General features: G+C 41.7%; 6 protein-coding genes across 8 annotated transcripts; 2 read left to right on the forward strand and 4 right to left on the reverse strand.

The window, feature by feature from the left end:
- Positions 1-17,871: 17,871 nt before the first annotated feature.
- Positions 17,872-21,253, forward strand: si:dkey-202l22.3 (7 transmembrane receptor domain-containing protein). The gene is made up of 3 exons (XM_034225607.1): positions 17,872-18,344; positions 18,607-19,004; positions 19,510-21,253. Exons 1-3 carry the CDS (start codon positions 17,882-17,884, stop codon positions 19,729-19,731), a joined length of 1,083 nt encoding a protein of 360 aa, XP_034081498.1. The 5' UTR covers positions 17,872-17,881; the 3' UTR covers positions 19,732-21,253.
- Positions 21,254-25,318: 4,065 nt separating this feature from the next.
- gpr184 (G protein-coupled receptor 184) lies at positions 25,319-30,502 on the reverse strand. Its single transcript, XM_034225417.1, has 2 exons — positions 30,157-30,502; positions 25,319-26,919 (listed from the first exon to the last, which is right to left on the reverse strand). Exon 2 carries the CDS (start codon positions 26,876-26,878, stop codon positions 25,847-25,849), a length of 1,032 nt encoding a protein of 343 aa, XP_034081308.1. The 5' UTR covers positions 26,879-26,919; positions 30,157-30,502; the 3' UTR covers positions 25,319-25,846.
- A 4,343-nt stretch (positions 30,503-34,845) lies between these two features.
- Positions 34,846-80,185, reverse strand: prkd2 (protein kinase D2). 2 transcript variants are annotated; one of them, XM_034225644.1, is made up of 19 exons: positions 78,388-80,185; positions 46,112-46,250; positions 45,646-45,777; positions 45,297-45,496; positions 44,251-44,434; positions 44,092-44,163; positions 43,879-43,896; positions 43,560-43,719; positions 43,330-43,441; positions 42,595-42,672; positions 42,192-42,510; positions 40,847-40,899; positions 40,667-40,739; positions 40,226-40,332; positions 38,387-38,548; positions 38,023-38,121; positions 37,450-37,717; positions 36,954-37,039; positions 34,846-36,255 (listed from the first exon to the last, which is right to left on the reverse strand). In XM_034225644.1, exons 1-19 carry the CDS (start codon positions 78,712-78,714, stop codon positions 36,034-36,036), a joined length of 2,811 nt encoding a protein of 936 aa, XP_034081535.1. In that variant the 5' UTR covers positions 78,715-80,185; the 3' UTR covers positions 34,846-36,033. The 2 variants fall into 2 exon arrangements, with proteins under 2 accessions (XP_034081535.1, XP_034081536.1); XM_034225645.1 differs by lacking the exon at positions 43,879-43,896.
- Positions 80,186-80,769: 584 nt separating this feature from the next.
- On the reverse strand, positions 80,770-96,959 carry strn4 (striatin, calmodulin binding protein 4). 2 transcript variants are annotated; one of them, XM_034225646.1, is made up of 19 exons: positions 96,479-96,959; positions 89,728-89,831; positions 89,509-89,585; positions 89,330-89,408; positions 88,986-89,171; positions 88,256-88,318; positions 87,813-87,990; positions 87,543-87,693; positions 86,889-86,984; positions 86,446-86,564; positions 86,172-86,347; positions 86,010-86,057; positions 85,635-85,756; positions 85,386-85,553; positions 85,154-85,294; positions 84,937-85,035; positions 84,736-84,822; positions 84,154-84,344; positions 80,770-83,659 (listed from the first exon to the last, which is right to left on the reverse strand). In XM_034225646.1, the coding sequence occupies exons 1-18, from the start codon at positions 96,779-96,781 to the stop codon at positions 84,175-84,177; spliced, it is 2,367 nt and encodes a 788-aa protein (XP_034081537.1). In that variant the 5' UTR covers positions 96,782-96,959; the 3' UTR covers positions 80,770-83,659; positions 84,154-84,174. The 2 variants fall into 2 exon arrangements, with proteins under 2 accessions (XP_034081537.1, XP_034081538.1); XM_034225647.1 differs by lacking the exon at positions 88,256-88,318 and having other exon boundaries at positions 96,479-96,781.
- Positions 96,960-97,785: 826 nt separating this feature from the next.
- fkrp (fukutin related protein) lies at positions 97,786-101,024 on the forward strand. Its single transcript, XM_034225463.1, has 2 exons — positions 97,786-98,159; positions 98,455-101,024. The coding sequence occupies exon 2, from the start codon at positions 98,564-98,566 to the stop codon at positions 100,160-100,162; it is 1,599 nt and encodes a 532-aa protein (XP_034081354.1). The 5' UTR covers positions 97,786-98,159; positions 98,455-98,563; the 3' UTR covers positions 100,163-101,024.
- Positions 101,025-101,456: 432 nt separating this feature from the next.
- slc1a5 (solute carrier family 1 member 5) lies at positions 101,457-118,477 on the reverse strand. The gene is made up of 8 exons (XM_034225462.1): positions 117,775-118,477; positions 106,072-106,114; positions 105,868-105,936; positions 105,591-105,757; positions 105,238-105,471; positions 104,898-105,092; positions 104,609-104,743; positions 101,457-104,048 (listed from the first exon to the last, which is right to left on the reverse strand). Exons 1-8 carry the CDS (start codon positions 118,311-118,313, stop codon positions 103,814-103,816), a joined length of 1,617 nt encoding a protein of 538 aa, XP_034081353.1. The 5' UTR covers positions 118,314-118,477; the 3' UTR covers positions 101,457-103,813.
- Positions 118,478-144,179: the final 25,702 nt, after the last annotated feature.

The following is a 144,179-nucleotide window of genomic DNA, read 5'->3' on the forward strand; positions in this document are numbered from 1 at the left end:
CCTCCCACTCGGAGTGAAAATTATATATTTTGGGCTTTTTTGCTTCTGCCATAATTACGGTCTTGTGTGTGTGCGGACTGTCACTCCTGTTGACCATCCATGCTGTTGACACGGACAACGTCAGCGAACTAGTGCACTGCTCACCAGCCACGCCCGGACACATGGGGTGAGGCCGGCCAATCACAAAGCTTTGATGCGTTCAAGTGCATTATTCTGGCACGAGAACATTATGTTACAGGACATTAACGATAAAACAGAATATTGTTGTTCTATTTTTAGACACATCTCGCGATCGACTGGGAATTTCCCCGCGACCCTTCTTTTTAACTAGTTGCTGCTCTTGTTCTGACATCTTCGCTTGCGCTGAACACTCACAACACATGTCACTCCCACGTGGCCGAGTGGGCTTTTAGGGAGGGGCGAAAGCGCACCCAGCAAAATAATCGTATTTTGTCAATTATGCTGTTTTCCTAATCGTCGCAAACCATAATCGTAATCGCGATTAAAATACGATTAATTGCACAGCCCTAGGTATGGCCATACAATATATTATTCAAATATAGCATGATAAGTCCACCTTAACTAATGTGCATTTAAAGCAGCATTTCTCAAAATTCATGGATGCACCAGATTGATGCATTTAACTTCAACATTTAAAAAAAAAAATCATACATTTTCTTTTCACTGAAAACGGGTCCCACAGACCCAAACAGCACACAAGCGTTAAAGGTAACCATATAATAATGTTAAAATGTGCTAAATATATACACTGCAAAAAAAGTAGCTCACAACTTGTTTAATTTTTTTGAAAGTAGCTCTCATCCTAAAAAAGGTTGGAGACCCCTGTTATAGAACGATACATTTGACCATGTTAAGCTTGGCCTACCATTTTATTGGAGTGGCGAGGAACAGGTGGGGCTTGAAAAGGCCCACCTGTTCAAAGTGGGGAATGACAGAAAAAGTTTGAGAACCACTGATTTAAAGAAAAGAGGAATAGTTTTGGCGAAAACTAAAAAGGTACCATGAGGTACAGGAATTAGTTTTGGTTTCAAGACCCTGGTTCACGGAGGATACCATAAAAAAATCCTAGAAGGAAAAGGTAAACTTAACTATGTGCATTCAAAAATAAAAAAGAGGAATAGTTTCGGCGAAAACTAAAAGGTACCATGGGGTCAGATTATAATTTTCCAAAGGGGAGTTCGTTCAGATGTGTGTATCTCACATTGCACTGTAACTGTGATTCATGTATCTTTGCTTTTAAATTAGTGTTTTTAAATGCCATTTTATATCATTGCTTCTAAATGAGTGTTTTTAGATATCATTTCATAATATGTTTCTTAAATGCTATTAATGTCTTTCATTTTTGTAAAGCACTTTGAATTGCCTTGTGTTGAAATGTGCTATATAAATAAACTTGCCTTGCCTAGATGTGTATAGATTAGCTTAGAATTACGTTGACTGTTTTCCGTTAGTATTAGGGCTGTCAAACGATTAAACATTTTAATCAGATTAATCACAGCTTAAAAATTAATTAATCATGATTAATCACCATTCGAACTATGTCCAAAATATGCCATTTAGTTATGTATATTGTTGTGGGAATGGAAAGATAAATGAAAGAAGGCGGATATATCCATTTAACATACAGTATCTATGTTTATTATAACATTGTTCTGCGTGTCAAAATGAAAGACAACCCACACACCTATCAATCATCAAACCGTGGGGTCTTAATTCATTACAGTGTTGATTTCTATCAACGGGGAAGTACTTCAGGAAAGTCGACAGAGGGGGGGGGGGCGGCGGCTAGTGGAGTACTTCGTGACCACAGAGTGTGAACGTTGTGATCAGCTGTTTTAGCGCAGTTCTCCAGTGAAGGGGGGGGGGGGGGGTCTCCCTCCGCAGCCGGTTGGCGTGGTTTTGGCACAATTCCGTTGTACAGACCGACGTTAACAGCAGCCCTGTCTGTGCACACGGAGACCGACTCTGTCGTCCGGTGATCTAACCGCCTTCTGGAAAAGCTTCACAAGTACGTCGGTACGCAAATGCGCTTTGTGACACAAGTGAAGGTACGCATTTCAGAGAGATTACGCACATAACCTGCGTACCAGTTATGTGCACCCCTGTACTACAGCAAAAGTATTCTCCGTCGGGACTTCCTGCAACAACACCACGCCGTTATCAAAGATGTTCTATTGAGAAGACGATCACTACGTGACAAAAGTTTTCAAAACCGTGGCTCCTGAAATCAATCTTACTAACTGCTGTCTGTGCAATTTACTCCGCGAGTTGGCAGACTTTATTTTGCTTACTTTAACATAATTTTTCATGGTGGGGCTAAGCCATTTCTGGTGTAGCCTACCCCAGCCATACCCTGGCGCTGCCACTGGTGGCACGTATGGGGCGGGCCATTCTGATGCGTTAAATGCGTTAAATATTTTAACGCAATTAATTCAAAAAATTAATTACCGCCGTTAACGCGATAATTTTGACAGCACTAGTTAGTATAGCTGTATTTTCCTAGTCTCCTTTCGTTAGTGTGTACCACTTTGATAGTGAGGGTTGTTTTGTTGCTGTTTTGTTTCAATTCAAAACCTTTATTTATCCAGGTAAAATCCCATTGAGATCAATGATCTCTTTTTCAAGGGAGACCTGCAGCAGTAGGTTCCACGAAGACATAAAAACATAAACAACAGAACAACAAAAGGACATCATCCAGCAAAATGTACAGGGATTACAATTTACATATTTAACCACAAGTACAGGTACCAACAGCATCTGATTTTGTAGCATCCAACCGAGCTTTAAAAACATGTAGTGGTACTAGCTTGGTAATTTTCCATTCTTTTTGCAGACTGTTCCAAGTTAGTGGAGCTGCACATCTAAAAGCTTTCTTCCCTAAGACAGTCCTAGCACTTGGCACATTTAATAAAACGATAGTTACGGCTGTAACTACGGTTCTATGAGTCCCGGATGACCGCCAGAGGCGGTGCTTTAAGCACTGGATATGTCCGTCGCGCGCATGCGCAGCTCGAGTACCAATAACAACAAAGTCACCTGTGACCCACGTGACACCGGCTATATCAGCCGGTGTCGTCAGAGGATCTGTTCCCAGAATCTTCTCGCGAGCACACAAGAATTCTGAGTGACAGGGAACTCTGGCGGTCATCCGGGACTCATAGAACCGTAGTTACAGCCGTAACTATCGTTCTATTTCGTCCCTACTGACCGCCAGAGGCGGTGCTTTAAGCACTGGATGACTTATACCAACAATGTCATGAAGAATCCAAGCCCTTGCTCACCACTGGAAACAGCGGAGCTGGGCAAAAGGACCACGCCCAAAGAATGGGGAGTGGCGACATTGACCTGATGACAACTGGAGAATGTGCCAGAAGACGCCCACGACGCCGCGGCGTGGATGGTCTCCAGGGGCACCACCCTCAGGGCAGCCCAAGATGTTGAGATGCTCCTTGTAGAGTGGCATCTCAGCCTGATGGCAGGGGGCGGCCACTGGCCCCGTAAGCCTGTGAGATGGTATCGACAACCCAGTGGGGCAGCCACTGGTTAGAGGGCATAACCTCCTTTAGTGCCGCAAGGGCAAAATCAAGAGTTGCTCCTACTACCGTATACAGGCAGTAGCCTTGATATACGCCCTTTGGACACACCCAGGGCACAGCAACTTCGACGTGCCGTACTCCTGAATGTCAAAGCGTGCCAGCTGGGCAGGCTGATTGAAGTGGGTTTGTGGAAGGACCCCGGGCCGGAATGCCACATTTGCCCAAAGGGCAACGCCTGAGAGTCCCACCTCGGGCATATATTGTTTATGGAGAGGACATGCAACTCCCCGACTCGCTTCCCTGAGGCTATGGCAAGCAGAAATGCTGCCTTCGTGGGCAGCCACCTAAGCCCCACCTGGGCTAGGGGCTCGAAGGGAGGAGATGATAGGGCATCCGGCAGCAGAGGCAGGTCCCAAGCCGGAGCCCTCGGGGTGCTAGGGGGATGCTGCCGTAAAGCCCCTCTCATAAAGAGGGACACCGACCTGTGGCACCCCGCCGTGGCGCCGTCGACTCGAACATGTCGGGCAGAAATCGCAGCCACATAAATTCAGTCAGAGTGGAGTGAGAACGTCCACTATCTAGAAGGGACTGTTGTCTAAGCAACAACGTACATGCTGTCCCCAAGGAACACGCATATTCTTGCCCCCCAGTTGGGGTAGGAAGTGCGTGAGTGCAAGCTGCACAGCCCGAAGCTCTAGCACGTTGACCTGGCGCGCACTCTCCTGGGCAGACCGCTGACCCTGAACGGTCCTGCCCTGCCGCACTGCACCCCACCCTGAGAGACATGCACCTATGGTGATGGTCTCCTGGCGGGATGGGATGGCGCCCATGGGCACGCCCACTAGGAGATAGGCCCTGCCCCTCCAGCGTGACAGAGAGTGGAGGCAATGCTGTGACACCCTGACTTCCCTGTGCCTGTGCCACTTGGCGTCCAAGTGAAGGCTGTTCAGCCACATCTGCATGGGGCGCAACGACAGCGGGCCTAAGGGCCCAGCGGCCGAGGCAGCTGCCAGTCTGCCCAAGGGTCGGAGGAACTGAATATAAGGCACCATCTTGCCCGGCCCATGTGGAAGTAGGCATCCCTCAAGTCCACGGTTGAGAACCACTCCACCTGTGCATATGCAGTGGTCAGCATATAGAATGGCAGCACCTTCGGGAATCTGTTGATTCCTCTGAGGTTCAAGATCGGGCGAAATCCGCCGACTTTCTTGCTCACGAGAAAGTACGCCGAGTAGAACCCCCTGGGTTAAGCAGAGGGTCTTGCTGGCTTGATTGTGTCCTTGGACAGAAGGACGGACAACTCTTGGGCCAGAGCTAGGGCCCCTGCCGGATCGCTGACGACTGTCAATTAGACCCAGCCGAAGGCTAGGGGCCGGAGTTGCGGTCCGTACCCCTGGGTTAAGGTGAAAACCACCCAAGGGACAGAAGTACAGACCGCCCAGTAACTGAGCTGCTGCTGGGAAAGCAGCCGACGACCGGGGGGGCACTGGGGCACGAGGCCGTCTGGAAGGCGGGCGACCTGGGGCACGAAAGTCATTGGGTCGCGCCGCTAAGACCTCTGCAGACCACCCCTGTAATCCGGCGGCTGAGTGCGGCTGCTAGAGCGGCCCCTGGGCCTGCTGGGAGTGGGCACAGGTCTGCGAAGACCTGAGAGCTGCTGCCTGGTCTGCCTAGCTTGGGCGGCACGCTCCAGTGCCTCCAGGGCAGCTGACCTAAACAGCTCCCCTGGCTCGACTGGTACGCTACGGAGGACTCTCCTACATGCCTCCGTTAGTGGTGACTGGGCCAGCGAAACCTGGCGACGAGTCTGTACCATACAGAGGTGCGTCAGCCGAAGGAGGTGCGCCAACCGAAGGAGGTGCGCCAACCGAAGGAGGGGCGTCAACCGAAGGGGGGGGGACAGGCCCGCTAGCAGCCCCTACACCGGGCGCAGGCTGAAGGGCCAAGAGGCGACTTCATCATGCCCCTATCGGCAGCTAGCCGATCCACTTTAGAGGACAGCCTGTTTCTAGTCCTTCTATTGGGGGGAGCACACATAGCCATCGCTCCCTCAAGTCGCCGGGAACGGCCGAATTGATCTGGAGGAGGATGTGACAAGGAGAGGTGTCTGTTGGCTGCTGCCAGACGTTCCACCTCAGTGATTCTAGCCACTCTGAACGCCCGAGGCATGCAGCTACAGCTCATGCAGGCGTTTACCGTGAGAACCTCCCTCAGATGCTCACATTTCGTCCCCACTGACCGCCAGAGGCGGCCGAGACAGGAGGGGCAGCGGTCGTGGCCGTCCTCGGGCTCAAAAGAAGCCATACAGGCGCTACATGAATGAGCCATTCTGTAGGTAGCCAGATGCAGCGTAGCCAGGAGCGGGTGCGGGAACACAGCCTTCACCAGCTACCTGCTTAATGGAAAGAGTAGAGCGTTGCTGCTACTCGCCGAACAGAAAGAGGGATGTAATTACGCCCACGTTACCGGCAGAGGGAGCGGGAGCGAGAGTACTGCCTTCACCTGGCTGGATTAATAAACACGGCAGTTCAGCGTCTACCAGGAGCGGGGGCGAGTACACTGCCGGCTGAGTTAGAGACGAATGCCAGATGCAGCGTAACCGGGAGCGGGTGCGGGAACACAGCCTTCACCGGCTACCTGCTTAACGGAAAAACGAGGCAGTTTGGCGTCTACCAGGAGCGGGGGCGAGAACTGCCTTCACTGGTTGAGTTAGAGACGAATGCCAGATGCAGCGTAACCGGGAGCGGGAACACAGCCTTCACCAGCTACCTGCTTAACGGAAAAACGAGGCAGTTCAGCGTCTACCAGGAGCGGGGGCGAAAACACTGCCTTCACTGGTTGAGTTAGAGACGAATGCCAGATGCAGCGTAACCGGGAGCGGGTGCGGGAACACAGCCTTCACCAGCTACCTGCTTAACGGAAAAACGAGGCAGTTCAGCGTCTACCAGGAGCGGGGGCGAGAACACTGCCTTCACTGGTTGAGTTAAAGACGAATGCCAGATGCAGCGTAACCGGGAGCGGGAACACAGCCTTCACCAGCTACCTGCTTAACGGAAAAACGAGGCAGTTCAGCGTCTACCAGGAGCGGGGGCGAAAACACTGCCTTCACTGGTTGAGTTAGAGACGAATGCCAGATGCAGCGTAACCGGGAGCGGGTGCGGAAACACAGCCTTCACCAGCTACCTGCTTAACGGAAAAAACGAGGCAGTTCAGCGTCTACCAGGAGCGGGGGCGAAAACACTGCCTTCACTGGTTGAGTTAAAGACGAATGCCAGATGCAGCGTAACCGGGAGCGGGTGCGGGAACACAGCCTTCACCGACTACCTGCTTAACGGAAAAGCGAGGCAGTTCAGCGTCTACCAGGAGCGGGGGCGAGAACACTGCCTTCACTGGTTGAGTTAGAGACGAATGCCAGATGCAGCGTAACCGGGAGCGGGTGCGGGAACACAGCCTTCACCAGCTACCTGCTGAACGGGAAGAGTAGAGCGGTGCTACTACTCACCGAACAGAAAAAGGGATGTAGCTACATCCGCATTACCGGTAGAGGGAGCGGGAGCGAGAGCACTGCCTTCACCTAGCTGGGTAAAATAAAGAAGCTTAACAGTACACGCAAGACGTTAGCCGAGCAGCTGCTGCTAACGATCAAGCGATATCAAGTCAAATAACACACATGTTTAAGACCAGATAACTAGCTTCGAAAGAAGAGAACAGCACAGAGCCGTAGTTACAGCATTAACCATGGCCAGTGCTCACACGGCATATAACCGTAGTTACAGTAGTAACTATGGCCAGTACTTACACGGCTTAGAACCGTAGTTACAGTCGTAACTATGGCCAGAACTTACACAGCATAGAGCCGTAGTTACAGTAGTAACTCTGGCCAGTACTTGCACGGCTTGGAACCGTAGTTACAGTAGTAACTATGGCCAGTACTTACACAGCATAGAGCCGTTTACGGTATTGACTATGGCCAGTACTTGCACGGCTTGGAACCGTAGTTACAGTAGTAACTATGGCTAGTACTTACGGCTTAAAACCGTAGTTACAGTAGTAACTGTGGCCGGTGCCTAAAAGTGTCAGCCAAACGGCTGCCCACTAGATAATATAATATTGGGAGGATGAAATCCTCCTTAATGGCCACACATGCAGAGCACACAGCACACAGTGAAGATTGTTCTCTGCATATCGTCCTAGTGCTAGGAGTCTAGTACTAGGAGCAGTAAATACAACGATATAGCGCTACTGCAACCATACCATGCGTTTACCGGGAGCGGGAGCGAGAGCACTGCCCTCACCGCTATGTTACCGGGAGCGGGAGCACTGCCCTCACCGGCTGAGTTAATAGTTAAGCTTAACAGCAAGGTGTTAGCCAAGCGGCTGCTGCTAACAATCAAGCGACCAAGTCAGAACACAAATGTTAAGACCAGATAATAGCTTCTAAGAAATAGAAAGTACTTACCTTACTCTCTGCATCTAAACGAAAAACGGGTTAAATTGAATGAGGGACACAGCCAAAGCTGGGACTCAAATGCTAATGATAGCTCGGGCACAACGCCACAAGCAGAACTTTCAAAAGAGCATAAGGGCAACTTTATGGGAGAGGAAGCGGGAACACTGTCGTCACCAGAAAGTCTAAGTCAAACAAAAAATAAGACAGCAATCAGGACAACTTGGCTGGGAGAGGGTGCCGGGACACAGCCATCACCAGCAACAAGCTGACACCAACCTGTCTGTCGAGGCTCTACACAGCGCACAGCCGGCCACAGCTCCTGGAGGACGCGTTAACGACCCGTAGCTCCGACTGTCAGTCACGAAGCTGCACGCGGCCAGCTGCTTGCAGAGAAATCCCTCAGATCAAACGTTCAAACCTGAACGCTGTAGGCTACAAAAATGTAGCCACGGTACCCTCGCACAGCGATAAGATGAAAGGAACAGATCCTCTGACGACACCGGCTGATATAGCCGGTGTCACGTGGGTCACAGGTGACTTTGTTGTTATTGGTACTCGAGCTGCGCATGCGTGCGATGGACATATCCAGTGCTTAAAGCACCGCCTCTGGCGGTCAGTAGGGACGAAATAGAACCACAGCATGCGATCTCAGGCAATAAGTACTTTCAATTCGCAGAGAGATCAGGGAGCAGATATAAGATGGTAGTTTATCCAACATGGCTTTGTAAATGAAAAAGTACCAGTGACTAAGCCTCCGTACAGTAAATGATGGCAAAACCGCCTTGGTATACAGGGTACAGTGATGCGTAAGTGCTTTACAATTTGTCAAAAATCTCAGTGCACTGTGATACGCAGCATCTAACTTGCTCAGGTAATTGGCAGGTGCATTCATATATAACAAATCACCATAGTCCAGCACAGGTAAAAAGGTCACAGTGACTAGCCTTTTCCTGGCCTCAAGCGAGAAACAGGACTTATTTCTGTAAAAGAAACCTAGCCTAACCCTCAGCTTTTTAAGCAGGTTATTTACATGAAATTTAAAAGTGAGACAATCATCAAGCCAGATACCCAGGTATTTGTAACAGGTAACCACTTCAAGTTGTATTCCTTGCGTAGTTACAATATCCAAAGCAGTCTCCGGTGTATTTTTAGCTTTAGCTTTAGAAAAGAGCATTACCTTGGTTTTATCCACATTTAAAAGAAGCTTAAGCTCAGAGAGCTGAGCCTGAATAATGTTAAAAACAGCCTGTAATTTAACACCAGCCTCGTTAATCGAGGGACCTGCACAGTACATAATGGTATCGTCCGCATAAAAATGTAAGGTTGCTCCTTCGACATTTTCACCTAAACTATTAATATAGATAGAGAATAATAGCAGACCTAAAACTGAACCTTGTGGTACACCATTAGTGATGTTTAACCACTCAGAAGACAGCCCATCAAACTGAACACATTGGGATCTTTCAGAGAGGTAGTTCACAAACCACCCTACTGCATGGCTGGATATGCCAATACTGACCAGCCTCTGCTTCAAAATGCGATGATCGACGGTATCAAAAGCTTTGGATAGGTCAACAAATAGAGCTGCACAACTCTGCTTATTATCTAAAATACTCGTAATGTCATTCACCACTTTCATTGTGGCAGTGATGGTGCTATGTTGCTTTCTGAAGCCTGACTGATGTTTAGACAGGATGTCATTTGTACATAAAAACTCCTTTACTTGTTCACTCACTAAGCATTCAAGAACCTTAGCCAGAACTGACAATTTAGAGATGGGTCTATAATTGTTTAATAAGGTGGCCTCCCCTCCTTTTAGCAAAGGCAGGACATAAACTGACTTCCATACTTTTGGGATTTTGTTCGTGCTGAGAGAGAGGTTAAAAAGAGTAGTAAGAGGTGGAGCAATAAAATCTGCAGCTATCTTTAAAAAGAAACTTTCTACGTTGTCCGGACCAGCCGGCTTTTTAGGATCGAGCTTGGTTAAGACTTTATTACTATCTATTCCTTTGTGTGTAATTAGGCTCTCTTATTAGAGTCCCCCCTTGGTTGGTTGCCCATTTAAACCTGCACCCTTTTGGCCCTTTTGTTTGTTTCTGGCTGCGTGCCTTCCATTTTGTTATCCTATAATTTAATAAACTCCTTATAATTATTACCAATTCCAACTGGTGTATGTTGCTTTTCCTCATCCCCTAGTGGGGATGTAACAAGAATATTCAAATGTAATTATAAAAGATTCTCTGCATTTCAGTAATCTGATGATGCTTATATTCTATGGTCAAAAAATACGAAAAAACGATTCAGTTCAGTATCAAGCTGCATCGCAATTGGCTCGATCAGGCTGAAAAATAAATCTGAATATGATCAAAATATGGACTAATGCAATACCCAATTAAGGACTAGTTCTATAACCAAATAAACAAATATGGGATATGCAATAGCCAAATTGCAGAAGGGGGAAATATGTTAGAGGCTAAATGTGTTAGAAATACCATTCTGAATGGTAAGTATTGTGATGCTGCAAAGACATTCAAGCCTACAAATCATATACCACAAAAAAGGAATGATGACAATCATCATTCCCTTCAATATTGTGATTCATATCAGAATTGCAATACCAGTGAAAAATAATCACAATCAGATACCTTTTTCCAAAACCCATGTCTGAGATATAACTTCAAACTGGAAAGTCTGGTCAGGGAAAGAATGACTGCTCTCAAAACAAACAAGACCATTTAAATTGACCCAGTTTCCTTTTTGAATAAGCAAGCAGCAATTTGTATGACTCATAACAAATGTGACTGCTGTTTCTGAATGTTACGGCGGAATAACAAATCGTGTTGTGACCCTTACTCAAAACACAGAGGGAGGCTGACTCTTTGTTTGGCATAACGCCCCCCCCTTGGAGACATTCACGGTGTCTTCACTGAACTATAGAGCTGGTACGTGATATTGACTTTTAGTCGTGTAACAATAGGTAGATGTGTGATGCACAGTCTGGGTCAGGTCTCCCTAAGGCTGGGTTTAAAGGTCACAGTTGGTGCATGTGGCTTTTTTGTTTTTTAAAATATCAGGTTGGTCCACCAAAAACTGTTTTAGCTTGTTCATGTGCTGGTGAAAACCTGCAACATCTGACAGAAGAGCTTGTGGCATAACAGCATTGCATTCAGGAATCTTTCAATCAATATCTACTTTCAACTACATTTTCACAGACCTTTAAAAAGAGAAACAAATATAACAAATCCGTCAGGAGAGAGCAAATCTATTTGTCCACCTTTTTGTCAATAAAAGGAGAAGTTGACATGAACAAAATCAACAGTTTTTTTTCTACATTAACTGCCACGGCTTAAAGGTCAGAGAATGGTGGAGAAGAGCTACTTCGAGCCAGCTGCATGAGAATGTGCTTCACATGTGGTGAATAAAAAAGACAATTCTAATGTGTAACAGATCCATCAAACAACCCGTTTAGGATGGGCACTGTTCCTCTAGCTCCCATGTGTATTTCTCAAGATGTGAAACTTGTTCTTTCGGTCAATTTTCTCTCCATGCTGGTAGAGTTTGAGCAAACTGCAATTTTAAAGAAGGCTAGGATGGCTTTTTATTTGTCAGCATTCAACAAACAACTCAGAGACTTAACTCAACTCAACTTACTTGGAGAGATGTCAGGGCTGCATGGCAGTTGGAGTAACCAGCCTTATTTTTTGTTCAAAGCTGATGTTTTGAAATCTTCACTTACCACAGTAAAGATAGACCATTTTCACAGCAAACATTTTGACTTGCAGGGAAAGCACAGTTGGTATTGTTTTCACCTTGGGAGTCTACGTGTGTGTCATTATTGCCAAATGTGCATCTGGAGACACTTGCTGTAGCACCACAGAGGCCATTTTGAGAAATAGCACGAGTGTTTATATGTCAGTCTGTGAAAAGATGGTGTCACTGTGAAAGTCTGTTACAGTGCAAGATGCAGTCACAAAACTTCACAATGTGTATTTAAGATTCAATGAGTCTCCCCACATTAGACCCTTATGCCCCTGGCATGATTTGGCATCACAATACATTTTTATTTAAGATGAAAATAAAGGCAGATTTAGAAGATGGTTGTGATCTGAGCAAGAGTGCTGGAAGTAGGTGGGAAGTGGTGGGGGGAATGTTGGCCTTTTATGCTCCTGGCCTGATTTGACTTTGATGCCGGTGGGATCTAATGGCCAGATGGTTTGTAGATATTAATGTTATTAATTATGCCTGTGCTTTTTCATATATAAGTTGATATAGAGTTTTTAAGTATTAACCAACAAAGCTTTTAACATTTCTCATTTGGCATCAAGGAGGGTGATAACATCATCTATTGTTTGTTCAGAATAATGCAGAGTAGTGTTAAAATCTAATTAATAATGTTAGCATTTAAAGTTCTCAGAAATTACTGCACCATATTGTATATATTCTTGACAATACAAAACCAAATTAGATTTTCCCACTGATTTACCCTCTTCTTGATATTTGTATAGCTGTGGACCATTGCCTTATATCTACAGAAATAATGGATTTAACAGCCATCTGAAGGAAAGGAACACAGTTGCATAATGTTTAATGTATGATACATCATCATATGGCATTGAAGCGCAAGAAAATACGTCAATCATCTCTAATGACCCTCCAGACAAGTCAGTAAATCTTAAAAGCATTTCTCATGAGAAGTAATTTATGTTCAAAGTCAGCTCTTCCACACATATTAAAAGTCTGCCTGTAGAATTCACCTATTTCCATAACAGTTTCATTTAAACTCAAACAAACAGCAACTGCATGCTGAGGAATAAATAAACTAAATGAAGCTATGCATATCACAAACAATCAGTCGGAGCATTTCTGTGGTGACTTTTGGATCAAAACAATATTTTTCTTGACGTATTTTCTTACTGCGGTGAGCCATACACAAACTGAAAGGCCTCAGACCAAACACCAGGGGTTTTAAAGATTATGAGAAAGATCAATACCAGTCTCAGTCAAATGTGAACACACCGACACGACGCACATACTCTATTTTTACATGCATAATGACTTACACTTCCCGAATATCACTTCCACCATCTCGGAAACCATCGCAACTCCTTATACTGTAACTCCAGAACTTGACTGAAAATCATCAAATGTTTGAGTTTCCTTCAGTATCAAAGTAATCCAGTGCTAGCTGTATGTTTTCCTTTGGGACATTGCAAACTAGCAAGCTAATGTAGCATTCACGGGGCTCAAGTTGTAGCCTACCACCAACGAAGCTTAAAGGTCCCATGTCATGCTTTTCCGGTTATTACCCGTCCCCTTGTGTGTTATGAAGGTTTTTACGTCAGTGGCAGCCATGTTAAGTGCCGTTCCAATTCTCCAAATGAAAGGAAAGGAGGTTTCAAACTTCCTTTATAACCTCCTTTAGCTTAGGAACCACTGGACCTCCCTTACCGAAAGGAGAGGAGAAAATGCTGCCCCACAATGCATTGCAGCCACAGCATTTGCCGTCACACAACAGTCGGCCGTTCACAGAAACAACCGATTATGACGGAGAAATTATATCATGAAAGTTACGGTGCTTATTAAGCATTTTAAAACGTATGTGGTAAGTTGCCAAAGTGCTTTGTTCTGAACGTTCATCAGTATTATAATCAAAAAGAGAAATATGAACGTTAGTTTTTACTGAAATGATCAAATAAAGTCAACATCTCACAGTCTTTACTGAGCTGTGGGGTTTGTTCAACTTGTAAGATGTTTGAATGGTGATGTACACAGTGATAGATGTTAAGGACTAACGTTTATAATAAATACATTTGTATTGATTTTAAGATATTTTCATACAATCATACGTATTGGGATCATTTGTATTAATGTGGACCGGAGGGAGAGTGTGACGAGCATAAGTTTCACTTTCCTTTTTTATTTCAATTCCAACTTTGGTCATGAAGAATATGTTTATCTGTTGTCCACGTTCATAAAGCATAAAGCAACAGCATCAGAGCACGGTGCAGAGTCTCTAGATGAGTTTACAGTAGTCCGTGGTTCTTATTGAACATCCATGTTGTAGTCCGCTGTATAGAAAACTGTATAGTCTGTGTCTGGATGCAGACCGCAGCAAGGAGGCGGATCCTAAAGGAGGCGGATCCTAAAGGGGGCGGATCCTATAGGGGGCATTTCCTAAAGGGTTATGAACCCCGCCCCCCACGCATTCTAGGGATGTGAATAGGCTTGTTTGAGACAAGCGAGACCTGCGCAGTTGCGATCAACGTCTTACTACTGCTGATGGTTAGTCATTTTGTCCGACTTGCTCTGGAAGCTCGCCTACATGAGACGTGGAAATCTCGCGGGACAAAGACGCGAGAGCGAGGCGCGGCGAGGCGGCGCAGTTCCTCTCCACGGGCTGCGGAAGCGAAATGCTTGATGGGAAACGACTCGCTGGTATCTCGAGCTGAGCGCTCATTGGTGGTTTTTACCCCGTGCTGCTGATGAAACTCTCCAATTGGCTCGGCAAAAGTTTGTTGTTGTTTTGTGTCAGTTTTACGTCGCCACATGCATTCCCATTTTTCATCATTGTTCCACAATGTTTATCATCATGAAATTAATATCTATATATTTTATACTATACTTGCACTGCCTACCGTTTTCATACTTTATATATCTTAGCATATTCATACACACTGTTCATACTGCTCACAGGCTGATATCTAGTGTATTCATACCCCTCACTGTTTATTCATCATTCAATTCATTCTATATTTTATTCTGTAGATTGTGTACATTACTTTTCACTTCACTGCTTGTTGCACCTGGTTAGAAGCTAAACTGCATTTCGTTGTCTCAGTACCTGTAATAATAACAATAAAGTTGAATCTAATCTTGAGCAGGAACAAATGTATTTACTTAGTACATATCTGACATTAACGATTAAACACATGACGTGTGTGCATTCTTTATAAATGCAAACCGAGTCAAGCCGACTCCGGAGGTGGCGGTATGCACCTTAAAGTTGTTTGCAATCCGCCAAAAAACAGAGAGAGGAAGAAGAAGAAGAAGACGACGAAGCCGACTCCGAGCTGTCCGACTTCAGGCAAGCTTTTTGAGACCTCCCCCGACTGCGATCGGCTATTCTCGTCTACTTTCGAGGCGAGCCGCAACGTGTCTCAAACAAGCCTATTGACTCTCAGCTTTACTGTGCCTTTTCTTTTTTTTCTGCATTAACGGCTGCCATCGTGTGTTCAGAAATTGTGTAGAAGCCTTAATGTTTCAAATTCAAAGCCCTATTTCAAAGCTCTATACCAAACATGAGAGGCTTTATTTAAACTAAACACGTGTTTACTTGAGAGTTCCTAGTCACGTCTGTTCTGTCTGTTAATAATAATAATTTATTTGTTGTTAAGAGGGTAATGGCGTAGCTCGTTTTAATCATACTTATGTTCAGAGTTGGGTGTAACGCTTTGTAACGAGTTACTGTAATAATATTACTTTTGTCGGTAACAGAGTAGTGTAACGCGCTACTTTTATAATTCAGTAATCACACTACAGTTACTAACATTGCCCCGACACGCGTTACTTCGTTACTTACTAAAATCAGTCATAATAAAACCTCAACAAACACCTGCAAAGAACACATGCTAAGGTGAAGCTAACGCACAGCTATTTGTTGTTTGTTTATATCAAGTAGTCTGTTCTTATTCTCTGTTTTCCGGTTGTTGCCTGTTTTGAATGATGAATACACACTACCGCCGCCTGCTGGTAAGGAGAGTTATTGCCACTCACGCATGCGCAGTTCGTACGTGCTCGGCTGAAGTCTTTGCTCCAGTCTGGTTCCAGTGCAACACATGGCCAACACGCAGGAGAACACGCCGACGCAACAGCGTGAGCAGAGATAGACTGCACAAAATATACAGATAGCAGGAGACAGAGGACAGCCATGGTCAGATAGGAAAACATTCAGGATCTGGATCAGTCTTATGCGACAATGGAAACTGAACTAAAGAGAACATTTGAAACTTTAGCAGTCAACTCAAGTTTCTGCCCTTATCTTGTCTCTGTTCAAAGTGAAATTTACACAGAAATAGCCAAATATCATTCTGGGTCTTAACACACCCCATAGTGAAATATATAGCCTAGTGTAAACCTTATACTAATAATAGCAAAATTGTCCATCTACAAAACTTGGATGATATTCAAAGATGACCAACAAACGTTGTATAAGGCAGACAGTGTGTTTTTCTTTCTGAGTATGTCATGTTAAATATCAAAATTGATCTTTGGTTGATGAAGTCAGAGATAATTAAATCTGGGCACATATTTTGTGGTTGCTGAATTAGAACACCCAATAAAATGTTCATGTTTAATGAAGACTTTCCTCTTTGTAGCCTATGTACTGTATATTTTCCTTTGTACAATATTGGTATGTACTATACATTTCTTGTTTAGTATTTGATGTGTATTGTAATGTTTCAAAAATAATAAATACGTTAATTAATTAATCTTACCACCAGACACAACATGAACAAATGAATGATACACATCAGGACAGTAACTTCAACTTCAGTATTTTAGGTGTACAGAAACCTCTACTCATGTTGTTAAATGATATACAGCAATATCTTCCATAAAACGTAGTTGATTGATTTGAATAATAATTACTACCACTGCACAAACAGTAAAAAATGATATGCCTACAATTTATGAATTTGTCTTCTCTGTGGGTTGTATACTCTTCATTCTTTATGCAAATTAATTATAATTATAATTTTTAAAAGTTCGTTTATGATTCATTCAAAGCATTAAAATAAATGAGAAACAGAGCGTCATATACCTTTAAGAAATACGTGAGGGGCGGGGTTCATAACCCTTTAGGAAACGCCCCCTATAGGATCCGCCCCCTTTAGGATCCGCCTCCTTGCTGCGGTCTGCATCCAGACTCTATTGCCTGAGACGGCTGGACGCGGCGAGGCTGTGAGTCGGTGTGTGAGCACACACACAAACTCCCAGCCAGGCTGCGGGTGTGTGTGTGTTCGGGCTGGTTTCGCTGTGTCTCGCTGTCTCGCAGACGGCCACTGGGCTTATAGGGAGGGGGGGCAGGAGCTCCAACAAGCCGTTTAGGACAGAGAGTGAATACACATACTTTACAGAGATGCTGTATGAGAAACCAATGTGATTTTGGAAAATTGCACAATATAAATCTATGTTAGTATACCTCAACAATGGAATTATGATCAGTAGAAATGGCCATGACATGGGACCTTTAATGACATACCCTTATTTATTTTTAACAGGCCTGTTAAGGGTTTTCCACAAAAGCTCCGTGACTATGGGAGGTTTCTGTGGGAGATACTACTCTTGCAAATTAATTCCTCCTGTCCAAATAGTTTGTAGCCTTTGCACTTTAACATGCTTGCCCAGTCTTTAAAGGGACAGTTACTAAACTCTAGTAGACCTGTCAAGCCATTCAATCACTTTTGGTTTAAGCAGTGCTTGAAATATTAATCACTGAGGTTTGATTTGCTGTAAAAAATTAAAATGGTTGTGATTAGAATGGTATAGGCTTCTCAAATAATAAAAAACCTGTATCTAGATTTTCTTTATCTCCACTTGACTTGACTTTGTCCTCAAAATGAGAAATAAAAAGCCTATTTCTTTCAGTGTTTAACAAGAAATCAATGTGAAAGTTATAGATCAAAGCGTCGCTGTATTCTCTGAAAGATTACATTTTGATTAAATTAATACCCTTAAGGACATGTGCAGGTGAAGCATATTGATTGTCATTGTAATCTCAAAATAACCAGAAATTGGAGGTTGATTACTTCTTTTATATTGATTAATTGTTGATTATGTTCTCTCCATTATTTCAAGGTTGGCCTCTAGCAACATGGATATCTTCACAAACGGGGATTTAGGTGTTGACGGTAACACAAGCCATGAAACAGGACAAGAAAGATTAGAAGGCACCAAAAGCCAAGGATACAACCACAGCGACCCCCTGGACATGTTCATAGGCATAGAGCTTCTTCTACGTTTCAAACCTCTCTTCCTGCCACTCTATTCCCTCGTAGTGGTCGTGGCTGGTGTCGGAAACTCCTTCCTGTTGGCTTGCATCTTGTCTGACAAAAAACTACACAATGCCACCAACTTTTTCATCAGTAACTTAGCAGCTGGAGACTTGCTGATGTGTTTGACTTGTGTTCCACTGACTGTGTCTTATGCCTTCGACAGTCGTGGCTGGGCTTTTGGAAGAGTCCTCTGCCATTTGGTCCCCTTGCTGCAATGTGCGACAGTGTTCGTATCTGTGCTTTCACTCACTGCCATTGCTGTGGATCGCTACGTTGTTGTGGGTAAGGGATATTACATTATTTGTTTATTTTTTGAGAATTTCTTAATAAACATGCTATTTGCAGGATTTTTAAATGTGTTCCTTTGCAACCAAATGGTGTTATCAAAAAATACATGAATGCATGATAAAAAAAAACATAATATGGAACACAAATACTTTTTTTCAGAATTATTTAAAATATGTTAAATACAATGCAAATCTAAATATGAGTAATTCTGTATTACTTTGGTTTTCATTCATGCTATTTTTCCTTCCTGTCTCAGCTCACCCAGTACGGAGGAGGATCTCTGTGTGGAGTTGTGGGGCAGTGAGTCTGGGTGTGTGGCTTTTATCTCTGGCCCTGGCTGCACCTCAGTCTCTTTACACACGCTACATGGACCTGCGACCCAATGGCATCGACCTCGTAGTTTGTGAAGAATTCTGGCCTCATACTGGCAATCTGCGGCTGCTCTACTCCTGCTTCACTCTCATTGCCTCTTATATGATCCCGCTGCTGTCAGTCAGCATATCTTATTGCGCCATCACTGTTAGCCTGAAACGCTATTCAGTGCCTGGGGAGCCATCAAACAGCCAGCAGCGATGGAGCCAGAGGAGAAGGAAGACCTTCTCACTGCTGGTGGCCTCAGTGCTGGCTTTCGCCCTGTGTTGGCTGCCTCTGCAGGTAAGTCCCTGATCCAGACTGTAAAATTCTTAAATGAAGCCAAACTTCGAGCCAATTTTAGCTCGACTTCTCTTCTCTGCTCCTTATATAACTAACCTGTTACATGGATTTTGATTAAAATCTTGATTCAGGAGTAGGGCTTTGGCGGAAGATCTTGTCAATTCTTACTAGGAAATGCACAAACTCAACAGCAGTAAAAAGATGAAAAGGGGAAATCTTTAACTGACAATAAGATAATGAATGTTATACATCATTAACCACAGAACCTTATTTTCAGGTACACCATGGCCATAAAACTAACTGTCTGCAATGAGCAATGCAAACAACTAACACCGAGGATTTTATCATCATGGTAGAATAGCTCAAACCTTTCATTGCAGTAGGATTGCACAAACAATGAGCCACATTCCAAAAACCAAAGAGTGCTTACACACAAATCACAAATGGTTGCAGAAATGTGTAAATACAAGTAAATACAGCCAGGTTTTTCCATGTCACTGTGCAGGTGCTGACCCTGATGCTGGACCTGGACCCAGACTTCCACATCATAGGGAAGCGCTACATAAATGTCTTACAAATCTGCTGTCATTTAGTAGCTATGAGCTCTGCGTGTTACAACCCTTTTATCTACGCCTCACTGCACAGCAAGGTGCGCATGCACTTGAAAGGCTACCTCTGTCCCTGTCGTCAGAGGGAGATGGTGGAGAGGGTGTCGTCCAGGAGCTGATGTTAGGCCGTGCCCTATTTGATATAACTGCTATAGCATCGCCTGACACCCAGAGCCCTTGTCCAGGAAAACAAGGCAAACGCTTCATTGTACTTAAAAGCAAGGAATATGTCTGTTTCTCTATCAGTCTGTCTGTCTGTCTGTCTGTCTGTCTGTCTGTCTGTCTGTCTGTCTGTCTGTCTGTCTCTCCATCTGTCCGTCTGTCCGTCTGTCCGTCTGTCCATCTCTCCATCTGATAGCTTAAGAACTGTTAATCCTACCTTCATCACTCATGGCAGGCTGGTGTGGACCCAAGGACACGCAGAGTCAGATTTGATGTTATTTGGACACGCAACAAGTGATATATTAATACACTTTGAATAAACAAGCAACCTTTTTGTTAAGGGCTTCTTGGCTCGACACAATGACCATTGGCTTCAGTTCACTTTTGCTGTTAACTCACATCCCTGAACGAACGATGAGCGGCTCTTGTCAGCAATATCAGGAGTCTGTTCTGAATTTGCATTGCATTACTTTATTTAAACCAGTTTTCTCAATGTGTTTCCAGAATGTTGTGACATTTTGTCCTAGTGTCCCCAGAGTAAGTTCTAAATAAGGCCACTTGTGACAAAAAGGCATACCAGACTGTAGTTCAGGATGATGATCAAGAAGATTCCACTGGGATCCCTGTGTTTTTGTTGGACGGTGTAGCTGCTGGCATGGACACTAAGCAGATACTGCAGCTTGAACAGGCAGCAGAGCTGTGAAGCAGACATGCTGGAGGCTCAGGCCAGGGGGGGGGGGGCTCCACTGGCTGCCGGACCTGGTTTAACTTAAACAGTAAATGTTTAGGGAGCCGACCCTACCATGAACTCTTCTTCACCAGACATGGATTGCAGGCCGTTGTAGACATATAGATACTAGATGCTTTTTCCATATCCCTGCTGCTGAATGCCTTTGCTTAAAAATCAGATGTGTTTCTCTCATATTGCATCACCTTGATTATATTAGATATTACAAAATGTTAAATAATGTTGCCTGCTAATTTAGTGTAATTATGTAGTAGCTGTTCTCTGTGGTTTGGTTCCACTTTTATGTCACCTGTTCACATGGATTAATATGATTGTATTTGCATGTATGTAAGTTAGTATTAGTTTGTATGGACCTGCATGGAACAGATATGATATGTACAGCACTGGGAGAAAAAATATGCGGCCTTATAGTGACCTTCAGACCTCTCTGTAGAAAATTGAATTCATATCAGATTCATAAATATTACTTTCAATCTCTGTGGCTGGGCTCTGTCTCGAGACACATGTACACATAATATTCAGAGTATGAACAATAAAGACACCAGGGTTTCCATCCACTAGGATTTATGCTTTCTGTGCCAAAGCCTGACGATTCAATATATTTTTGCACATGTCTTCTGTTCAATAATTCACCAAAGAACTTGCTATTGTGATATCAATTATATTAAAGGTGGGGTAGGTAAGTTTAAGAAACCGGCTCGAGATACACTTTTTGTTATATTCCATGGAATGCTCTTAACATCCTGATAGCAATGAATATCTTAAGTGCTTTGACAAAAAATCCATTAAAAAATGTCATCTGTGGAAGCCGTAGTACTGTAAAAAGCACGACCAATCATCTGAGCCGGCCCGGCTAAAATAACTGGATGGCCTACCTGCCTGTCAGCCTTCCATCTGTGCACAAACTTATCTCGTGCCCTCATTGGTCATGTGCGTGTCTGTGTGTGTTGGAGGAGGGGCTCTGTAAGGAAGTGGCAGATTTTTTCGGCTGTGTATTTTCAAATTCTTGCGCACTCGAGCTGGTTTCTCCAAAATTACCTACCCCACCTTTAAATGGCATCGGATTTTGTTAACCTGGTTATTGAGGTACTACAGTTTGCATAACTATTGTTGCTTTTAAATTACAATACATGTTGTTCTACTGTTAAGTGGAAGGATAGACAAAACACAATCAAGGTGCAGGGCAGATCATCAACAACCAGCTCACTCTTAAATGCCAAAATACAATTTGTTCGGCCAGCCAAGTGGTAGTGTAGCATTCGTTTTAGAAAAGAATCCCTGGCTTCCCAGCCAACGCTGCTGATGCCAATTGTCCCCTCTCAACAATCAGATTACTTTGCTGTTTGTTGTTTGGGTACCATGGATTTTCCATCCAAGTCAACCTTGCGTGCAGCTCTCAATTGCATTTTTGGCCAGGTGCTCTTACTTAAATGGTCTCTAACAAAATGGGAATTTCACCTTCATTTGTTGCCATGATTCCAAACACTTTGTCATTCCACAGTTAAAGGCCTTTCAATTTGATTTGAAATATTCTAGTTAAGTATTTCTGGACTTGAAATACTAGGGATTATAAGCAATCAAAAACCTAAGGACCTAGGCGTGTCTGTAAGCACAAACAAAAACAAAGAAAAATCCTCTTCTGCAGTGTAATCGAAACAAAGTGATTGCACTGTGGGGTAAACATATAATATTACAGAACCATTTATCTGCCTCAGTCTAGTTATTAGTTACAAGCAGATGATGCCTTAATACCGAGAGAAATCTTGCTAAAACGCGACTGTCGTAAATAAAGGGCAGGAGAAAGAATAAAGAAAATACAACAAATAGACCCAATATATACATAGATTGCTTTTTCCCCCTATTTGGAATTCTGAAGACCATAAGTCTGACAATTCTTCACAACCACTTCAGCTGTTTGGATAAGGCTGAAAGCTGGACCAGTTCATTTGCTTCATATTCAGATCAACAAACAAAGCTAATTAAAGTGAAGAGTTAGACTTGCTTGTGGCCTCTTGTTTTATAAACCAGACATGTCACTGAACCACCAATAATGATGAAACTTTTAAAAGAAAAGTTCAAGTGAAAAAGTACCACATGAAAAATAAGGTTATTCAAAAATATACTGCAGGTTATTATTTGTTTAGTAGAATCACAAATATGCTTTCTTGTCATCAAATCAAAAAAATCAAAAAATTGTTTTGAAAAATGTAAGTGGTTTATTATTATTGACTAAATCATTGTTTGTTTCCCTGTTTCTTAATGGGTGTTTTAGCTTGTCAACGAGAAAAATAAAATATATATTGTGGCTATGTCTATTGTACTAAACCACATGTACATGCAAGCACACTGGTGCACAACAGAGAACCACAAAAACCTATAAGAACATCAAAATATACATCTAACCAGGTGTAAAAGCTAAGTTGAATTTGTTTCTGTCTGTGAATTAAAACTGTAAGGGAGATGTTTTGTGTCTTTATTTTGTAACTTCAACAATCATCAACAAAAAACTGGGAACTCTGTTAAAGGAAGCTACCTTTTTCTAATTACCTTTAATATTAACATTGATATAAACATATTGAGACAGACAGACAGACAGACAGACAGACAGACAGATAGACAGACAGACAGACAGATAGACAGACAGACAGACAGACAGACAGATAGATAGATAGACAGATAGATAGACAGACAGACAGACAGACAGACAGATAGACATAGATGGATTAGTCATGTTGGAAATTAAGTTTGCCTTGTGAAGCATCAAATCTATTGATAGACCACTTTGGCGTTGTGGTTCAGAAATGCATTAGGACAAATTGAGTTTGATTATTGAGACTTTCTGCTTCATTATGACGAGGCAGCGGGAGAGCAGTTTATTTGTGCTCTAATTAGCAGTGATTGCACATCATGGAAGGGAAAATAAAAAAGTACTTTATATTGAATGATGCTTTGTATGTATCATAATAGGTTCAAGGTACAAGGTTCAATGCTTTTATTAGTCATATGTACATAGCTACAGTGTAGTTATGTCAATGAAAATCTTAGGTCACAGGCTCCTCCAACAGTGCAACACAATAAAACAGAAAAACAGAACAAATTGTGCAAGTAAATACAAAAGAAAAATAGTGAAATAGTGCAATAAGAGTCTATATACAAGTGATTGGAATATGATATATTAGATAAATGATTTCTAAATTGCAGCCAATTTCAAAAGTTCAGGTGTTTAGCAGTCTTATAGCCTGTGGGATGAAACTGTCCCTGAGTCTGGTGGTTTAAGACCTGATGCTGCGGTAACGCCTGCCAGACGGCAGCAGACAGAACAGTTTGTGGCTGGGGTGATGGGGGTCTTTTATAATCCGGAGGGCTTTCTTCCTGAGCCGCTGGGAGTAAAGATCCTCCATGGATGGCAGCTCCGTCGTAATACTGAACTAAACACTAAAATAACTTCAGTCTAGTATTAACTTAATTCTGACCCACCCTGCATCATGAGCCTGTGAGTCACAACAGCGAATCAATGAAAGCGCATTGATTTACCACGGCTACAGAGTAAGCTCATTAAAAGTTGAGCCTGGAGAAAATTGATCTTTAATATCTTGGACCTTATGCCACAATATGATGGACTGCAGCTTTGGGTAATTTCTTTCAAACTTGACTGCAGTCAAATCACTTTTTCAAGTAGTTCTTCTTGAAATTGCCTTGGGCTCTGACTGGTAAGAGTGAGGAAAGGACATCTTTTGGGAGCCTTTCATGAATTAATAAATTAATTAGGGACTTATTTTTCTTACAAGTCTCTCTAAGCAGAAAGACTAACCAAACCGAGAATCTGATATGGAAGATTAATCCTCACCAGTGTTATTTTTAGATGCTGGCATCCTTATTTACTTTCCATGCTTTATCCATCTCTAAATACTTTCCAACTTCCTAAAACTGTTTCTGGTCCCTTCCTGCCTACCAAAGATGATTTCCTAGAACAGCTGGGTAGGTAAGTATCCCTGGCATTGCTGTTTATTATGCAGTGCCAGATATTATAATAATGGAACAAATGACTTATCATCAATCATTGTTTTTGGTGGTAGAATCAATCATTTAGATTTGAAATGTCATGGAATATGTTGAAAATAAAAGACATTTAGAATATTACCAATGTTATTATCAAAGGATTTAATACTGCACACCGAGCTTGTGATATCGGAAAATCTTTTAAAAGAAAAGAGAAAGAGAATTATTTTGCCGGGATAATAATGTTTTCATAATGACATTTCTGCACAAGTATAAATATAAAACTACTAAGAGGTTTTCTGGAAATAATTATGCCTGTTTCCATTTACAAAAATGTGTCTTTCAGACCAATGGACTCAACAGTAAAGGCTTTTAAGAAAAAAAACATGTTGTACAAACCCAAACAACCTCAAGGATCATACTGGTTATATGCCGAGTACTCAGTTGGTCATGTATCGATTATGCACTATAGCTCTATTGATGGATGAGAGAGCCATTGTATGAATAATGGGAAAAGCAAAACAAAGCAATAACAGCCTTATTGTTGTCAACTCACTTACTCTCTTTTCTTTTTTCTTTCCTCTCTTATTTTTCTGTTCCTTTCTCATTGAAAATGGGTCTCTGATTACAGTGTTCGCCCACTTGACACCTGCGCTGCACACAGCTGTGCTGGATTTATTATTAACTGTATGTGTGATACAAATGGCAAAGTGCTTCTATCATTCTCTTCATCCCTGCGGATATGCAAAATCCGATACAATTTCAAATGTTCTGCATAAACAACCTAAAAGCCGAGCATCTGTTCAAACCACTTTTTTATTTGGATTTACATTCAACATGGCGTTTGCCGACATTTAGGTACATGGTCATGTGAATAAAATGATGTTTTTGCATGCTTTGCACTTTGGGTCACACAATCACAATCACAATATCCTTGTATAGATTGGTAGGAAAACGCAAGTGCTCTTCAACTCCTGCAGTGTCCAGCCAGGAACCAGAAGTGTCTGAAGACCTCTTGAGAGAGCAGAACCTGGGAATGCAATCTAATTACAGAGCACGGAGATGCATATAATTCAACCCCCCCCCCCCCCTCCCCGCTCTACATCGTGCAGGGTATGAGGGAGAGAATAACAATAACTGATTGTCTGAAGAAGGGTTGATTATTGGATGTATATATTCATGCTATTCTCGCCATCTCTGAAAATAAAGCCATGACTTTAAAAAGCTTATGCAAGAGCATGTAGTTGTATGCGCACACACACACACACACACACACACACACACACACACACCCAAACACACACACACCATCTTACAGCTTACTTTCATATTAGGTGGTTATTATTATTAGACGTCCCTCTGTTGTATGTCGTTAAAGCTGGGTCTGTGCCTGTCTGTGTCCTTCTATGCCTCCTCCAGCACAGTTTCAAATCTTCCTGGACTCCGTTACTTACCAACACATACAACACAGGGTCCACCACGCAGTTCAGACTGGACATTGCCAGTGTACATGAGAAATAAAAGTGCATTTTTTGTTCAAATTGGCAGTAACTTCCTTCAGCTAATATGCTATCACTGCTGTAGAAGACAAGTGAGCGGATGAGCAGGAGAATGTGATATGGAGCAAAGCAGATGGAGAAGATGCCAATCACCCCAAAGGACAGCATGCGGACCTTCCTTTTAGCCTGGGCGCTCAGGCCGGGACTCTGGCCCACGGTGGCCAGCACCCTCCAGTAGCTCACGGCCAACACCAGCAGGGGCAGCAGGAAGCCGATGCATACTCTGAGCAGGTTGAACAAGGCGACAGGGGGGGTAATGGGGTACGTTTCATAGCAACGGTCATTGTTGTTGACCTCATCGTGGGCGTCAGTGAGATTGTCATTGATCAGTACCATGATGTGCAGAGTTATCACCACAGCGTACACAGCTGCACACTGTGCCCAGGCGTAGCGGGACGTACGCTGGGTCTTGGAGCGGAGTGGGAAGGTGACCACCAGGCAGCGGTCTATGGAGATGCTGCAGAGCAGGTAGAGGCTGATGTACATGTTGGAGTAGTAGATGAAGCCAGCTACACTGCAGGAAGCAGCACCGAGCTCCCAGCGGTGGTCCTGTCTGTAATAGTTGATCCAAAGGGGCATAGTAAGGATGAAGAGAATGTCAGAGAACGACAGGTTGAGCAGGAAGATGCCCAGAACGTTTTGCCGCCGCACTTGTTGGCAAATGGGGCCCAGGGTCAGCATATGGAAGATCAAACCAAATATAAAAGCAATAATGTAAACGGACATCAACAAGTCACTGATGGCGTTGTCGCCAATTTTAACACACAGGGTTACGTTTGTGGTGTCCGTGGTGTTCATTGTGTCTTTAGTTTTCTTTCACTGTGATGGTTAGAATTCACCTGTAAAGAAATTAAGAGTTTGGTTGAGTAAAAAGGACATGGGCAACATGAGTGTAACTATAATGCCATAAGATTCACAGTACAGCTAGGACATTTCTTACTCTTCATCCTATTTTGTGGTTCAATGAGCTCAAGAGATAACAATTTGGTTTTCCCCCCTGATGTTTCTGAATGTGAGGTAGTTTCGCTAGGCAGAGTTGAAGTTCCTCCTCAGAAAAGACCCAGGCTTAGTCATGCTTCCTGATGATAACAGTGTCTAGCAATGGTTCAATAGAAATTGACATTGCCAAAAATCCCTCCCTATTACTTCAACAGCTCAGCATGGAGAAAGAATGTCCTGCATATTTTTTTTTAAATGTCCTATTCCTTATGGAAACTGCAAGGTACTAATCCTTTTTCTCAAATGGTTTTAGACGTCAACACTTTTGGTCCCAATTTCCCCTATATCTTATCACATGCTTTTATCTCTATGCTGCTATTTGTTAAACTGTTTAAAAATGTTTGCTCTCATTGCCCTGCATGGTATACATCTGAATGTCAGTAAGGGGCAGTACCTATTTGCATTTTACTGACATCAATGCTTGATCAACACATTTTGGGTTCTGTGTCAAAATGACCCTCTTGGTCAGATTCAAACCGGTACTGCTAATTCAATATGCCTTAGTCTAATGTCTGAGCAGAGCTGGGTGGCATAAGCATCCCTCCCAGACAAGAGGAAATGTAATGCTTAAGAATAAGTAATGTGGAGTGGACTGGACTCATGCCTTATATGAATTAATCAATTAATTTCTTCCTTGATTTACACGATAGATGCACGGTCAGTCCCAGTTCATCGCAGAGCTGTGGCTTTGATTCCCGTCCGACACATCCTTGATAAGTTTGCGTTGCATCCTTTTAAAAATGTTCTTGGTTGAAATGACATGGCCAGTAATGACTGGGCGCGCAGACAAATCTAATCAGAAAATGGATAATAATAATAAAGTCAGTTTTACTTGATGTAGACCCTTGAATAATGTCCTACAATGACAACATTTAGTGGCTTTTTTAAGTAGAGGAACCCTCAATAGCTTTTCAAAAAGATTTTCACAAGTAGATTTGATTCTGGTATCCTATTTTTCTCCGTTCATATTTGGTCCCCTCTTTTGCATATGTCCTTCACAACACATTAGAAACCCTGCTGTACTTTACTCTGGAAAATATGGAAACAGACAACTTTTTACATTAAAATCTCTTTCAGTCCCCATCCATATTTGCAACATTTAGCTTTGTTCACCCTACTAAAACGTGAAATGGAAGAAGGTCTCTTTTTGTGACCACTACTTTGAACAGACATTTGGAAGCTTTAAAAACCATGAACATTTGGTGTATCAAAAGATGGTCTGTTCTGACATGGTGCCTACCTCACTACATACATTTACCTTAAGTATCTAAGAAAACTCTGTTGAAGAATATTACCCTGAATGACAAAACAATATCTATTTTTGTATTCACCATGTTGTTTTTTTCTTGCTAAAGAATATATAGGAAAAGGAGCTATGGATTAATTCCACTTGCTTTTGTTGACACCCTTCCTGAAGTTCCTGCCACTTTAATAAACATGTGTCCATTGATGCTATCTTTGTTTTGCTTCATGTTGAAGGCTGACTTGCTGCATTTGCTACAAAGATAGCTAAACGTATACTTAGCCCCTAACCCTTCCCCTGACACAACTTCTTTGTAATGAATGTCAATGCCTTTTCTCCTCTTAGAAAAGATTGAACACAGTGAGAAGATCTGTGAAGAGATGTCACGGATACCGTTATCTCCTCTTCTTCCTTCTATAGACATTTAATCTGTCCTCCTTGTAACCCAGTTTTATTGTTCTTTTAGCTATTTTTATTTTATTTTAAGTGTATATTGCACACCGCCTAGGACATGTGTGATGGTGGGCAAGCAGGAGGGTTATTCCCGGGGTAATGTGTTGTCTTGAAACAGTTTAATATGTGAGAAAACTGTTATGTTTGAAATAAAAAAATACTTCTTATTTCACAATTACTAAACACATCTCAAAATAGAAGTAGGAAATGAACCCGCTGTGTGTACTTTTTCTCTTTGTATCACAGTGGTATTCTTTGATATTTGTTTCCTCTCTACCTTCTGTTCTATCACTCAGGCTCGGCTCTCAGGAAGCTTCTAATGACATTAACGTCTGGGCCAAGATGGGCCAAGATGGTCCAAACTCAATAATGGAAAAGCCATTTAGAGTCAGAGCATCTTTAGAGAACGATAATGTGTGCCTGCACTTGTGTGTCTTTGTGTGCATGTGAAGGCATGTATTTTATACAAACAATGAGGTTTGTGAAACCAGACTGACTTTAGTATCAGAACGATTTACTTACAAGCAGTGGTCGTGTCATACAATGAATGTGTAGGCTGCTGTTTAGTCATCAGTCTGGGCGCTATGATACACCAAAGTTGTTCCCCTATTAGTAAAAATGAGTCTAAAACTGTGAACCGTTTGTTCTATTACTATGCTTTGATTTATCTTGTAAGCTACAGGTCTTCGTCTTCTGGTGTAATTTTCTGGGGATGAACTATTTCATTTTATGACAATCAATTCTTGATACGTGCGTACTTTCTAGTACAGACTTCAGCTCGTCCTTTTTTCCATCTGAGACAACTATGTGTTTGCTAATATTATAAACTGAACTAAGCCTGATTGTAATTACACAGCCATGTCACCAGTGAGGCTTTGAAAGAGCAAAACTAAACCTCTTCTCTCAAGAGGTGGAATGTGGCCTGTGTTAAATAACCTTTTTCAAGCCAAAACATATGATTTATGTTTTACAGCTTGCCTCCCTAATACCAAAGCTTGTTATCAAAGGTTAACGTTCCATCTGTGCAATATATTCCTATGATTTTCCAATATTTTCTCCTTGTACAGCACTACTCTTCTGTACTTTCCAGCCTGTTAAAGTGACCACCACTGGGAGAACGTAAAAAAACATTCAACCTTGCAGAGAATCAACATTTCTAACCTAATTATTTTTGCCACGCTGACTCACACAGCCTCAAGCGAGCCGTGTTTCCCCGGACAAAAAAACACAGGGATGAACATAAAACTAGCAAGGTTTCACATTTAAAAAATACTTTAAACACTCTGCTTGAAAACATTAAAAGAAACATTACCTTTCCAGTTGTGTCTAGTATCATTCCCACACATCTCACACACAGAAATGTAATTATTAATGAACTCACCTGTTGTTTCTGTTAGGAGGTGTTTAAAACGAAGCTGTAGTGTGGGTGGAAAGTTCCAGACACATTCCAGAGATGTTTCAAGTGTTAAGGAGTTCAGTCCAGCAGGGTCAGAGGAAGAGAGAAGAGACTCTTCAAAGCTGCTGACATGCATCCAAGCCTCCAATGTCCCACATGGTACTCTCAAATGATTACTACACTAGATAACTTTCAGCCTATAGTATAACTGTGGGAGGCTTTTTTCTCTCTTTACTCTGAGTTGTTGTTTCCTTTTTGGTTGAGATGACTTATGTCGCTGACAGCCACAGTTGTAATGTGAGCAAGGAGTGTGTGTAAAGGATGAGACAAAGTACAAAAAGGGGAAGACGTAGGAGGAGGGAGGTTCGGTTGTGCATACGTACACAGAGGAAGTGTGCTTCAGGGGTGGGGAGAAGCATGAAACTGTGATGTTCGTACTCACTATATTGTGACCACTCTACTGAAGGGAAATGAGACTCTGCATAGATGTCATACAGTACGTGACCTCAATTCACTTTCACATGTGAGTCTTGTCTGAGTGTAACCAGGAGTAAAATTATAAAATGGGGTATATTTACTGCTTTGATACAGCTTTCCTCTCTGTGTTTATTCATTGTAACGCTCAGTTCAGCCCTGCACCTGTAGTGTAAACATAATTGCTTACCGTTTCATTTCTACACCAGAATTGAAGTCAAAACGTAAGTAGAGTCTGATTTACATGTTGAGATATCTGTACCAGGCAGGGGTATGAACAGTGTGGTTTTCATAAAGGTTACAGTAAACCACCCAGTCAGAGAAATACCCAAAGCTTTTACTGTACATGTTTATAAAAAGAATCTGGATGCCTGCAGACAATCTGTTAATGTGTGGAGTAAACATTTACACCAGCTGTGAATGTGTACTTCCCTATAAGCAAGAACACATACCTGAGGTGAGCTACAGAAAAAGCAGAGAGATGGAAAGAGCAAGGTTAAAAAGACGAAATACTTAATAGTATTTGCCAAAGGGGCTTACTGAATAAAATCTAAAAGGGGTTTTCTCACTTCGTTCTTACCTCATCTTTCATCCATAGTTTATTTTCTGCATCAATAGAAGTGTTGAGTATCTGTCTCTGTAATGAAAAGGCCAAAGAAGCAGGTTAGCAGTTTTTTTAGTACTAATATTGAAGCCAACAGTTCAGTTTATATCAGAAGGGGATGATACATTACTTAACACATTGAAGCAGTCACTTGGTGATTTGATACCTCAACTTCTGACTACATGGCTTGGTTAGATTGAAGGATAGAGTTGTATAGCAAGACTACTCACCGTTGCATGTCAGTCACCTCACCGTGCTGAAGATTCCTGTTTAAAAAAAAGAAGCTTTCTAATGTAAAGGTGTGACATTTTAAAACCAGAACTTGGACGTGCAAGTTCAACTGATTTGAACAGGTGCGGCCTGGGGAGAGTAATCCTTCTCATCATCTCTTTCTTTAAATCCCGAAGCATGACGCTGACAAAGTATTTTACTATTTCTCACAAGAGAAAAATGTGATAAGTATCGTTTGTTTCCTAGCAACAGCTTCCTTAGCTGACCTGTACTTGACCTTCCTCATTAAAATGTAATGTTAAACATGTATTTCTAAGAAACACTGGGCGATGGTTAAATGACTATTTAGCAACAGAGAAATCACATGGAAGAGAAAAGTGATAATGAACATGAACACACCATTTTAAATACCAGAATTTCTATTAGAAAACATTTGTCCATTAAGTTATAACTCAAAAAGAGTAGTGACATTGTTTATTGACATTTCATTTAATCAGCCTATTATTAAAATGTCAATCATACTATTTGTTATATATATATATTTTTTGTACGGGATTGAAAGGATATTTGTACAATGAACCATAAACTATTACAATTATATGGCACATTTCTAACAAGTAATAAAGCGCACACAAAGTTACAGTTTTCTTTGTGCAAAGACAAACTGGGGTGAACTAGTTCTAATGTACATGTTGGTTTTGCGTCTGGATGACAACCGGAATTTTCCAAATTGCTTTACACAGTTGAGTTTTTCTCTTTCCGCATGCATTATGCCTGAGTGCGAGGGCAAGCTCAGCATGGCATAGCCTTTTAATGTAGACTCCATGGCCAAACTGCAGGTCAATGCCTCTGCAGTCACAGCGGTGGGTGAGGAAGTGCAATCAGAATTTGCGATCATGTTACACGGTTACAGAAAAACATTTGCAGAGCTAACAAGGTTTTTGTTTTGTATGTTTACTGATAGTGTTTGATGGCTATCTCAGGAAGCAGGATTTGTGAGCTGAGCTAACTCAATAACAGCAACGAGTTTAAATCTTGAAACCTTTTTACCTCACTCCACATACCAAATTTGGAAGGGTTCCAAAAAAACTCCATTATCCTAAATGTCCTATTATTTCCCCTGAACCCCCCCCCCCCCAAATATACACAAAACATAAAAAGGAACTGTGTGAGTAGTATTACTGGCCTAGTTATAAGTTATGTGCACAGTTTATTTTGTAGTTGTTTTTGTCTTAAAATGTGTTTTTGGAGTTATGTTTACCAAAACCAACAATGAATTGATCATACTAAGAAGTAGCCAAAAGCTCACCTAAGTTATTCCTCTGGACCATAGAGCTCCATTATTGCCTGAAAGATATATTCATAATAAATCAATTAGTGCTAAATCTCACTTTAATACCTTGAACATGGCCACTGTCGTTTGCATCAAGTTAATCCTACACATTTCTGCTCACTAAAATACACTGCTCACTACTAGAGCAACTCATGTGTATCAATTTGCTGCTGGTAATGGTCTCCAACAAAATGTGCTTTTTCTGTCTCATTAACACTTGTTACTGTTGTTAACATTTCAGAGTGAAAATGGGCTAAAAGCAAACAGGATAGGTAAGCATTAAAGAGACACACCAACACTTTGTTGACTTTGGTCTATATTCGCATGATTTGTTGACAATAATAGACATCGAATATTACCAGTTGTATTATTTAAATATAGGTTAGAAACAACTCTGTGTCAGTTTACCTAACCTGGGGCCTATACTACGAAGCTGGTTCAACCTAACCTGGATATGTTTGAGTTAGCCGGTTGGCCTAATCCAAAACATACGCGCTCTCGCTAAACTGTACTACGACGCTGGTTATCAAGTGGATCGCTCAAGCCAGCCGTTTCCTATCTAGTTAGGTGCACGTTCACATGAAAGGGGTGGTATTTGGAGCATTCGACCAATCACAAACATGGAGAAGCGTAGTGACAGCTTTAAACTCCGCACACTGAGCTCTGATTGGTCAGCAGGCAGTGCTTTCACTGAGTTGAGCTCTTGGCCTGCAACCTAACCTGCTCCCGACCAGGTTAGCCGCTAAGCATAAGTTACCATGGAGATCTAGCCTGCTAAAAAGAGAACCAGCTTCGTAGGACCGGAAAGCCGGAGTTTTCCCTGAATTTAGCCGGCTAAGCGAAAATCCTGCTTCGTAGTATACCCCCCTGGTTTCAACCTCTGAATAAACACCCACACCTCAGTTTTGTTAAGGAATTAAACTACGATAAATGAAAATTAAATGAATTAATTCAATTGTAACAAAATGATAATAGTCTGATTATCAGTCATTGAACAACATCTTAACCTTTTTGACTGAACACTTGCCTAAGTAAACATTTGTTTTTATGTACACAAAGATGCTGCCATCTCTAGTGGAAATTCAACTGAAAACCTTAAGCCACACATAAAACCTGTTACGATGGCAACTGAGAGCACATCCTATCATTTGAGATGTGCTTCCTCACTAGTTCTTCCCTTAGACTAGACTTTCTATCAAGACAAATCATGTTCTTACTTTGAAAAACAATATGAACATTGCTTCTCGAAACAATGACACAAAGCTAAGTGGAAACTTCCTTATGGTGCCAGGTACTCTGAGCTTTGGATCTCCATTTCCACGTTCCAGTGCAGAGACATTAGCATGGAGACGTGTAGATGATAGGCTGGTGAACACACTATAAACACTTGAAATAAATAAAAGGAGACAGAGTGTATCACTTGTGTCATTTGGCAATGATGATTGGTGTAGTGTAGGAGGACAGAAGGGTCTGCTTTCACCACGGCTGAAGTGCGCAGATCGCAGAATGGAAAACAATTCACTACCTTTGCCTCTATAGCCACAGGCTCCTCTTGAGTGGCACTCTGTGAGGCGTAATGTGTGTACAAAAAAAATCAGGTCTTTGTTCTATGAGAGCTGAGTGTTTTTTTGTGTGTGTACTCAAATGCATAAATAATATCATGGCCTTAGTCCATGTTGCAAGCATCCTTGAACATTTGCATAAGCCCTTATTTGACACATTTAAATTGAAGTTTAAATTGAAGTCGGCATGTTTATTATAATCTTGTTTTTTGCCAGAAAGGGACATAAAGTGGAGTGGATGTTATTGCTGCATTAAGGTGTTCATTATTCCTTTGTCTCGTGTTAACCAAAGCATGTCTTCTGCCACAGAAAACCTGAGGGACAATAATAGTCCCTGCTTTTTAAACTTCTAAGTAATGCATCTTAATCACATTGTCCCTCCAGGCATGCTTGGTTGTTATTTAGATTACAGTTTCTAGATGACAGTTGAAGGACAGATGAATAAATAAGGCATCCAAGGCAAAAAGGAATATTGTTCAACATTTGTATTTTCTGTTACCAAGGCTAGGATTATCCTTCAAACATGTCATACACAGTCTACACATATTCAACTACATAGGTTACACATGTGTATAATAGACCATCATAACTACAGTATGTTTTATCTAGATCATTCTACTACTTCACAGAAACATGCAACATATCGACTTGACAGGTTGTCAATAATCAAACTGTTTAAAAACCTAGTTTCTGCCAAAGCACTAACCACATCGAGAGAGAAAGACGTCTTTTCTTCTTCACAACAGTAAACGAGGAGCAGTGTTGTTCAAAACAAGTCTCCATTGACCTGCTCAGGTGTAAAACATGTGTTTGCATTTGATGCAAATACACAACTGTTTGACTTTAAAGATGGGTGTGGGGAAAGAAAATCAGCTTATGAACAGCCCAAAGCTGGAGTTCATTTAAACCCGCACAGACATCTTTAATCACATGTATTTCCCAAGAGTCTATTGTGGCTCAAAACTAGTGGTAATTGCACATGGTTTTCTGAATGCCCTCCCGTTTTAACTACAGGGCATGCACTTATGGGGATGCATTTGTGAATGTAAATGGGTTTGCCTCCATGCCTGCACATTAGTCATTTCCAGCCCAGAGGAAGACCTTTGTCTCTGTAAAGCACCGAAGAGAAATTAAAACCAATCTTTACTGAATACATAATGGCGACGGTAATTCCAGTCAGTCCAATTAAATGACAGCAAAAGCAAACTTTTCTTTTAAAAAGGGAAACAGTTTCATTTTTAATATTCACTCCATAGTTTAGACCGAACACCCCCCCAACAAAGACACGCTTTATCGCCTGTGGTGAGGTGGCATTTCCTGCCCAACTGTGAAGCATTTTGCAGTGATAGGAAAAGAACGTGACACACGTCATTCGTGTGAGACATTCTGATTTGAAGTTGACTCTAATGTAGTCTGTAAAAACTGCCAGCTCAGCTGCACAGAGGATGTAAGATAGAGACGAGCAGTCCTCAGCATGTAAAGAGTTCAACGATTCAAAAGAGGGTCAAAAGTGGCAGTGGTGAAATATAGGCTGTAAAGTCTAAACAGCTGGACACTTTTCAGACCCATGTTTTTCAGGCTATAAGTCGACCATCACAAGCCTCCCTCTAGTTCTTTCCTCCTTCCTTAATAATCTCGAGTCCTCTGTGCCTCTCTGGTCAGAGGATGCTGACCCTCTCAGTGAGGCCTTGCATATCTGCATCCTCCCCCCCGTCCTCTTCGTCAGAGCCCGCCCCAGCAGGAGGGACGAGGTGAGAAGGGTAAGGCAGAGTGTGTTCACGGGCAAACATTTGCCAGCGGGTGTCGTCACTCTCATGGGTGATGTAACGCCCACCGAGTTTGGTCTCGAGCTCCCGCAGGTCCAACCACGCCTGATAGTCCTGAGGCAAGCACATATAAACACAGGGATGCAATTTCAGTTTCAGGAACAGATTGAAATGGGATTAAAGTGAAATTGGCTTTTATGCCATTATAGCTCATAGCCAGTAATAACTTTAGACCACGAGTGTGTGCCTGTATCTGTGTGTGTGTGTGTGTGTGTGTGTGTGTGTGTGTGTGTGTGTGTGTGTGTGTGTGTGTGTGTGTGTGTGTGGGTGTGTGTGTGTGTGAATATAAACTCAAATGACCCTTCACTGGACTGAATGCTTCTGAGGTGATTATAAAATAAACTTTTAGCAAGGTTAGGGTTACCATGACTCAAAGCTTTTTAAAGTAAGGACATTTTCAAAACAAAAACAACAACAAGGGTGAAGTGGTTTAAACACAATGAGAAAGCTCGCCTGTTTTCCCACTGTTAAACATGTAGTTTTGAAGGAGACATGTATCAGCCTTGAGCTTAGGTCTCGCTGCTTGGCTGTGAGTGCAGACACCTTGTGTTTATATTTGCCACTTTCTGCAATGGCTACAGATGTTGTAGTACCACTCTACCACTTACGTAACTGGCAGTCACCCTATCTGAAAAAAAAAGCTGCTTCCTGATCTTTGCATTGGAAGTAATGGTTGAAGTGGAAGTGTAATAAAACATTTCAGGAACATTTAATAACGGTAAAACACTGTGCATGTGTGTTTTATATGCTACCTGTAGGTATACATGGCTGAGACTCTTGTCCACGCTGTAGCGTTTCCTCATCTTAACTTGCAGCAGGTTGTTGATCAGGTCGGTTGCTGGAAACACAACAGAAAACAGATCAGCATATATATATTATATATATATAGCTACAGTAAAAAAAAGCAGCGGTCATAAACCTATCAACAATTATACCTACAGTAAGCAAACTAGTTGTTAAAGAAAAATAAATACAATGATCAAGAACCATGTTTAAGTTAAGATGATTGCACAAGATATTATAGATGGAAACCAACCAAAACACATCATCCTCTTAAATGGGCATACACTTAAATCAACAGGTCTAAAACAGTTTCAACAAATCTGATTAGTATAACCTTCTTAAAGTTGTATTTATTGCAGGACTGTTGTATTTGACTGTGTTTGTTTTGGCTAGGTGTTCCTTAATAACTGCCAACTGAGCGCACTCCTATATGTGCGTAACAATGACATTCCCCTCTGTGTTTACCATCACTGGAGATCTGTTTCCAGGGGTTGGGAGGGTACATGAAGGCTGCGTTGTGAATCTGGTCGTTGATATCTTCGTCCTCATTAAAGGGGAACGTGCCACTCAGACTGACATACATAATGACGCCAACCGACCACATGTCCAGAGAGCGGTTGTAGCCCTGGTTCAGGAGAACCTCCGGGGCCAGATAGGCCGGGGTGCCGACCACCGAGCGGCGGAAAGACTTCTCGCCGATGATTCGGGCAAAACCAAAGTCACACAACTTCACCTGAGAGAAGGAGAAGTTTGAAAAAGTAGGTAGGGTCCATTAAGGAAGAAAGAAACAGAGAAGTGTTGAAATTACAGGTTTGGATTTGAGAAGAGAAAATAGATTTGAGGAACACGTCAGAGTGACAGCACCACACCAGCTCTGACGTGTCGATGACCAAAGTAAAAACCATAACTGATGCATATTTAGAATGGGTTATTAATTTGTGTACTGTGTGTGTGTGTGTGTGTGTGTGTGTGTGTGTGTGTGTGTGTGTGTGTGTGTGTGTGTGTGTGTGTGTGTGTGTGTGTGTGTGTTGTGCGTACCTGGGGGAAGGGGTCAGCTGAGGCAAGCAGCACATTTTCCGGTTTCAGATCACAGTGAACGATGTTCTTAAAGTGTAGATGTCTCAGAGCTGCCAGAATCTTGGCATAACAACACAAACAGGATATGAGTTAGTTTCATATACCAGCCAAGCCCAATACTAGCGCAAACAACCAACGACATAAATAGGCACGGCATGCCAGAGTAGCAGACCACAATAAGACACTTCCGCATCAGGAAATGTTTTGAAGATATGGCTGACACACATAAACGCTACATATAAACCACAACAGCAATACTTTCCATGTCGTAGCATACATACAGTTCCACACAACACCTCCTTTCTTTGTTCGGGCACCAACTCACCTGGGTGATGAGGAACTTAGTGAGCCTCTCGGGCAATCTGCCTTTCTCACTGGAGAGGATCATCTCGAGCATGTCACCATGCAGCTTCTCCATCACCACAAACACCTTCTCTGGGGTCTCAAACATACACTCCAGGTTCACAATGCCCAGGTGACGTAAACTCTGAGAGGGACAAGAAAATAGGATCAGGAGGGGAGAAGGAAGAAGAGATAAAGGGTGGAATTTAATGTAAGACAGAGAAGAGAGAGTGGTTAAAGAGATATATATGACAGAAAAATAATTGAAAAAGAAGGTTAAACAGCGTGAAACAGAAACAGAATGAAGATTTGAGGTGAATAAGAAAAAATAGACAGAGACGGACAGAGTTAGCAAAACACAACAATGAGTATAGAACATGTGTTATCAGGTCATTATTCTCCACAGATGCCACATGGCATCAATAACAAGCTATTTCACTTGAAAGCTGATGACTGTTAAGTGAGTAACTGCCTTTAAGTCACGGCTCATAGACTGATGCAGCTCCTGCCTGCCTCCTGCCATCTGCTGGTGAATCATGAACTTTACATTTAAGTATGAGCGAAAAGCAAAGAGTTGTTCAAAAAGTTTTCAAATGATAACATCAACAGGCTGAAAAACAAAAAGTGAATGTTTTCCCGATAAAACATACTGTAGCAAACAAAAAAATAAACTGGGAACATGAGCTACATCTGAAGAAATATGACCTTCATTATGTGACCTTTTTGATCCTATAGCTATTGTTAAACCAACCAGCTCACGCACATGTTTCCTAAACAGATTGTCTCAGTGCTTTGATACTAATGTTAAGACACACGTGGGGTCAGATCCCAGGCCCCTGCAGGTGAAGTGTCCTCGGGCCGATACTGAACCCTAAATGTAACCCCAGAGGCCTGTCTGCGGTGTGGAGGTGCTCAGTGTTTCCCCTAGGTTTACTGCTTTGGAGGGGGTGCCTGAGCGGGGGGGGGGGGGGGGGGGGGGGGGGGGGGGGGTAGAGAGAGGAGCTGTGGATTATTGTTATTGATTAATGCATCAGTGTTTCTTAGGGTCTAAAACACTAAACTCACTTAAAATGAAAGCGTTTAGTTTATTTAATAAAAGAGCACATGTTCAATGTGAAAAGTGACAGTAGATATAGATTAGTTGCAATTTGGTGCTATATTTATATATATATATTAAAAAAAATAATAATAAAAAGAAAAATATATAGTTTTTTTTTTTTAAATAAACACCTTGAATTTCAGGGGGGGCGCGGGGCTCCGTTGGCGGGGGGCGCGGGGCTCCGTTGGCGGGGGGCGCGGGGCTCCGTTGGCGGGGGGCGCGGGGCTCCGTTGGCGGGGGGCTCGCTTGGGGGGGCGCGGGGCTCCGTTGGCGGGGGGCGCGGGGCTCCGTTGGCGGGGGGCGCGGGGCTCCGTTGGCGGGGGGCGCGGGGCTCCGTTGGCGGGGTGCAGCTCCCCTCCAAGACAATGGTAGGGGAAACACTGGGTGCTTTATACTGAAAGTCCCTTTGCGTAAAAGCATCAGCTAAATGAAATGTCATGTAACATATAGGTAAATACTAGGAATGTGGGGATTTCCTTTGTTTTCAGAAATGGTTTCCAAACCACAGATTGGTTTCGGGTCAGAGACTGAATCATCTGTTCCTCAGAATTAAACAAAGAGGAACCTCTTACCTACTTTCTTTTAGAAATGTTTCATCACAAAATTGTTTTAGAATATTGAGTCTCAAATTAGGCCAAACACGAAACTTATAAATGTCAAAATGCACACCAGGTTTGGAATGACTGCCTGTCGGATATCCATGTACAGCTGCAGTGTGTTTACCTGCAGTATGGCCACCTCGTTCCTCAGCTGGCTCTCCTGCTTGGTAGGAAAGCGAAGCTTGTCAATGACTTTGACAGCCACGTCCCTCCCTGTCTTCCTGTGCTTTCCTGATGAAGAAATGCAGCGTTAGTAATAGATGTGGTTAGAGATTAACCACCCATACATGTTGAGATACAGCATGTCATCCAGAGGTTACGATGTGCTTAAAATAACACTCCAATTATTTAACATAATGATCTGCAGGTTCTCTCTCTACTTACATACACATGTACTCACAGGACGCTTTGTGGTGTACTGTTTTGTAAGATCCTTTGTTACTTTATTTATTTAGAGTAGAAGTTGTATCTATTATGTATATATAAATGTAAATATGGTGTCATGACAGCAAACTTTAGACATCATTATTTCCTATACAGCCCTTTGACCTTGACAGCTACATACCTCCATACACAACTCCAAATTGCCCAGATCCCAGAACTTCATCAGCAAAAATCTGGTACACGGTACCAATATCCTGTAGGGAAGAAACATTTCAAACATTCATCATCATAATAATCATCCTCAAAGTATAATTAACGTAAAGGTTAAAGAAACTTAATTAAAAAATGTACAAAGTCATACCACATTCTCTTGGATTTGACTGTTGGACACAGATATGCTGACTGAGGCTTGTCCTGAAACAGCACCAGGAACAATGGTTAAACAGTGTGGCAGTGGGAGTTTCACATTGTGTATCAACCCCAGTTCAACATACCAAACTTGTGAGAGAACAGCTTAGTTTACTGGAAGAGTCTACCCTTTTTTTTTAACCAATATGTTTTGGTGCATGGCCTTCATCGGGTTGTTTCTGATTAAGAGCGGCCTCTTTGAGTAAGTCATCTAGAATTCGGAAAGTTGTTTTTTTTCACATTTGGTCCATTGTTTTTCGCTGAGCTTAAGCTTCTTTTAAATGTTGAGAAAACCAAGGTAATGCTTTTTTCAAAAGCAAAAAAGACTCCAGAGACTGCTTTGGATATTGGTACTATGCAAGGATAAGTACTTGAAGTGGTTACCAGTTATAAATACCTAGGTATCTGGCTTGAAGATTGTCTTACTTTTAAACTTCAGGTCATTAATCTGCTTAAAAAGCTGAGGGTTAGACTAGGTTTCTTTTTCAGAAACAAGTCCTGTTTCTCACTTGAGGCCAGGAAAAGGCTAGTCTCTGTGACCTTTTGACCTGTGCTGGACTATGGTGATTTGATCTATATGAATGCACCTGCCCATTGCCTGGAAAAGTTAGATGCCGCCTATCACAGTGCCCTGAGATTTGTTACTAACTGTAAAGCACTTACTCATCACTGTACCCTATATGCCAAGGCAGGTCTGCCTTCACTAACTGTACGGAGGCTCAGTCATTGGTACATGTTCATCTATAAAGCCATGTTGGGTAAACTACCAACTTATATATGCTCTTTGATCTCACAGAGAGTGGCAAGTAGCTATTGCCTGAGATCCCAGGATGTGTTTTTATTACATGTGCCAAGTGCTAGGACTGTTTTAGGTACTAAAGCTTTTATGTGTGCTGCTCCTCTAGCTTGGAACACTATGCAAATACAATTGAAACTGAGCATTTTGGTTCCCTTGCATCATTTTAAAGCTCGGATAGATGAAATGTTATTAGATATCTGTCATTGTGAATAGGTTGCTAATGTATACCCCTGTAATTATGTTGTATTGATGTCCTTTTTGTTTTCTGTTGTTTTTATGTGTAACCAATGTGCTCCCTTGAAAAAGAGATCGTTGAACTCAATGGGATTTTCACCTGGTTAAATAAAGGCTACAAGCACACAGTTTTCTTCTGACGTAGCAACAGCACACACATTTTGGAACGTTACACTTTAATACATATCCATCGATCTCAAACGGCAATGTGCCATTAAGTAATAACCGCAAATGAACCATCTTCATTTGACTGATCTCCACTTACTGTGAGTTGTGTTCCCCTCAGCTGGCGGGGCATCCTGGAAGATGACGGGCATGAGTGCCTGGCGAATGACGCCCTCCCACGCCTTGGCCACCTCTCGCCCAATGCCACTGTTGGGAGCTACTTGGCTGGGGGAGGGAGGGGTCGGGGGGAGAGTCTGGGGGTGGTTGAGGCATGGCGGTGGGAGTGTGTTGGGGTCTTCCCCTCCAAAGTAGCACATAGTGCCTGTGATAAGCTCAAAGCAGTGAGGATTTGTGCCTGGAGGGACAAGTGAGAAGTTTCCAGCAGGACGCACCTCCAGGATCTCAGATAGAGGGATCTCCTGCAAGATGGTGGACCAGTGAGTTTACACGCCTCAAACAAATGACTTGGGATTATACTTTTACAGAGAGTAAACTATATTTACCTTGTAGTATTTGTTGGTGGTGTTGTTCTGGAAAAGGGTGATGCACTTACAGTCCAGACGCCAGTAGTGCCTCTTTCTCTGTTGAGGTTGGAATAAGGCGAGATGAGGTGGGGGCAACAAAGGTAAAGCAGGACATTAGGGGGTGAGATGGAGAGAGGACAGAGGGTGGCACGGTTCAGGCTTCAATATGAACGCATTTCAAGTTCTGCGTTGACGTCCAGAGGAAGAGAAGAGAGTCCAGATGAGAAGAAGGACAGGCAGGAGCACAAGCTGCAAGATGAGAAGGTGAAAACAAAGAGAAAAAAGACAAAAGTAAAAGAAAGGAAGAAAAAAGGAGGGAGTTAGTGAAGCCAGAAAGTGAGAACAAGCAAGGACAATACTAGAGAGGCAGAAAGGTTTCTCAACTAGAGAATGTGTTGGATAAAGAGAAAAAGATAGCTTGAATTCACAAATGATCTGCATCTTTACATCTGTTCTTCCATAAAGATAACTTACAATGGAATGAACCCGAGAGCACAAAGCCAAACCAGAAGAGTGGACATAGGAAATAGACTGCTGACATGTATGCCTCTGGTGAGAGGACAGTAAACTGGCTACAGTAAATAATGGAAAAGGAAGTACATTGAGAATATAATTGACATCTGTATATTCAACTGCTACAACACATTTTATGTTTAGAAGAACTGGTCTAGATACCCAGAAAGGATAGCATGGGAATTATGGGTAATGTTTTACCAGTGTGTCCTTATTGCTGTAGTGAACCATCCACCCTTCCTTGATAGACGTACTGGATCGACGGGTTGTCTGTCTCACAGACTGCACCACCCTCATTAACGGGATGTAAACACTAGAAGAAGAAGAAGAAGAAGAAGAAGAAGAAAAGAGGGTCGAAAGGGTTATCGTTTTACTTTTTGGCTATGCCTTCAGCACTCCTTTACTTTATCTCCAAACCTTTTCCCTCATACCTTTGGTCTCCACTGTTTCCGTCCTGGTTGTTGTCCGGAGAGAAGGAGCCAGGGATGCTGCACGCCTCGTCCGAGTCATCTATCGAAGACTTGTCTGAGGCGTCGTACTCACTGCTGTAGTCCATCGGCACCTCAGGGTCGGTGCTGGGACTCAGCATGTCTGGGGCGAAAGACGAGGGAGAGTTTGAGTGCACCTTGATTTAAAGTATATATGCATAAAAAAGGCTGTGAAAGGACACTACGACATGCTGCTCATGTGACTACGACCAAGGCTATTAAAGCTTTACATGCATCAATGCAGAGTACCGGTGATACTTACCACAGTTACTTCTGTTGTCTGAGAAGATAAAAACATTAGTTACAGTAAGTTCAGAGGTATTGGATAATGTTTTATATTATATATTTGACTAAAAGTAACATAGTTCTGACAATAGAGACATACAGATGACATATACATTATTTGATCAAATCCCTGCAGGGTTAAAAGAGTCACAAAGACATTTAAAGATAATAGATTGATATACTCCCTCACCTCCAATGGTCTCCCCAAGGCAGTCATTGGGGACCTTGTATACACAGCGTTTATGGCAGTTAAACTTGCAGTCTGTAAGAAATAAAACATGTTTTGTACATATAATCTAATTAGATGCATTTTATAGTTTGCGTCACCTGTCTCTCAGTCTGCCCTCACCTTTGCACTGTAGGCCCTGCCTGAACAGCCCTCGCAGGAGTCTCTTGCAGTACTGGCACACCGTCGGTCGCGTGTACGAGTGGACAGCAAACGTGTGGGGCACCTTCACCTTGCTCATCAGGATCTTATCCAGATGGACAGGTCGGCCCGTGTAAAAGCGCCGGGCATCACTAGCTGTCCGTGGCTAGTCAAATAGAAAGGAAATATAAATGATCCATTCAATTGTGTGTGGGTAAATAAAATAGTAAAAACACATTAGTAGTAGATAACTAAAGATAGTTATCTACTGCTACCTATGAATATTTTGTTAGAAAAGAGTAGAAAGAAGTTTCAATAAAACAATTTAGGGAGAAAGTTTGTGGATTACCAGACAGACAGAGGGTGAATATAGTTATATTCAGACAAACGGTATGAGAAAGATAATGTGTTATGTGAACATTGAAGCATTTAATCATGTTCTAATAGAAATATAAAATACAAATATGAACTGTAGAAATGGTTGAATAAGTCCCCTTTAAAATGGGTTTACCTAATTTGTGACACAACATGAAACAAAGCTGTGTGACGTGGTTAAAGGTGGGGTAGGTAATTTTGGAGAAACCAGCTCGAGTGTGCAAGAATTTGAAAATACACAGCCGGAAAAAAATCTGCCACTTCCTTACAGAGCCCCTCCTCCAACACACACAGACGCGCACATGACCAATGAGGGCACGAGATAAGTTTGTGCACAGATGGAAGACTGACAGGCAGGTAGGCCATCCAGTTATTTTAGCCGGGCCGGCTAAAATGATTGGTCGTGCTTTTTACAGTACTACGGCTTCCACAGATTACATTTTTTTATGGATTTTTAGTCAAAGCACTTAAGATATTCATTGCTATCGGGATGTTAAGAGCATTCCATGGAATATAACAAAAAGTGTATCTCGAGCCGGTTTCTCAAACGTACCTACCCCACCTTTAAATGAATGGGATCTGCAGGAAAGCCTCCTTAACTTTAATAGTCTAAACCTGACCAGAGCATTGTGTGTGCATGAATCCATCAGTACCATCTGTGTGTGTGAGCGGATGAGATTTGTTTCCTCTGCGCAGGTGGAGGCTGTCCCTGCACTGTACACTGAGTCAGTGGTGGTGAGGCGCAGGGACTGGCTGCTGCTCAGGGAGGTGGTGGAAAGACGCCGTTTACGCGCACCGCTGCAGTTGTTTGGGATGCTGAATGCACAGCGTTTGTGGTAGTTTAGTCCACATCCTGCAGAGGGCGCCACAGATCAAAGAACCAGGGAGAAAGAGAGTGGAGGAGATGGAGCATCATTAGTCTGTTTTATGATTTATTTCTCAGAGACATTTGTGGTCCACATTATTTGTTCTTATCGCTCTTGTTCTCCCTATGTTCCTCACCGTCACACTTGAGTCCTTGTCTGACCAGTCCAAACAGCATCTCTCCACAGTGATCACAGAAGGCCGGGGCCCGGTAGGAGTGAACATTAAGTGCATGGGGCCGAATCTGGAAATCTTCAAACGTGGCTGCCGCTGAAAGAGAAAACAGGCGTAGATCTTGGTCACAGTGGGTGTCAAGATACAATCAAACTCCTAACCTGGTCAAATAAAAGAATGATCAGATGGATGCGATGGAAACAGCATGGAGAATATAGATTGTCAGGAAGTTTTCTTGCCAACAATGGAGCATTATAGTTTGAAACAATGACAGACCAGATCAGAGTAAGACATCAGCTATAGTAAAATAAGCAGACCTGATAACAGGAGTTGTGATGCAGAGCAACATGAAAGGGAAATAGCAAAAGGAAATAAGGAAGTTCATTTAAATTTGAACATGGCTGACTTGAATCCTAATAGGATTACTTACCCGATAGCACCACCTCCACCAGATCTCCCTCCTGAATGTCACAGGCACCTTTAACCAGCTGCAGGATGTTGTTGGTGGTCGTGTCATGCTTGAACAGCAGAATCTTGTCATAAATGCCATAGAAGCCGCACTCGGGGAACTAGAACACAAACAAAAAACACAATGTAAATGTAAGTTAGCAGGATCAAATGTAGAAAAGGCAGAAATTACAATAACATTTGTACTTCAATCACAGAAAGTCCATTTGTTGAAAGACTGGAAGTTGCACTACTTATAATTCAATAGAGGGTTTTATAGCAAATAATAACTGATTGCATGTTCAAGTCATCAATACAATCACTACACTTCTGTAAGGGGTAGGAACATCTCACTTGAAGAGGGTAAATACAAAATCAGATCCAATATATATTTTTGCAATGTTTGGATGTTTTCGAAGAACAAAATTAGATACTAACAAAGGGTACTATGAACTTAATTACAAATCTGCAAAATAGCATAGCAGTCTTTTTTTGATATTTTCACAAGACCCAATATAACATTTGAAAGAGCAACTTGCAAAAATACAGTATAAAAAGAACATACAATTCAAAATGTTTATTGCAAACGGAGTATATATATTATAATTATAATGATTTAAAAAAATATTATTTTGAAATGGATCACTTTAAACTGACTTGCAAAAACAAAGCAGCTTAATGTCAAATACTGAAGATCAACAGTCCAGTTTTAAATAGAAGCCAGGAGACATTATGCATTCAAAGGTTGGTCAGACAACTTCAATAAGAAAATGTTGTACTAAAAACTGCACCAAACATCCTAAGCAGTTACTGCTGTTTTCACAAATCTGCTCTAAAATATCACATTTAGTACTGTGAACCGTGCAGGAATGTTCTCAAGCATATGTCGTAACCATAGACTGTATATATAAAGTGTGTATGTCCTCAACTAAGTACATTACACCCTGTTTAGTAAAGCCTCTGGAACAGCCAACACAAACACAGAAGACCCATTGACTGATTTCAACAAATCAAGAAAGTTGGCCAATGTGGAATCAAGACAAACACTATCCTATCAGTCATATACAAGGACAAACACACACACACACACACACACACACACACACACACACACACACCACACACACACACACACACACACACACACACACACACCCACACACACACACACACACACACACACACACACACACACACACACACACACACACACACACACACACACACACACACACCACACACACACACACACACACACACACACACACACACACACACACAACACACACACACCACACACACACACACACACACCACACACACACACACACACACACACACCCACACACACACACACACGTATACATCACTTCAGGGGACATTACATTGACTTTCATGCATTTCCTGGAGACTTATCCTAACCTTAACCATAACCAACACATGCCTAACCCTAACCCTGACCCTTAACCTTACCCTAACCCTGACCCTTAACCTTACCCTAACCCTGACCCTTACCCTAACCCTAACCAAGTCTTCACCCTAAAATTAATGATTCCCCTCATGGGGACCTCCAATTTGTCCCCATAAGGGAGGCGAGTCCCCACACGTGACTGTGTAAACAGATTTAGGTCCCCACAAGTATAGTAATGCTAGGCCACACACACACACAGGTTTCCATGAAGCTCTTCCAAACAGATGAGAGATGAGCGTGTCAGTCAGAAGTCAGCAGAGGAGGCTGTCATAGGGAAACCCTGCTCTCCTGAATAGTTAATGCTGTCTGGTTCACTTCAGTGGCCACGCCACACAGGACACCACGGCTCCACATACACAAAGGGAAATGGAGAAAGAGAGGGGAAGACATTCACCAAGCTTTAAAAAGTGTCTTTGTGTAAGAATGCAGCGGACCCGACTGAGTGACACCAGAAGAAGAAAAATAGAAAGCAAATGCACCACACAAACACCAACGACCCTCCCTGTCTCCCTTGTTGTTTTTGTTTTTCCAAAGTGGAGTCAAGATTGGCCAGGCATGTGGCTCTAACAACTTACAGGAAGGGGAACCCTGGTCTCCACCTTGGAACCACACAATGACACACATACACCTCCTCCTCACTTACCAACTGACACACCCTCCTTTCAAACAGCTACACACACCCTTTCTTCCCCCATTTCCCTCCTTTTCTCCTAAATACATAAGCCTTCCTCTCAGTTTCCCAAAAGGCAATCCACATCACCACATCTGAAATCCAGGCCTGGTTTGTCACACTGCCAAGCTACTAGTGAGTCCACCACGCCCAGCAGTGGGAAACTGCTGCTGACCTCACAGTCAACTACAAAAGCACAGTGGCCTTTTAAAACAAAAAAACGTTTGCTTTAACTCATTATTATAAAGTATATTTTGATTGCACAACGTAATGGCTATAGATAAATGACACCATAAGCACTTTAGATGTATAGCTTAAGTAAGCTATCCCCAGGTAAGGGTAGATCAACTTTACGCCACAATAGAGCTATTTTGATGAATGAGGCAAACACATTCTCAAACAACTAATAGCTATATGTATTATTATGGAAATTTGAAATGGACAAATCAGAAAAAGGAAGAAAAAAAATGGCCAAGTTTTCTGTTTGTTAGCACACTTGTTATGTAAAGTGGATTCTCAAACAACTAATAACCATAAGTTGTTTTAATCAATGTATAAATAGACACAATTAAATAGAAGAAAATCGTTTTTAAATGTTTTGTTTATATGAATTGATTTGATTTGTGGTTCATAAATAGAATAAAATCATGATTGTAACTGATTTTAAATTACATTTCACTAAAACACAACTGTATTTGACTCTAAATTGATGAGCTTGATGGCAGCCATGAAGTGTAACGTTTCACAATGGCTTGGTTAGAGGAATGTTATGTCAGTCCGCTATGTCCAACTCATTTGGAACCCATTGTATGTGACTTCAGGTGGAAGATCAAATGAAGGTGGGACCTTTACAAGTCTGTATGAGCGGCAGTTGCAACAGCAGTAGCAGCAAGAGACAGCAGTGGAAGATTGAGAAAGATTTAAAAGGCGGTTTGAAATATATGTTGCAGCGAAAGAGTGAAATGTTAGTGTATTGTCGACTCAAGTTGGGCCGCAACAACTCTGAAAAATCCTTAAAAACATACTTTCAACATAGAGATTGTGTTCTAGTGAAAACAATTGAGAGACGTGTGATTATCCAGAGTGACAGTGTCACTGTTTCTTAAAAGGGAGGCTAGCTGCTGTTGAATTTTTTCCATTTTTTAAAACACTAGATCAACACCAATTCCGTCATCTTAATTGTACTGTGGTGGAGGCAGAGATGGATGGATAAAACCAAAATAATCTGCATGTCTGGATACCACTAGCGGTAAAAGCTTTGGGCGCACAGACCCTTTGACTCCAACAGACGTCTACATAAGTCTTTCTGGCTTATGGTCAATTGGATGAAACAGAAGAGGCTCCAAACCTGACCAAGAACAGACTTTAAAAACCCACAAGTTCTCTGACAGGACTGAGTCATATAATAACTGCATGCATTATTACCTGGGATTGCCACAAATAAGACCAACTGCTGCCACTTGTAATTACAAAACACCCACGGAGCCCAGATCAGAGCAGACTCCGAGCTCTGCCTAAATCCACAAACAACCCTCGGCCTAAGTCATTTGTATGCCCCACAGTCATCATGCCAGCCTTTCTGCGATTAAACCTACACTGTTACTGCTCTCTTATTTCTGAGCAACTCAAGCAACAAGGAAAGTCATATTACCCTACGCCATCCGTCCAAAACATGCAAACCAACCAACCAACCACAACTGCAGTTGCCATGTCTGTGCAGACCACAAGTCTTTACTGCGAAAATAACAATATCCCCAACTCCCCAGAACCACAGTAACCTCAGAGTAAATGACATTTGTTCTTCTCTCTCTCCATCCCAGTACTTAGTGAAATACAGGGTAGGGATAGCACAAAAGTTGTCTGTATGTCAACATGTTGAAAATGCCATTATTCAAGTCAAAGTCAACTTTAATGTCAATCTTTCAGTTTGTGTGTACAGACAGAGAGATCGAAATGACGTTTCCAAAAATCCTGAATACAAAATTAAATTATACAATATACAGATATGTATACAAATATCTATAAAATATGTATATCCTATATCAACAGACACATTTACACATATGCACACATTAAGATAAAAAAAACACAAGAATCAATGTATACAAAATAACAGTCACTTCACTATCAATATCTTTGGAGCAAGATTGTCCATAGATATGTGCATTTATTGCAGCGTAAACAAAAAGTGTCTGGTGCTGGATTTGAGTGTGTGCAGGGTGGAGAGGGGGGAGAGAGGGGAGAGGGTTCAGCCTCCTGACAGCCTGGTGTAAAAAACTGTTCTTTATTTGTCTTGCACTTAAATAATCACCTCTATATGTTTGTGTGCACACTGCATCTCTGGCTGCGAGGGTCAGGCAGATGTATATCCTTGCAAAAGCTTGTGAGTGTGCGTGTTGTAGACAAAGAGCTGGCTGTATTATCATAATGTAGAACAGTTTGCCTGGAGACAGGGCTGTGTCTCTAGCCGGTTTCTTTGGGTTACCAGGGATCAGGTTGCCTGCACTATTCCTGCAGCTCTTCGGGCCAACGAAGCCATTATGAGTGAAATGAATTATGGACTAGGTCATCTTCACCTCAAACCCTCCCTCTTGTTCTCCCATCACACCTCATTTCCTCCTCAGCGCCTTGTTCTGCAACCTCTCTTTTTTCTTCTGGGCTGCACAGCTCTACTTACCAGATATCAGTCTCGTATTTATACCAACGTTGTATAAGCCCCTTTGAAAAGGAACAACATACAATAGGAGTCATCTTTTCTGAACTTTACAAACATTCATCTTGATGTGGTCCACTCCCTCTCCAGAAAGCTGATGTAATAATACGGGCAGCCAGCAGCGCTTTCCCTCGCCAGTGACTTACCTAACCTTTCACCAATGGCTTGATGCTGTGTTCAGTTTGGGACCTGACATAAAAACTTTCTGCAAAAGTAAACTGGGAAGAAAGCAAAGCAATCTGTACATCTAGTAGTACGATGAGTCCCAAGTAGGGATGTCTCGATCACCTTTTTTTGCTCCCGATCCGATTCCTATCATTTGATTTTGACAATCTGCCGATACCGATTTTTCCCGATCCGATCTTTATGCAATGCATTAAGAGAAAAAAAAGGTAACAGATAACGGCTGGTAATCCAATGCGATGAATTCAGCTATCTTGGCTGTTTTTTGGCCTTTCACTGTTCTGGGGCAGTTTCTCTTTCCTTTTAAAAGTCTCCGCCTTGCAAACATTGCATCTGGCTGTTACACTGCCTTCGCTTTCAATTTTATAATACTTCCGAACTCCTGACATTTTCTCTGTCCCGACTTCCGAGTCACCAGCTGAACGTAGCCTCTCGTTAGCTTACTGCTACTATTAGACACTGCGCCCACTCTGTTGCCAGATTTGAGAGAAATAAGCAACCAGGTCTGAAAACAAGCACAAAAGAAGCAACACATACATGATGTCGTGTCATTTTAAACCAAAACTAAGGCCTCAGGATGACTTTAAGACGTGAACATGGTCCTTTTTGTTTTTGTAACATTAAATAAAATACAAATATTTTACAAAAAAAAAATGTTTTCCTCCCCGGATTCCGATCTTTTGAAAATCACGCGATCGGCTTCGATCCCCGATCGGATCGGGACATCTCTAGTCCCAAGGCATAAACTGCTTTTGCTTGCTTCACTTTATGTGCCTTTTCATATCTCTGACATGCTGTAAATAGGGATGGTTTCAGCTTCTCGGATGTGAGGATTTCAGGTTTTATTTTGTCGGATATGATGGTAAATGAAACACATTTTATTAACGGTTCCTTGTTTTGTTTTTTTATGACCATCACCTTAACAAAATGTCTCTTTTTGGTGCTGTGTGTTGTTACTGACTCATCAGTAATGTCAAACATTCATCCCGATTACTCAAACAGTTGTTATTAAATACACTCAATCACAAAAAAGGATCCAAACACTTGAATGTGTACAAAACAAGTGACATCACTCTGTGTGTACACTACGATCACAAAGGTCTTTCTCATCATATCAGAATGATGTCATGGAACAAGACTTTTGTGAGTGAAATGTGAGCTCAAAAACATTGTATTCAAACGCCAAAACACACACATAATGCCACAGCGCTGTTTGCCATTTCCTCATAGTCCTTTTATGTTTGTTTGTTTACTTCCCCTTAGACTACCTCAAGCCCCTGGCCAGATGAGGTTATCTTTTGAAAGTGAAGCAAGTGCAGTCAAACGGGAAACTGTAGAATATGAAAAGACAACCCAATTCCTCTTTCCCCTTACAGTTTACTTTACATTAGTGTTGCTATTCGTAGAAAGCCTTAGATACAATTCTCTGAAAAGTGAATTCAATATTGATGTTGTTTTTAATTCATAGATAATCCAAACAAAATGTTGGAACTGCAACTGAAAGGTCATGCAAGAAAAGAGACAGCGGCTGGGGCATGCAGAGTTGTTGTCGATGCTCCAGCAACAGGTTAGTGTCGTCACTGATGCTCACAACACTAGCACCATTATCCAGTGTTCGGGTTTTACCTCGACCTCATTGGCTCTAGAGTACAGCTTCTAAATATAGTCCTTTATATAAAGACGCTGCATGTGTGAAAAACACAAAGACGTTTATGTCCTGCTGAGAAAGCCGCTTGCTTCTGTCTGTCATCCTCCTCATCATCATTTCCCCTCCAGCAGCTCAGCATGAAACACCTTTGACCACCAAGCCGTGCAAAACATGCAAGCACTCTCATACACACACACACACACACACACACACACACACACACACACACACACACACACACACACACACACACAACACACACACACACACACACACACACACACACACACATACACACACACACACACACACACACACACCACACACACACACACACACACACACACACACACACACACACACACACACACACACACACACACACACACACACACACACACACACACACACACACACACACACAGCAATAGCTTCGGTGCCATCTAACCAAAGCAGTTGCTAACCAACAAAGCAGAAATCAAGCCAGCATTTTGTTTAATGACTGACTGTAGTTATTCTTAAAAAGAGGCATTTATGAAGACTTCTAAATGCTATTTGATACTAAGTTTTACTTTTTGTGTGGATGCAAAAGGGCTTAAAGCAAGTATTACGACCTGTTAGGGTGTTAATCTGCACCGGGAAATACTTGGATTCAACTTATACTCACTCCATTGCTCTGTTAACTATTAGGGGATGTTGCTGGGAGTTTCTTGACATCAACAACGCAACATGTTTTTCCACACATTAAAGGGTAACTCCAAAAGGTCCATGAACTAACAAAGAAAATACTTTTCTAGATGCCTTAGGCCAAGAGGCGCCTGGCCCACTGATTTTATCCGTTCTGTATCAGTACCTTTCCACTCACCATAAATGATTATTTGTACTTATTTATTTAAGTAGTAGTATTTCCAGCAGAATAATGAGCAATTACTGTTGCTAATTTGAATAAAGTACCAGCAACATTACAAGTATTAATATCATGCGTGCCTCAATGACACAGGAAGCTACTGCAGCCTTGAGAGTGAGGTTTATATCTCTTCAAAAGGTGTAAAGTATATCTATACATGTACGGTATGGGTCTGAGGAGGAAGAGTGACGGCATTTTAAATATAAGGCAGTTCAAATGGTCACAGAAAACACACACATACAAACACATTCACAGACGGACAAAAAACTGCCATATCATTCAACATGTTCATTTGTGACATGGCTGACATCATTTTCTGATCATTCTATGTAAATAACTAAAGACATCATGTTTAAATAACATTGCAGAAACATTGCGAAATTCAGTGAATTACCAGTTGTTTGGCCCTTCGTCCCAGTCACATTTAAGACTTAAATGGGATAACAAATATTTAACCGTACTTTGCAGTCGTTGCATTGTTTTTTTTCAATAGTGTAGTGAAGGAGGACTGGGAGATGTTACAGAATGACAGCAGCTGAATTTGTGTTTACACGGTTCAGTATGTTACAGAAACACTGAAGTTCTGCAGAATCAATCTGGCCAAACTCCAAAGATGACAACACATGATGAACCAATGAGAATCTGCATGGAGAAAATGCAAAACGTGCTGTGTGTGACTCTGTAAACAGTGTGACCTCTATAGCCCTACATGGTGCTCCTCACTGATGTGTTTCTGCAACAGAAGCTGGTAATCACAACAGAAACCTGATCCAGCCATTTTATAGTCATAAGGAAACACGCTGCGTCCCTACAAACAACAGACATTGTTTAAACATCCACGGTTTACTGTGTAACAAATCAAAGCCTCCTGAACACCTGTGACTGGTCACACTCAAATTCTGGATGATAGAGCTGTAGGGTGTGTGTGTGTGTGTGTGTGTGTGTGTGTGTGTGTGTGTGTGTGTGTGTATGCATTTCTAACTGCATCCTTTAAAGACACAAACCCTAATTGTTGGATCATAACTCCCTCTATCCTTGTTAATATGTCAGGCACGAGACTCCGAAAGAACCACCCCACCTTTCTGAAAGTGATGAAGTGTTTAATGAGCGGATGCCATAGAAACGGGCATGTAAAGACGTCAACGATCTGCCCTCATTAGCTCCTGACAACAACTTGGCGCAACACAGGAATTTTCCTTTTGTGCTGACAGCGTTAGCGATGGAACAAACGTGTTGCTGGCCCGTAGCTCTATTTTTAACCCCAGTGAGGTCACACAATGACGAAGAGATGGGGCAAACGAAAAAAATGATAGCCATCCCTGTGCCCTCAGTTACCTGTATAGTCTGTGTTTATGCTGGCTTTATGAAAACAAAACTGTCATGATCTATTGCATTTATAACACTCCTACTACGCATGAAATCACAACATGGAATTGGGTAATACCCATGACGTCAGCTGAGCGCTGGGATTGGCGTACACAAAGACGGAAAACACAATGAGGATGAATCAACACACGAAGTGTGTACGGAAGAAGGGATAACTGAGAAATGAGTGACGTTAACCAAGAACCACAGCTTACAAACTCACTCATAGTTTGTATGTCTTGTCTTCCAGCAGAGCAACGACACCTGTAATCAGGAGGATTTTCTGATTCTTCCTGTTCCTTTCATCTGTTAATCACTATTAACGCGAGCCGCCACAATTAAATATCGTCAGCCACAAATAGATCTCGTAAAAAAAAAATGGAGTGGTTCTCAACTGGTCAGGCCTCGGGAACCACTTTTTACTTTGTCAATAAATTGCGACCCAACATTTTGAACCACTCAAATATATTCAACAAAAAAATCGTGCTGTAATATACGCTTTTCAGCATACAATATTAATTAAAGTGAAGTACAGTGCATATATCCCTTATATCCCTTCACAGAACTAAAGTATGCTTTAAAAAAAGGTTTAATGAGATGATGGAATCAAAGCTGAACTATATAACATAAAAAGGCACACATGCCCAACCCCCAGGAGATTTTTAGAAATACTAACATATAAACTACGCATTCTGGTACACTCTAATATGTCGGGTAGTAATAGATGTATTTATTTTCTTATAGGAATGGTATGCTCATGACACTCATTTTTAAATAATTATCATCCGATAAAACAGACCAGTCTCTGCCAGTCTCTCTTTTTTTAAATTTTATCCGATGACATTATCAGTGATTTTAAACTGATTAATTACCGAAATAACATCAACACTGTGGGCGGCGCCATTTTACCGGACGTGACGTAAACCATGCGTTTGGTTTCGAGGACACGTTGATGTTCATGTTATTTACTGTAGTTACTCTCTTCAAATATGCCTCTTGTATCGCGAAACATTGCCACAATTCTGATAGGAACAATCCACGGAATGCTCGGTTCTATCTGTTGCCAAAAGGTAAGCGTAGGAAGTACGTTCGGAGGCAGTGGCTAGCGAAATGTGGCGGGCCCGAACCGAAAGATCCACAGGCGCATGTATGCAGCGAACATTTCAAGTTTCCGGACGACTACTATGAGTATGATACAACATAACATGGGATTTATTGAACAACCATTACTTAATGGAGATGCAGTACCATCGGTCTTTCTGGTGTCATCACCGACCAGGACACCAGTTCGGCCAGTTGAGAAATCGCCCTCTGCAAGTGTGAAGCGACGGAGGACCAGAAGTAGTGCTCGGAGTAAGAATAAGGTATGTTATAGCGCATTTCCATTGCAGCGGGTAGCCCCGTTTAAACGTCCTTTATCGTCCAGGCCAGGCCAGTTTTTGGTGGCCTTTCCATATAGCGTAGTACCGGCTAGTGGGTATTTCCCCCCAGTTTTTCCGGGCCCCATACAATCGTGGTTCTAGGGCCAGGGACAACGAGGCTGAGTATGCTAAACTAGAGAGGGAATCGCTAGCAAGGGTGGTACTACATGCATACATATCTAGTAATCAAAATCATTGTATCTACTAAGTAGTACTAAGTAGGCTCGAACCTGTATGGCTGAATTCTCCCTTCCAATCTCTTCATATTGCTCAAAACTTCGCCATGTTTTCGTGTGTTTACAAAGTGAACGCATGGATGACGTCACGACCATCACGTGACTACTGAAAATGGGCAAAATGGCAGCGACCTGACGGAATATACAGGTTTTGATCAAAAAGAGCTATAAAATCATTATTTACCGGGGAATATCGCTGATTTCTTCAGGGTATGGTTTAAACATAATGTTTCACTAAATACTGAAGTTTTGATTAATTATCTAATGAGTGGAGCATTCCTTTAAAGGATAGGGTAGGTAAGAATGAAGAAACCAGCTCGAGTGTGCTAGAATTTGAAAGTACGCAGCCGAAAAAAATCTGTCCCTTCCTTCAGACTTCCTTACAGAGCCCCTCCTCCAACACACACGAGCGCGCACATGACCTATGAGGGCACGAGATAAGTTTGTGTACAAGATGGAAGGCTGACAGGCAGGTAGGCCATCCAGTTATTTTAGCCGGGCCGGCATAAATAATTGGTCTAGCTTTTTTCAACGCCACGGCTTCCACAGATGAAATATTTGTATATATTTATTTTCAAAGCATTTAATGTATTCATTAATATCGGGATGTTAAGAGCATTCCATGGAATATAACAAAAAGTGTTTCTGAAGTGAATTACCTACCCCACCTTTAATAATATGTTATGCCATTGTTTGTTTTTCACTTTGTTCTGACAGCTGAACTTGCTGCTCCACTCATGGGCTTTCACACCAGCGCTTTTCCCTTTCTAGCTCAGAGCAGGAGCTTTTCTGTTTCAGCTCCGGTTTCCCTTTTCTGCTCCCACTCTGTTCACACCGCCCAGAGCTGCCGCTATTGCGTCATGACGTCACAGTTTACGTGCCTGCTTCATAAAATCCAAACCGCGCGGAAATCCCTCACATCGACAACAACAACAATGGCCGATTGTATTGAAGCGCTGTTCGCTTTGGTTATCCTCTTAAGAAACGAAATGGAAGGCATCGGACGACTTTACAAGGGACGACTTTACTTGGAACTTTACAAACATCACATGCGAAATGCAAGACTTCTTTGTGGTCTTCAGCATCTACTTCAACCCGCCTCGACGTAAGAGAGACGTAAGCGACGCCGCCTCTTAGCTCCGAAGCTCTTGCCTCTAGACCGACAATTTTTTGGAGCTGGATTGAACCGGATTCCGGAGCTAAGAGGCGGCGCCTCTGCGGTGTGAACAGGAAAAAACGGTACTTTTCAGGCTCCAGCTCCGAGCCGGAGCTGAAAACGCGTTGGTGTTTAAAGGGGCAACAGAGAGAAGAGTAAAGAGGAGATAGTCTGTTACCTCATTCACACCAACGGTGTTTCAGGGCCGGTTCGGAGCTTGAAAAGCACCGGGTTTTCCTCTTCACACCGCAGCGGAGCAGCCTCTTAGCTCCGGAATCCGGTTCGTTTCAAGCACCAACAAATTGTCCGGCCAGAGCAAAAGCACCACATACGTCACGCTTACGTCGAGGCGGGGGCAGAGACAGATCAACTCCTGAACAACAACAAAAAGCCTGCGTTTTATCCAGTTTGTACACAACGATGGATTAACTTAACAAGAGTTTCAGAGTTTCAGTGTTTCTGCCATAGACTGTATATATAAAGGTTTCTGCTCATGGTGAATCAACGTGTCTGCGTGTTAAGGTGGAAGCTGAGCATTCACGTTGATCACCTCTCATTATAAATCTATAAAACTATAAATATTAAACTTTACTTCACGTGTTCATTTGAGAACAGCTGTTACATACCTGGGTGAAGGTTACAGTTCATTTAAATGAAAGATACAACGTTACTCCACACTCATGGTTCAGTCCACCTTAAGAAATAAGACCGACCTCGGAAGCAGTTGTGTTTTAAAAAAACCTTTATTGACACGAGTACACTTTTTTATAAGAATATAACTAAACCACAGAAATGACTCCGGAAAAGCTGCAGATAGAGCCATAAGAAATTAATGCAACTGATTTCATCCGCGCGGTTTGGCTTTATGAAGCAGGCACGCAAACGGTTACGTCATGACGCAAACGATGACGCAACGACGCATTGCCAGTCGGACTCTGGGCGGTGTGAAAAGAGCCAGAGCTAAACCGAAGAACTGGTTCTGAACCTGAAAAGCTCTAGCACGGAGCTTGAACCGGAGTTGCGTTGGTGTGAATGAGGTATGTGTGAATTAGGGCTGTACGATATTGGAAAAAACTGACATTGCGATTTTTTTCCCCCCTGCGATATATATTGCGATATGAAAACATACAGGAATTGAAGAAAAGACAATTTTTTTTCCCGCAAACCATCCTTTCTTGAACTTTAATGCTATACAATTGGTATTTTTTTTAAACTATATTCAACCGGGTGAAGGATTTTAGTCACGGACGTCTGGATCTTAAGTTATCAGAGCAACAAGCTGAGCTAGCTCGGTTAGCAGCGCCGAACTGCCCTTGGAGAAACACATGAAACTACTTTATTCAGTGTTTTTACCTTTAATCACAGGGTCCGTTTGCTTTGGAGATTTGATTGTGGTTTGCTGTGCATGCAGAGCCTGCATGTCACTCACTCAAGTACCCCTGACATGAGAGCCGCGCAAGTTTTCCTTTTGAAGCAAGCAGCAAAATAATTGTAACATGACGTGTTTGAGTTAATTTGCCTACTTAATATCGCAAGTCCTAAAAAAATTAAAACAAAAAAATAATTAGAAAAAATAATCGCACGTCCACGCGATGTGAATATCGCGCATGCGCATATCGCGATTATCGTCACGACACGATATATCGTGCAGCCCTAGTGTGAATTACTTTCAATTGTGGGTAAGGGTAGATAGCCCCCATTGTTCTGTGACCTGTCCATCATTAAACCGGGGGTCATATTTCATTGTGTTCATTTGTATCTGAAGTTGTAACCATTGATGTATAAAGAATAGTTCTACCTCAAAGTTATTCTCCGTGGGGACTTCCAGCAACAATCTTGATTCTGATTGGCCAGAAGACTCGAAAAAACATCAGCAAAGATGTTTTATTGAGAAGATGATCACTACGTGACAGAAGTTTTCAAAACCGTTTATGGTCTCCGGTACTTCCAGTCCAAGGCCTACTGGGTGTTTCTCAATCTCGAGTACGCTTGCTTGGTAGCACATGTCTTCCGAGCGTCTTGCTTCAGAAGCGAGGCAAGAATATTTCCTAGCATTCAGAAAACAAAGAGTGGAACAGGCTAGCAAGTGTGCAGGTGTGCTTCATATGAGAGGCCCCACCTTATATTTTCCGCCACAGATTTGGGGAAATTGGTCCGTGCGCAAAGGATTGTGGGGATTTTAAGACCGCGGAGTCTACACATGTGCAGCCTCGAAATTTCTCCAAACGAAGTACGCCGGGCCGCGGACCCACCAGTTGAGAACCACTGGTCTAATGGATAGTGAGGTGGGCTGATGATCGTAAGGTTGCGAGTTCACATGGGGTTGGGTGCGGTGGCCCCACAAATAGAATCAAATTATGTGGGAAACACTGAACTCTCCTCACATTAACACACACTTGCTGAAAAACTGGCATTCCAAAAAGCAAATGCAGCTTTGAGATTTTTGGGGATTTACCAGTTGCATGGTCAAAGTCAAAGCGAATGACTTTCCTCACAGACAAGCATTGTTAATAAATAACCTACATGTATTTGTATTATGCATTGGTGGGTGTGTAGTTTCTTGTGTTTTTGAATAAGCATGACCACTGTGGAGCACTTTACTCTATACTTTGCCTTTATGTTTTCCCTGACTCATGTATTCTCTGTATGTGTGTGTGTATGTGTGTGTGTATTTGTGCGAGCGTCTGTGCAGTGTGCAGAGACATAATCAGGTTTACATTCCTGACCTGCTAGTTTCTACATACCAGAAATAACTGTAAAAACCTGTGAGACTGGAGGGGGGGAATGCAAATTCTGGTGAAATAAAAAAAACACCACATGACCCATAAACCCTCAAATAACCAGAACACAAAAATCAACAGTAACAATGTAAAAATGAAAATACAAATGGATTCCTACACAAAATATGCTGGGGCCTAATAATTTCTTAGTGAGAACAAAAGATGACGCACACAGAAATGCACACAATACATAAACAAAAAAAACATGGCATGTTTACTACATCACACTAAAAACAATTGGATCCTGCATTCATGAAAAGAACAAATGGTTTTCCTTCAAAAACAAAATGAATGCCTGAGAGTAGAGTGCATGTATAGATCAAGTTCAAAGTGCATGAAGGGAAAAAAATGCAATAAAGCAAACAGCGGAATAATATGGATACAGTTTAAAGAAAATATAGATGTTAATGCTTTTACAGTGGGTCAATGTGTGTGTGTGTGTGTGTGTGTGTGTGTGTGTGTGTGTGTGTGTGTGTGTGTGTGTGTGTGTGTGTGTGTGTGTGTGTGTGTGTGTGGTGTGTGTGTGTGTGTGTGTGTGTGTGTGTGTGTGTGTGTGTGTGTGTGTGTGTGTGTGTGTGCGCGCACGCGCAGACAGAAAGTGGAAGAGGCTTAGCGAGCAGGAGTGCTGGGACAAAGCGTCTCATTCTGCTCCAGGCATCAAGGAGGACGGAGAGGTAACATGAGAGCCGTGACCAGGCATGAGAGAGGGGTCCGGGGATAAAGGAGACATGCACTGCTATTCTGAACCAGCCTTTGTTGGTAGCAGCTCTTGTCTCCATCGTCCCTTCCCCTTCCTCCTCCTCCTCCTCCTCCCTGTCTTTCCTTGGCTCGTTTCTGAGCAGGTAAGCCGATAGGAACCTTGGATTCAATCCTCTCTGCAATGAACAAGTCACTGATTCATGACAAGAGGGAGGGACAGAAAACAGGCCTTCATAAAATAAATGACGGTTTTTCCATGATGGAAAACAAAATAAGCAATAGGATGAGAAGGCCCAAATAACTGAACTATAGATTCCAGGCAAGACCCAAAACCACTTCTTTTTTTTGCGTGTGTTTATAAATTACCTCGAGGGCCGTATCAAATGGTCTCGCGGACCGTATACGGCCCGGGGACCGGAGGTTCCCCACCCCTGATCTAGATCCTCTGTCTCGAGCCAGTGAACTAACGAGCCTTCTAGAAGGCTTCTCAATTCTCTAATTTCCCCTCCTCGACTACTCGGTCCTCCGGTAGTGACCCGTAAATGGATTTCAGCGCACCATGTTGAAGGACATCTCATTTCTCTAAATGCACATCGACGACCGAGAATCGAGGAGGCTCTCTGGAGGAGCTATAATCGAGGATACACTGATGGTTCGTCATGAACACATCTGTCCATCAGACAGAGGGCTGTGCCTCCTGTCATTATTAATGGACGTCTCTTTAAAATGACCGCTCAGAGGAGAGGAATTCTCATTTCTCTAAACGCCTGCTTCTTCCCCTCCTCGACTCCTCCACTCGCATCTCCTGTGGGCGGGACTAACGGTGTGTCCACACAGCAGCTTTGACCAAATCTTGAAAATCCTGGAGCTGGGCGTGTCTGACAGCTTGGGGATTTTGCGACCAACAACCAATCACATGAATATCACATGAATATCCCGCCCCCGACATACAAAGCAAAAAAACCCGGTTCTTCTCCACTATTGTCAAATAGGAAGGGCTATGATGAACATTTATTTTTTTAACATTTTGAACATTTATGAGATTAATGTTTATGGTGCTATTTTATGCTACATTCCATGCTGGCTAATGATACTGTCTATGCTTGCTAGCAACGAAGTAAACTAGCAACGAAGTAAACTGGATATAAAATCCCCAAACAAGCGAAAACCTACCAGTTTCACCCACTGCCTCTGCCACCTCCCTCCATGCCTGGTTCCTCCGGTTTGTATCCCGGTAAGTAAATAGGGACTGGTCATAAAGAACCGGGTGATTTGCTACCGCAATAACTAACTTCTCCTCCATTTTTGTGGAATATAGAAATGAACTGCGGGTCTGGTTCTCCCAGCTTGCACGCGGTTTGATTGGCTAGCGCTTGAACGGTCAGATTTGCATAAACGGATCTGATTGGCTGTCGCTTCCAGCTCAGCCTCAAAAGTTGAACATTGTTGCTGTCAGACGAACAGCTATGCGGCGTCATCACAAACGGACGTCGCTTCACGTAACGCTCCGGAGGAAAGGACGTCCCATTGCTCTTAAAACTCATGTCCCTGCTTCTCGTGGTTTCCTTGCGTCCCTCCATGCTTCCCTGGAGGGAGGGACTAAACACAGGGAAACGACGCAAGTGAGGGAAGCAAGGATTTCATTTAACCGACCTGAGACGGGGATTGCGTTCCGATAATCCAAAATCAGCTCCTAAATTCTAACCCTATCTCCTATTCCTTGACCTCTGAGTGAAACGTCACGGGGGTAAGGGATAGTGGATAGGAGAATTCAAAAGGACTTAGGAGAAGAGACCGCGGTACTTTAAAGAATCTGAATGCCCTTTCACTATCCGACGTGTTTATGATGATGTCATGAATGTGCGTCTGCTGCTGCTGTGGGGAAACTATGGAAACTACAGTTTTCTATACAGCGGACTACAACATGGATGTTTAATAAGAACGAGGGACTACTGTAAACTCATATAGAGACTCTGCACCGTGCTCTGATGCTGTTGCTTTATGCTTTATGAATGTGGACAACAGAGAAACATATTCTTCATGACCAAAGTTGGAATTGAAATAAAAAAGGAAAGTGAAACTTATGCTCGTCACCCTCTCCCTCCGGTCCACATTAATACAAATGATCCCAATATGATTGTATGAACTATGAAAAGATCTTAAAATCAATACAAATGTATTTATTATAAACGTTAGTCCTTAACATCTATCACTGTGTATATCACCATTCAAACATCTTTTAAAAGTTGAACAACCCCACACAGCTCAGTAAAGACTGTGAGATGTTGACTTTATTTGATAATTTCAATACTAACGTTCATATTTCTCTTTTTGATTATAATACTGATGAACGTTCAGAACAAAGCACTTTGGCAACTTACCACATACGTTTTAAAATGCTTAATAAGCACCGTAACTTTCATGATATCATTTCTCGGTCATAATCGGTTGTTTCCGTGACTGTTGTGATGGCAAATGCTGCGGCTGCAATGCATTGTGGGGCAGCATTTTCTCCTCTCCTTTCGGTTAGGGAGGTCCAGTGGTTCCTAAGCTAAAGGAGGTTATAAAGGAAGTTTGACACCTCCTTTCCTTTCATTTGGAGAATTGGAACGGCACTTATCATGGCTGCCAGTGACGTACTTTCGGGTCATTTCACTCCGTTAGGAAGGTTCCTAAGCTAAATGGACTATTGGAATGCAACCGGGGCCTATAAATGGCCCGCTGGCCTGGAAGCACTATTTAGACACCCCGGGCCAGCATAACGTACTTTCCACTTGCCAACTAAAAATATTGCTTAAAAAAAAAAAAAATTGTCCTGTGGTAGGCCTATAGGTAATTTAACAAGCAATTTTGTTAAATTGTTTCGTTTATTAATGCTACAACATAGCGTTTCGTGAGGCGGTTGTGTTGTTGGATGAAAAGCAAACGGCTGTTTGCTGCAGAGCGCAGCGCGAGCAGCCTCCCGTGAGCGGGAGCGCGCTCGTTCACTACAGACTTTAGCGCCAGCTAACCATTCGCCAAAATGTTTTTAATACCAGCGGTCAGAGCCGGCCCGACCCATTAAGCGACATAAGCGGCCGTTTAGGGCCCCGCAGCCACTAAGGGCCCCCTAGCAACAACAAAAAATGAAAAAAAATAATAATCTCAGTACACCGTCGCCATGATAAGTATGTTTAATTAATTTTGTTAATATGCCTAGATTGCCTACTCTCAAAGCAATGTATTATATTATTGAGTCAATAATATAATACATTAACCGTGCTTTACCTGAACCTTATCATGACACTAGAGAGGACGGCAGGAATGTCTTATTGGCTGACAGGTACCTATCCTGTGAGCTGTGACAATGTTTAAATTGTCAGTCGGACTCAGAGTTTTTGAAGATGGACATAAGAAAAACATTTCTTAAAAAAGACGACAATTCTCAAGTGGTGGCTCACACAACAACCCCAGAGCCACTACTTGAGCCAGTTAAACAAGGTATGTAAATGTCGGTAAACTTCCAAGTTATGCGAACATGTAAGTAAAGCATAAATTACAGCTACGTTTACGTTACTTTGAATCGCGGGGGTAAGCTAAACCGTTAGCAAGTAGCTATAGCCAGCCAGATATATTAAATAAACACTTTGTAATACAATCTAAATGTTATGTTTTTTAGCGTTACCTGGTGATTTCAAAGAAAGCTCTCTGGAAAATGTTGACTTACTGTTCGACATGATGCTAGAAGCTACCTTACAGTACACAGTTGATCCTGAGTCCTGTCAGTTAAAGTGTTTCATAGTTAGCTTAGCTAAACATCAACCTAGCTCTGACATATATGGATGTTATGTGACAGTATTTCTGAGAAAAAGTCAGCTGAAATGGTGGCATAGTTGCCACTGCTTTACGTGTCGACAGCATGTTTGAACGTATTTGCAGCAGTAAATGTGGCTGTTTGGCCACTGACGTTGCCATAACAACACCTGCATTTAAATGTGCAACCTCTTTTTGTGACAGAAAAATCTGTTTACAGTTCTGTTTCATATGGGTGTTGAGAGATGTATCCATAGATCTCTTAAATTTGCTCTCTAAGTGCACCAGATTGATGCTTTTAACTTCAATATTTAAAAACAAATCTTCCTGGTGGAGCATGCCCCTGGACCCCCCTAGAGGGGGTGAGGTCCACGGTGTTTACATGCTTATTTATACAATATGTGTGCTTATGCTAACATCATAAGACAAAAGTTGGTTCCGTGTTGTGTGTAGTGAAAACGCGCTAGAGTGAGGGGGGCCCCCAAGCCAAAGCTCGCTTAGGGAGAGGAGAGTGATATGAAAAGAAGAGGGAGAGAAAGTTTCCGCCACACTGGCTTGATCGATGGAGTTGGCTTCAATATGACGCCAATATAAACAAGGTATTTTGTCGTCTCTGTACATCAATGCCGACCTAAGTGAAGAGTAGAACAAACATAAAGGTATATTCGCTATAGGGAAATGTCCCAGAAGTTTAGGATAATGAAGGTTCTAATATAGGCTATTACATAGCCGTTACATGTCTAACTCCTAATGACAGGAAGGCAGAAAGCGCATTATACAAATAATAATACTCATAATAATGATAATAGTAGACATTTTTAACAATGACCACAATATAATTATTTTAATAAACCAAATATGAACAATTGAGGAAAATGAGGAAGACCTGATGATTTAAATGTTGTAGTACAAGTAGTAATGTAGTTTGTGCATAAATTACTATTGCAACAAATGTGTTAATTTTCTTCATTATCAGTAGATTTTTTGGACGAATGCTCTTGGGCCAGTGGAATTTTACCCTTAATGTCTACCCCTGCTCGTAACACTGTAATATTACAAATCAACAATACAGATACGATTCTCATTTATTAATTTTATTTATATAATTAAATCGATTTTTTTGTTTGTTTTATATGAGTGTTCCAGGGTATTCTCTGAATACCTTGAAGGCCCTGACGGCTCACCACTGCTATGAAACATCTGTTTACCTGTATCTGAGTTTTTTATTTATTGGTGATTAAGAAGTGTAGAATATTAGTTCCTCTCAAATAGAGGTGATCAGCCTGCACTATATTAGGGTCAGTGGAGAGAAGGTTAAAGTGGACAATGCAATAATTTGGTAGCTCTCAAGCATGGTTGATGAGGGGCATGGACGCGAAAAAAAAGTAGTTAAAGGTATATTTTACTCAAGTTATGTATGGTTTCTTACAATCTAAATATTTTTTAAATCTTCAGTTAGTTTAAAAAGAACGGAAGTGAAAAATGTAATCGCAAAAACAGGATATAAAAGAAGAAGTGAAAGCAGGGCCCTCATTACCATAAGTATTCCAAACATTTACTGAATTATTAGCTTCCATCACATGTTCTCTTAAGCTGACCAACTTTACCACTGTGGTAGAGCAGGAACACTTTTATCTTGATTTTATTTTCATTAAAGTAACATTTCTTCACCTGTCCAAGGTATCATGTTGAAATATGAGGCCTAAAGGGTGGCCTGACTTCTCTGCATGACTGCTCATGTATTAGACTGTGACGATCCAGTCACTGTCAAAGCATCTGCCTCCGAACCAGAAAAAATCCCTATATTGATAACGGCGCCTTCAAATCTATTGAAACATCAGCGACTAATCAAATGAGTGATGATGATAGAAACAGAGATTGACGCATGTGAACACAGGTGCTCCAGACGCCTGTAGTGACATCATCCAACAGTTACAGAGACTTTATTCTAGATAAATAAAAGAAACCTTTTGGCACAACACTTCACTGATCTGCTCTTTGCTCTTTCCTTTATCCTTTTACTGCCAATGTTAATCATCATGTACTTTTTCTTTGATTTATTGTCAGATCTACCTGAGAGACCACAAAGAAAGCTAAACACACGCTGAGCTACGAGAAGCTGATTCTCCAAACGCCAAGAGGGCCACTAACATTTGAAGCTGCATGCCGAGGGCCACAATAGGCACATTTCTGCACTCTGAGTCATCCCCTTTCCCTTTGTGCCTGTTCCCTTCTCCTCTCCACACGCTGTTTTTTCTCTCCCTTTTTTCACTCATCTCCTCACCACTTTCCCTGGCATGGCTTTAGATCCTAATTGAAAGAGAGGGAGGGGGGCGCTGCAGGCTACACACTAAACTCCATTCATATGACAAACTGATTCAGAATTGAACAATAGTTCTATAATTCTGGTTGTATATGCTTATTCACTTTTTGGCAAAGAGAATCAAGTGTTTATTTATAATAGTTACCATTAGACAGAGTTAGAATAAATGTTCATGCAAAGCTAATTATACGGGTTTCTTGTTCAGGCAAACATGAAAATGGCGTCAATCCATCTATTTTGAAAAAAAGCTAAAAAAGTTACAATGCCAAAAGTGACTTACTATTGCTTAAAAACATGAAACAGGAGAGAGAGAGAGTATGGACTTTGGTTGAATAACCACTCTTATGTTCAATAAAAAAGAACTTGTGATCATTAGATAACACAACTTTTAAATCCATGGTGAATATCCGACACCATGTGGGAACTGAAGGCCTGGATGGAGACACACATTATGTTTTGCTTCTTCAACTGACCAGAGGCCTGTACTACGAATCCAGTTCAACAGACCCTGGAAATGTTTGAGTTATCTGGCTTAACTAACCCTAACAAACGAGATCTCGCTAAACGGTCCTACGACGCTGGTTATCAACTCGGTAACTCAAGCCAGGGTTTCTCCGTCCGGCTGAGAGCGTGTTCACATGAAAGGGGCGGGGTTAGCAACATTTGACCAATCACAAACATACATGGACAAGCGTACTGACAGCACAGCGTCATACTTCCTGAATGAAAAGTGAACTATAATATTAGACAAATATGAAGAAGTTAAAGGTGGGGTAGGTAAGTTTCAGAAACCGGCTCGAGTGCACTAAAATAAAGTACACAGCCGAAAAGAATCCGCCCCTTCCTTCAGACTTCCTTACAGAGCACCTCCTCCAACACACATGAACGCGCACATGACGTCAGCAGACTGGTGAAAGTGGCCGCCTGTTGCTGGCGAGTCATTGAAGTACTGCTGCAATGCACGCCCAATGAGGGCACGAGATACATTTGTCCGTGCACGAGATGGAAGGTTGACAGACAGGGCGGCAATCCAATCCAATCCGGCCCGGCTAAACGGATTGGTTGTACTTTTTACAGTACTACGGCTTCCACAGATGACATTTTTTTATGGAATTTTTGTCAAAGCACTGAAGATATTCATTGCTATCGGATGTTAAGAGCATTCCATGGAATATAACAAAAAGTGTATCTCGAGCCGGTTTCTCAAACTTACCTACCTCACCTTTAAACTTTAAACATCCATGACTTAAACACTTTATCCAGGATAAAAGCCACATAGCTGCACCTGCAAGGTGGATACAGCTGGTAAATGCATACATTAACAGGTTTATGATATCACTGCCCCGTCTAAGACACGAGTGGATCTGACTTTAATTACATTTGGCTCGAGTGTTTCGTCAACTTAATGTGTTGCTTAAAATAATACTTCTGCATACAGTATGTGACAATGTAAGTGTTGCAAGGCCAGATACGGCTCAAGAAGCTGACTCAGATAAGGAAATATATGATACATTATGATGTGATATGAATGATAATGGGACACATCGATGTCTGTACTCACAGTGTCCTGGACTGTACGTAATGTTACTTTGATCCGGTTACTTATGTTGTGGCAGATATTTAAGCAAGCTTTCTTAACGCTAATGTTATAATAGTCAGATTGCTCTGAAGATGGGAGGTGATATTCTATTAATTTTCACGTTCACACAGTCAGTTTTTTTTTTTTTGCCGGCCGTCTTTCCTGCAACGGCAGTTTTTCTGTATTTATTTTCTCCTGTAATATGACTTGATAGCTTTAAACTCCGCACACTGAGCTTTGATTGGTCAGCAGGCAGTGCTTTCACTGAGTTGATCTCTTATCCTCGAACCGTTCAGCATAAGTTACCATGGGGATCTACTCTGGTAAGAAGTGAACCAGCGTCGTAGGACCGGAAACCCAGAGTTTACTCTGAAGTTAACTCGCTAAGTGAAAAACCGGCTTCGTAGTACAGGCCTCAGGCTTCATTATTGATGTCATGTGTTTACCTACTGAGGTAAGACGGTGGTTTACCCATTTCCGATCATAACTGAGCGTCCCCTGTATGCAGACACCTCACCATGTGTCTAGGCCACTCTAACACACACACTGCAGAACTGCCCCAGACCATCTCAACCCACCCAGTTAACCCTCACACTGAGCCGATTGTCTGAGGTCTTCCCAAGAACACGCACTCACACACACACACTCTTCACACACCTGACATTATAGCAGCCAATAGTTTCATGCCCTGATGTAACTGCTCTTGTTTTTCTAGGAGATTTAGCTGAAATATTGGCCTCTCTTGTAATTATTGTCCTCTGCTATCTTCTAAATTAAAATCAGGATCCTTTCTCACTTCATTTCACAATAAAGAAACAAAAGTGTGAATTTAAAAACGTCGGGGCCCCTACAATTACATTTCTTTTCAGGTATATCAACAGTAGCAGAGGCTGTGGCTCAGTGGTTTAGTGCGCTGATCTTCGAATCAGAGGATAGCAAGTTCGAGTCCCACTGCAGTTAGCATGTCATTGTGTCCCTTGGCAAGACACTTCACCCCAAATTGCTCCTGTCCCGACTAAAAACGCACCTATTTGCTTTTAATTGAGCTGCCCATACTCATACTACAGTATGCCTTTTTAGTCATGTATTCTGTACCTGCTGTGTTTATTTATTTTATTTATTTCATTACCTTTGCTTATTATGCGTTTTTAATAATGTATTTATGCTGTATTTGTTCTTAAATGTCTTTTGCTTTTAATCTGTAAAGCACTTTGAATCGCCACATGCTGAAAAGTGCTATATAAATAAAATTGCCTTGCCTTGCCTGTGGGGATTGCCCACAGTACTGAATGTATTCAAGTCGCTTTGGATAAAAGCATCTAACAAGTGAAATGTAATGTAAGTAGCTACCATCAAGAAGGCCCCACTAACAGTCTCTCTCTGTGTAATGAAAATATGAGTGTTAGTTTATCTATCCTTGATTTCCAGTGCTCCCCCTCCCTTCAAAGAGCCCTGTGTTTCTGCCTGTTTCTATGACATGAGGATAAATTCTCTCCAACTGGTACAAACTCTCCACATGCCACTAAATGCCGCTCAGCTCTGCGGCCTCCAATTGGATTACAGCACAAAACCGTTTTTACCGATGCTAATCGCCAGATTAGAATCATATGGTCTCCTTTGCTCAGGACAAGAGAAGGAATGCAGGGGTCCAAGAGGCCGAATGGGCCCTAGAAAAACATAAATAACAAAGAAAACAGGTTGGCCTTACAGGATCATTCTGCTTCGACTAGCTTTAGTCCTAATTTGTACTGATTTCAAAAACATTGTACCCATTTATAAAATAAACAATTGTTGTGTTCCAGAAACACAGCAACATTGGCTACAATAGAATCTGATTCAGCACACACAAGCTTTCAAATGATTAGATTGACTCTCGAGTTGGCCAAGTACAATGTAATTGAAATGTTTATCTGAAAATCAACAAATCCCAAATGTCTGTAACCATCCTTCATTGCACAGTAAAACGGTTCGGACTATGTGTATGATGTGTATGGTAGGTCAAAGAAGGCCAAGTGAAGTCGAATCAATTTTGTTTTATTTAGACCAAAGTAAAAGGTTGCCTCAATGGGCTTCACAATTTTCACAATGTACAAGACGCCAGAGAGCAGCGCCATTGCACAAGATCCTCCTACGTGTTTACATTCATGAAATCACATATGAACGTCACCAAGATGCTACAGAACCAACATATACAAATATTCTGCAAAGTAAACCCTCACCATATGCCTTTTTCTGAAAATGTTGTGGTGCTGTGTGGTCACATTGTATCGCTCTGCACCATCCATACCATACCAGTTTGCTAAAGAAACATTTTTCCATTGGTTGAGCTGGTGTTGTCATGCATCACTGTGATTAGCACAGCTGGGTGTATTTAATAATCACTACACCCTCTGATCTATATTCCCCTTCACCCAGCCCTTTGTACTTTGCACTGCTACACATATATGCACCAAAACGGTAGGTGCCCTCCATGCATTTGAGTGACTAAAATAGATCCCTTTAGAAGAATAGAAAAAAGTTTAGCGGTGAACAGGAAGTCAGTCTAGAAACCGTGATCGTGTCTGTAATTACAACAAACACTTTGAGTAATAACTAACTTTTGTAATCTTCCAAATAAGTTTAGCCGGAGTTTGTTCAATTTTTCACGCCACCTCCACCACATCCCTGTCACTGGACTCCAGCCAGCAGTGTACGCTTTTAATAATCAAATGTCCTTGTGCGGACTAAGCTTCCCCCACAGCTTGCCACTAACAGCCAGGAGACACCAGGCACGGTCAGTCATGCAAAGCTGTTCCGCTACCATGCAAATTGTATCAAAGAGAGGGACACACACACACAGTGAGAGAGATATATGGGTAAGCAGAACTGATACAGGTGGCTGTGGGTATAGCCTTATCAAAATAAACAACATTTCCTGTTGCAGTAAGGTTTTTGCAGATATAACTTTGGTGAGATTTTTGCATTTGGTCAGTGACTGTAATCTTTGCTCAATTATCAAATGTCAAGCAGGCTGATAAAGGTGTGGTTTGTTCTTTCACTTGTATGTCCATCTGCCAGTGTCTTGCTAATTGACTGGCATTTATTCATCGACCAACAAAGGTTTGGGCTGATAAGCAGAGTGTATTTGCCCAGTAGCTCCAACCCATACAAGAGGCTTTTTTAATAATCCATGCAGCTAGACAAACCACCCCTGTAACTTTAGATCAGTACAGTGAACAGCATTGTAGATGTAGATTGTAATAAGTCAGACCAAATTAAGTCCTCAACGACAGCTGCTGATTGCTGACTGTTGTTTTAATACAAACAATATGAGCTTGTCTGTCACACCGGGCCTTTATCTGGAAATCAGGGCCAACGTTATTTTACAATGTCTGTGTGAGTGTGTGTTTGTGTGTGTAGAATACATTTGCACGAGTGTGAGGTAAACAGGAGGTAGTGTGTATGATCCCATTCCCAGGGCCAAACTGCTTCTCCGGGGAGAGAGATAAAGAAACAGACCCTTCCAAAGCGGAGGTGGAAACAATGGCCAGGGCATGGCTCTCATAAACAGCTGTGTGTGTGTTTGTGTGAGTGTGTCTGTATGTGAGTATGCATGTGTGTGTGTGTGTGTGTGTGTGTGTGTATACAGTTGCTGATCTTTTTGTGTTTTAAACCATATAACTTAAAAACAAAGAATATTCTTTCATGTATACAACAGAATCAGAGAGAGATCCTTGTTACTTATTCTTGTTGATTCCTTGTTACAATACAGAAATTAACTAAATTGTAGGTGCAAGTTGAAGACTGAATGCAATGAATTGCTCCCTCCTGTGCGTCCATTCTGGATTCATCCCAGCTCACTGGCTGGCAATGTGTTGTAACTCATCACAGATTAGTATCCAGTAATGTGACGACAGCGAACACTGCCAGAACTCAGCAGGTTCGCACATGCTGACACATACATTTTAACACACCCACTGACGTCAACAAAAATCGACGTGCATCTTGCTGATGATAAAATACAATAAGTTGTTAGTGTTGAAAGAAACCTTTTTGCAAACTATGTTAAGGAGAAATACAAAGCCAGACCTGATCATAGAGTATGTCAACTCTACACTTCTGTAGCTCAGTGTGTTTTTTTTAAAATGGCAAGGCCTGGCTTATCTGGCATCCATGTCTACTATTCACGGGGAAACATTCATCATTCAAGTCGAGTACAGAATGAGTGATTCATCACTGAGTAGGAAAATATACGTCCTCCAAACCTGTATTGTCCTGCCACGTACAACAAGACAGAAGTGTGAAACTTCCGATTTTAAAAGGCCATTCACTTGAAGTGTGTTTAAGAGGGTGATCGACCTAATGAAAAGGTATGGCTAATAGGGAAGGCAGGGACAGTAGGTGGATGAGTGCAAAGAGACGAAAGTGGATGAACAGGAAGTGGGATGCGAGGAGGAAGAGGACGCAGAGCTTGAGAGGAAGTCGATGATAAGGCAGGCAGAAGGGACCGGAGATGAGCGGATAAGGAGAGGAAGTATAGGATCTGAAGGGGAGTTAGAGAGGAAAGGTAAAAGAGTTGGAGGTAGTGTTCCCAAAGACAGTTAGAGGGAAAAATATAATGTAACATGCCAGAAACCAAAGAACAGAGAAAGGAGAGGAATACAAAGGAGAAAGGAAAGGGAAAGAATACTAAGGAAAAACGAGACGAAAGTTAAGCATTCGGTTATTAACTGAATTTCGTATTTTTTTCCAACATTATCATCACTCCTAGTATTGGAAAATAACAACTAAGAGTCACAGCAAAGTCGTATTTTTAAGCTATAACCATTTAACATTTGTAAATGTGGGGAAAGAAGGGGGTCGGTGAGGCCTGTCCAACAAAAGCGGAAGTACATCAGAGCTGCATCATGGTTGAATGGACACAGGCCGCTGGTTTCCAGGCCACACTATTAGTTCTTGTTCCATCGGGAGGAGGAGGAGGGGGTTGGGGCAACTGAAGGTGGGCCGGCTAAATGGGATTTTGGCAAGAACTATAGCCAGGTATAAAGCCCTGTTTTAGAAAGGTGCGGAAACGGCTGGATCTAGAAACAGTTTTTGACTAAGGGTGGGTTTTGTGTTTATGGCTTAGTTAATGTTGAGATCAGGAGACAATTGACAAGAGCTGTAAATAACATATTGTTGTTAATTAAAGTGTTGTTCCCCCTTAACTCTGGATTAGTGTTGGAAGTTGAAGCCAGGAGAGTGTGTGCTCCTCCAATGAGAAGTGTATGGAAAAACGTGTCAATGGAACACAAGGAGGCAGCCTGTGAATAAACAGAACCGGTGACTCACCCTTTCTGGGATGGGAAAGATGGGCGGGGGTACCAAACTACTTTCAATACCCCTCTAAACACACCAATGTAGGCATTCATGCGTACACACACAGTCAAACTCATGTGTCGTACTCGGTTAGCCAAACCAGGACAAGCTGTCCATTGTCCAAATGTCCCACCTAAAGCTGGAGCTCCTAGCAGGGCAGGAATTCTGTATTTAGGGTATTGCCGTGTGTGTGTGTGTGTGTGTGTGTGTGTGTGTGTGTGTGTGTGTGTGTGTGTGTGTGTTGTTGTTTTGCTTTAACAAGCATGGGGAAGATCTAAGTGTCTTTTTCTTAGTAGGAATCAGGGTGCTTTTCAGATTTCCCTTTTGTTTGATTTTCAAAGTAAAGTTAAAAGGTAACCTCAGGAAAGGAGACAAGGACTTAACAAATAGCTCTGGAAACATTCACCTATTCCCTAAAGGCCATACTCAACAAAAACAACTCTGAATTGTAAACAGCCAGCAATATATTAGTTTTAACCCAACAGCAAGGCTGAACAAACAGCCATTATTGTCTGAACACTTTTTTCGACAAGTTTTAAACAACAGACTTTGAAGAAACTCTGCATTTACTAGGAGGTTCTAAGGACAGAGGGTGTCGTATTCATATTCTGTACAAACTGTAAAGTCCACTGAGACAAATGTAAAATGTGTGATATTGGGCTATATAAATCAACGTTGATTGATTGAATCCTCATTGAAAGAATATTGATCTGCTTTGGACTTCATTACCATTAAGGAGCAAAGGACACATTTTGTTGGTTGAATCAAAGCCTTGTTTATAATCAATGGCAGGAGTACCTAATAAATGTTTTTCATACCTTTTGGAATGGGAGGAAACACAGGGAGAGCATGCAAACTCCACACAGAGATTCAATGTAATCAGTAGTGCCATTATCTTACCATAGATAGACCTTACTCATCTCTAATAAACAAACCAGGTAGAGGCAAAGATTGACTTCACACTATCACAATTAGTACTTTAATACACCTGTTGGTTGTTATACATAATAATCAACCTGTGTGCGTTGTGACAACTGTTTGTCCCTTAAAATTCTGAATCCTTTCATGGTAGGAACATTTTTCAAATATCAAATATTTTAGATGTCTAGTGCATCATTTCCACAGTTCAGCCAAAAATATTTGGGATCTTTAAAAATATATGATAGTCTCTCAAATTTCAAATACAGTAGGGTGCGTTTGGTGAATGTGACAGCGTCCTGACTGCAGTTGGACTGAAGATGGTGAAAAGGCAGAAGTACAAATGTGACCAAACCATGAAAAAAGGCCTATTATCTTCTTTTGCTGAGAAGGGAGTCTTTTCTAAATGTGATGCTGTGGAGCAGGAACCACAAAATAGTATCCAACATATATATAGAAATCTGCAGAGGCATCAACATTCCTTTCTGTGTCTAAAAACACAGAAAGTCAAAGCTAGAAGGTTGTTACCGTGTTAGAACTGCTGTGGGAGTATGGCAGTTCTATTTGGCTATTATATTGTTTATTAATCACCATAAGTCTGGTCTTACTGCATGTCAGATTGACCCTTCTACTTCCTGCCTTGCATCTGAGTCTTTCCCTGACAAAAAAAAAAAGAACATCCCGTATTTTATTAGCTTTCCAATTGTGTTTTGGTCCCATGTTACTCTAATGCAGGGGTCTCAAACTCAAGGCCCGGGGGCCAAATCCGGCCCGCGACTTAATTTGATGTGGCCCCGCAAGAGGTTGCAAACAATATAATACGTTTATTATACGGTTACATGCCGCTTTACAGAAGCAGGTTGCCCATAAACTACATGTCCTGCAATGCATCTCGTTTTGTGACATGCGCACCGAAGAGACTTGCAATTATTTGCCCTGGACTTCTGCTTTCAGACGTAGTTAATTACTAAGTTATTATCCTATAATAATCCAATTCAGAGGCAATAATGTAACATAATACATTATTTTATATATATATATTTATATAGTTACAACCGGCCCTTTGAGTGCAACCTTTATGCGAATGTGGCCCGCCATGAAATTGAGTTTGACACCCCTGCTCTAGTGTATTGCATAGAGGATTAGCGTTTTAAATGTCCCAACAACAACCTCTCTTACATCACACAGAAGAGTTTGGGTTAGTTTGAGTAAACAGAAAAAAGAGGATGAGAAGATGAAGCCACAAGTGAGCTGTACAGAGACATTGCTGTTTACATTTTGAAGATGGTTCGCAACACCTGGTTTAACCATATCATATCGTATGAAAACACCATTAGAAATCATGCCAGACTGCAGCTACTGTTGTCATTCTAAACTGTGCAGTTATCCAGAATTGTATGCACAGTACAGCTGAATTACCTCGCTAACTTCAACCAAGTACATGACAGCTAGAGAACCAATTATTTAGGAAGGGAAAGCAAAGACTGTTGTGCACAGGAACAGATTAGCAGAGTGGGTCAGCTGTTTGGAGACAGCTAACAATATTTCCTAGAGGATTTGCAATTGTGTGCGGTTTTGCAAAGCTGCTCTTAGGCTCTGGAAATCTGCTAATCTGAACACCTTTAATTGGAGGATCAAAATGCATGGCCTGCTCAAACAACTGCAACAGCGTTACGTTATATCCTGCATGTGTTTTCTTCTATAGATAAATAAGGTGAAACGTTGCTGCTCTATAGTTGAATGATTATGTCCTGTTGGTTCTCAAATACTGTGAAGACCATATTTTACATAACACTTGATGCTTCCTGTTGCAAAGAGGATGTCAGTACTTCTCCCTCCCTCCCCAACTCTAGCATATGTTGGTTCTGAAGTTTTGTTTTGCAGTTTAATAAAGAAAAACATTTCAACAAATTATTGCGATCATCATTTAAGTTAAAATGCTGAATAATACATTTGAAATACAGCTACATCGTTAAGATATAAATGTAACAAAAGTAAAACATTGTAAGTGTAGAATACATATGAACATCCACAGAGACGCGTAAAACCAAGGCATTAAAAGAGTGCTTCCCAGAAGGACTGTGTTGTTTATTGTTCTCTTTTATCCTCACACCGGTATCTACTTGTCTTTCCTCCTTTTTATTTTATATATTTTCTTATAACTAATGCTGTTGATATATTTGAAAAAATACTAAACTAAATAAACTAAACTAAACAAAAGGACCATCATTTAAATAGTTTGGACAGGCTGAAGAAATAGTAAGGCCTGATTTATGGCCTTGTCCCCAGGCGAGGTGATCAGTCCTTTGACATCTTTGGCAATACAAAGCTACAACTTAAAAGTGATGTTCCTGACATCTGAGGAGATGTTAAGAAGACTCAGGACCATCACAAAGAAAGGACTTAGGTCTTCTGACACACATTTGGATTATATAAATATATATAAATGAAAGATCCCACTAGACCTGCGTTGGCTCATGACTGTTCAGTTAATGTCTTCACACTTCTGTTTGACAATGGAAGGTTAAGGTGCTCCTCAACACTTGGATACTGGCTTGCTTTAGTCCAGCTGCGTGTTGAGACATGCATTTAGGTAAAAGGGTTCAATGCAAGTGTTACGGACCTACGTTTCCTGTTTCATGAACAGCACGAATGAACATCCAGATGAAACTTTCTCAAACACTGAGCCCATACAGCCATCTGCCAGTGTGTGGGGCTGGTGGGGGCATAACAAAGCCTAATTGAAGGCAAAGTTATTTTTCCAACTGAGTGAGGGAAACATTCTAATTGCTGTAATTAGGGCGGAGCAGAACTGTGACATTCTGTCAATGTCTGGCACCGCTTTCTGCTCGAACACTTTGTTTGCTGGCATTTTTAACCCCTTTATTTACCTATGAGAGCAACATTATTTTTTGAGAATGGGACACAGAAACAGAGGTTGAAAGAGAAAGAACCTAAACTGGTCATCTGACAAACAGGCTGCGTGTATTATGACAGCTTTACAAAATAAACAGCTTTCCACCTGGAGAAGCATTAACCCCCACATGTACACTTGTCCTACCTTGGTGTCAACAATGGAGCAGGCCATCTGTTTCACATAGGCCAGGTCAGAGCTCTGGGGCATCAGGACAGATTCTCTGGTCAGGCCGATCTGGATGATGAAGGAGACCCCTGCAAGAGTGGGAGGAAGAGGGGGTATCACAGCCCCCCCAGGAATCTGCACTGTTGTCAGGTCCATCATAGGAAACCCCCCCTGAACGGGCAAAGAGGGCATGGATATGGGGGTCCCTGGCTGCATCACGGCAGACCCTGGAGGTGAGGAGCCCCCAGGAGGAAAGAAGACCTGGGCCATGGCCCCCGAGGACATACAAGGGCTAACGTTAGCCATCCTGTGTCAATGCCTGAAGCGCTCTACATACAAACACACTCCCAGGTACAGTGTACAGTTCCCAGGAAACCCTCACTCATTTGAAACCGTCTCAGTGGATGAGAGAGGGATGCACACGCTGACACATGGACATACATACACACACACACACACACACACACTGAGCAGAGTCCCGGTTCCTCTGCGTCCTGTGTCCGCTCCCTTCTAGTGGATCAAGGAAGAAACCCTTATCCAGGAAGTTGTTTTTTTTCCTTTCTGCCACTTCTTCCGAGCGCTCTTGTTATAAAACTCCTGTTATAGTCCTTGCATGACAGGCATGAGCAGTGTGTATCAGGGTCTCATCCCTCGTCTTCCCTCCTTCCCCTCTCACTCGTCCAAAGTAGCTGCTCTGCAGGGGAGAAAGTCCAAACTTGATTGTGAAACTCCCGGGTGTGGGAGAGACGAGAAACAAAAATAATGCCAAACTTTGTTGTGCCTTTCCTTCAGGCTGAGTTACAAAATGGCCTCCTTAAACAGGAAACTGTGAGAATGAAGGAGAGCAAGAGACTGCACTCCTTTTACGAGTCTTGCCCTGTTTCAGTTTCAGCCCCAGTTCAGTCTTTTTGGTGAAAAAGCACACAAGAGAATGAGCCGCGTGAGGGTACCTCCCACTCCCCCTCCCTCCTGTTCTCTCATCTGTGATCTTGCCAAAGCCAGGGAGGAAGTGAAATGACTGACACAGCCTGAAGCCAATGGCCAGCCAGAAAGTCCCGCCCTTTGACTCCTGGTTTCTCCCGCCTCCCTTTTCCTCTTTCTATCTTTCCTCTTCCTTGCTTTGGGGTAATGTGTGTCTTGTTTGCTCCCTCCCTGAGTGTAGGTCAGCAAAGATCCTGCCTAAGGGGCAGCTCGAAACTCGCAAACCCTCCCACTTCTTCTTTTTACTGCATAAGCCTCTTTCTATCCCTCTGTAAAACTCAATTTCCAGCCTTATTTAGGCTTTGTAACACATTTTTTTCTTTGCATATGTTAGTGACACACCTATGCAGAATGAGACCACACCTAATTACTTAACCCTGAAGTTGTTTTCATGCAAGTTGACTGCAAGTTTCAGTAAAATGGGGAATTTAGCTGGTACTTTGCACACACCAGGATATGCTATACTGGGTTAATTCAATCATCAGCATGACTGTGCGCACCACTAATCAATGTATTACATTAAAAGCATGCAGATTAATAATAACTTGGTGGCAAACATTCTCACCATTTCATTAACACTGATGAACCACATGCAACTGCACCCTTCGGAGTTTGACGGGAAAACTCAACTTTACAGCTGCAAATGTTTGCTAGGATGCTACTATCCACCACAAGAGGGCACTGTTTACTATAGGTGGAAATTGAATGAATGATCCTCAATAGAAATGTATCCGTAGTGCTGCTTTGTTTATTTTTTACTCGGTGTTTGGTCTCATTTAAAAAATGTATATAGGTAAGGAGAAGGGATATGAGAGCATATTCCATTAGGGGGGACTACAGCACAATTTTCACAAATATATGTAAACCTATTTGTTGCATTATAAACATTTCATGTAGTGGAGAAAAAGCTCAATTGATTATTCATTCTTGGTTCTCAGTAGCTGATACAGCACCTGTGCCAAGAAGTGGAAAAGCAGAGATGGACTCTTTAAAAACCAGGCCACTGCATTATTTCCAGTAATTTCATTTATCAAATGTGATCTTGGATGGTTGCTTTTAAAAGGGGAACATCAATTTTACAAATCAAGATAAAGATACTCAGCCTTTGAAAACAGCAGTAGGATGTTCACTGGGCATTCTTGACTTTGGAAAAGACAAATAGCTGCATATTAATAGACTTGGGAGTTAGTGTATGTTATAAAAGTTTTAACATGGTAACTGAACTTTATGAAATGGAGAAGACCATACAAAAAAAGATGTGTATGTGTTTGATTATGTAGGTATTTGTATGTGTAAGCGATACTTTCATGCGTCTAGTTCTTTTGAAAGTCTCATAAGCTAACTAGAAGGGAAAAAAGACAATACAAACACAACTCTCAGTTCACTGTACAAAAACTTCATTTTTTGCTTTTTTCTTCCTTAATGACATACAACAGGGGACCCGTAAACAAAAAGAGAAAGTCATTTGATACAAGCTAGAATGCAGTTCAAAAATATATAATAAAACAAAATTAATAAAAAGCAGGTCTCTTATCCCTTGTAGTTAGAGGAAATAGTTTGAATACAGCTTAATATGATGTACAAAATATCACACAGTGATAAATTGCTAATAAAAAAATAAAAACACAAAGAAAAGAGAGTCCTTTACCTTGGCCTCTGACTGGTAACAGATTTTTTTTAACTTATTTTCTGAATTTTTCATGTTTTTTAATCATTTTTGCTTTTTTACAAGTTATACATTGTCATTATCAATCACAAGCAAGTTCTCTGCCTAGCCAGGAAGAATGATTCACTTATGATACTACAGTATTCTTACATCTTAATAATCATATTCATAATCAAGGAAAAGAAATGCAAGAAAAAAAACAAGGAAATGATGGACATTTACAGCACGTAATGGCATCTCTAGTCATCATTTACAACTTCTGTTTCAATTTCTTTTTTGATGTGTCATACTGATTTGTCTTTATTCTGAGAAAGGGGCCATCAGTTACTCTCACTCTCCAATAACTGTGAGCCACAGCGGGTTCAACCATTGTAGTATTTACTCCTTAATGTAAAGTAATTGCCTGTAAAACATGATTTGATGCACCCTGTCTGTTACCACTCTTCAACAGAAGCATCCATACTTAGATGTAGTGCAAAGTGGAGCCAAAAAGTAGTTTAATGTGATAATAGGACGTTATTTCCAGCAGCAGTACTATAATATAGTCGAACCCAGATCTTGAACAGCACACTCTACCAAATCAGAACTATGAATGCTCTTGTCCAAAGTGATAGGAACAGAGTGTTTACCTCTAGGCAACATTGAACCCTTGGGTCTGAACTCTGAGCCGTAGTGTGACCCTGTAGTCTTAAAAATGTGGAGGATGCCCCTTAACCAACTGATTGAACATCTAATTGTATTTTTCCTCTAAAGACAATAAGATAAAATGACTCAAGTAATTTGAAGTCAGGTCAGCTCTTAAAGGGCTACTCTTACCTAAAGCAAACCAAGTGTCCTGCAGTTATCAGAAATAACTACAGGACAGACAGATAGACGAGGAGTGTCTCAAAGGAACTTGTTTTCCACCTAAATCAAATGTTCTGAGTTTTGTTCAACATCAGCAGCAACAGTAACACATCGGCGAGACTGATTTTGAGTCATGTTACTTATATAAACTGACACCCACACATCGTAAAAATCAACTCATCTTTTTTTTTAAAAGGGACCTTTTCTTTCTCCTCCTGAGGCTATTTCTCCCAGCATGCCTCTTCTGAAAGAGACCAGCTTCACATCATTAGCTCTCATGGGAAATGTGCTACTGTGCTACTGATGCACGTCAAATCAACACGAGGGATCCTCACCTCAACACACAAGTGAAGGTAATGTCAAACTTTGTTTTTTAAAAGCCTGATTAAATTACAGCACGCCAGAAACAAGCACTGCCTACATACTGGCACTCACTTCAGGATGAAATGAAAAAGACGATCTGAAGAGCTCTCATCTGAGGAATCATTTTCCTTAATGCAACTATCATCAGCTCTCCTCAAACCTGAAACGATCACTGCCAACCTTACTCGCAAACCTTCAATGAGAGAAATGAACACTGAACTTCAATTCTGAAATCAGACCACAAGTATTGAAATGATTTAACAATGAAATGTCATTTAAAAAGCATGTTCACTCTTTAGCCCGTTGAGTGAGAAACACAGTCTCTCTTTCTCACATGTACACACAAAGTAGGTCCCTGATTCTGACTCAAGACTGACAAGGTCTTTCATAGCACCGTGATTTAACTAGTGCATATTCAAACACGCACTCTTACAGTGTTCAGTGGAAAGCACCAAATGACACAAACGGCGTCATTTGTTGAGACAGACTGGCCTCACTACCCCTGTATCTCTGCGGACACGAACTGTACTTGTATGATACCCATCTGTAGCTAGTAAATGTGGTGTGAGAGCATCGGTCTGCAGAGTTCACACTGACCATCTGTAGAAATGTACCATGATTGTGGAGTTACGTTCATTAATCTTGTACAGCAGTGTCATTTTATCTCACACACACACACATAATTAGAGGCTGAATCATGGGGATGCTATAATACTCGGACATACAATGAGACTTGGCCATAAAGCTGAAATTAAAGCTATTTGTTCAACACTGGTTAGCAACTGTCTAATGTTTCCTCACATCATAGACAACTTTAACATTCTCCAACCTCGAAAATTGCCACCACACACGCTCTACCTGGAGTCTTTGGAATGTAATACATTGAATCCCAATGTAGATGTTGGGCAGGTGTTTTCCGCCCACACTGGGAAACTTAACTGTTATTAGTCATGCCTACATATGTATGCTAGCCACAAGCAATTTGTTAATGTTGAGGTGCATTTCTGCATCGTGTGCGATGTGCAGTGCAAGCTGTGGTTTCTCTGTGAAATGTGAGTAGTGCGTCGGAAGGTTGAATGAAATAAAATCAAAAGAACAGAATATTGTAGTGTAGAAAAAGTGTTTCTCCAAAGATTATTATTTGAAACAGAGCGATTGGGATTTTATAAAAAAAAGCAGTGTGATTGGTATAACAAGAAGTCACTGAGGCATCAGAGAATAGTGAGTAATTGAAGGGAGGTGACGACCTGTGGCGATGACCCAACCAGTGGGGTGCAGGAAAAGTGTGTGTGTGTGTGTGTGTGTGTGTATGTATGTATGTATGTGTGTGTGTAAGCAGTTGAAATGTGTTCTCTCGTCTTCAGTCTCTTTTCGCCCAGTTGTTTATGTAGGACTCTAAAAATGCAGAAACAAACAGTTAGGCCGACAGCCGTTCACAACTCCTCATGACATATCATGAAAGGCAGAAGACATTAGGCTCAAAACATTTATCAATTGGTCATTTAGAGTTGTAAAAATCAAACAAATAAGAAGTCACACCACATCAATAAAGTTAGGGGGAAAGTAATCATGTCACAACTATAGGTTGGAAAATGGAAGCCATAGATCATTAAAAAAAAATAACCAGATTAGAATTTTGTGAAGTTCAGTTTTTTTATATAGCCTTAACGTGGGAATGGGAAATCTGTTGAGGTCCGCTGCAGATTTACAGTAGGCTATACATGCAATTTTAGACCTAAAGAAAATACAATTCCCAAAATGCAACTCAATAGCTTTTCAATAAACCCCCAACTGGCTGTTAAATATGCTTCTATCAAACTCCACACCACCAGTGTGTAATACGGGCTTCCTGTTAAAGACTTGAAGAAAAATGAACCCCCCTATCTCACCAGAATGACAGCAGAATGTTTTCAGACAAAGATCTTGGCAAGTGCATCTGCGCCGGCGCTGGCGATAAAGGGCTGTGAAGAGTGGAAGGCTACGTCATGGATGGCCTCGTCGTGCTTCTTCCTGTGAGCCGTGATCTCCTGCACGCACGTCCTGTTATCCAGCATCCACAGGCGCACCGAGCAGTCGTGGCCTGCAGGGGGCAGAGGAAAGGGGGGGGGGGGGGCAGAGGAAAGGGGGAAGCAGAGGAAACAGCTTATTAGGTGCAAAGATCCCTGAGGAATGCAAGGTGCAGGATCCCCTTATATTGTCTTACAAGGTAGACTTAGTGTTTCTTCTTCAATGCATTACATTGTCATTTTAACCGAGATCGCAGATTGTACTGAGGCCTTCTAATTATTTTTGTTTTATCTAAAACATGTATTGTGTTATACAGGTAAAGGTGGGGTATAAATAACCTTTTTTGATTGTGAATAAAGTGTGCAGAGGAGAAGAGGGTATTTTTTTTAAATGAAATAAATTATAAAGGTTGACTTTACTGTAGAGGAAGCCTGTAAGGTGTAGGCAGCTAAATAAGTACTCACTGCCGGAGATGAGGTAAGTGCCGTTAGGGTCCGTAGTGAGACAGGTGACGGCATCCAGGTGAGCCACCATTGAGTGGACAACTTTACCTGTAGGGACACACAAAGCAAGCTCATTTAGACCCAGTCACATACTATAAAATAAAAAGAGAGGCGAAAGAAGGAATCAACTGACGAGTCTACAGACAAAAGACCTGCAGATACCTGTCTTGTTGTCCATGAAACGGATGGTGCGGTTCTCATGGGCAGTGATGGAGACGGGCTCAGATGGGTGACTGACAACACGATTGATCAGCTCACTGCCTGCGAAGGGAGAAAAATCACTCGATTGTTGTTTTATCTGCTCATTTAACTATTTATTTTTTAACGTATCTCAACAGTGACCAATATTACGCTAGAACAAATAGGGTCCTGAACATACCATCCTTGGTCTGTGTCTCTAGCGCAATGATGCTTTGCTCCGCGTTGAGGTCATAGAGCAGTGTCTCTCCAGCGTCGAATGACACCACCACCTGGTTGGGGTCAGTGGCCACAAATGCTACTGATGTGGGTGTGCCGTGCTCTGGGAGAAGACAGGAGGAGGTTGAAGTTGTGAGTCATGGACGCAATGCAAAGCTCAAAAGCATGTCTACACACTCCACATAAATGTCTACCTCTTTCTTTATTGAAGACAGACAGACAGGGAGCTGAGTTCTGAGGGTCCCAGATGCGAATGGTGCCATCGGCTGAGCATGAGGCAAGACGATGGTGAACTGCTGAGAATGTTAGACCCCACACGCTGTCCTCGTGACCGACTAGTACACTGCTCTCGATGCCCGGATCTGGATAAACAAACACACGTTAAAAAAGGGAAAATCTAAAATTTGAATATTCTTATCCATCTGCAGTTGAGAATGGCTGACCGTAGTTATCATAAGGATCCACATTGAGGTCGGGCATCTTCCAACATCTGACAGCTCCATCCAGACCCCCGCTGTAGCAGGATTCTCCGTCCTCGCCCATGGAGAGCGACAGAGCAGCTCCACTGGACAGAAAGAGAGAGAGAGTGTTTGCACTGCATCTGGGTGCGTCAGTGACACAGTGGGCGACTGTGGCTACGAGGGATGGTGTGTGAATGTGTATGAATGTTAGTTCCTAGAGCATGGTACACTGCTCTGTATGCATGGGTGTGAAAGGGTGAATGACTTGTAGTATGTAAAGTGCTTTGAGGGGTCGTAAAGACTGGATAAAGCGCTATATAAGTACAGTCCATTTACAACATTTGTATTTGTACTCACCTGTGTGCTCTAAATGTGTAGATGGGCTCAACATCCAATGCTGCGTTCCTGTGAAGGGACAGTCTTTTAAATTTCATTCTTAGTTTTATTTCTTTGCTATGTTTGATTTTACGTTTGCACGTTATTATTCCTACTCTTAAAATAAAGGGGTTGGATTCTTACTTTTTAGAGTGCATGGACTTGTTGAGGTTCCACAGTTTTAGTGTTCCATCCTCGGAGGCTGTGAGTAGCACTGCTTGGCTGGGGTGAAAGGTCAAAGCGCGGATGGCATCGAAGTGGCTGCGTAGTGTGAAACGAGGGTTCCATGTCTTCTTAAACTCGTCTCTGTTATCCTGCATCTGACGGGACACACGTTCAAAAAGAGTCACATATTCCGAGTGTGCACATGTATGTTGGATTACGTCCCATGTATTGACCAGTAGATATATGTAATTACATCCATGGAGAGATCGTTGTCATTGGCAACGGTGAGATCAGCCAGTTCACCCAGGTTCATGTCCCCTCCCCCGACGGCATCCATAATGAAGACGTCAGAGGAAAAACCCAGGGCTCCACCTGCAGGTTTGGGGGTGGAAGTTCACAAAAGTTACCCGAAAAAAACATCACTGCCTGATAAAGACAGGCTTAGGAAAAGAGAATGGAAAATAGAGCAATAAATCTCCCAGGCAAGAGTCCAGTCATCTTGTTTTCTTTACTCCCACATAATGTACCAGCGGATTTATTTATAGGTGTTTTGTAAGTCTACCCCACGCAGGTTTTAAAATGGAACAAGACAGCATCTAAATGTGTTGTCTGGCATTTAATCTACAATCATGCGTGTAGGGCAGTAGAGGAAAGTCTAAGGTCTTTGATGGGGCATAATGGTGGGAGGGGTCTTACCTTCCCCGGAGCGAGCTTGTCCCGATACGGAGGGGGGCGGGTTGGGTTTAGGGGGGAAGTCCGACATCATGCCTTGTAACTTGTTCCTGCGGTTCTCTGAACCCGGCAAGAGGAGAGAGACACAAAACATCCAGTCATGCAGATGGGCGGAGGAAGGATGGAGAGGCCAGCAGACAGATAAGAGACAGACGGATGTAGACAGAGGGCAAAAAAATAGACTTCATTCTTTAAATGCAAAACAAACACCCATACAATTTGAATGACTCTTCAATAAGAATGACTTTAAAAAGAGCACAGGGTCACAGCGTAAATATGACTCAAATAATGAAATGTGCGCGTAGAAAAAAGGGCAGCATGCGTGACAACCTTTGAAATGACCCCACCCTGCACCACACAAAATACATCTACGGACAAAGGTGGCGGCTACACAACTCTAAAGAGTCACAGACTGACAAGCTCGTGAAACAGGACAGAGAGACAGGTGGTTGGGAAAAGAGGTCGGTTTTATTGACAAGAAGAGATGCCAGGACACAATGAGAAGTAAAAGATAAAAAAAGTGAGCAGGGAGGGGGAGGGGTGGGGCGCAAAAAAGACAGATACACTGGTGGCAGTGATTCTGGCAGTGCTGATGATGTTGCTATGGCAACAGCGTACCTAGCTCCCGTCCGTCCCCCGAGATCCGGGCCTCTCCCGCCCCCTCCCCATCCTCCCCCGAGCCCAGGAAGTCAAATTCACTGAGGGCATCTTCCGAGTCGTCTTCGTCCTCCTCATCCTCCGGGTCCAGGTCCGTGGTCATGGGCTCCGACTGGACATGAGAAGAGAGAGGAGAGCGTTCATAATGTGACGAGTCATGAATAAAGTTTGCGTTAAGACATTCAGATGTTCCTCGTCTTCCCAACTTCATTTCTAAATCTCACATCTTACCTTTACACGGGACTTTTTGTTCTTGCGCGGTCCATCAATGCAGTCAGTGGCCATGCCTTGAAAGTCATCTTCCTCGTCACTGTCGTCTTCATCGTCGTCCTCGCAGCCATGCAGGAAGGGGATTTTATCGAGCACCGAGCTGCCCAGATGTTCCTTAGAGTTTTCCTTGCCCGCGTTCCTACAAATGCAAACAAACTTTTTCAGTCAAAAAGGACAAAAAGATAATGCAGGACAATACAGGTTGACCTCAATTATACTTATTTATATATAATACCATATTATAAGAAGTTTGGCCACAGCAGTCTTCATTACAGTTTAGCTTTTTAATAAATATTATTATTGTAGAAAAGTTTTATGGATACACGTGCTTTTTCATTTACTTTTCTACTTGTAAATAATACTTTTTTGAATAGATTCCTGCTAACTTTTTCTTATAATCTTACCATGTTGTCATGGTGGAGGATGCCCTCCGTTTTAGACATCCTTTCTGCGTCTTGTTCTGTTGGCTTTTGAGATCAGGGTGTGCTTTTTGTTTCACTGTCTTCACATTTCTGCTACAGATAAATGCTACTCACAGAGCTGCCTCAAGATACAATGATGACTCATGTTCTGTCTCACCTGCAGTAAGTAAGTTCTCCTACTGATAATAACCTAACTGCACTTTAGCCTACTGTTGGTTTTCTGTCTGCTAGACCATTTTCTAGTTTCTGGCATAGCACTGTTTATAGCAATTTTGCACAAACTAATACATAGATTTTTCTAATGGGTCTTAGTCAGATGATCTTAAGAGGAGCGGTGTGTGCACTGCCAAAAAAGCATACCATAATATCTCAAGGTCTGTGCATAGACGATCATATCAAGATGAGTAAATTAGGATGTCAGTATATGCATTGGTTTGATATGGTAGAAAAATGTTTGCAGTTTTATACCAGATATTAAAGATGAATATCGTGATTAAACTATTAAAAATGTTCATCTTTAATTCACATGATGTATCATGATTTAGGCTTTGTGTAGCAAACTGTGGGTTTTTTCATTTTTCTGATAAAAATGGAACACTTATTTAATAATAATAATAATAATAATAATCATACATGTTATTCATATAGCGCTTTTCCTGGAGCTCAAAGCGCTTTACAAGCAAGTACAAAAAAAATGATGTAGGGTTCTCACCTCTTGATTTGTTCCTCTATCTGTCTGACCAACAGCGACTCCACCCCCGCCCGAGGCTCGGGCTCAGGTGAGCTTTCAATGGGGGCAGGCCCGTTAGCCTCGGGGCTGCTCCGCCCGAGCAGCGAGCGCACACGCTTAGACCGCATGTCCAGGATGGTGTCTGAATAACCCACCTCCTCAAGATATCTACATTCACAGGAAAACCACATATGAATACATAACCACATTCATATGATCTAGTCATTGGAGTGTAGATCACAAATGTAACACTTATGATAAAGCACTAATGAAACATATTAGTATATTACTGAGATCAAAAGGAGCTGATGACAGCGAGGCCTTACTTGCGTAGTAGCTGACGTCCCTCCTTCCAGGACATCTGATTGGCTGGCTCAGAGTCTGACTCAGCCGGCCCATTGGGAACTACAGAAAGGATTAGTCAATAGTGATGCAACAGCAATGAGCAGAACTTTGAGTGTCTTCTGAAAGTAAAGCCAAAGTAACAGATAATGTAATCACTTACGTTGGTCTGCCTCTGTCTCTGGTTTCTTGTCTCCGGGACTCTGGTCGTTTCCCGTCTTAAGCTTCTGGTGTTTAGCCCTGCAACCCCACAAAATACCACATGAGGGCAGTACAACAAGCAAATATAGGGAATCCTTTAATGATCAAATGAGAGACAGCTGTCTGAGTGGATAACAGACATGAGGGACAGAAAGAAGGAGTTTGCTGCCATTTGTCTGACCTCTCTTGTTTCAGGGCGTACTCCAGCATTTTGATCCGCCTCACCAGGTCCTGTTTCATGTTCTCCTGCCCCTTCCTCTCACCCTGAAGGAACGCCACCTGAGCCTGAAACACATATACAGGATGGTAAGGGACACAAAGTACCATTAGAAAAGGCACACACATACAGTACAGCAACATCATTAAATACATTTCAATTGACACTGTAACTGCATCCATATGTATCTTAATTTAAGATAGACGCTTTTAGATCAACAAAGATCACAAGCAGAGTCCTTGAATGGGAAGAAAAAAGTTTGATGTGACAAGCATAGCAAACATGACTTCTGAGAACCCAGAGGAATAAGTAGAGGGTTGTAGAACAGGGCTCTTATTTTTAACTTCTCCTAACCAAGGCCTCAGTGCGCATCTGCAGAAGAAGAAAAACAAGACACACACTGGCCAAATTCAAAACCCTCTTTTAAAACACATCCTTCCTTTGTGTGCTTCCCCTCTAATTTTCCTTCCGCTTCCTTCCTCACTGAGCCGATAAAAGGCTTACCTTAAGGAATGAAAATATTCACTGCCCATTCTTGCCATATGGCAAACAATTAAAGTGTTTGTGAAAAGAAGAAAAATGTGATAATGACAGAATTAAGGGTGATAACACTGTCGAGATTTAACGAGGGCTTTGTTTAGACAGGATCTTCCTCTTGGTATTGCATCATAATGCAAGACTTGACAAAAGGTGTGAATGGGATCCTGGAGCGGATGAGAAAGTTTGAGAACACATTTTAAAACATGATTTACAGTGGGCAGTTTCTGGCCTCTGTTGGAATAGAAAAATGTGAAGAAAAAACAACATACTGTAGATCCTAGTTAGAAATAGGGTTGAAATGCCACTGCAAGAGAACACAGTATGACAATTGACGTTCATCAAAATGTGTAAATCCGCTTTTAAACTGTATCGAAAAAACTCAAATGAGTGTATGTGTGAGTGCGCACGTTACATTTTACAGACAGGAGCACATTATTGTAAAGCTCTTAATAATAACCCCATTCAACATACCATAGTGCTAACATCTATTCTAAACTAATGTGTTTTAGTTACATAACTATGTATGTATTATTATAGTCACATGCTATCTTTTATCAGATTTGAAATTCAGCTTATTAATATAATTCAGGTTTCATCCCTTTAAGGGTCATAATAGTAATAATAATACTAAGAAATAGAAAAACGACTATATACTGTACTATATACTATAAAAATGCCATACTGTTACAACCCTAGTCAGAAGTAGGTTAAAAGGCCTGTCTCTACTCTCAGGATTTGCATACAGGGGATTGTAGGGACCATTGTTTTGCATTGTCTCCATCTCCCAGTCTTTTTCTTTCTCTCTCTGTGGTGCTGGAGCATTAATACCCGTTGTTTTACAGTCCATCTCTCCTCTGCATGTCTCTGTCTGTGTCCACGAGTCTGCTCCCACGCGCATACACAGTTCGGTGTAACTAGAACAGTCTAAAAACACTATCTCATGGGGCAGGCACTCGGTCTACTTGAGAGGGTAGTCAATCACCCAGGAAAGAGCACGCACACACACAGACACACACAGACAGACAGTAATGTAACTGGCTGGGAGGGCGAATGTAATACAGGATAACCTGCCAAGCAAACCTTACTGCTGCTGCTGAGTAATCCTGATTAATGCGATGTGATTTTATATGCTTAGCTGAGAATTTTGGATAATTGTCAAAGCTAGCATGTCAATAGTGCAGGCCAGCTCTAAGAGGGTGTGAAATACAGATAACGACGATGTTTTGTCGGAAAAAAGCAATCAGAGAAGAGACTGAAAACAGCATTTACTGGCATTTTTGCATTAAATGACGTTAACCATTAGCCATTATTTTTCTGTCGGTCTACTAGTTAAATAGACTTCTAATCAGTGCATCTATAGTAAACGCTAACATGCTATCATTATAATGTCATCTTCAAAGTAAACTTGCAAACATGTTTGCTTCCATTGATAAGGGTAAAGTCGATCATTACAAAGCTCTGTTCTGATGGTGTTGCCTGTTTTGGGTCAAGTAGAACCAACTTGGGTAAAACCAATTCAGTTCAAGAGTAGGCAAAGTAAGATATGAGCTCCTCTGTACACGAAAAAACACGTCTATTACAGAGATTTGTTTTCAGTTCAGCATTGATAAACAAACCTCCTCATAGACCATGACCTAAAATCATCCGAGGGTCAACTAGCTGCAGATAGGTGGATGCTGGGAACTTCACCTAGTTAGCATATGTTATTAAGGGCTAGGTCATATTTACTGAACTGAACAAATAGTTTAAACCAACAGCAGATTACTAAAAGCAGTCATAGTAATGTCACCCTACCATGAACAGTCATTTGCTCCTTTACTTATGTTCATGTGTTTAAGTGTTGCAATCGCTTAGCTGAAACAATCAAACACAGTTGGTGACTAGTAAACTAAATTATTCAAATCATCAACGATCTTTGTAATTTCCACCTCTAGAAGGAATGTGTCTACTTCATCCTTCAGGGGCAAGGCACTTACACTTAAACTCCTACTCATACACACAGACGAGCTACAACCTGCTCACACCCCTGTGCGCCGTGATCCCAGAAGGACAGGTTCATAGGAGTGTCCAAAACTTTAAAACCCCGACACTGCTTTATTGCCCAAGATAAAGCCATGGCTGCACACACACAATTATTAGGATGACAATGAACCCACACTGTAAGAACTGCCCTTTTCTGAATCATAAAGGCAAAACACAGGGATGAGTCTGTCAAAGGGCCAATTGTATGTCATTCTCCATCTATTACTTAACTACTAGTTATTTGGCTCTGACCTGGTTTTACTTGCTCTTCCTTTGTATCCTTGAAAGTGGTAGGATAATAAGGTACAGTGGTAAAGAGTAGATGATTTTTCCGGGTACAAGAACAAATGCAGTTTGACAGATTAGCTTGTGAGGGAAAACAAGATCACAAAATCAATACCCGTATTCAATTGTGTGAATCCACTAACAAAAACATGCATGGTACTCTGTTGTTGTTTTTTTATGATGCCCTTTGTCTGGTTCAGATTGGGACATGCTTGTTTTTACTCGTATGTGGGACCTGGGCCAACAGAGGTGAGACAAGGAACTCCATTCATTAGCTGTTACGGTGTTCTTATTGACCCGTTATATACATTAAGAACCAAACTGGAGAAGGTCAGGTCATCAAGGTATTCTAGAGAAAGATATACTTAAGCTGAATATTGTTCCATGTTGAGGAATTACAAATTCATACTTCAAAGTCATTTGATATAGTCCTGCAAACACAGATGCTGTGGTTTTACTCATTGTATTATGTTGGTATTCTAACAACATACAAAGGAACCTTGTTGCGGGCAAACCTTTCGTGCCATCTGATCTGTCTTTCTTGTGGGGGGGGGGGTTTCCTCGGTGTGACCAACTGCTGCTGACCTTTCCAGAGTTTGTTGTAGCATGGAGAGCTGACACATTTAGCCTTTTCTGTCAGTCTCCCTTTACTAGCTCCAGAACAGGGTCAAGGGCAGCTTTCCTCCTCCACTGGCCACCCTCCATCTTCTCATCCCTTCATCCCCATAAGAGCATCAAGGAGCCAGCAAGTAGAGCAATGAACTTTTCTGGGACAGGGTGCTTTGATGGAGCATATCATAGTGTGTGGTATTCAGCGTGAGAACGACAACATAAAAAGTTGGGCTGGTTGCCTAAGTTGGATTTGAAGATGATTGAAACGCAATGGGAAGCAAATAAACTGAATGTCATGAACGTTTTTAAATAAAAGGGGAAACAAATCTAATCATGATTTTCCAGATTTCAGGGGAAGAGCAGAGAAAGAAACAGGAGGGAATTACAAACAGATAAAAAAGATACCTATAATAAGGGGGAAATAGTTCAACAGGAGCTCTGTAAGTGAACGAGGCCGGCACATACTGTAACAATATGGCACATATGGATGTCATATTTGTGTCATAGCTGAGCGCGCAGAGCTATTAATTAGAGATGTGTACCCAGGGGCCCCCCTGGCCAACACTCAACAGGAAGTGATGTCAACTGGGTCACCAGTAATCTATTCTACACAACTACTGACACTGACTGGTTAATACAGTTAATTAGCTGAACATGAGAATAATAGAAAGAGGTAGTAACAGGTTCCCTGTTCTCTATAGAATAACGTGAGTGACTTTGCTGCTCAATCTGTTAATATAATAAATTATAATGAGTATCAGGTTAAAATAAGTCTGCTCAGGCAGTGCAGTGGTAATGTAATTTGATATAACAAACTGGAAGAAGCCTCATGTGTGTCTTAAGAACAGAGAGACAAGGCCACTGCCACCTGTCCCTTTTGCTGCCGTCTTATGGTTGCGCTGGGACGTCCCACCTGGCCCACTGCGGGGAGGGTCTTCATTCCTGGCATGTCACATGAGACGCGAGAGCACAGGTGGCCCTTCACGCTGAAAACCCATTCAGGGAGACAGGACATGTGTTACAGTCTCACTAGGACGCGCTGTGCTACAAAAACAGACATCCACGCAGCCGCACAGAGACTCACATGGTCATCAAATAATGGTGATGGTTTTGCAAAATGGTGCATATAGCTTCCCTGTCCTGTTAGCTTTACAAATGCCATAAAAGCTGAACATGCCATGTATAGTTGCCATGTGAGGAGCATACATGCACAGTATGGTGCTAACTGTACAGGATATAGCCCAGGGGGGCTCCTAACTGGCATGTTGATAGCACTGCCAGCATGCTGGCAACAAAAGCCAAAGGCCTGTGGGTGTTCAAATGTAAGCTAGGTCAATTTTTCAGCCTGGCACTCTAGCAATCCCTTCTTTCTCTCAGCACAGGACGTGGTACTAATTGTACCCATGAAACCAGACCATGTGTAGCAAATACGCACACGCAAACAAAGTTCCATAACAAGCACTAATGGTTTGTTGGACATAGCGATGGGCCCGCTTCTGCCTTCCATTCCCACTCCTTCACACACGACTTTAAAGGCAGCGAGCAAAACCAGTTTGTTATTGTTCATCCATATTTTATCACAGCTCCTATTTATAACTACATGGGGTTGAGTCAGGGGCAAAGTGGGATGCAGAGTATCAGAAGAGAGCCTATGATATGGTTTTTTTTATCTGTAGTTTTGTCAAGCTCATAAACTCCGGAAGATATATCAATGTAATTACAAGCAAACAGCGGTTACAGGAGAGAGAGAGAGACCACAAATGGGTAGGAATGAAAATATATACTGTTCATCCCTTCATTCCCTCAAACACATCTTTGAATGTGTGCATGTTTACCAAACCTGCTTTAATCCTGGAACAATTTGATGAGTAGGCACAATCTTCTGCCTCACACAGTTATAGCTGCATGCATTCAGGGGTGTTGCGTAGTAACACCCTCTTTCTTCTGCTGTCAGTCTCTAACAAGGACAATTAGGGAACCCATGCCTTGCTCAAGAACATTTCTATAGCATTGACTCACACGTTCAACATCGATTGTTCTTGCCATTTAAAGACTTCAACTGAAAACCTTTAATAACACAAGTTCACTAATAGCATTGAGGGCAGCCAGCATGTGTGTTTGTAAGTAGCAGGTCATAGCATGTTTATATATTTTATAGTTTAGTTGTTGTAGGATAGTAACCAATGATAATGTAAGAAAGTCAAAAAGAGTACGATTGACTTAGAAAATTCAACTGCATTATAGACTAAGTGTAACAGACCCTTATTCAAAATGTGGATATCATTCCAATGCCACCAGATACACATGTACTACAAAGCACTAAGTTAGATTTGGGCCTCAAGGAACTTTATCCGAGGGATGTTTTGTAATAAAAGTTGATTTCATGCAAAAACTGCCAGCAGCCCAAACTGTCCCCCTGATAACTTCCTCTCTCTGTTTGCTAATTGTTTGATGGATCAATAACTTAACTATTAACTATTTTAATAGAATCTGCCCTTAAGTGAGGACACTACTTTGACAACAGATGCTCACATTACTCTCATTGTCAAATGCAGAGATTTCCAAGTAAACTCACAGCAATGTGTTATCATCTTTAACCTCAACAGACAAGCCATATATTACCAAATGTGTCCCCAGAGCACATAAAAGCCATCTTAATGTGAATTTACAAATAAATGTTTTTTTGCTAAATGTCCTGCAAAAATACAGTCCATCTTTAAAAAGAGTCTGGTACAGGCATATTTTGGATGTGCATCTGCATTAATAACAAGGATACACTGCAAGGTAGCCACACCTAAACTCTGTTTACCTGCCTTATTATTTGCTGGACAACAGGCTTGCTGTAGTAAGTAAGTAAGCTTAACAAGGCTGACCTTTCTAGTCTAACTCGGTAGTGTAACTCTTTGTGAGTGAAATGTTACTTAACTGATTATATGGACAAAAGGCGCATAATAATGCTTCCTGAAAATATGTTATTTATGTTTAAAATGTACGAGTGCCCGTTTGGTTTTAGGTGATCTAGTGGAGGTCATAGAGTCCCTTCATTGTTATGTAGTGTCTATTAATCATACATCCTAGTCAATACAGTACACTGTGATAGGGTGTAATGTTAGCCAGTTAGCATTGTGGCATCCCGAAACTGATTGATTGTAGTGCATGTGTGCTGTCACAAAGCGACACTAAAGGAGCTCCTGCCATACCCGCTGTGGCCTTTATTCGGATTTGCAAACGCAGGCTAAATGATAAACAAATGTACCCTGAGTTCGTCTCTCTCTGCCTCCCAGCGGTATTTCTCGGCCTGGAAGCGTCCCCACTCGTACTGGATGAAGTGTAGGATCCCAGGAAGCGACATGCCCGAGTCCCCGTCCTGTAGCTCCCTAGCCTGGGACGATCCGGGCATGGCCCCGGCTGCTGCCGCTGCCGCTGCTGCCATCACCCCGGCCGCCGCAGCTGATGTCGCCGGGCCCGGTGCTGCTTTGGGCCCGTTTGGGTTGCGCCCCGCTCCGCTGCTACCTCCGGAGTTCGGGTTTGGTCCTCCGCCGGATCTATCCGCCTCCATTTTAACCGTTCAACCTTTCGCCAGGATAAGGAGGTGGAAACGGGCAGAGTGTACGAACAATAATAATAGAAAAGTACCTCGTACCCTTCTTCCAGCCCAGCAGCACTCCACTAGTCGACCCTCTTTTCTTCCTTTTCTCACAAGCACAGAGCAAAATTACTATTCAGTTAGCAAAATACTACATTTCCGCTTTTAAAACCTTCAAAATAAAACACGACAATGAAGATACATATTTGTAAAATGGTGGCCTGTTTAGTTACCGATTTACCATATTTATCATACATTCCTATTTATAAGTGTATGCTAAAATGACTCAAACATATGGGTTTTAAATGCATACAACTCAAGACAAATGTTTAAATGTTGTTTGCGACTTTTACTCTGTAAATCCCGGATTTCTTTCCTCCTCCTTGTGTATGCTTTTGGAAATACCCAATGCGGGTGACAAATAAAGGGCCATGTTTGCAGTAATACACACTGAACATGTCGCTAGGGGAGTTCATTTCCTGCCATTTTGTGAGCAGGAATTTTGAGGGCAGTGAAGTTGGCCAACATTATCCACAACTGTGTTTCCTGTTTGAAAACGTTGCATTAAAACATCTTCACAACACAATGATGATACAGGTCGACCGCTATTTTGTGTGCCATACAATCCCAACAGTTCTCAAAATAACAAAGAAAATCGTCAACATGCATCCTCTTAATATTATTTGCAGTATGTAGAAGTGCAAAGATTTCATGACATATTTCTAATGTATTGTTTATTTATATTTATTTTTACAAATGTCCAAATACAGTTGCAGAAAGAGAGAGAGAGAGCGAGAGAGCAATGCAATGTTGAACATAATTGTCATTTATTGTGTGAAAGTAACCTTTGGCCCAGCAATAGAGTTTTGATAAGTATTCGAATTACGTTTTTGTGGGAATACGTTTTCGAAAATGCCCCTTTTATTTTGAAGAATCGAAGGCGGAAGTGTTTCTGTTGTTGCTGCGGACATTGGGCATTCGGCAAGCGTGATTCGTGCAGATGGGTTTCATGGTTGTGTTTGGGTCCGGCTACATAGTAATGGCATTTTTTGATGCGATTTGCGTGCACTTAGCTGTCGATTTCTTGATAAGATGTTAGAGGCTCTATTTCAACCACAACCGTACAAATACTAGCTCAAAAATGAATATGTATTGTTGTGTTGTCTGCCACTGATTAAGCCTGGTTTGCTCCTCTGCTACCAGAGCATGCTAAAATGGACCATCATGAATACCAAATATAGTACAACAAAGTTAATAGGCTTAACGTTGTCAATGCTTCTGATAACATGGCTAATGCATGATGGGATGGACTGCAGTTTATTTACAAGATACATTATGCATCCAAATGAAGGTAAGTTGTCATTTTACCATCCTGTTTTTAAAGATTGGTAATGCTGCTTGTTTATATATGAAAGTTATCCTTGCATGAAGCTATGGCTGCCCTACTTTTACATTTAAAATAACAGATTATTGCTAGCATAATTTTGTGCACTGCTGTCTTTTTCAAATTAAAGCAGTCCTCTGTTTCAATTTTAAATGAGCATAAGGTGTACCATACAGTCAAGGCATATTCTTACATTCTCTTACCCAGGGATTATGAATAAAACAGAATTAATACATTTGTATATATTTGCTGTCTTTCACAGGTTGTCTTCAACGGTATCCCTTTACTGTTACACTAATGGGGACTTAAGACCCACCACTGGACTAATCTGTACTTCTCCTGAGAGAAACTGGAAAGTAAAATCAGTTGCCATGCGTGTCAGTCTGTGCCAGGGCCTGTTATCTGGCGCCATCCTCCTCAACCTCCTCATCCTCTACTTCGTGTCCCGGGCCCAGCAGCAAATGATGGAGAAGAGGAAGGAGCTTGGCAGGGGCACGAGAAGGTCAGCCCTACCGGCCTCAGGTCTGGGGGGAGGCCTAGGGGTTCTTGTAGGAGTTGGAGGTGACCTTGGAGTGGGCGGAGGTGAGGGTCACAGTCGTGGCCAACGCGTGACTGTTCTTCTTCGGGAGTTTGAAAACTTTGAGAATTATGTTGGGGATGTGGCTAACTCCTTCCTCCGCCAGAGACCCGAGCTTCCCTTCTTGGCTGTAGCTGACACGTCTCCGTACCCCCCCCTGCTGCTCCCAGAGGGGGCGCGCCTTCTAGTGCTCTCCCCCAGCCCGGACCAGCCACCGCAAGCTCACAGGCCTGAGTTTCACGTCCAGACAGAGTTTGTGCTGCTGGTGCCTGATGGAGTAGAGTTGGAACAACCTCGGGCTATTGAAAGGCTCATCAGGGAGCTGGAAGGTGAGGGTGGGGGGCCTGTGAGGCTGGTGGCTTCCCCTGTGCTGGCTCGATCGGCTGTGCAGTGTCTCCACCTGCGGGTGAACCTCAGAGAGTGGACAGCCACCTACTCGCCGGCTGCGTCTGGAAGCAGTGGGAGTGTGTGTACGGCTCTACAAGGAGATGCAGTTGTCCTCATTCGCACTGAGGATCTATTTAACCTCTCTGTCCCTCTGGGGCGGCCCCTTTTCTCCTCGCTCTTTGTCCAGACTGCCTTGAGAGGCTGGAAGGTCAAGCTGCTGGAGAGCCCCTGTTTCGCCGCAAACCACCGGCCCCTCTTCAGCTCCGCTCACAACCAATGGAAGGCCGACACAAGATTAAAGGAGACCACCGGGAAGCTCATGAGGAGTTTTGGTCTAAAGCGACTCCTGCTGTCCGATGGGAAGGAACAGTGGTATGGCTGTAGTAAAGAGACGCCTCGCTGCTTTGGCACTGTACAGGACGACACTCCAGACTACCTTTATCTGGATCGATGGACACCTCCCTGCTGCCTGCGGGCTCTCAGGGAAACCACCAAATATGTTATCAACATCCTGGAGACCTCAGGCGTACGCTACTGGCTAGAAGGGGGGTCTCTTCTGGGCGCTGTCCGTCATCAGGACATCATCCCATGGGATTATGATGTGGACCTGGGCATCTACCTGGAGGATATTCCCAACTGTGATCACTTGAAGAACCTCGACTCAGGCTCTCTTGTGGATGCTAACGGCTATGTGTGGGAGCGTGCAGTGGAAGGAGATTTCTACAGGGTCCAGTACAGCGAGGCCAACCACCTGCATGTTGACCTGTGGCCGTTCTATCCGCGTAATGGCGTCATGACAAAAGACACATGGACAGAACACAAGCAGGATGTGGAGTTCCCAGAGCACTTTCTGCAGCCGCTGGTGCCCATGTCCTTTGCCGGCATCACCGCCTACGGCCCCAACAACCACCGAGCCTTCTTGGAGCTCAAGTTTGGAGAGGGCGTTATTGAGAACCCCCAGTATCCCAACCCCACAAAAAAGAGGCTGGACAGAAGCAAATTATGAGAGATGGAGACTCCAAAGCCTGTTTATGTTGTATTATATTTGTTTACTTAAAAACACTGAAAATGTTGACTCAATTTATTTTATTGAAAGAAAAAAGATGATGCCTGAAAACTAATACGGTACCAAAAAAACTGTATTTGCTTTCTATTTTACAACAGTTATATCACCACTATTATCTACTGCCTGGTCAAGATTTCTTCATCATCTGTATTTGGATGTATAATCAAAAATGTTTTCTGCCTTTCTAAGTTCAATGCAATAGTGCATTTACATCAGGCAAATTCAAAATGGTCGAAGACTGGTTTTACTACATGGTGCACTAAATCTGTACTGTAAAGTACACATGACTGCTGTAAAGATGATACATACTAAAAATGTATTGTCTTGTTAATAGGTGCAAAGTACTTTATCTTAAACAGGATTTAAGATTATGTACAGAATAATTTATGCACTTGTACTTTCAATTTTGCACAGTTTGTGAATAAATGTTAATGTATATTTATGCCATTTGGCCAATACATCACCATGTTGTGAAATGAGAAACAAATCATCCTTAACCCTGTTATTGTTGACAGTAGGGGAGATTTATATATGGCCTTAGTATTCAGTAAAAAACATTAACTGGAATTTCCTCGATTAATAACCCTTAGCTCAGTTATGTGTGACTACTGAGCGCCCATTATTTATTTACTAAAATTGGATGAGATTAATCAAAGCAAATATTTTAATTGTGAAGTTGAACGTACAGACTTACCAACTTCTCTGGGTACAACATGTTTCCTATAATGTTGTTGCTTGTGTGTGATGTATTAAGATGTAACCCCAATTGATGAACTAGTAAAATAAATGAATGTTTTATTAATTTGTTTTGAGGGTTGATGGCAAATACACAGTATAAAGGAGGGTTGCAATTCTTTTGAACACCAGGTGGCACAACACGACTTTTTTGTATTATCTGGTCTTTACAGCTCCTAAGCTTCTGCACTAAGTTGTGTTAACCACTGTTAACAGCATTATGGGAGTTCTTCAGCCATATGGCATGAGCTCAGGGGGTGGGGGGGGGGGGTTATAACAGGACACACAGGAATGCAACTCGCTTGTACGTCAGACTGTCCCAATGGTGGTGTGTTTGCATTACTCTTACTTACTGTAGGATAACCAACATTGTTCATAAATGAACATGTGTGGGGTTGTTGGATTAAAATAAATAGGAATCTCAGTACATATTAAATAAGTTTTCCCTCTTGCATGCTGCCATAGTATATCATCTGGAAATGACTGACTAGAACTAGAGTTTTCATGAGGCAACAAATGTATTTTTCTTTGCAGATTGTAGTGCTTGCAATTAAAACACACACCCCTATCTCACGATGTTAATGAAAGTGACAACACTCTTCAACCAAGTTTCGTAAAAATAGGGCCAGTATTCCTTCCTGTAATCTTGCTGGCAAACAAATCAAAACTATAACCTACTTGACGGAGTTACCAAAACAATGGCCAAAATTTTTTAAAAAGGCCATTATTGTTTACATCCTTAAAACAGTAAATTCAGACTAACCTGGGAAGATTTGAATACCATGTGCACACACAACACAGATAATATGCGCAGACCAGACATATGTCCATATGGTGAAAGATCTCAGAAGGGAATGATCAAATCTTTACAACCTTCCACCAAATGCTTAATATATTATACATTTGACTGTATGATGAGGCCGCAGGACTGCAGTGATTTCCTTTTTTGACCATCATGGGAAATACTGCAAAACTAGAACAGTATAAAAGAATACAGACTTGAGGAATTTGTATTGAACATTAGTCAAATATATCCCAGTAATTTGGTTGATTTGAACAGTTAATGATATGGATGGAAGTAATACACATTCAATAGTGCAACTGCAGTTAATACATGTCATATGGTGCACACATTGAATGCATGTCGCATTTAAAAATAAACGTGTAGCTATAAGTACAAGTCTACCACTGCTAATATGAAAAAGAATATTCCATCACCTTTTACAAAGAGTCTAACATCTACAATCCAACCCACAACATGTAACTGAATTTTGGAGTAACTAACATGTCAAAACGTACGCTAAAATAGCTCTTTGGATTTTGATTAGGGAAATAAATAGAAATTAAACAAATTATCAGAGGCATTAACGATGACATACATGTTGGCCTGAAGCCCATATATAACGATTATGGCCATCAAAGGCAAACAGGTTTATGTGGAGACAAGCTTAACTTTGACTTAAATCCTTTCAGTTTTCAGGTCCCAACAATCAAAACAAACTAGCAGTCCATTGCTGTCATTTGATCAATGTAGCAAAATCCTTGTAGTGGAAGGACTTGTTAGTGACTTACACATCACATTAAGTCACGCTTTACACAACTTCAAACAAATGTCCTTATGTCAATCTGTGCTTTAACATGCATATGTGCCTTGGTTAGATGATGGTACCTACACAGAGCAACAGCAAGTAACATGTAGGCTTTGGTTAAAAAATTAAAAAATCTCCTTGGAAATGACAAGTTAACAGGTGTTGAACGTTCTCCTTGTTTGGGTGATTTTTGGTCTCAGAATGTTAAAAGTACAGTCTTCAAGCCATAGGTTGTGTTGCCAGCCTTCACACCACCGTTCATCAGAAGAGGCAGAAAGGCTTGGAGGTCAATCTGTTTCCGTACATATTCACGTAGTTTTAAGCCCTTGAGTTAAAAGTTCCTTCATTAAGCATAGGGGTATTGAAATGGCATCAAGCATGTCCTTTTGTGCGGCTGAAGAGAATATTATTTCCTTTGTGTGCTATTGCTTTTCACCATGAGAGAGTCTACGTACAGACATAAATAAAATGAAACGTCTATAACAACTAATGTCGTGTCTTTTCTCTTGAGGACAGTCTCGGCCATTTCAATGCAGGGTATATGGAATATAACCTAGTTAAACTAGTGTTTCATATGCTTTAAATATGATACATTTAAACACAAGACATGAAGTTTAAATACATGACATCTGCATTAAAAAGGGGCTTTAACGATTTAAAATAAAATACACAAAGTAAAAAAGAAGAGGGTGACTAACAAAAATCATTTAAAAAAAAAAAAAAAGGTACTGGATTCCAGATGGAGAAAACGAAAACCTTTTCTTGAGAAAAACCAACGGCAAGCAGTTATGTGGTCCCTGTCAACTTTCAAAGTCAGACATTTTTGTGTTTTCCACCACAAAGTCAACACGCTGCCCTAATGGTCAACACCAGTAGTGTGCAAATTGGTGAAAATGTAACATTTCATTTTTTTATAAAATTAGAACAGCCCCTTGACACAGTGATTTGGTGAACACCTGTTGTTTACAACTTGGCCAAATGTAAAATGTCTGACATTAAAAATTGAAGAGGCCCGACCATATGCAACATTAGTAGCCAGCCTAATGTACAATTCTGCCTCTAAACAAGGAAACAAAAGTCCCTGGATGGATTTGTAATGTCCGCCTTAACTCTTTTGCACAGAATAGTGTAGAGGTAAGACAAAGTGTCATTGCATCATAGTCCATCCTCTCTTTTCTACAGGGCATCAAAAAAAGGGATTAAGAACCTCAGGTTTTGCAGGAGTGTGAAATAAGTGAGTGTATCATTGATGGTATCAGCAGCGGGATTACATGGCTGACTCTCTTTCACCAGACGGAGACTTCTTCTCTTCACTGTCCCTCCCACCTCGCCTCTCAATGAGCGGCGAGTTCTCCAGGGCCGCAGCTGATTGGTCTCCCTCCAGCCTGACCTCGCTCAGCTCTGCTCCCTCCTGTCGTTGGGCCGTGCGGTCCACAAAGTGCTGCAGGATCCCAGCGCCGAAGGCATCGCCCTCTACATTAATCACTGTGCAGGTACGGTCACTGAAGAGACACAGAAGGGAGGGCAAACCACATTTATATACAGTGTTTATGCAGGTTTCAAAAGGTTACATTTTGGACTTTTAAGACCAAATAGAATTAAAATGAATACCCATCTGTGTTTTGTGATCATGTACAAATAACAGTAACTTAGAAAAAATAAACATCCTAGACTTGAATGCATAGAAGAACATTGCTGTAATCCCACTATACAATATTAACAAAAACTCAAAGCATGACGGTCACCATGGAGATAGACTCATGGATGTAAATACTGCAAGGTGGAATTTTTTTTATTGTGATCCAGTTCTCGGCTATGCAAAAAATCAATAAATTCAGATGCCCCTTTTAAATATTTACAGTCAACACATCAGTATAACATTATCAAGACCTATCAAATCATTTTCTTTAAAGAGGCCAACATTTCAGAACCTTTAATATAAGACATATTAAGGAAAGAGCTCTGTAAATAACTGCCTCAGACTTTGGCAAGGTATGTCATAACTGTTGCTTGGTTGTTGTGTTCTGTGTTTTTTATAAAATCCCAGAAGTTGTGTACTTACACAAGCCAGTCAACAGCCAGGATGAGAGAGATTTCTTTGGTGGGCAGTCCTATGGCCTCCAGGATGATGGCGAGGGTCAACACACCACCAGCAGGTATACCCGCTGCTCCAACACTGGATGCTGTGGCTGTCACACTAACAAATCAAGAGGGAACATGATCACAGTTAGACACAGATTCACTTCCATACAGCATTGTCACACACATGTTATTCTATTCAGACTAGATTTGCACCTAATAAGTATTCAGCAGTGTAACCCTAGTTGTGTTTCAGTGGCTTTGGGACTTACAGGATGGTGATGATTTGGATAAAGTTAAGTGAATAGTTGTTCAGCTGAGCGATGAAAACAGCAGCCACACACTGGAAGAGAGCCGCTCCGTCCATGTTGACCGTTGCTCCGATGGGCAGGATGAAACGGCTGATGTGCTTGGATACGCCGTTATTTTCCTCCACACACTTCATCATCAGGGGCAGAGTGGCAGAGCTAGGAAACAAGGAATGTGTGAGCGTATCGAAGCGAAAAGGTATTTCCATGTGTGTTTGTAGAGAGAGTTAAGTGTGTGTGTTTAAGAACAGAATATCCTTAGTATTAACAACCAGAGGGAACAAATAAGTTTGCAGTTTATTACCTGGAGCTCGTTCCGAAGGCCGTTGCCAGAGCTGTGAATATCCCCCAGAGGAAGGTGTATGGGTTCTTCCTTGTAATGATGAAGTAAATGAGCGGCAGCACGAGGAGGCCATGGATGGCATGTCCAATGATACAGCAGGCTATGTATTTGCCCAGACTGGCAAATAGTAAGGCAACATTCTCCATCTCAACGATCTTGCCAGCCACGAGAAACATGATACCAAGAGGGGCATACCTGTAGAGAGACAGTGAGGTGAGTGCAGGAAAGACAAAGAAATGGACAGATCATTAAATAATTATGGTTCTGGAACTTACACAAAGAACAAGCCTCTCGCATTTACGCAAGTTTCTTACCACATGATCCAGGAGACCAGCACCATGGTGGCTTCATTGAACGAGTTGAAGAACTTGATCAGGATTTCTCCTTCCTCTCCCAGTTTTCTCAAAGCCACACCAAAAACAATGGCAAACACAACCAGACCAAGAATATTCATCCCGTCCTGGTCTGTACCAAAAGGCACCTGGAGACATGCACAGAAGAGAAACGTCAGGACACAGATCCACACCAGACACAGAAACATGTTGGATTATGATGTGTTGGGTATTTCTGGTTAATGTTATGGACCTTTACCTTTTCCAATGTGATATTGGGGTTTCCATCAGTACCATTCCTGGTAATCAGCTTGTAGCTTGTTGCATACTGGATGGGAAAGAAAGTTTTGACCATTATTTACTTTAGTAACTTGAGTCAGTTAAATAAACAATCTAAGAATATCCTTTAAACAATTTCAAATGATCAGTTTTGTAAAGTTCTAGAACAGATTACAGTACTTACTGATTGAAAGGCAGCAGAAACCAGGTTGGATGGAAATATGTTTCTGTGGAGAGAGAAAAACAAAACACTTTAACGATAATTCCTCAGTGTGTATACCAGATGTCTCAGGAGAAATACAATGAAAACAATGTAGCTGTAATTGGAGGAAGATAAATTACAAATGAAGAGCAGAAAACAATACAAAACGTGAGTCTTGTTTTCATTTGCATACACACAACAGCAACAAATAACCCTGAGCACTTATGTGAATCGAGACACAAGGCAAACACATCGTAAAGCTATAGAGTGTGAATTCTTAAATGTTTTCACAGCACATTAATAATTTAAGTCTACAACAAAAAGATTGTCCTTTCTTTCTGTTGTAGAGACAGCAGCAAAAGTTACCCTCTGGGCACCACTGATACTTCAGGCAAATGGAATCACAAGATGGATCATGTGGAAATAGCTGGGAGAATTTACCTATTAAGCCCCTTTTCCCCCCCACTTCTAATTGCCGTTTGGCTATTCAATCTCTGCTAAGAAGTGTACACACACATACATTGGTTGAACTGTATGTTAAATCTCTAAGAATGCATGAAACCAACGTGTCCCAGATAGTCCTATATGTATTGGATTTAGAATATAATCAAGGCATTAACTTCACAAGCCCTTTCCAACCATTAATTCCCTTACATTGGAACCATAATGCATTAGAATTAAAACATCATGTGATTGTGGCATGGCAACATGAAACCCCCTGCAACGGGAACACAGACTGAGGCAAGATGTGCTGAAAATAGCCATGGCTGCCAGGCTTTCAAGCAAATAGCAAACTTTATTTGGATATTCAAGTGGTTGTGTATTATAGTTTTTTTTACAACTGATTTGTATGACTATAGGACATCATCGCAATATCTGTATGTTTAGTATCATTAGAAGCGATGCCACGGTTCTCTCAATTATCAGTTAGACTTTTGAAAAAAAAAATTGAAAATACTTTGCAGATCCTGCTTTTGAATACAATGATCAAAATGAAGAGCTAGATTTACAAACAATACACTGACGTCCCTAATCATTAGGCCTAATGGATGTTATAACGACTTCAGAGGATAAAACAATACTGTTTGCTAAGGAATTGATTCTGCAGAGATTTAACCAGAATGGATCCACTTCCTTGTTCTTTGTTGTGGCAAACTCACTCCTGTTGCAGGTACAAAACCCTTCCAATAAAATGCAGGTTCATTAGAATATATCACCCTCAGGATATATCATCTCAGGATCTCCGCCCACTGCTTTTGAACTACCCTTAGGGCTTAAAGAGACAGGCGTGCAACTAACCCTGTCTATTGCACAACCAGAGATGACAATAATCAGTGGCATGACAACAATCCACACAAGTTCAAATGCCATTAGGTGGGTGTGTTTCTTTTGTGTCAGGTTTCTGTTTGTTTTAGGAAAATTGTTGTGACGTCTTTCCAGCATCTTGTTACACCAGGATCTGGCAACAATCAGGGAACATCTAGTGAAGGTCGACGTGGAATTGTTAATGTTTAGGTTCTCACCAAACTCTTTACACATTGAGCCACATTAGACAGGACACAAAGTAATATGATCAAAGCATGAATATAATGAAATGGGAAAGTTTAGGAAGTGAATCGCCTGTCTGGAATTTTTTTTTAAAATTGCAATATATAAAGAAGTCTCTAAGTAAATGTGCTTGTTTAAAAAGAGAACACTTCCGCCTTAATAATAATAATAACACCTTACATTTATTATAGCGCTTTTCCAGATGCTCAAAGCGCTTAAGACAATGCCACTCACACCATGTTTAGTAATCTAAAAAGAAAAACACTGAGATGTGTCACTTCTTTCCTGTAGCTATAGGCAAATAACGTTGTCAATAATATCACAGGTGTCACCAGCAGCTACTGATAGCAGTCACCTGTGAATGTAGGTCATATTGTTTAAAGTGGGAAACCAAACAACATGTGGCAGATAGGAAATGTCAACAAGGATATGTATGAGTGGCTCCAGTCACAGTTTAACCCATCATAAACAGGGCTCGACATTAACGACTGCCCAATGGCCCGGGGCCATCTAGTATTTAGCTCGGGCAATGAAGCCTCACCTGCTGGTTGCCCGATCGGGCAATCTATTATGCCAGTATCATGCAGCTCGCGGATCCAGTAATGAGTGACGCGACAGTAAAACTAAACATATCTATAGCTAGTTCAGGTAGTTTGAGAGGTGATTAAAATAGCTACGTGTGATATTCTAACCTGAAGTGTGTGTTTTGTCCGCTCACCGCTGCGTGTCGACTCGTCAGCAGCAGCTGATCTCTCTCTCCCGTCAGATTAGACTTCACTCGCGTTTATGTCCATATCGATCAGATCAGATAAATAATGTTTGTTTTGGCAGTTATAACTGAATGTAATGTTTTCTACTTTTTTACATCTGGGAAGGCATTTGCCTTCATCAGATGGAAAGTGTCTTGACCAACAAATTAAGTATTTCTTATAGCTATGCAGGGCATGCAAGCAAGCAGGGGCGGCTGGTAGGCTACTGTAGGCTAGGGAAGGCTAGCGCTGCTACGCAGCCACCTATGCCCTGTTCTACGAAGCCAGTTCAACAGACCCCGGATATGTTTGAGTTATCTTAACTAACCCTAACAAACGAGATCTCGCTAAGCGGTCCTACGATGCTGGTTATCAACTCGGTAAATCAAGCCAGGGTTTCTCTCTCCAGCTGAGAGGGCGTTCACGTGAAAGGGGCGGCGTTAGCAACATTTGACCAATCACAAACAGGGACAAGTGTAGGCCTACTGACAGCGCAGCGTCATAGGCCTACTTCATTAATGAAAAGTAAACTAATATTAGACAAATATGAACTTTAAACATCCATGACTTAAACATATAATCCAGGATACAAGCCACATAGCTGCACCTGCAAGGTGAATATATAACGTTCTGGTTAAAAAATAACTACCGAGTGTTTGAAAGCATACAACAGTTTTATGATATCACTGCCCCATCTAAGACACGAGTGGATCTGACTTTAATTACATTTGAGTTGAGTGTTTCGTCAACCTAATGTGTTGCTTAAAAATAATACTTCTGCATACAGTAGGCTATGTGACAATGTGAGTGTTGCACGGCCAGATACGGCTCGAGAAGCTGACTCAGATAAGGAAATATATGATAGGCTATATTATATTTATGATATTATATGATCGATGATCTGATTGATGATGTGATATGAATGATAAGTGCGACACGTCGGCGTCTTCTCTGCATACGGCAGTTTAAACTGTATTTCCTTTCTCCTGTAATATGACTTGAAGGATTTAAACTCTGCACACTGAGCTCTGATTGGTCAGCAGGTGGTGCTTTCACTGAGTTGATCTCTTTTCTATAGACGCCGGAGGCAGGCAGCGTCAGGTAAAACAAGTTATTCAGCCTTCCCAAACCTGAGCCTCACGCGCCGCCTATGCAAGCGAGCAAACACAAACAAGAACAAACAAGTGAAGAATAAAATTGAAATTGTACAATATAATATTGTGGTGGTTCATCTTATAATTCAGTCTAGAGAATGCACCAGACAGCATCTAAGACCTGCAAACATCTACATTTTCTAAACCCTGCATGCGTCATTTTGTCCGCGGGCATTTTTCAGGACAATCTCTATCGGGCTCAGGCAGTGGCGGCGCTAGGGGGTGGCTACTTGGGCTCAAGCCGCGGATGTTTTCTGAAAAGCCCCAGATGTTTCACTTAAAAAAAATTTAAAAAAATATATATATATTTTTTAAAACGTCTCGGGAGTAATGTGCAGTACCACCAGAGAGGCAGACACTGCGGGACATTAGCCTGCGTACTGCGTATCCTGCCCTGAAGAAGAAGTGATCCTTCCTAGTGCCTGACGAGTTTTAAGCTAATAGCCTATACAGTTATGGATATTAGAAAGTTATTGTCATCGAAGCAGGCCCCACAAGCTGCAGCAGCAGCAGTATCAGCAGCTGACAACAATGTCATCACCAGCAGTCAAGAAATGGATGATGTTTCAGGTTTGTTAATCTAATGGTGATATATCTGCACTCTGGCTGACTGAGTAAGAAGTGAAAAAGAGTGATGTAACGTTAATGTTATAGCTAGTAAACATGGAGTAACCACACTAAGTATACCCTTATATGTTAGTATGTATACAGAACATGACTAAAAATTATCCTAAGATGTAACGTTAACCCTTCATACCTCAGTCTACTTTTAAGACACTAAAATAACGTATTCCAATTTGTATTTTGTTTTCGCACGTGGAATTATACCGGCTCTTGTTTCAGTACACATAACAACAGAACTGACAGGCAACCCTCTGAATCCGATTGGCTGTGACCAGTGCTGGAATTGGGCCGGTACTCACCGGTACGCAGTACCGGCACTTCTGGTTCTGACCCATGGAGTACCGGCACTTCTTGCTCAGTACCGGCATGCTGGCGGTACTCCGGTACTCATGCACCGTGCCAGTACTCAACACTCTCCCGCCGTTCTTATTATACATCCATATATATCTATACAGCCGCCCGGTACTCAGTAGATGCGTCATGAGGTGCCGAACGGACATTCTCATCGCTCTAACCGCTGGAGTTTCACAGCGGCTGTCAGCTGTTTACTCCTGTCATTCAAACAGAACGTGCTGGAGAGGGGGCGGGGGCTTATCTTCTCCATGTAAATACTGTGGTGGAAACGACTATGTCAAAATTAACCTATTTGACCGTGATTTAATAGTAATACACGTTTCAAAATAATATTAATAATAATGCCGAAGTAACAACATACTGAAAACTGTTAGTAAAACCATGTTTTAATGCTTTACAATTTACATACCTAGATGCACGTGTGTTGTGTTTATGCAGTGCAACTCCCACCCAGTGGGTGGCTATGTAGAGTGATAGAACAGAGCAGGCACGCCCCCGAGAGAAGGAAAGCAAGTCATGTCACAAATTAGCATTTCTAAAATGTTAGCGTGGATTAATAAAAGTGCAAAAAGACAGCGGTTGTCGCCGGAAGAAACTTCAAATACAGAGAATGCTGTGCCTGTGTTGGAAATTGTGTCTGATGGGGAGCTTTCTTTGGTTGATCCTCCTGCTCCAAGTTCTAGTGCATTAGCATTAGCACTAGCTCCGCCGCCTCCTCCAGAGCCTCTAACGTTAGCTGCTGCTGGCTCAACTGCCACCACCAACACCGGGCAAAGCGATGCACCTGACTGCTGGACAACGGACCAGGTGCAATATTTTTGCAAGACCAATGCATGGCTCCTTCTTAAAGATAAGAAGCTAGGATGTCGGATATGCAGAGATGTCAAATATTTGGGAATACACACTGGACAAGGACTGAAACTGTCAACTGAATGGGGTGAGTGTGCAGTGTCTCATTTCGGTGTTGACAAGGGCAAACAACAAGCTAGTCTGAGAACAAAAATCAAAGAACATAAAGAATCACAAGCCCATGTAAAAGCTGCTGACATCCTTACATCTGCTTCACGTGAAACTATTCAACATCAAGTGCAGTCTATGCATACATCTGAATTAGACACCACTATCAGAGTTTTTCGAACGGCATATACAATTGGCAAACATAGCCGGCCATTCACAGACATGCCAATTGATTTGAATGTACAGAAACTGAATGGGCTGAACGTGGGCAGGGTTTTGCACTCCAATAAAACCTGTGGCGAAATCATCGACCACATAGCTCATGAGCTGAAGAAAAAAATGGCAAAAGACATTACAGAAAACCAAAGAAAACTCTGTGTTTTGGTCGATGAATCTACCACTATTAGTGGTAAAACGGTGATTGTTGTGTGTCTACGCTCAGCATTAGCTGATGCTGAGCCCGAAACGTTTTTTTGGGAGCTGATCGAGTTGGATGGAACAACGGCTGATGACATCACAAAGGCGTTAATGGAGTGTCTTGGAAGAGATTTTAACGAGGACTTTTTAGGTCAGTGTTTCGTTTATTTTGCATGTGATGGGGCTTCAGTCATGCTAGGGAAGAGAACAGGCGTTGCTACCCAGTTGTGTAGTAAATTCCCAAGCCTGTTTGTGTGGCACTGCTCCAATCATCGTCTAGAGCTGGCAGTTGGGGATGTGGTCAAGGAGGTCTCAGGGCTCAATCATTTCCAGATCTTTTTTGACAAACTCTATTCCTTGTTCCATGCCTCCCCCAAAAATCAGAGGCAGTTAGCGCAGTGTGCGCAAGCAGTCGGACAGCGTCTCCTGGTGATAGGGCGTGTTTTGTCCATCCGCTGGGTGGCTTCAAGTGAAAGGAGCGTCAGAGCAGTCTGGGAAAACTACCGAGTGCTTCATGATCACTTCACAAATGCTGCAAACGACACGAGCAGGGATTCTAGAGACAGAGCAAAGTACAAGGGCCTGGATGATGTGCTCACATCTGCAACGTTTGTCAGCAATCTGGGACTGATGTACGATGCGCTCACAGAGCTCAGCGACCTCTCTCGGCAACTCCAAAAAAGAGAGATGACACTGCCTACAGCAGATAGGCTCTTAACTCGAGAAATACGAGTTTTTGAATCCATGGTCACCATGCCTGGCCCACACATGACTACAGTTCATACAGCTTTAGCTGAGAAGTCCTTCAAGGGTGTTGCCCTGCGTGAGAATGGCAGGCTTGTACAGATTCATGCAGGTCAGTTTTTCCGCAGTATGGTAGAGAATCTGAGACACAGAATGACTTCCACAACCTCCTCATGTCAGCACAAGAGAAATCCCATTACATGGCCGGGAGGCCCGGGACAATCAGCTAATCCAGGACATGAAAGTTATCCATCCTGGAAGTTGGCCTGAAGAGGAGTTAGACGTACAGTATGGGGACGTAGAGGTGCTACGTTTGTGCGAAGTGCTGAAAGTGGACAGAAGAGAGACTGTTCAGGGCTTTCGCGAATACAAGGAAACCAGGGCATCCCGTACACCTGCTGCCATGGAGCCTCTACTGAAAGCAGTCCGAACCATCGCTGTCTCCACTAGTGAGTGTGAGCGGGCATTCAGCTGCATGAACGATATCCTTACTGCAAAAAGGAATGCTCTCTCTGTCAGCCGACTGTCCAGCCTGGTTTTCATTAAATGTAATGGACCATCACTAGGACAGTTCAATCCGGAACAGTATGTGAGGTCCTGGCTGGCAAAGGGAAGGAGAAGTGCTGATGAAAGAGCCTGTCCAGCTCCAGCCCCTGATACTGATGTCCCCAAGGCCTTCTGGAGCCTTTTCTAACAATGTGAAGTATATTGCAAAGCAGCTCACCCAGTGAGAAGACTTTTGGCATAATGTGCCGATTTGTACAGATCCTGGAGATAGAAGGACTTCAGACCAACCAGGGAGTTATCTGATCAGCTTGGTGTTCAATGTAACTCTTTACCAATGGCTCAGACTTTGTTACTTGCAGTTACAGTTTCTCATTTTAGATTGTGCAAATTTTGCATTTGTTTTTACATGTTCTTTGTTCATGCTCTTTATCATTTTTCTGAGTTGGAAAGTTAGATTGCATCATAGTTTACTTTATACATATTTGTATTCTTCAGTGGTGAAGTATATTGCAAAGCAGCTCAGCCATGTGAGAAGACTTTTGGCACTTTTTCGTTTTCTGAGTTGGAAAGTTAGATTGCATTCAAAATGTACAGAAATACTTAATTTTGTTAAAGCTTTTTATAAAAAATGCTTCTGACCAGAGCTTTGTTTCCTTGTCATTAATGTTGAACACCACCAGAGGGGCTCTCACCTGAAAGGTCTCTGCTTCATGTGTCTTCAGCAGAAGATCTAGACTTTGATTGCTATATTTTCAGTTAATATTGACCTTACTGAGCTTTAGCCATATCCGCTGCCTATCATAAAAAATGTTAAGTACAGTGAACCTTTCTAAAATATACAGTAGTAAAGAGACAAACCCACCAGCATTATAGTAGCCAAATTCTTGTTTGTGGGCTGTATATATAAAATTGACTTGAAAAAGTTGCTGATTTTAGAGTACTGGCACCTTTTTCATTCCAATTCAAGCACTGGCTGTGACTGCATCCACTTAGTGTCCGATTCAGAAACGTGACTCTTACGGCCCGTCCACACAGCGGCGTGCGTTGACGCTTGGCGTGTCTGAAGCTTGGGGATTTTTTGCGAGCAACGCGACCAACAACCAATCACATGAATCTCCCGCCCCCCGACATACAAAGCAATAGCAATGTTAAAACGAAGTAAACTGGATATAAAATCCCCAAACAGGCGAAAACCTACCAGTTTCATCCACTGTCTCTGCCACCTCCCTCCATGCCTCGCTCCTCCGGTTTGTATCCCGGTAGATGAACAGAGACTGATCATACAGCACCGGGTGAATCACTACCGCTATAATGAATTTTCCCTCCATTTTTTTTGAATATGAGGAAATGACCTGCGTAGTCTCTCCCCGCATACACGCGGTTTGATTGGCTAGCGCTTGTACTGGCAGATTTGCATAAACGGGATTTCATTGGCTGACGCCTCCATCGAGGCGTCAAAAGTTGAACATTGCTCAACTTTTGAAGCCAGCAACGCTCCACGTCGCTTCCCAAAATGCAGTTCGGCTAAAAGTGACGTTACCCCATTCAAAGTGAATGGGCAGAAGCGTTGGAAGCTTCAACGCACGCCGCTGTGTGGACGGGCCGTTACACTCTTTACGTCACAAACAAAGATGGTGGATGAGAATAGATCTATAAAACGATAAGCAATGCGCCAGAATCAAGGTGAGACTATCCGCATCCTTTAAAACTCTACGCACATTCGTTTCACCTTAATAAGTAGGCCTAAACGACTATTTGAGTGAGTTAAGGCATTAGTTTGCTTCATTAAAGGGTGTTAATGAGTGTTCTCCAGTGCCTTTTGTCCGCTTTAAGGTGTTATTAAGGTAGGGTTAATGTTGCTCTCAAAGTGCACCAGATTGATGCTTTCAACTTCAATATTTAAAAAAAAATCTTCCCGGGGGAGCATGCCCCCGGACCCCCCGAGAGGAGGCGACGACCCCCCTAAAGGATGTTCGGTCCACCCCCCACTTATAAAAAATAGCACTGTACCCCTGCACCCCCCACCAACCCAACAACTCCTGGGCTAAGCCCCGGATCTCCGACAATCCTAAATCCGCCACTGGGCTCAGGGCCATCTGTAAATTAGCTTAGATGGCCCAGAGGGCCATCTCCCAAAATCCTTAATGTCATGCACTGCATAAACATCCGTAAGCTAACAGTTGGTATTCTGCTGTACTGCTTGGACAATGACAGAAAAGCATTTAATAGAGTGTGAGTCTTGGAACAATGAACAGACCATTTTTACGCTTTGATGAACAGCCCCCCGGTAAAGTCTCTTTGTCATTGTTGTCACAACTAACTAGGACACCAACTGAGAAGGATCACTGTAATGAGAGGCACGGGTTTTGTCAGCTTTCATAATAGGATAATGTGTTAGTGTGTGCGTGTGGTGTTGGCATGTGTCCTGCACGAGCTAAACATTACTTTATGAACAGCAGACGACCACAGTAAATCATTTTTAACAAAGGTGTTCCAGACGTTGCATTCAGGAACATCCTTTAACACTAAACTGGACCAGTATATTGATTCTAGAAGTAAAATAAGTATATCCCTTTTCATCCTTGCTGTTAAACATGAACAGAGTCAAACAAAATGGTACATAGTCCATCTGAAATTTGTAAACCAGACCATTGTGTTGCAATTTACATAGGGCCTCTGATAGAAACCATCAGGATAACATTGTTAATCTACGAGTGGTTGTGTTTTGCTCTGTTAGTCCTGCATGTGTAATCTGGCTGTGGGCAGTATGAAATGTATTTAGGAGGTGTTACCCGGGCAAGGTCACACTGCTGGTATGAGAGAGAGGGTGGAACATTCTGGCTTTTATAGTAAACAATTCCATAATTCATGGAAAGCTGCACTGAATTCTCTAAAACGAACCAGAAAAAATTATGCAATAGAGTCCCACGTGAACAGTGAATTTCAGTTCATATGAAATAACAATACAGGTTTATATTGCTCAATAAATACTGTTGTATCGCTGCTTTTAATTGAACTATTCATATCTTAGACTGCACTGTAACTTTTATCCATGTACTTTTTTCTTTTAATGTTTAATTGACTGCCATGTATTTTTTTCTTTTAATGTTTATTTTATTAGCTTTTCTTTTTAATGACTGATTTTAAATGCCATTTTCTTAATCTCTTTCATTTTTTGTAAAGCACTTTGAATTGCCTTGTGTTGAAAAGTGCTATATAAATAAACTTGCCTTGCCTTGTAGAGAGCCCATCACATAGCCAAAAGAGTGTTAACCAAAACGGTACAGTTTCTCAACTATAAAGAAAAAAACTTCACAGGCCCTTTCTAGTCACTAGCAGGACATTGTGGTGTAGTGTGTGGCAATGTGTTTATAAAAAGGCTGAGGTTCAAGAGCCTTCAACCTTGTAGTAAACTAATCTACTACTGAATAGGAGGCTGTGGATTAGTGGGTAGTGTGCTGGATGAATCAGGGGATAGCAAGTTCGAGTTCCACTGCAGTCAGCATGTCCCTGGGCAAGACACTTCACCCCAAATTGCTCCTGTGGGGATTGTCCACAATACTGAATGTATGTAAGTCGCTTGGATAAAAGCGTCTAACAAATTACATGTAATGTAATGAATAGCTGCTGGCTCAGATAAGAAATGCCTTTAGGGGATCTTATACAACAACATGTTGTGTATAATGTGTTACTGCAAATTCAATACATGATTATATGTAAAAAAAAAAATAGATTCTGAGTAAACCTTTTGCCAAGTCTAAGCACTGCTGTTGTTCCTTGTTCCTCAAAATATGATGTGGCACAGGTCTCATGATGTCCCATGAATGTGACACATTCATAAAAAAAGAGACAAGTGTGGTGAAAAATGGACACTGTGACATGCAAGTGCAAACAGGGTCACCAATTAAAGGCTGCAGGGTACAGTGCACTGAGCCAGCCTTCTATTATCAGATACATGTTAGACCACATTTCTCCTAACCACGTATCTGTGTACACTACCGGTTGTCTTTAAATTGTGTTAAAAATACATCCTGCTTCACACGTATGGTAGTATTAAGTGGAAAGGACATACTCTGACATACCGTGACGCGCTCCCTTAGAGTAAAATTAGAAGAGCAGAGGTGTGCTGGTTTTAAACTTTACAAACGGGTAACGAAACAGGACGTTTCACACCAAGTGCTTCAATGTGTCACCCACGTTTACTTAAGACTCCACGTGTCAAAATAAAGACAAAATGTGAACGAAAACTAAATTGAGTCAACGTATGTCTGCAAAAAGAAAACATGGTAAAAAGAAGGAGGACCGTAGTCGTTGAACAGACCGAGACAACAGGCACTCTGTCCGGGGAGTTAGAGGCAGAGCTGATGCAACTGTAGATGTCATTACAGCACACCTAGCTGAGGACACATCAAGCTTGAATTTGGCTACCACCCAGTGGCCAGACTTATTGTGTCTTTGTGACTTTAAAACAAAAATTAGAGTCCTTTACATTACCGAAAGATAACGCCAACTTAGTGTGTAACTTATTAGCAACACGTTTAACACATCACTTGAGGAACAATAACATTGTATGCATCGTTTTTAAGAGTGTCTGGGTTCAGCAGGTTTTGAAGTGTGGGGGGATCACTTACCTGATCAAATCTAAGAAGGAGTCTATCACTTCTTTAGCCACAGGTACTTCGTCCCCAAAGTCTTGCAACGTGGGTTTGGCTATCGACCCAGACCCGGGGTTTATGATGTAACACATTATAACTCCGATGGAGGACGCAATCAAGGTGGTGACCAGGAAGAAGAGCATAGCCCAGCCGCCCAGTTTGCCCAGGGCTTTAGGGTCGATGCTTGCCGAACCGGACACTAGACTGCACACCACCAGGGGGATGATGATCATCTTCAGCAGCCGGATCAGCAGTTCTCCGGGGAACCCGATGTAGATGATCTGCGTCTTGGACAGCGTCGCGTTGCGCACCCCGAGTCCAATAAAAACACCGATGATGACCCCGGCCACGGTGAGAATCACCAGCAAGTTGGCCATCACTATTCTCTTGACCCGCTGGACCAGCGGCTCCTGGCCGCCTTTATTCGGGCTCTTCATTTCGTTGACCCGTGTCTCATCGAGGTGTGCGTCGCCGTTGGATGCCTTCCCCTCCTCCATGTCCACCTTCTCAGCCATTGTGCTCTTTGAAAGTGACCCTGACAATACTCCGAAGAGCTCAAACGCTATTGTTACTGAGGTGATAGTAACTTTTAATATTATAAGCACTCGCTGCCGGTTTCCGTCACACACACAATGCTGCCGCTCCACTGAGCGTATGTGACTTCACTTATCTACTCGGAAAGGCAACACCCACTATGACGTGTAACTACTGGGCGTGTTTGATACAATGGTTTGAATAGGGAAGCTGGAAGCTGTCAATTAGCCTATTACTCAACATTACATTTGTTGAAACAAATGCAAAACACTACTAGTTCGTTAAGTCGTTGTAGTTGATGTTGCAATGAAATGTAAATGGTCATAAACTATTAACCATTAACACAAGATTATTGATGAATCAATCAAATAATGAAAGAACGGTATTTCACATGTAGGCTAAATTGATCAGGGACGATAATAGTGAATTAGCAATCCGGTGAGTTTCATCAAATGCTTTAGGCTGAAACAGCAGTTTAAATAGGAAGAGGTTGGTAGAGTGTTGGCAATGTGATTTATTGTTCTTCGTAAAATATCCTTTATCTGTGATGACCTCGTCTGGTTGGATGATTAACCATCTTGTATTTGACCTTTTTGTGCCAGAGCTAGTCAAAGTCAAAGATAATTCTTTGCAATACAATTTCAAATCATGTTTCAAATAATTCAGCTGTCTTAAAGTCCAGGAGAAAATGTGAATGTGCATGACACAAACAAAATAACTTTTAAGTTGTCACATTTCAAGGTAATGTTATATTGCCCCCCCCCCCCCCCCCCCCCCCCCCATTACTTTTAGCCAATTATCATTTATGTTTCATGTTGTCTTTACCTTCATCTAGAACAGTGCGGTATTCAGGCCCTAATAACTAGAAAATAATAGCTATGGTGTAGACTTTGCAGAAAAAAGTAAAGTTTGACATATAGCAGCATTTTCATGTTTAAATAGAGTTTATATGAAAGACTAGGCAGCAATAGTTTATTTGATTAATGTGAACACACTGAAAATAGCTACCTGAAAATAGCAAGAAACTAGGTCTTGCTTGGTGCAGGGAAAGCATCACCGCATGCATATTTCCTTAAGCATAAATATGCAAATAATTGAGCTGAATGAGAATCAAAAAAAAATTGAACATGAGGAAAATGTATTGAAAAAGTGACACAGAATTTTTAAATGAAAAAGCTGCAAGTGTTAGTGAAGTACATCAACCGGGAAGCTTGGCCTGCACAGCTGTGGAGACTGCCACTGGACTTTGATGAGACCTCCCTCCTTTGAGTGTTTATTTTTTCTCTTCCCAGAAACCAATTCAACAAAGAATATCATTATTGTTATAGTATTTACATCAAAGGGTGAGGCATGTGGAACCACAAGCACATCACCATAACAATAAGCAATTTAATCAATGGATATGTTTTAATGACAAGTAATTATAATTGAGAATCACAGGTTACATTGCACAATTTCAACTGCACTATGACTTAACCAATCACTGGAAAGCAAGGCAATACACTGCATCCTTCTCCTTTTCTTCAGATATATTTCAGGAACAAGTGCAGGCAAAATGTAAGAATGAAAATGAGAGGGAGGGTTTGGGATGGAAACAGCAAAAAACTGGTTTCAAATTCTCAAATCATTGTTTTCTGGCTGTAGCAGAGACAGACTCTCATTGTCTGAAATACTGAGGACTACAGTCTGATAGCTTCAAATGTGTGTGTAGGGGTCCAATAAAGACTAGGGTTAGCTTACACTCAAACAACAATCCAATCCCCTCTAAAACAGTGTCCCACTGGTAGACATTTGTGGGAAAAACACCTTTAACACCAAATAAAACCCACAGGACCAGAACTCAGGCTGATAGGAAGCCATCCTCTCCTATTGCTTGGTTTGTTATCTCAAGCCTGTTCTTTGTTCTCCCTGACTGTGAGATGATTGGAGGATCACTGTGATTCTGTGAAATAGAGCGTTACTCTGTGAGAAAGGACAACTTCAATAGCTAAACCCGCAGGCACATTAGAGCCGAGAGTAGGCCCCATCTATAAAAACACACACTGCACACACAATCTGCACAAACCGCATACCTGACAAGATGATTTTCTGCTGTTATTTAACATCTCAAAAATTGAGTTTTCCTACAAATGCAGATTGCTTACAACAAGAACAAAGACAAAACGATACAGAAAATAAACTTAAATCCAAGATATGTTCAAACTAATGCCATTATGTGTCTGTAGTATATTTCTAAATATTCCTGTCTATATATACACTGCCTGTCTATATATACACTGCCTTAGAGTGTTTGGTGATGTACCTGCTTGCCGAATAAAGTCACACGGCACAAGCATCATGTGACCTCGGAAACCAGGACACGGACAAAAGGACATGTTGGACAACAAAATACAGCTGTCTCAGGTATCATGAGAGCCAATAAAGAAATGAGGAAGGTGGAGACAGAAAGGAAACATAACACTACATCTTAATGTGCCATAAAGTAATGGAATTCTACTGTTGTCATGTAGCATGACCCAGGTGCAATGCAGAAAAGCTTTCACTAAGGTCACCTCCAAGGGACATTGTATTTTGTAAGAATCCCTCAAAAGAAAAGAAGATATTCATAAGAATGTGTGTCCATAAACCACATGTTAGGAAAGGAATGTGCTGAGTCATGAAAACACAGCAAGTCTAGATTCAGCCCCATCGCTGTAGTCCAGAAGTGATAGGAAGGCCCCTAAACCCTGTCTGGTCTTGTAGAGCCTTGTGTGATCAGGAGGGGCCTCCGAAATTATTCACGGATTTACACTTTGTAATCAGACTCACATGCACTGCCTACAACCTTCCTCCTGTGTCTGTTACAGCTGACTTTTCATAAGCAGGTTTACTACTTCTCTAAAGGAACTTTTCTTTTTAAATAATGTACAGTTCTTTTATAAATGAATTTCTGACTTTTTAAATCTAGGATCATTAAGTACAGTTCGCCCCCACAAAATCCTGCACACCTATATCCTAGTGACATAGCCTTTGTTAAGAAAGTGTAATTTCACATAAATAAAAATTCCTACTGCTTATCGTTCACTTTATTTGAACTTTCATAAACGCTTTTAGGTTTGAAACTAATGCCCATTAGCAAGATTGTTAAATTAGACCCAAGCCTTCAGTCTGTTGAACAGGAGCAATGTGTCTTAAATTGTGTATCGAAGATTTGGACATAAACAACCTTTCGTAAAAGCTCTGTCAAAACCCCAGTGAAGTTTTTTTAACCCACCTGGCAAAAAGGCAGGTGATAAATTGGTTGTAAAGCCAGACGCAGACAAAAGATCCACACTCTGCATTAAAAGCTACACCAATTTCAGTTGTGCTTGACAATGCCTGATACGAATCTCTGTTAGATAGGAAGGAAAGCCTAAATATGTTGGGTTTCAATTAAGAAATGCTGGATGATTGAGAAGATACATGACTGAAGTTGTTTATTCTTATAGAACAAATGATGTGCAAAGCCTCATATAGCTGTACATCTTTTTTTATCATCCCACAACCGACATACTTTCCTACTCACACGACCCTCCCCCATTCAAAAACACTTTTGTAAATTATCCACACGCTGTGTACATCCGCAACAAGGCATCTTTAGGAGAAACATGTTTAAACCGCACCATATGTTGGAGAGCTGTTTTTCTGCTAGCGTTAAATGTTTAACCCTGGACTGCTCCTCCCTCTCCCCTTCCACCACAGCACCATTTTCCTTTGGCTTGTTTTTGCTGGAGGTCTTGCTTACTGTGAAATGCTGACAAAATGTTTTTTGCCCTTGGGTAATGTCTTTTAAACGTGTCTAGCCAATGGTAGTTAATCATTATTGTCTTTTAAATGTGGTATTGTTTAGCCGCTAACACTGCTTAACTGCTTTGATAATTCACATTAACATTTGAATTAAGGAAAATCCTCCTCCCCTTTGTCAGTCTTGTATCCTTCTCATGCATATAAAGGACCAGTGGAATATGGAAATGGTTCTTCCTTTCCCCTGCCTCTCTGCACTGTAAGTCATTTGATATTCCTGCTGGCTCCCTCCCTGTCTATCTGTTATAGGTGCAGTGAGTTCCCTGGTGGAGGTCATAGCTGTGTGTTTTGTAAAGGCTGGTCACACCCTGCAACTGCCACGAAAAACAGCTGGCCATTAACATTCACTCTGTACAGCTGTTTAAGGAGAACAATTAACAATACATGCAGCTCATGTGCACTGCATGTCATTACAACATTGTGTGCATCTGTACATGTGCTGTTGTTTGGGTTGCTGTGTGCACTTGAATTAATGACCTGCATTAGGCTGAGGTCAATCAATAACACACAGAGAGGAAATTAATCTGCTGGCTTTTGTTTCCATTATTGCTTAACTGAGTAGTTATCTGCACTGCTAGTTCCTGTAACAAGGCTTTAACACTTGTTGTTATTTTTTATTCTAACGAAAATTCAGCAATTTCTGCACTCATTATTTCCAGTAAAACGGAAATTAAATGATTCAAAGGTCCCCTCCCTCTAAGTCAAACCCTTCTCCTTCAATGCTGTCACACTAAAGGTCAGACCAAGAGGTGAGATGCAAAATATGTTTAATATTCCTCACATGTATCTTAAGGTAACACAAGAAAGGCGACAAGAAACATTGCATCAATTTTCTAGCTCGTGTATTTTCATTTGTCCACCTTCGGGCTAATGAATGGACATTCTTTTGAAACAGAGAAGACAAATATGCAAGCACTTTGTTAGTGTCATGAAACTATTTACGCCCTGAAACACCTCTCATGTCATTTGGTGGTGGCAGTCGTATTGTAACAACACTTAAACATTGAAGATTCCACTTGTACTTCTTATGATACTCGAGAATTTGAATTACATTGTTAGCTTTCTTTCTCACCTATTTGAATGTTTATCTTATGTTTGCGCTGTAGAAGGTGAGGGTTTGACTTCTGCAAGATTAGATTTAGGGGGCCAGAAGAACACAATCTTCCCTGGGACATGTGCAGGGAACATTCAGGCCTGAGCAAGAAAAAGGCAGACAGAGTCAGTGAGGGCTCTGATTTGCTGAGATCTACACGCCCTTCTCGCCACGCCTCCCCCTTACCCACTTCTTTCCTCGCAGTCATACGATAGTGTATGTCATGGAGGAGCTCAGAATTTCCACCCTCTCTCCGTCTCGTGTTTTTCACCACCCACTCTGTTCTCGTTCACTGGCTTTCTTTGTGTAGATAAGAACTGATCTAAAGAAGAAGAAGAAAAGAGTGTGATTGTTCTTGCTTCTTTTAAGTCTTAAATGAGAAACTCTCATAAAACACATTGGTTCTTCTGAGACTTTTAAGGTTTGTAAAAGTATAATGCGGGATTGTGCCCCCGTTAGCTTGTTTTTGCCATTTGCGATGACTACAATGGTTACGATCCTATATTGCTGAGTCACTGTTAGTTGCAAAAAGAGACCGGCATATCCCAGCTTTCTTCATGTGCAGAGTGCACATGCTCAAGATAGTCATGAATAGTTTTTGTGTGTATACAGGTTGCAGAACACAGGATTGTTTGTCCTCTACTGGTCCTGTTTTAGGTTTCTCATAAAATTGGGGGCCACTAGAAGGAAACCAAAATATTTGATACATGTCGTGGGGGAAAGACGAGGGTCTTCCCTAATCAAGCAGTGTCCCAATGGTTCACCCATTTAAAAAAGGACTACCTCTATTTGTGAAGAAGATTATTCCAAATGGACTGGAGGCGGCTTAAAGATGTTAGGGTTTTACTAGTTGTTTGGATTTTTGTAATAACCATTTAAGATTAAACAAACAAACAAAAAAATGAAGCTGATTTCAATATGCATTAATTGAGCGCAATTTACAATTTAAGAGGTTTGCCCATTAGATGAGGATTCAGTTAATTTGTTTCCATTGAACCTGCCAACTCTCTTTTGCTGATATGACATGGGATATGGCTAGAAAAAAACCTCACAGAAGGAGTGAGGTGTAACTGTAGTGTGAATAAACAGGTTCAGTGAGTGCAGTTTAGTCAAAAGGCTAAAGGGTTTTATGGAGCACCCCCCACCCCTCCCCCTCCAAAATGCATTGAACACTTTACATGTGTGCAGATTAAAGTTAACTATTCCTCATGCAGAGAACAAAGTACTAAGATATTTTACATAAATAAATACTAATACCATAGTATACATACAAGTATTAGCAAGTTACAAGTTACAAATTCTTATTCTGCACAACGACCAATCCTGGAATAATATCACATTAGCAAATAAATCGATTGATGCATTAATTTATTTATCACCTTAATGTCGCACCTGGTAAGGGTAGAGATAATTGTTTTACTTGTGGATTTCAAAAAGGGATAAATAACGTTTAATCTAACCAAATCAATTGTATGTTGATTGTGATCTGCATTATTAATCTTAAATCGACACTCTAGAGATGTATGTATTTAATATTTGCCTATGCATTGCAGTGGTGTTTAGGTATGTAGTAAATGAAACATTCAAGTACAGTACTTCAGAAAAAGTACTTCACCGTTCACTACTTTCCTCTTTTATTTAAGCTTATTTGTTTAAACTAAATCAAAAGTTGTTTTTTTTGTAATATGAAAAAGATATAACCATGAGTCAATTGTTTGTACATACAGATATAAATTAACAAAATGTGTACTGTCAGTGTATGAGCACGTAATGTTTATATGCATAGCTCTGTGTATATGAGAAGAAGCTGGCTAATACTGGTCCTGCCTAGAGTAAAGGTTACTCAAAAGTGTACTCGAGATCTAAATGAGAGTTAAAGGTGCAAGCACATTATTTACTCTTTCTGTTAAAAGGGTAACTGCTGCCTTGTTTGGTGGGCTATTGTCCTTCTCCTGGCCTTCACAAAGGTATTGGCCTCAATAAAGGACTGTAAACACATACATAAGACCTACCATCTACCTATAAGTGCTACCAATGCTGTGACAAAATAGGCTCATTGGAATACAGTGACTATTTATAAAACTGGTGACTAACAATTTCTTCAGCAGCAAGGTGGAGAGCAAAGAAGGAAGTAGTTGACCCTCAGGTTAAAATGTCAGTGCTATCATGGCAATGATGATGAAATAAGAACCTCTAAGAAAAGCTACTGGTTGCAGAGAAGAGGTTACATGTTGCCATAACAACAGGGTCCTCTAGGTGTTTTGAATACATTGTGTCTTATATTGCATTGTATGGGGTAAACCAGGGTCGGGGTCAGTGAGGTTTTATACGTGATTATCTCCTCTCTTCTTGCCCCTGAATCCTTAATAATGGGAATCTTTTCTCATTCTTGCTTATTACCTTCATAATTCCTCAGTACATCCGCAGATACCTTTCTCATAAATCTCACCAGCATCTTAGTCCTTCAATATTGAGAGTGGAAGGCTGTAAACCAATACCCTGATGGCGACGGCTGAGTCAGTTTAATATCATTTCAGTAGTCAGCGCTATTAAAGGATTCTGCTCTTAATGAAAACCCAGTTGGAGGTATTTATGCCGATATGGAACACAAACAGTAGCTATCATTTGTCCAGTAATTAAATGAATGCTGGATTCACCCTGTGCTTGTTTTCACTGGGATTTTGCTTTAATAGAGACTACAGCATGCAAGAGAAAAAAAATCTCTTAAGCTCTTCTCCCTCAATCTGCAGATTTACCGCTGTTCCTCCCCCATTTGACTACCTCTCTCCCCTGCCTCTACACCCACATGGCAACATAATCCTCTCACTGTAGCCGATAATGCCTGCTGGCCCTCACTGTTAGCTGCAGTAGTGGATAGGATAAAGCACAGGGCTGCCATGTTGGTTAGATAAACTGCTGCTGCTCCCTCTGATCTGATCTGTAGAGCTGGCATGAAAATGCTTCTTTGTATTATATATATTAATTAGCCACTGTGCAGGTAGTCACATGATCTTATTCTTATGTCCCGGTTACTTTGTGCCTAATTCTCCTATTGTGTGTGCCTTACACAGAAAACTGCGCCTAACCATAAGATGAGGCAGTAGGAATTTAATGCAGCTATGTCATGAACTCGGATGCTTTTATGCTGATGTTAAGCAGGTGTAATGTTTACCATGTGCATTGTCTTAATTTAGCCAACAAGCATGATCAGATTTGCTCTTAGCCCTAAACACAAGGTACAACTGAGACTGATCCTATTTTGTCATTAACTAAAGCACAAATGAAATATAAAAGATAAAGGATCACAAAGGTTTTTACAATATATGAGGGGTAAAGGAATGTGGCCACCAAATTCCATAGTTGAGTTATGCAAGACAGCAGCTAATTCTTATATTTGGGAGCCTGCAACCATTATCAACTCAAATGACTCAAACAAGTCCCCGATCAGTTGTGCAGGGTGTACACAGATGTAATTAGTAACGGTAAGATTGGGTCCTGTTACATTGAGATGGCGCAGGGACCTGATATTGTGCATGCACTGGAAAGGCAATGACACACTAAATAGAAAAATACAGTTTTTCTAATAATAAATTACACCCATGTTTACCCTGCAAATACAAAAAAGCCTAAACTTTCTGCTTCCTCTTCGCATTTTTCTCCATCTGCTGAGAACAAGGTTAATTGCCCACAACTGAACTGGTTTACAAGTTGTGGCGCGCAGAGCCCCAGAGCCCTGTTGCACATCTGTCTAAGTCTACACCCTAGGATTTAGTTATTTAGGATTTAGGACAATCCTAGCGTCTGTATGTATTGCTTGGCTGATATTGCAATCTTTCAGAAATAGCTAAATAACTACTGCTTCTTTATAGGGTTAGGTACCTAGTGCTTAGATACCTGAAAGAATCCTGCTGAGGGGTCAGACGCCAGCAGAGGCAGAGCTGGTGGGGCCCGATGGAGGACCGGGCGGGGGTCAGACAGAGGGGTGAGACGCTCTAAGCCAGAGGTTCCTAACCCCCGGTCCGCGGACCGGTACCGGGATGCGGAGGTGTTACTGCCGGGCCGCGAAATAGCTGTCAGTTTATCGTAATATTTGCAGAATTATAAATATATAAAAATATTTTATCATAATATTTTTTTTAAAAAGTGTTTAATGTTCGCACCTATACCAGTCATATTATTTCATCCAGTAGCCTAGTTAATCTTTCACCAGATAACCGTTGAAAATGGCTTTTATGATGTTCCGAGGGATTCGGCGGCTCAGCCTATAAGGTCTCAGCCTCTCGTTCGCACGAGAAAGTTACCGGTGCTCCAAGTAGGAAGAGGAGCGCACAGGAGACAACCGTTTAATTACAGACTGTTATGTTTATGTGGGGAAATGGCAGTGCATACATTATTTGAGATATATTTCAAACTCGGACTTCATTTTAAGGACATGTCGGCCAGGGGTGTAGAGCTATATGTTTATTTTATTAGCTTTTCTTTTTAATGACTGATTTTAAATGCCATTTTCTTAATGTCTTTCATTTTTTTGTAAAGCACTTTGAATTGCCTTGTGTTAAAAAGTGCTATATAAATACACTTGCCTTGCCTTTGATTAAGCCCCGGATTGGCAAAACAGGAGAGTAAACCAGTCTGCCTTGATCTATGAATTAATGTCCGGGACTCTCACGGTATCTGCTGCCCACAGCTGTTTATAGAAGGAAAACCTCCTTCACTTCATGAAATGGCTGCAGCATCAGGAGGCAGCGGGACGTGTAACTCTGCCTCTGAGAAGTGCAGCACCAGCGCGCCGAGAGCTGTGCCTTTTTACGCACCGCCTTCGCTGTGTTTACCTTCATCAGAACAGCGAGTGACTGCAGGCTGCTACGTGTTAATCACACACACCTCTACACACATCTCTACACACATCGAACTGCCCGATTACTCCCCCTTTTATTAGTTTTATGAAGGAGATGTCCAGTCACCTCAGTGGTACACAAGTTGAAGAAACATGGCTTAGTTTCAAAAACAAATTATCTGCAATACTCAATGATTTGGCCCCCCTAAGAACAACCAGGGTAAAACATCGCGCTGAGCCGTGGATGCACTCCGGCATACTGACCGCCATGAAAACCAGAGACAAAAAATGCTCTGAGTTTCATAAAAGTCAGTCAATGCTTTCCAAAGCACGAGCAGTGAACTCCAGGCCCACGTGACTGAACTAAAAATTGAAAGAAACAGACTAAGAAATGACGTAAGCTCCATGATCAAAACTGCCAAAAAGAATTTCATCAATGTCAAAACTGAGGAAAACAAAAATAAACCCAGTGAACTTTGGAAATTACTCAATAACCAGCTTGGCTGCAGTAAAAAACTCAAAACGAGATTTTCTAACTTAAACATAAAGACAGATAACAGGCTCATCACAGACAAACTGGATGTGGCCAAGTACTTGACATTTTTTTTCACAAACATAGCCACAACTCTTGTAAATAAATTATCCTCCCACTCAGGGCTTTTTGGAGTAGATCACATCATGACCTACTACAAAAACCTAGGGGTACGCAAAGATGATTTCAGTCTAGCAAGGGTAACAACAGCAGAGGTACTCATTAAACTGAGCGCCCTCCAACCTAACAAGGCCACTGGCCACGACAATATCCCCTCCAAATTCCTCAGAGACACAGCAACCGCCATCTCACCAGTCATAGCTCACATAATTAACCTCTCCATAAAACAGGGGAAAGTACCCAAAGACTTCAAAATTGCAAGAGTAACCCCCCTGCACAAAAAGGGCAGCAAATTGGACCCAGGCAACTACCGCCCTGTTTCTATACTTACCTCCATCTCGAAAGTCATGGAAAAAATAGTATATGAACAGGTCGAAAAGTACCTCGCGGAAAAGAAACTAATCTATGAATTTCAATCTGGCTTTAGAACATCCCACTCCACTGACACATGCCTTCTTTATTTGAGCGACCACATCAAACAAGAGGTGGACGAGGGCAAATACTGCGGCATGGTGATGCTGGACCTACAAAAGGCTTTCGACACTGTCAATCACCCCATTCTGATTGACAAGCTAAAAGCAATTGGTTTTGATAAACTATCGGTGAACTGGATGCAATCCTACCTGGAGGGGAGAGAACAGATGGTGGAGGTAAACGGTACTCTGTCCCCCCCCCCTCCCAGTGAGCTGTGGTGTTCCACAAGGAAGCATATTAGGTCCGTTACTGTTCCTAATTTATGTAAATGACATGTCATCAGCATGTGACTGCAACTTGTTCCTGTTCGCGGACGACTCAGCCTTGCTGGTCTCTGACAGGAACAGGTTGCAGGTTGAAAAAACCCTCAGCTCCGAGCTCGGCAGAATCTGCACCTGGCTCGCCGATAATAAATTATCATTACACCTGGGTAAAACAGAGTCCATTCTCTTCGGTTCGAAACATAATCTCAGCAAATCCGACGACTTCTCAGTTGCAGTGGGCGACATTATTGTCACAAGTAAGAAGGAAATTACATACCTAGGATCTATTCTTGAGGCAAACCTCTCCTGTGACAAAATGGCATCCAATGTAATAAAAAAAGTCAATCAAAGAACTAGATTCCTATACCGGATCTCCTCTCTGGTAAACAAAAACACCCTGAAAACTCTGGCAGGAGCACTCATTCAAGGGTACTATGACTATGCTTGCACGTCATGGTACCATAGCACCTCCAAGGCGCTAAAAATAAAACTTCAAACATCGCAAAATAAACTGGTCAGACTACTGCTTGACCTTTCATCTAGAACCCACCTCACCTCTGCCCACTTTGACAACCTAGGATGGCTTAGAGTAGACGACAGAGTACAGCTACTTGCAATGGGCCTGGTCTACAAGATCCACTACACCTCTATGGTACCCATGTACATGTCAAAATTCTTCCCAAAGGTCAGGAATACCATGATCATAACACCAGAGGGAGCTCCACAAATCATGTGAAACCCAGATTTGGCACAAAAAAGGGGGAATACACGTTTTGCAATTATGCCACATCAAGGTGGAACGCTCTTCCCACAACTGTAAAGGAAAGTAAAACTATACTTACCTTCAAAACCTCTCTTAAAGAGCACCTTCGGGGGAGAGCATTGCAAAACTGGCCCCGGTAATGGTACAAATCTCAACCTGTCGTTCAATGGACAGCTTCCCCCCCCCCCATCTATGTATATACTCGCATTTTAGACTCTGTTACTAACTGTATATCTGTAGACTTGGTATGTCTTAAATGTCCGGTTAGGATGTATTAGAACGAAATCTAAAATGAAAATTGTAAACAAGCAATCTGTATGTAAAAAAACCACCTTTATGTAAATTGTAAATAAGCCATCTGTATGTCAAATATGTCTTATATGTCTTAAATGACATGATGAATTGGAAATGGGGGACCCTGATGTAAACAAGACGAAAGTCTTTCTCTGGTCTGCATCCCCTTAACAATTGTATGTTTTGAGCTGTACTGTACTGTACCCAATATACAAGCTGTTAATAAACTTTTCAATCAATCAATCAAACCAAGGCGCATGTGTGTGTGTGTGTGTGTGTGTGTGTGTGTGTGTGTGTGTGTGTGTGTGTGTGTGTGTGTGTGTGTGTGTGTGTGTGTGTGTGTGTGTGTGTGTGTGTGTGTGTGTGTGTGTGTGTGTGTGTGTGTGTGTGTGTGTGTGTGTGTGCTCTGCTCAGTGTTTGTGTCTGTCCGACACCGGCATTTGTTTTCAAATGACCATGAACAGTAATTTACACACATCTGGCTAACTCCATAGGTAGCCTATATGCGGGTGTTCCCAAAAATAAATTAGTTTAATCTTAATCTCGATGTAGTGCTAAATGCTGTCGGACGTGCACCGGAACGAACGTCACTATCATAATATTTTCTGAAAACAAATGCCAGTGTCACACACAGAGATGGGGTCGTTACAAAAAAAAAGTAATATATTACATATTACTTTAAAAAAAAAAAGTAATATAGTACACTACTTCGTTACTCTCTACATAAAGTAACTCGTTACTTTACTCGCAGGGCCGGCCCGCCCCTCCCTGCAGGCAGATCACGCAGACTGCTAAAGTTTCAAATGTTCTCTTTAGTTCAGTTTCCATTGTCGCATAAGACTGATCCAGATAGCTCCTGAATGTTTTCCTATCTGACCATGGCTGTCCTCTGTCTCCTGCTATCTGTATATTTTTCCCAATCAATCTCTGCTCACGCTGTTGCGTCGGCGTGTTCTCCTGCGTGTTGGCCATGTGTTGCACTGGAACCAGACTGGAGCACACCGCAAAGACTTCAGCCGAGCACGTACGAACTGCGCATGCGTGAGTGGCAATAACTCTCCTTACCAGCAGGCGGCGGTAGTGTGTATTCGTCATTCAAAACAGGCAACAACCGGAAAACAGAGAAGAAGAACAGACTACGTGATATAAACAAACAACAAATAGCTGTGCGTTAGCTTCACCTTAGCATGTGTTCTTTGCAGGTGTGTGTTGAGGTTTGATTATGACTGATTTTAGTAAGTAACGAAGTAACGCGTGTCGGGGCAATGTTAGTAACTGTAGTGTGATTACTGAATTATAAAAGTAGCGCGTTACACTACTCCGGTACTGACAAAAGTAATATTATTACAGTAACGCGTTACACCCAACACCCAACTCTGGTCACACACACACACACACACACACACACACACACACACACACACACACACACACACACACACACACACACACACACACACACACACACACACACACATCCTTCATAATGCGCCTTATCCTCGTTTTCCCATCACTGAATTATCCGTAAATCATACAAACAAAACCAAAATGTTGATTTATCTGTTTTCCCGTTTTGGTTTAAAAAATGAATAACGTCGGTTTTTTGGTTTTCCGTTTTTCCGAAAAACCAAAAAACGACACCGGTTCTTTTTTAAACGTTGTTAATATGTTTTGGATGCATATTGTTCTAGTATTTGTTCAGTCTGTTAGGCTACATACAATTAGTCTCTGTTGCTACCTGCTGGTGAGTAAATATTAAAATCAGTTAAAATGTACAACCGGTCCGCGATTTTTTTTTAATGTATCTGCCGGTCATTGGCACAATAAAGGTTGGGAACCCCTGCTCTAAGCCTTCCCCTGTGTTGGACATGCCCCTGGGATAGATGCTCAGACACACCCCATCCCGTGAGAACAGCCACCCTGCGTTGCTCCCCTGGGACACAGAGACACATCCACATCCATGCATGAAGTCTGACCAGCCAAGCATCCTTAACTATGTCTGTCATTCTACGCTCACACACAAAGACACACACGCAAATGTATATGTATCTATATATACACACCCAGTAAGACATATAAAAACATAAACTGCCTATTCAGATCTCACTACACACATGCGCACAGACACATGCTCTAGTCTAGTGAATACAATCTTACAGCCATATTGTGTGTGCTCCACATATCTAGTGCTTAGTTTTTGTTGTGTTAAATAAACTTTTAAAAACACTCAAGCACACACATGAAAGCAAACAACTTGTGCAGGAAATTTGATGTCTGGCTTCAACTTCACTTTGATGATGTCGCTGTATGAGTGCGTGCCTTTGTCTGTATGCTTCAGTGAATATTGATCTGAAGCCAGGTCTCAGGGAAGCTGTAATTCACCTGATCACACTATCATGAAACATTACTGCTACAATTCTAAAGTATGTTATTTATTTAAAGCAATCATAATCAAGCCCAATCAAAAAAGGTTAACTTAAGTAATTAAATAGGTGTGGATGTCAGTAAAGTGTGTAGTGTGAGATTGAAGATATGGGATGCTAAACCAAATCATCACCGGCTAATTCTAACTGCCTTAATGATGCTGTTGTTATACTTTGTCTTGCTTTTTCACATCATGTATCATTTAAGCTCTTCCTGAATTCCATTCCCCATTGGGTTTCACAATGCAACATTTGTGACAGTTGATTTGAAACAAATGTATTTTGTTTGGTATGTGAAGAGAAAAGGTTATTGATTTAACTATAACTATACGCAGGCCAGGAGAGATCGTAACAACCATCAGAAATCACTGAATGATTCTGAGGTGTGCAGTGTGCGAGATCCATCACCATGGCAACTACAAATCTGACCTTACAGGAGCAGAGGACATGTGAAAGGCAGCGCAGTTCATCAGAGCATGAAATAAATAATCTTGCTATCTCAGCCCGACCATTAAACATATTGGAGGTTTATGAGTGTTTTTGTGCATAGATTCACTACCTATTAGTTTGTTTCTCTCTACAGGAGGATATGATTGTATTTGTGTTTGTTTTAAACTAAAGTGATGAGAGACAACCATGATTACACATTTTTGCAATGTGGCCAGAAGGACATAGTGTTCCTTTGGCACAAGAGGCAGAGCAAAGAAGAAGAACAACAAAAAAAAACAATTGTATTGTCCATTGCCACTGATGGTTCAAATTAAAACCAGTATCGCACAATGCAATTTAACGAAAATCTGAAGGAGTTTTTCCACATCAACATTTTAGAGTCACAAATAATTCTGTTTCAACCTTTTGTCAATTTCATAGTGCTCATCAATGGTTTATTTTTTGTTGTTGGTTTCTCCACCTTTCAAACAAACTTTCAGAACGAGACTGAATCAACTTCTCAATTTTGTCATGAACTGGCTACTGAATAAAATGGAGAATAGTGAAAGAATGTAATACAAATATTATTTAACAAACAAATAATCAGTATATCAGTGTCAGTGTATGCATGTGCTGGACGGAGGGAAAATGACTTTCTAGTGGTTCAGGCCAAAATTCCGAATAAACCAAAACAGCAATGCAGGAGCAAAGACCGTAATATTGCTCTCAACAGCAGGTGAACCAGCTTGGTAACAATCTGCAACAGAGAGGACAACAACAACAAAAGCCCAGACACGGCAGACACATTAACAAGGTTTACAGTGTTGAACGCTAATGCCAGTTTTATCTTTATGCTACTCAAGAAAAACAAAAAACAATATAAGAACAGGAGCACATTCCTGTGGTGTGTCCTTTTTTGCAAAAGGAGGAATGCACACAGCAGCAACACAAGCCCTCGTGAATTCTAGAGATAATGTGCTGACTTCTTAACATAAAAAATGTGGCATCAAAGAAACAATGTCCGTAAACTTTGACTACGTTTCAGCAGCAAGCAGATGCGTGGCAAACACAGAGTTAGCCATCCTTGTGCTGCACTCTGTTCATTCCTCTGCAAATGATTTTCTTGATTAACTGAACATTCATTTAGTCTAACCTGTTAAACCCCGAGCCTGTTTTTCAGGTTTCAGGCTCGAAAATGACATTCCCAGAACAAATGACCATATCTTCCCTTCTAAAAGGGTTAAATTAATAATATTTGTTCTCAAAGTAATGATAAACCTGTGAGTTGGATGTAGAAAAGTCAGATTCAATATAGATGTTTTTTATTTTAAAGAAAATTCAGATTGAACATGGTAAAAAACTGTAAATGATAGTGTCCGTCCAAAAAATATTTTGTACTTATAGTGAAAACTAACCTTGGATGATGGGTTAGTAGACTAAAAGCTTTAGAAATCCAAAGTACAACATATAATAAGTACCCTGTAACAAGATTGATGCAAAACAAGTGATATTTGACCTTTTTAGACAGATTTAGCAAAAAAAAACCTCTTCTGGGGCCATTTGGGTGGATTTTCCATATCTCTGGCCCCCCTTGCTCGATTTTGACATGTGACATCTCTTTCTGACAGTCAGAGCCAATGGAATCGAGTGGAACTCCCACATAGTCCTTATTTGGTCATGTGTATGTGTGAGACTGCTGCATCGCCGAGACCGGAAGCAGCAGCTAGCTGTGGTGGCTACCATTAGCAGCTAGCATTTACACTCCGATTTTTACATAAAAATGGAATTATGGATTATAAATTCAATCAGTTTTTTATACATGGACGTTAAGAACCTATGGATTAACAGATTCAGCCGCGTTTTTTCTCATTTTAATGCCATTGAACACGTACTTTGATCAGATTGACAGCTACTTGTGAGACGATCTCCCTAGAAGCTTCGTAAAGGTACGTGTTGTGATGACTGTATTTGCTTCCCCTGTCGCGAGTCCGGATCACTCAGTGATGATACTATATACCTACATAATCTATGGAGTCTCAGCTTTAATCGGATATATTGTATGTGCAGCTATGATAAGTAATAAGGGTACTTTTATCTTGAGTTCTGTGCCAATGTCCGTTAGCATTTTTCGCTCAGGGGTAATTTAGATGCTTCTTGTGAGACTTGTGTTTTGTTTTGGTAAACATGGTTTGTATCGGCAGTTAGCTGAGATTATTTCCGTTAATCTGGTATAACACATTAATAGGTTCTTAAATATTAAGATCCCCTGAGACACAGTATCGTGAAAAAAAAAGACCCAGGGTCCCCGCCGGCGGGGACCTTCGGGCTTAACAGGCTAATGGAGAATACATCTGATTACAATTTCTTACAGTCCAAGGTTACTCCTGAAATGCGTTGCTTTATCTTATTTATTTTCCAAAACCTAAAACAGAGAAGTGATACAAAATAATGTTTTACTGGAAAGAGGAATGATAATGTAATTTTCAAGAGAGCCCAGTGTTTCTTGGCATCATGGTCAGTTGTCGGAGACTTGAAAGCAAGTGATAAAAGACATTTGTTTCAAATCAACTGTCACAGATGTTGCATTGTGAAACCCAATGGGGAATGGAATTCAGGAAGAGCTTAAATGATAATACATGATGTGAAAAAGCAAGACAAAGTATAACAACAGCATCATTAAGGCAGTTAGAATTAGCCGGTGATGATTTGGTTTAGCATCCTATCTTCAATCTCACACTACACACTTTACTGACATCCACACCTATTTAATTACTTAAGTTAACCTTTTTTGATTGGGCTTGATTATGATTGCTTTAAATAAATAACATACTGTAGAATTGTAGCAGTGATGTTTCATGATAGTGTGATCAGGTGAATTACAGCTTCCCTGAGACCCGGCTTCAGATCAATATTCACTGAAGCATACAGACAAAGGCACGCACTCATACAGCGACATCATCAAAGTGAAGTTGAAGCCAGACATCAAATTTCCTGCACAAGTTGTTTGCTTTCATGTGTGTGCTTGAGTGTTTTTAAAAGTTTATTTAACACAACAAAAACTAAGCACTAGATATTTCTGAGAGCCCAAAGCCAAAACACAAAAGTTAACTCTTCAGGCATAAAGATGCCAAACAGGAATGCATAGCTAGCCCCCTTCTGCTGCAGGGTGTGTGAAGGCAAACTAAGTATTTACCAATAATAATGGTATGTACATATGGGACGGAGGGTTGAGAGGGAAAGGATTCATCAATATATTATAGGTCTCAGATATATACAAAACATATCTCCGAAGTATTTGGCTCCATATACCAAACAGATAATGCATTGTAGCATGCCATAAACCCCTCTGTTTCAGCCCTGTTTCAAAAGTGCTGATTCTCTGTCTGTTACTTTAGATGAAAATAAGGAGCCCCTCCCCACGCCCCTCTGAGAGATATTTGCTCTAGGAGGAGATTCTGGTGGTGGGGGGTGGGGGGGGGGGTGGTGGGGGGGGGGTTGGTGGGTGGGTAATACCTTGGTTGGTGATTGGCTAATAGTTACACAAGCCAAAAAATCGTTATGACATCATAAAGTGGCCAAAATCGGATCAGCTAATTTTCAGACAGGTTTTTATATAAATGGATCAGGACAAAAAGTGAGCGAATCTTTTTTCCTGAAAATGTCAGAATCTCTTTACTAAGGGGACACATGTTTATGTATAAAATACATGATAAGTGGATTTTGCATAATCGGTGACCTTTAAGACTAGGCAGTGGATAATGTGAGGCATCCATAATAATTTGGTCTTCTAAATAACATACCATTCAAGTTAATTTAACTTCAAAACACTTATCACTTTCACATTTCTTGGTTGTTCTCATCATCTTTGAGCGCTGTCCTTGTTTTTCTCAGCGATACTTACAGCTTTACAAGTATCACACTAGATGCACAGTACAGATCCAAGCAGAAGGTGTAGGGGTAGTGGATTTAACAGAGAACACATTGTACACAGGACATCTACAATGAAGACCTGTCTACCCAGTGAGCATGGCAGAACAATTGCCAACTTCCTGTTGTCTTCCCTAACAGTTTGCCACAGCCAAATGGCCATGATATCAGTGAAGGATTCTTTACTGTTTACTCATGAACCTGTAATCATTTGTGAGGGTTGCATCATTGTTACTAGAGTGCAAAAATGTAATCTAACATAGAGATGGTAGATCTAAAGTTGCAGTAAACAATTATTTTCCTTTTTAAATGTTGCTGTTGATGGTAACAAGTTTTTGTTTTTTATGAGCCTTGTTGATGCCATGTTCCCTAAATGTAATGGAAAATAGTGTGAGAGCATCTGAAACATGATTAATTAAAAAAAAAAAAGTCAAACATTGAGGCTAAGGTGGTGAGTCAAAGAATGTAATTTCGAAACTAACACCTTCTGACAAAAATAACTATTAGAAACCATTAATGAGCTCTATGGAATTGAGAAAAAAGAGTTGACATTTATAGGCAAACTGTTGCAAAAGGGGGAAAGAGTCAAAGAAAACTATAGGTTACTTACGTAACCCCAGTTATCAGAGTAACATGTAGTGAGATGTCTCACTATGGGATGTGCCTCATCGCGGAGCAAACAGAAGCATCAATCTCATTACGCCAATCCTGATTGGCTGGTGATCTTGACGTCAGCATCAGGGAATCCACCCCCTATAAGTAGCTTGCGCTACGTCGCATGCGTCATTCAAAATAAGCACCTCTTCTCGCTTCACCATAGCAAGGAGGGCCCTCTGGTGAGACATCTCACTACATGTTACTCTGAGAACTGGGGTTACGTAAGTAACCTATAGTTCTCATTCATAACACTCCGTTCGATGTCTCACTATGGGATATTGTAGCTCCCGTATTGCCAGACGAGCTTATCTCGAAATTCACCAAACCAACCAGAACTTAACAGGTAGAGCTCTGACTCAACAAGGTGCCCAGCACTGCTCGGGCCACACTAGGAGCAGAGACGTCTAGCCTGTAAAAGCGGACAAAAGTGAGCGGCGAGGACCAGCTCGCTGCTGCACAAATGTCTTGGATGGAAACACCCTTGAACAAAGCCCAGGATGTAGCCAGACCACGAGTCAAATGAGCACGCAGACCCGAAGGTGCCTGCAAACAGGGGTTAAATTGGGCCGGGGCTGTCCGGGGCTCAGCCCCGGCACATAGGACGATGCTCTGACGTCATCACCCTCGCTCATTTGTCATTTGTTTAAGCCATATGTTAAAACATCTCTCGTTGTTATTATAGACTTTATTTAGGGTCTGTAGGAGCCAAAACATTGATTTATTATTTTAATTATTTAATGTATGTAATGGAGTATAGGCCTAATTGATTGGTGTCATTTGATCGGGATCCGCAGCCACGGCTGGGCGGAGCGGCTGATTGGTGCTGCGATTGCCTCAGCTGGTTAAAGGAGTCCTGCTTATTATACTCTGGGTTCTAGTTTGGTTGTGAAGCCACACGGTTTTTTGACCGCTGCATTGCACTGCAGAGAAGATACGATTTGTTTATTTAAATGACGAAAACTGTTTCAACATCGTCTGGTAAGATACCTTCATTTGTGTGTTTAAAGAAGAGAACGAACAGTGCCGAAATGGAAACGATAACCTGGAAATAAATGTACCAAAAACAAACAATATATCTCTGAGTGATGCGTCGGCCAGGCGCTAAAACCAAAGAACAGAAAAGAGCTTAAGAAAGGTGGAAAGAAGGCTCTTTTATTCGTCAAAAAAACCCAGCTTGATGAGTGCTGATCCGTGGAAACGTTTGTTTTGAAAACAAGAACTCAGAACTCATAACAGCGTGTCAAACACTCGCCTTCATTTTACTACGGATACTACTTCCTGGGACGACGGTGTTGTGAAACTTGAATGACTGAAGGCAACAATCACTCCTCCTCCAACTACGTATGTGACGTGTCACTGCTGTGGAGCGTTCAAAGACGGTTGGAAACGTCTCAACTCGCGCAACTCACGCAACTCACGCAGTACAAAAACGCAAGGGAAATCAAGGCAAGACAACGAAAGTCCACAAACAATGAAGTAAAATTCAAAAGGAAACGTGTTGTCTTGAACAAAAATGGCAGGCTTGGAAAGTGACATTGACTGTGTGTACATGGGAAGGCTCTTTTAGGGTCGATATGTGTTGACTTCAGGGCCGTATTCACCATATACATTGGGGGGGACACATCCCCAATATTCAGATACACTCAAAATGTCCCCCCCAATAAATAGCAAAAAACGATTAATTTTTGTATTCAAATAAAATTGCTATTCTATGACTTCTTTATTTTGGTTATTTGTATACTTGAAAATATATATTTTCTGTTATTGTGAACTTCACCAAAATGATATTTCTTTTCATATGTAAATTGGTTCCTTATTTTGTACCCGGGGGTGTATTTCGCTGTTGCACGTCTGAGTCCACCTTCAGTTAGCTCAGTGGTTCTCAAAGTGGGGGGCGCGCCCCCCCTGGGGGGCGTAGAGGCATGCCAGGGGGGGCGCGAGAGACCAGGAGGAAAAATGGTTATAAAAAAAAAAAAAAAAAAATCATAATTTGAAAAATTATTGATTCGAAAATAATATGATGCAGTACAGTACTATTACGTCTGGGTCTCTGTGTTTCATTAGTGTGTGTGTGTGTGTGTGTGTGTGTGTGTGTGTGTGTGTGTGTGTGTGTGTGTGTGTGTGTGTGTGTGTGTGTGTGTGTGTGTGTGTGTGTGTGTGTGTGTGTGTGTGTGTGTGTGTGTGTGTGTGTGTGTGTGTGTGTGTGTGTGTGTGTGTGTGTGTGTGTGTGTGTGTGTGTGTGACGAGCCATTTTGTGTGCGCGAGCGAGAGAGAGCTAACGGATATAAGGAGTTTTTTCAACAACAAAGTGGAGCAGAGTCCTCTCCTGTCAGACTGAGAGACTCAGTGAGATAAAGGACTCTCAGTGTTATCTCAGTGGGTCTCAAACGTTTTGGTCACCATTAATGTAAACAATTATTTCCGAGGCACACGTTTAAATGATCATTATGGTTATACAAAAATAAGAGAATAAATGAAAAACAGGTATGAAATACTATATGACAGTAAAAAAAGAATAAAGTTTAAAAGGGTGATTTGTAAAATATCCATAAATAAAAAGTAAATCTGTTAACAGGTCTGTTTCAAATGGGTGTTGAGAGATGTATCCATAGATCTCGTCATTTTGCTCTCAAAGTGCACCAGATTGATGCTTTTAACTTAAATATTTAAAAATAAATATTCCCGGGGGAACTTGCCCCCGGAAACCCCTATGCGAGGTCCACGCACCACCTAGAAAAATAGCACTTTACCCCTGCTTACACCTATATGCCGTGAGCTGATTATCGAGCCTTCATTGTAACAGTCTGTGTATTTGCGTGGGGGAGTGTTGCAGTAGAAAATTCCACTGTAGCGCCCGGTACATTAATGGGAAACCCTAAATGTTTGAGCACCCTCTATGAAACGTCAAGCTACCCCACAGCACCCCCAAAATAAATCTCTGGCCTGACTATTTGTGTTGGGGGGGCCCGACTTTTTTTTTTCTCCAAAGGGGGGGCCTGACAGAAAAAGTTTGAGAACCACTGAGTTAGCTTGATGCTCCAAGCAGGTCAGTCATGTTTTAATTTGCCCTCCATTAGTTCTGGTATCTTTTCTAGTTAGCCCTAAAGTAATCTATATTTTATTTCGTAATGTTAATTGTTAGGGAAATAATTGTCCTAGACTCCTAGATATGACGTACAGGACCAACCCTGACGTCTGTGTATCTCCTTTAAGGACATAGGCTGCTTGAGCCATAATGTTATTGTTCCCATTCTGTGACCGGTCAACACTAGGTCATAGATGGTCTGTTGTTGTGGGTGCACTGGGACATTTCCTTCTTTGTTGTTTGTGGACTCCAAGGTATGACATCTTCGAGGCCATAAATGACGGACGCAAGTAACTCGGTGTGCCCAAACTGTCTAAAGCTATTTTATCAATATGTTGATTACTGAACCTCTGGCTCTGGGACTTGTGATGTGAATCTCTCCGGCCGAAACTCCAAATAAATCATCAGTGTTTGACATCAAAGCTCCTGCTCCACCGTGTCTCCTTCCTGAGTCGGTGACTCCTACTGCATTGCTACACTGAAGTTTCTCTTACATTAATGAACCCTCCGGTTTAGCTTTTTTGTGTAAGTAGCTTGTAGTTCTGATGTTAAAACCGAATTTTCAGGAATAGTAGCTAACTAGCTGTGGGCTAGCTGGTTTCAGTTGTTAGCCAGGGTTTGGTGGGCTAGTGTCAGCTATGTGGAAAATGACGGTATCGTTTTGGATGTAATCCAATAGATATTTATTCATGTGGATTATTTCTATTTTATTTTGTAATTTGTAGGGTGTGGAAAGATTTAAAACTGTGATGTGTGACACCTATGGAATACCAAAGGTGCCATAATAAATACTCTACAATTATTATGAAATAGTATTTAATAATCGTCAGAAGCATTTAAAAGATACTCACACGCAGGAGGTTTGCAGTGTGCATCATAGCTTGTGCTGGGTTTAGAACGCTCAGAATGGCTAATAAACATGTTTAATTATCTTATATCCAGTGCTGCTGACCCGTATTCATCACATCAGCAACTGCAGATCGCCGAGGTCAAGCTGTAAGCATGAGCAAGAGGAAGGGTGGCAGTGACATTAGACAGTTTTTTGGGCAGCCTCAGAAAAGAAAAAAAGTAAGTTAAGAGCAGTGAGAAAGTGAGTATTGTTACCAGTCAGATAGCTTGTTTACTGATAATATTTCTTCCATGTTCACTCTGGTGTGTTCAGAGTAAAGAGAGAGAGAGAGAGAATGTGAGCATGGCGACCAGACAGGGAGAGTGTGCGCTGGTGACATGGAGGTAAGTCAGAAAGGAGCTATATTGATGGTTAAGACAGAATAATGACAACATAGCAGTCTAATGTTAATGTACAGACTCCTGTGTCCCCCCATATGTATAATGTGTATCAACAGTCTTTCTAGTCAATAGTTTACTGATATTTCTTCCATTTTCACTCTGGTGTGTGTTCAGAGTAAAGAGAGAGAGGGAGAGAGAGAATGTGAGCATGGCGACCAGACAGGGAGAGTGTGCGCTGGTGACATGGAGGTAAGTCAGAAAGGAGCTATATTGATGGTTAAGACAGAATAATGACAACATAGCAGTCTAATGTTAATGTACAGACTCCTGTGTCCCCCCATATGTATAATGTGTATCAACAGTCTTTCTAGTCAATAGTTTACTGATATTTCTTCCATTTTCACTCTGGTGTGTGTTCAGAGTAAAGAGAGAGAGGGAGAGAGAGAATGTGAGCATGGCGACCAGACAGGGAGAGTGTGCGCTGGTGACATGGAGGTAAGTCAGAAAGGAGCTATATTGATGGTTAAGACAGAATAATGACAACATAGCAGTCTAATGTTAATGTACAGACTCCTGTGTCCCCCCATATGTATAATGTGTATCAACAGTCTTTCTAGTCAATAGTTTACTGATATTTCTTCCATTTTCACTCTGGTGTGTGTTCAGAGTAAAGAGAGAGAGGGAGAGAGAGAATGTGAGCATGGCGACCAGACAGGGAGAGTGTGCGCTGGTGACATGGAGGTAAGCCAGAAAGGAGCTATATTGATGGTTAAGACAGAATAATGACAACATAGTAGTCTAATGTTAAAGGTGACCTATCATGCAAAATGCACCTTTGTACGTCTTTTAAACATGAATATGTGTCCCCGGTGCGTCAGGGAACTCACCAAGAGTCAGAAAACACAACCCTCTCTATTTTCCTCCGTGCCCAAATCTCTAAAAAAAAGGGGCTGCAACGGATCTGAAAAAAACGGATCCAGATTGAGCACCGTCCTGACGTCAGGACGGTGGTGCTACGGCTATTTGGCCAACTCCACCAATCAGGAGGAGACAGCCACGTGCGTTGCCGTTCTAAAGCGCTGGAGAAGCTGTAGGAGCTGTAGTACATTTAAAAGGCCAAAAGATGGTGCTGTTCTCACTGAATCCAAAATGTCAGGCTCAGTGTTAATTTGAGCGAAATGAGGAAATGGCGAAAATGCATGATCTGTTTGGTATTTTGAAAAAATAAAAGTATAAGTATGCCTTATATAGGTATGGTCCTACACTATATTATTCAAATATAGCATGATAGGTCCACTTTAATGTACAGACTCCTGTGTCCCCCCATATGTATAATGTGTATCAACAGTCTTTCTAGTCAATAGTTTACTGATATTTCTTCCATGTTCACTCTGGTGTGTTCAGAGTAAAGAGAGAGAGGGAGAGAGAGAATGTGAGCATGGCAACCAGACAGGGAGAGTGTGCGCTGGTGACATGGAGGTAAGTCAGAAAGGAGCTATATTGATGGTTAAGACAGAATAATGACAACATAGCAGTCTAATGTTAATGTTAATTTAAGATGAGATCATCCTCTTATGTATTTCAGATAATACCATCAAGCAGGGAGAGTGAGTTTGACAATGAGAGAGAGAGAGCAGCCAGGCAGGCGAAAATGAAGGTACAGGAAAGGAAGGGGAGGAGCTTGGACTTTGCCCAAATCATCCAAATGTGAAGTCATACCCAGTCAAACCCTATCAAATAGAATACTCTACTTTCAGGAGAAGTGGTTTGAAGATCATACATGGCTCCATTACAGCCCCTCTGTAAAAGGGGTCCTCTGTTTCTATTGTGCTAAATACTTTGCAGCACAAAAGTCTAAGCTTGCGTCAAAAGCAGATTCAGCGTTTGTCAAGACTGGT

This window comes from Gymnodraco acuticeps, unplaced genomic scaffold, assembly GCF_902827175.1.
Source record: "Gymnodraco acuticeps unplaced genomic scaffold, fGymAcu1.1, whole genome shotgun sequence".
Taxonomy (NCBI): domain Eukaryota; kingdom Metazoa; phylum Chordata; class Actinopteri; order Perciformes; family Bathydraconidae; genus Gymnodraco; species Gymnodraco acuticeps.

Bases quoted from the DNA above. Each gene is read 5' to 3' on its own strand.
- si:dkey-202l22.3 (XM_034225607.1), top strand. From the start codon at position 17,882: ATGGATATCTTCACAAACGGGGATTTAGGTGTTGACGGTAACACAAGC. The intron at 18,345-18,606 runs GTAAGGGATATT...TTCCTGTCTCAG, and splicing joins GGATCGCTACGTTGTTGTGG to CTCACCCAGTACGGAGGAGG. The intron at 19,005-19,509 runs GTAAGTCCCTGA...GTCACTGTGCAG, and splicing joins TGTGTTGGCTGCCTCTGCAG to GTGCTGACCCTGATGCTGGA.
- slc1a5 (XM_034225462.1), bottom strand. From the start codon at position 118,313: ATGGCTGAGAAGGTGGACATGGAGGAGGGGAAGGCATCCAACGGCGAC. The intron at 106,115-117,774 runs GTAAGTGATCCC...CTCTCTCCACAG, and splicing joins TCCTTCTTAGATTTGATCAG to AAACATATTTCCATCCAACC. The intron at 105,472-105,590 runs GTAAGAAACTTG...GTCTCTCTACAG, and splicing joins CTGGTCTCCTGGATCATGTG to GTATGCCCCTCTTGGTATCA.
- strn4 (XM_034225646.1), bottom strand. From the start codon at position 96,781: ATGGAGGCGGATAGATCCGGCGGAGGACCAAACCCGAACTCCGGAGGT. The intron at 86,058-86,171 runs GTAAGAATCCAA...GTCCCTTCACAG, and splicing joins AAGTCCATGCACTCTAAAAA to GAACGCAGCATTGGATGTTG. The intron at 85,554-85,634 runs GTCAGCCATTCT...TTGTTTATCCAG, and splicing joins GGATCCTTATGATAACTACG to ATCCGGGCATCGAGAGCAGT.
- fkrp (XM_034225463.1), top strand. From the start codon at position 98,564: ATGCGTGTCAGTCTGTGCCAGGGCCTGTTATCTGGCGCCATCCTCCTC.
- prkd2 (XM_034225644.1), bottom strand. From the start codon at position 78,714: ATGGCTAACGTTAGCCCTTGTATGTCCTCGGGGGCCATGGCCCAGGTC. The intron at 43,442-43,559 runs GTATGAGGGAAA...TTCTTCTTCTAG, and splicing joins GGAAACAGTGGAGACCAAAG to TGTTTACATCCCGTTAATGA. The intron at 40,740-40,846 runs GTATGACTTTGT...TCTTCCCTACAG, and splicing joins GTCAAATCCAAGAGAATGTG to GATATTGGTACCGTGTACCA.
- gpr184 (XM_034225417.1), bottom strand. From the start codon at position 26,878: ATGAACACCACGGACACCACAAACGTAACCCTGTGTGTTAAAATTGGC.